The 118,062-nt window shown below is 38.4% G+C and overlaps 2 protein-coding genes, 1 long non-coding RNA gene and 1 other non-coding gene across 10 annotated transcripts; 3 read left to right on the top strand and 1 right to left on the bottom strand.

Moving 5' to 3' along the window:
• The first annotated feature begins 2,196 nt into the window (after nucleotides 1–2,196).
• On the top strand, nucleotides 2,197–16,758 carry Kiaa1191 (KIAA1191 ortholog). Of its 4 annotated transcripts, XM_027941014.2 has the most exons (9): nucleotides 2,197–2,390; nucleotides 3,330–3,437; nucleotides 3,672–3,757; nucleotides 6,823–7,001; nucleotides 10,436–10,562; nucleotides 12,533–12,657; nucleotides 15,892–15,998; nucleotides 16,193–16,335; nucleotides 16,446–16,758. In XM_027941014.2, exons 3-9 carry the CDS (start codon nucleotides 3,730–3,732, stop codon nucleotides 16,652–16,654), a joined length of 918 nt encoding a protein of 305 aa, XP_027796815.2. In that variant the 5' UTR covers nucleotides 2,197–2,390; nucleotides 3,330–3,437; nucleotides 3,672–3,729; the 3' UTR covers nucleotides 16,655–16,758. The 4 variants fall into 4 exon arrangements, with proteins under 4 accessions (XP_027796815.2, XP_027796816.2, XP_027796817.2 ...); XM_027941015.2 differs by lacking the exon at nucleotides 3,672–3,757; XM_027941016.2 differs by lacking the exons at nucleotides 3,330–3,437; nucleotides 3,672–3,757.
• On the bottom strand, nucleotides 15,992–112,497 carry Simc1 (SUMO interacting motifs containing 1). 4 transcript variants are annotated; one of them, XR_003583553.3, is made up of 11 exons: nucleotides 101,949–102,184; nucleotides 49,172–50,560; nucleotides 44,890–45,122; nucleotides 43,887–43,956; nucleotides 38,340–38,494; nucleotides 34,319–34,450; nucleotides 32,184–32,312; nucleotides 26,212–26,368; nucleotides 25,940–26,024; nucleotides 18,434–18,764; nucleotides 15,992–16,254 (listed from the first exon to the last, which is right to left on the bottom strand). XR_003583553.3 is itself a non-coding variant. In XM_027941010.2 (10 exons), the coding sequence occupies exons 1-10, from the start codon at nucleotides 112,331–112,333 to the stop codon at nucleotides 18,514–18,516; spliced, it is 2,613 nt and encodes an 870-aa protein (XP_027796811.2). In that variant the 5' UTR covers nucleotides 112,334–112,497; the 3' UTR covers nucleotides 17,942–18,513. The 4 variants fall into 4 exon arrangements, 3 of the variants coding, with proteins under 3 accessions (XP_027796811.2, XP_027796810.2, XP_027796812.1); XM_027941010.2 differs by lacking the exons at nucleotides 15,992–16,254; nucleotides 101,949–102,184 and adding an exon at nucleotides 112,322–112,497 and having other exon boundaries at nucleotides 17,942–18,764; XM_027941009.2 differs by lacking the exon at nucleotides 15,992–16,254 and having other exon boundaries at nucleotides 17,942–18,764.
• Trnaa-agc (transfer RNA alanine (anticodon AGC)) lies at nucleotides 34,655–34,727 on the top strand. The gene has a single exon. It is a non-coding gene; the product is annotated as a tRNA-Ala (tRNA).
• Nucleotides 112,498–112,576: 79 nt separating the features above from the next.
• LOC114097233 (uncharacterized) lies at nucleotides 112,577–115,917 on the top strand. Its single transcript, XR_003583560.2, has 2 exons — nucleotides 112,577–112,685; nucleotides 115,740–115,917. It is a non-coding gene; the product is annotated as an uncharacterized lncRNA (long non-coding RNA).
• The last annotated feature ends 2,145 nt before the right edge of the window (nucleotides 115,918–118,062 follow it).

Raw genomic sequence — 118,062 nt, 5'->3', positions numbered from 1 at the left:
AAGCAGTTTAATTTCAGCCAGGCACGATGGTGCATACCTGTAATCTCAGCGAATTGGAGGGCCAAGCTTCAGCAATTTAGTGAGACTCTGTCTCAAAATCAAAAATCAAAAGGACTGAAGGAGGTAGCTCAATGGTAAAGAACCCCTGGGTTCAATCCCCACTACCAAAAAAAAAAAAAGTTTAATTTCGTTTGAATTGAGCTTTAGCATGAAAGTAATTTCATTTTCAATTTTAACCTGGTATGTTGTGTCCTACCAGAGGAGTTTAGACTAAAACAATAGTCTTCTGTAATTTTTACTTAACATTAGTATCAGCTAAGGTCATGAAATAGCTTTAGGCACTGGTACAATAAAAATCTGGGATAAAGTTGTTTTAATCAGTCAGTAACTTCCCGGAAAGGCTTAAGTTTTCATGTATTTGTGGATAAGAATTGAGGAGACTCTGACATGATTTGTCCCACTGCTATTGCCCTTCACACCTCTCCTTGATGATATATAAGACAAAGCCACCAGGATTTGAAAGGCCTAGTCTGACTAACCGCCTTTCCCACCAAACAAGGTTAAGATTAAAGAGATTAGGGCAGAATCGGACGCTGAGGGTAGGGCAAGGCAGGAGACTGGGAGATATGGGCGAGTGGTCAGGCGAAGTTGTTTTCCCTTCTGACTATGAGATGTGATGTGTGGTGGAGAATGGTAAGGTGACAACTTTGCTATCAGAGAGGTTAAAAATATATGGTGTATTTAAAAGTTCCATATTAAGACTTTTAGCACACCCCCTAAAAACCATAGTGCAGTGTAATTGTGATATTTTCAAGCTAAATTACACAGTTATAGAAGACCTTAATTTCTGGTGCACATAAGTGCTCTAGTCTGGTAATCAAATTTAAAGTTAGGTGGCTCACGCCATAATCCCAGCAGTGCGCAGGATCACAAATTCAAAGCCGCCTCAGCAACTGAGTGTGGCTATAAGCCAACTAGCAGACCCTGTCTCAAAATGAAAAATAAAAAGGGCTGGGGATGTGGCTCAGTGGTTAAGTGCCTTTGGATTCAATCCCTGATTGTGTGTGTGTGTGTGTGTGTGTGTGTGTGTGTGTGTGTTGGGGGAGTGAATAAAGATTGTTGGTCCTGTCAGATGCCTGGCAAAGGTCAAATGCTGAAATCTTAAATAAGAGTTGCTCCCTCCCATCCCCCATTGCCTTTATGAGATGACTTTTTTTCTTTTGGGTACTGGAGATTGCACCCAGTGGTGCTTTACACTCAACTACACTATCGACCCTTTTTATTTTTTGAGATAGGGTCTAGCTGAGTTGCTTAAGGCCTCGCTAAACTGCTGAGGCTGACCTCAAACTTTCAATCTTTCTATCTCAGCCTCCCGAGTTGCAGTGATTACAGGTGAGCACCACCACACCCAGCTAATAGATGAGCTTTGATGGCGAGCTTTGGACCTCAGATAGAGGTTTGGGAAGATTTTTTTCAATTTATTTCACTTCTTTTACTTTGTTTCTTTGTCTATCTGTAACCTTCAGGGAAAGAGATGTCCTCCTACAGGAAGCTACATCTAAGCAAATACCTCTAAGTTTCGTTAGGGTAAAAGACAAACAATATTAGAACCACCTGACCTTCCTTTATAATTCTAACATAATTGTTTTGTTTTGTTTTTTAAAGCAAGCAAGAAGTAGGTTTATTGCAAAGGTGAGAGAGATACACAGACTTCTCTGAATAGAAAGGACCCCATAGCTGGAAATCCGGTGGGGAACATAACTATTTTTGGAAAAGCATATGCTCACTTAATAATTGAGGTGACTTCTCATCTCTTCCAACCTCAGCTTCACCTCTGTATGGAAAACAAAGAAAACAAACAAAACAAAAAAAAACCCCAAAAACAAAACAGGATGAAAAGAGCTGGTACTTGGCAGCCCTTTCTGAGTCTTGTGGGCTTGGATTTGAGAGTGTTTTTACTATACTGTCTCCATTCTCCTTTAGCCTTTCTTGGACCCAGGCACTGAACAGGCGCTGAGAAGTGGTGGGTAAGCATGACTTCTCCTTGGAAGTGGGTGGATTTCACCTTAGGACCTGTGGCTCCTATCCTGCAGGGCTTCTAAGGACTTGGGGCCTCCGCATCCTGGACTACAACTCCCAGTATACCTTGAGCGCCCCGGGTCAAATCTCGCGTGAACTTCCGCGGGTTCAGAAGGCTTCAACATCAAGGCTGCCGGTTCAGACAGCCGCTTGTGCTCTTTAGTCGGTGGTGCGAGCAGTCGAATTTGCCGCCGCTCCCACGATGGCTTGGGTCTGGACTGCGCCACAGTCTCTTGAGAGAAGTGGGTCTTCAGATCCTCTTTAGTGCCGGAGTTGGGGACGCAGGCAGCTTGGACACAGCGGGATAACAGGTGACCAAATAGCGGGCCTCGGGGCTCCTTGGAGGTGTCTTCTAGCCCTCGGGAGGGGCGCGCTTCCGGCCTCACCATGCTTCCCAGCTTACCCGGCTCTGGACTCTGCGGGACCGCCCCTGTTTCTGCCTTCTAGTCGTCCACGGCCTCTCTAATGGGGCTTCTCTGGCAGAGCCTGTGGAGTCCCGACACTGAGCTTCTCTCCTGGCTGACCCACCCAGTCCCGGATCCCCTCCCGCCTCGCTTCGCCCGACGGCTCGCCAACATCTCCCAGTCCCCTGCCTTGCCCTACCCTCAGCGTCAGGTTCTGCCCTAATCTCTTTAATCTTAACCTCGTTTGGTGGGAAAGGCGGTTGGCCAGACTAGGCCTTTCAAATCCTGGTGGCTTTGTCTTGTATCTCGTCAAGGAGAGGTGTGAAGGGCGATAGCAGTGGGACAGGGGAGCGGAGAAAGGGGAAGGGAGTGTTTCTGGGTCGGGAATGCTCTGTCGACCGGGAAGATGGTTGAACTTTGGGTTTTGTGGTGCTCTTTAGTGAAGAACTAACTGGTTTGCTCTCTCAACTCTATCCGGTTTCAGGGACACAGTAGCAAGTGGAAAAGCAAATAACTTGACTTTTTCAGGCCCTTGTCTTAATTCCCCTGTAAAATGGGGTTGAAACTGGCTGCCTTGCAGAGGGGTCACTTGTCTATCAGCTTGGACAAAAATTTGATAAGTAATAACTGCTTTGCATGGTGGCTGCAAGGTTTAAAAGCAAAATTTGTATAAAACGCTATAAGTATTAGTTGGTGTTAGTAATAAAGAGTGAATTTACCTACTATGGTACCTAGCCCCTTACTGTGAGTCAGAATGAAAATGAATAGAATTACTCTTGCAAGGCCCTAATGAGCAATAAGTGAATGTATGGAAAAGTATCAATGCTGGCTGTTTGTTGTTATTAGAATCTCTGGATGGACTCTTCCTGGGAAGCTTTGCTAATTTGCAGCACCTGGACAATGTTCCTCATTAATACCTGTCTGTCAGCATAGTGGTGACATCATTTCACTGTGGTAGGTGTCTTTTTCACCTATTGTCTTAGTTTTGTCATCTCACAGATGTTAAGATCACCCTTTGATATTATTCTTTTTCTCTTCCCATTGGCATGTTTGTCACCTATTGACTTCTGTATGTGTGTTTCAACCAAGTTAGCAGCCGTAAGTCTCTGTGTACCTATCAGAAGAACAGCATTTGGAAGGGTTCTTTGGTGTTCAATATGAGAAAATGCCCTTTGTTATTTTTATTAGGTGACAGGGACTCAGCTCCGAATTATAAATTGAAAAAAACCTGGATCCCAGTCTATCAATGGCTTCAAGACAACCAGAAGTACCTGGTAAACATAATTCTTTTTGGTTGTGTTTTGCCCTTAATGTTTTCAGCTAGACAGTTTAATCTAAACCATGTATTAATGGTTACTTTCTGCCATCAGTCAATCATTTAGACTTAATAGATTGATGTAATTTAGATATTACCTTATTGACCATGGTATGTTCCCCAAACCAAACTTAATGTATGTCAGATATGTTACTTTGTATGAAATCAGTTGTGTAGTTTTTGTATTATAGAATGTACCAAAGTGATTAAATTTTTTGGGATGAGGGTTGGGGACAGAATGGAGAACTGGGCAAAAAGGCACTACTAGCCTGGTTTAATGGTGAGTTGAGCTTATTTGTGAAAATGTTTGCAGAGCACTTTTTTTTTTTTTTTTTTTGTTCTAGGGATTGAACCCAGGAACACTTAACCACTGAGCCATATCCCCAGCTGTTTTTAAAATTTTGAGACAGGGTCTCATTAAGTTGCTGAGGCTGGCTTGAACTTTTGATCCTCCTGCCTTAGCCTTCCTAGTCACTAGGATTACAGATGTGCACCACCATTCCCAGCTTGCAGCACCTTTTAATGTGTTCTGTATCTGAGTAAGGCAGTGATTTCTGGGTTATTGAAGTGACTGATTCCTTCTTGACTGCTGTATTAGAAGAGAAGGTGATTTTTAATTAAATCTGAATTACTCAATTTCTCATTCTCAGTAAAGTATATAAATGGTGATGTCTATCTTTCAGGATTGTTAAGAAGACTAAATATCATATTTGAAAATATGAATTAAAAGTTGGTGCTGTCCTTGAGCCTCCTGCTCTTGCTCAGTCCACTCTGCTCTATCTTGCGGGGTGCTCCTTCCACATTTACCTTCAATAAATCTGTACTTTGCCTGTTAAAAGGAAAGAAAAGTTGGTGCTAAATATACATTTACTGTCCAGAAAAATTTCTTGTCTCTTTTTAGGGGAATATATTTCCTAGAAGTTTTATCTGACTTCATCATTATTTTTATAAAGGTTACTGGGTAGTCTTACAGATTTTTTGAAATTGCTCCCAAATCAGTTGAATTAATAAAAGTTTCCCATATGTCCCCTAATCTAGATCTGTCTTTAGTCTCTTAGCATCATCTGCTTGTATGTTAGTCTTTCATTGTTGCTGCAGTTATCATCAACTCCCTGTCAGCATCCGGAGCTATACTGTTGCACTAATTAGGCTAATGTTTTTTAGTGTGGGGAGCGTGGCATGTTGGGTCTGGAGTGTGAGCCCTGGTTTAGATCTCTTTCACACTTGTAGTTGGGTGATGTTGGGCAAGCCTAAGCTCTGTGCCTCAGTTTCCTGAGCTGGAAAATGGGAAGAATATTTGCTTAATGAGGGTTAGATAAGATGAGGGATGTGAATGCCTAATAATTATTTGCTTGTGTGTTTGAGGCAATGTAAATGCCATAAAATTCACCCACTTAAAATGAACAGTTTAATGGTTTTTAGTATACTCACAAGATTGTATGATGATCAGCATTATTCTAATGTAGAACGTTTTCATTACCCCCAAAAGAAACCTTACACCCATTAGTGTCATACCTCATTGCCTCTTCTCCCCAGCCCCTGGCAATCAATAATCTTCTTGGATTTATTAAGTCCTGTGGAATTATTATTTCAGTACTGGGGATTGAATGTGGGGATGCTGTACCACTGAACTACATTCCCACCCCTTTTTATTTTTTATTTTGAGATAGGGTCTCACCAAGTTGCTGTGGCTGTTCTTGAGCTTGAGATTCTGTTGCCTTAGTTTCCCAAGTTGCTGGGATTATAGGCATGTGCCACAATGCCTGGCTTTAGTAATTATTATTGTTAGTAATAAAATGGTAGCTGCTTGATCTCTTTGCTGTTTAAATTAAGCCACTTTTGGTGGTTTAGAACTTATACCCAGGCAGGTTGATGTCTTGGAGTGTGTGGTTATGTAATTTTAGCCACAGGAAAATGTCACCTTGAAGGCAGGTTCTGGACATTAGTTCTGATATGAAAGGATTAGCAAACCAAATGAAATGAACCTTGCTCCCTGGTCTGGCACAGCTGAGAGTGCCCTTGGAGTGGGTCGCCTGTGTCATAGTACATTCAGCAGTCAGTTCCAGGGAACAGGAATGGCAGGATCAGCTGGCAGTGTTTTGGAAGAGTGATTGTCAGCAGTTTCTGTGATGCTGCTGTTTAAATCATACAGAAAGTTTGAAACTAGAAATGATGCCAAACAACATACTGTTTGAGTATTTCTTGCAGTGCTATTTTTTTTTTTTTTTGTAAGATAGAGAAGACAGAGAGTTTACAGTCAGACCTTTGTCAGGCCCAGCTAGCCATTTCCTGTATGAACTTGGATGAATAACTTCATCTCTAGGACATAGTTACCTCATCTATAAAATAAGAACAAGAACTTCATATCCTAGGTCTTTTGTGTCCTCAGTCTTGCGTGAGTTGAGAGCCTTTAGCATTGCAGTGAGGGTGGCCTCTGTGCATAAAGAAAGCAAACTTTGAAGTCAGATAGTTTAATTCAGTTTTAATTCTAAACTGTGCTTTGAAGTTGTGACTTTGCCACAGTAAATTTAAATTGTTTTTCAGGTTCCTTATGATATAAAAATGGATTAGGGTTACAGAGTGTATTAAGTGGAGAATCCAAAGTGTCAGGAATGAAGGAAGATATTAGTTCTGTTACCTTTCCTTAAATGTATTATTATTCCAGAACAAGGTATTCTTGTTCTGTCCCAAAATAAGAGTGTTTCATAAGCTGTGTATGGTGACACATGCTATTTGGGAGATTAAGGCAGGAGGATCAGAGATTTGAGGCCAGCCTGGGCAACTTACTGAGATTCTTGCAATAAAAAAACAAAAAACAAAAAACAAACGCCTGGAATGTACTTAGTGGTAGAGTATTTGCCTACCATAGGTGAGGCTCTGTGTTTAACACCCAGTATATCCCCCACACCCCCATAAAAAAAGAGAAAAATGAAAAGTTTCAGAGCTTTCCTTCCTATAGATTAATTTAAAGCTGCTAGTATGCTCAGCTGTTAAACCCATCTTGACTGGTATCTCTGTTCTTAGCTCTTGGGCCTAGTGGGCCCCTAGGCAAGATGTCCCTGCCCATCGGGATGTGCCGTAGGGCATTCAGCTATGATGATGCCCTTGAGGACCCTGCACCCATGACTCCTCCTCCATCGGACATGGGCAGCATCCCCTGGAAGCCAGTGATTCCAGAGCGCAAGTATCAGCACCTTGCCAAGGTACCTGACCCTGCTGACTGCTTCTGGCAAACCTAAACTCTTTGTTTTTCTCCCTCTATTCCAGAAGCCTTCCAGTGACTTCCTGTACCCATAGAATTGGGCAGCCATTATTCCTTGTGTGTTTTCTATGCCTTAGTTGGAGTTGATGTATCTTTTTATTTTTTAATTTAAAAGTAGAATGTTGTGTCATCTACCTGAGACTCTTCTGTAACCCCCTTCCCCCATTAAAAATCCAGACTCACAAATGCCTCTTCCCGACTTACCTACCCAGTGACCCAATCATGCATGTTATCTGAGATTTCTTGCACTTAATTGGGTGTTTTATGCTTCTGAGTCTTTGCTTCACATGTTTCTGTAGCTTAGATGTTTAGCATCTCCATCCTGTTCTCATATCCTTCACACTCCATTTGCCTAACAAATAGTATCCTTTAGGTCTTTGCATAAACATCTCTTTTATAATATTTTTCTGATATCTCCTTCCTCCTGATAAGACTGTTACCTTTCCCTTTGAACTCTGCAGTGTACCATGATCCCTATCATAATCTCTATATTGTTTTGTCACCCTCCATTAGCTTTTTGAGGCCAGGGTACATATCTGAGTTTGTATGGGTTGAGTGCATCTTATTCCAAATGCTTGGGAACAGAAGTGTTTCAGATTTCACATTTTTTGGATTTTGGAATATATGCGTACATGCAATGAAATAAATACTTTGGAGATGGGACCCAAATCTAAACACACAATTTATGTTTCATATATACCTGTCCATATAGGCTGAAGGTAATTTTATTTATATATATATTATAATAGAAACAAAGTTTCATGGTGTGGAATTTTCCAGTTGTGGCATCATGTCAGTGCTCTAAAGATTTCAGATTTTGGAGCATTTGGGAATTCATATTTTTGGATTAAGGAGACACAACTTTTATTCCATCTTCAGTATTTAGCAACAGGCTTGGTGTAAAGTAGATTCCCCCAAATTATGCATACTGTAATTGGAGGAAAATTGGCTTTCTTAAACATACGCTGTATTTTTCTTTGTGCTCTTCCTCCTGCCTCAGGTGCCTTTTCTATTGCTGTGAGAGCTGCCTTCTTCCTAAGGCAGCTTGTTCTGCTGTCACAGCCCTTCTGTGCAGTTGGGTCTCATAGGTTTTTGTGTGCTTGTTGCAGTTGTGCTTCTGAAGCCTATGCTTCCTGGCTTCTCATCTCTGATTCGCCAACACCAAAAATATAGGAAAGATTATACTGTTTCTTGAAAAAAACTAGGCCTGCCAGATTCTCAGATAAGGTCATATAGCTACAGCTAGTTTCATCAAATTGTGAGCCATCTGATCGCCTGGGCCTGATAGGAAATATACAGCTTATACAGACCTGTGCACACAACTTTACCCCAAACCACAGTTTTCCATCTAAGAGATGGAAATACTTTGTCATAGAGGAAATATGGGGATTAAATAAAAAAGGATTTAGAGGCTTGGCAATGGTAGCTATGTGTCTACTGGCTTCCAGCCTTTCACTTGGTTCAGCCATATTTGATGCTTTCTTTCTAATAAGCTGTGTTTGTTTTTCTTCTTCCATTTCATAATGGGGAGCTCCTTTCTAAGAAAACCTCTCTATACCTTAGGGGAAAACTACTTGTATCAATTATCTAGTGGAATTTGACTGAATTGGTTGTTTAGGAGGGAATGTTCTATGTAAAAAGTAGTGGAGGTACTAGGAGAAGGGGATCCTGGCAGCCTGCGGATGATGCCGAAATAGTAGACTCCAGGGACTAGGGTAGAAGATAAGCAGGGTTGGGAGTGCCTTTGAGAGCAGCACACCATTTTCATTAGTAAAGGCTGCCGATTACTTCACAAGACACAGAATGGGCTTCTAGTGTTCAGTTGTGCCACAGCTGGGACAGCTGGTGATTTGGAACAACTGCTCATTACATGCATTCTTTATCTGCCCAATTATCTACATATTAGGAGTCATCCATCTTCCAAATAAGAAAACAGGTTCAAGTTTTACTCTAATAAGATCATAGCTAATAAGTATAAATCCTGTTTTGTAATAGTGATACAGTATTTGAGTACTCTCTTCTGCAGCCCTCCTGTTGAGCCATCTCTTTTTTTCAGTTCCTTTGGAGAAGCAGAGAACAAAGAATAAACCTAGTTCTCTTCTCCTTACTAGGACTCGGCATGGGGTCACATGTTTAGATTATAAAAGGTGGATGCTCTTACACATTAGAGTAGGAGCTACATAGGGTTTTTATTTTTTTTAAATTTTTTTAGTTGTCAATGGACTTTATTTTGTTTATTTCTATGTGGTGCTGAGAATTGAACCCAGTGCCTCACACATTCAAGGCAAGCGCTCTACCACTGAGCCACAACCCCAGCCCTTGTTAGTTTTTTTTTTCCCCAAATATTTTTTAGTTGTAGATGGACACAATACCTTTTTGATTATTTTTTATGTGTTGCTGAGGATTAAACCCAGTGCCTTACATGTACTAGGTAAGTGCTCTACTACTGAGCCACAACCCAGCCCAAGTTTTGTTTTTTGATACTGGGCGGTGCTTTACCACTGAGCTACATCCCCTGTCCCTTTATTTTTTATTTTGAGACAAAGTCTTAATAAGTTGCTTAGAGCCTCGCTAAGTTGCTGAGGCTGGTCTTGAACTTGTAATCTTTCTGTCTCAGTCTCCCTAGTTGCTGGGATTACAGGTGTGCACCTCTGTGTCTGGCCTGATTTTTATTAGTTTTTAAAGACCATTATTTGAACCTTTAGAATACTGGTCCTCAAACAAATCTTGGCATCACATGGAAATTTGTTAGAAATATAAGTTATTTATTTGTTTATTTTGGTGATGCTAGAGATTGAACCCAGGGCCTCACACATGCTAAGCAAAAGCTTTACCATCGAGCTACACCCTGAACCCTACACATAAGTTCTGGAGTCCTGCCCTAGACTTACTGAATCAGAAACCCTTGGGTGGGTTCAGCAGTGTGTTTAAAGAATCTCTGCAGGTGGTTCTGATGTTCCACAAAGCTTTCGAGCTACTTAGCAAATGCTGTGATTAATCTAACCTAGTGCTTGGTATTTGGTACTTGCTCAGTACTTTGTAACAGTACAGATTTTCTTTTTCTTTTTTTTTTTTTGTACTGGGGATCAAACCCAGTCCTTGCACATGATGTACATGCTAGGCAAGCATGCTACCCCCGAGCTTTATCCCCAGACCCTTTTTCTTCTGCTTTCTTATTGGCATAGTACTACAGTATATTGGACAGACATAGGCAGGAAAGGTAGTAGACCTCAGAACTTCAAATTCTGGTTTTCCTTTTAGGAATTTCTTCACTTATCAGATTTAAGATACTTAAGTAACTTCTTCCTAAAGGAGTAAGTTTAGGTGTGTGACTCCCCTGCCCTGCTTAAGTGCGTCCTTACCTCTCTTGAACAGGAGGAGGAAGGAGAGGCCAGTGTATCCCCCCCTGCCATGACCCTGTCAACGGTCACTGACAGTACGGACAAGGTCCCGGTGGTGAAGGCCAAAGCTACCCATGTCATCATGAATTCTCTGATCACAAGTAAGCACCCTTTATTCTCAAGAGTAGAGTGAAGCAGGGATGGGGAAGAGTGTCAGCCTCTTACAAAGCAGCTGCAGATGATTTTGCAGACAGGCCTGTCTCAGCATGTCCAAATATATTTTGGCTGCTGAATCCCACAGTGTTGAAGCTTCATTTTGTTGGAAGATTTGACAAACATTAAACATCTCAGTTGATTTAGGTACATTTCTGTTGTTTTGTTGATATATTCTCATTTCTCATGTTGGTCAGTGTGATCTTGGGCAAGTTACTTAACTATAGAGACTGTTTTGTAAAATGGTGAATCTAGCTGGCAGGTTGAAGTGAGGATTAAATGGTTCAGTGCTTTGGGGCCGCTGCTGTTACTGTCCTAAGCTCTGCTGGAGAAGCAGTATAAGGAAGCATTTTTCTATTTTCTTTTTAATTGAACAGCTCAAAGTTGATTTCCCAGGAAGAGAAGGACCAGGTGTGGTACCTCAAGGATATTTAGTCTTTAAGAATGTGTGATTGGTGGTCCTAGTGAGACCTGCCATAGGAAGCTTGCATTTTTAAAAATATCTTACAAGTTAACTAAAGTTTGTTCAGGAGGGCTGTTCTAGTTGCTCTGGAAAGTTAATTATTAGATACACAGCTCTGCTTGTCAACAGTAATGCCTCTATCAGTGGTAAGGTACATAGAGGTTCTTGCTTGGGTGGCTCATTTTTGAAGCCCTTGTTTCTTCAGGAGTTTGTCTTGATTATTTTCTGGAGAGTTCACCCACGAACCCAAAGTTCAAACTCTCACTTCGGTTTTCTTCTCTTCACTCATAAATGTATCACTTGAATCAGCAACTGCTGCTTGCATTTTGCAAGCTTCAGGCTATATATATTGTAGAGGTGTTAGAAAGCTTAGCTATTGTTTTTTTAGTATAGAGCAACTTCTTTATTAAAAAAATGCAGTTTACCAACACATGCAGACTATTGACACTTTAGTATACTAATGTCACTTGTATTTATTTGGCATATTTACCAAAAAATGGATATTTTATGTAAGTGCAGATATAGTAGACATACCATTCTTTTTTTCCCCCCCCCTCCAATAATACTGCCAGGTACTTTTGATGTTGCCATAGACTTTTTTTTTCCCTTCTATTTGTGATGGAAGTACTTCTTTAGGAGAGGAATGACTAAGTCAGAAAGTGCATCTAGACTCTTTGATTCACAGTTGCCAAATTCTTATATGTAGGAGTTTATTAGGTAACTTGTGTACGGATTAAGCAAAAATTCAGCCATCTTTCATTCCAAAGTGGAATAGACTTTTTTTTTTCCAAATATTTTTTTAGTTGTCATTGGACCTTTATTTTATTTATCTATATGTGGTGCTGAGAATCGAACCCAGTACTCACACATGCTAGGCAAGTGCTCTACCACTGAGCCACAACCCCAACCCATGACTGACTTGTGAAATCATAGGTCAGACTGAAAGAATGTTGAGGGCTCCCTGCACAAGGCATGGTAAACAGGCCATCTTACACAGAAGAAACTTGTGATTTGGTAGATCTGCTAGTTCAAGGCAGGTTGTCTGTGGTTTGAATCAGGCTGTTCCTCGATGCCAGTGGCCTTGAATATGACCTTTTTCTTTTGGCAAAGGTCTTTGTATGGTTGAAGAGGGGGTGAGTTTCTCTTAGAAAACTTTGTGTTTGGAGAATTTTTTTTACTGTGTCTGGATGTCAGCTGCCATCTCCAAGCAGAATTTCTAAACACAAAGAGGTTGTTATGTGTACAAGTAAGAGCAAGGTAAGTTCTTTAGCTGTCCTTTTACGAATAATCTCTTCTTTAGCTTGGTGTGAGGGAAGGGAACTTTTGTGGGAGGTTCAGAATTCCCACTTGCAATGCCTACCTGGGGAATCCTCCTCCTTGGGTGGTCAGTGTTGTCTCTTGTTGGTTTGTGATGGGTTGTGTAATGGGCTTGATGGTCTGCTTCTCTTTTCTCAGAACAGACACAGGAGAGCATTCAGCGTTTTGAACAACAGGCAGGACTGAGAGATGCTGGCTACACACCCCACAAGGGCCTTACCACCGAGGAAACCAAGTACCTCCGAGTAGCAGAAGCACTCCACGTAAGCTTGTTTCTTTGGAACTTTCAAAAAACAAAGCCTTTATCTTTCATGGCTTGACATATGACCGTGTTTAGAAGGTACTAGCTCAGCTAGCTGGTGGCTGTGGAAAGTGGTGGAAAGAGAACTGGGTAAAGGAATTTAGAACTGGTAAGTCCCATCTATGGTGGCACTCCTGGATGAAGGCTCTGGAGTGTTTGGCCTTGTGGCTTCTGTTTACTCATCTATAAATTGAGGGTTCTCTGTTTTGTTTATTTCTGGCTAGAAGGATCAAATGAGTGTCATCTCACATACTTGATACGTGGGTACTCTGAACTGAAAACCAAATGTGGATTATTTTTCTGCCAGGGATTGACTGAGGGAGGGGGAATTGGGCAGTCTCAATAGACTTAAGTTTAGCTGGAAAACAGCATCATGCTCTGTATTTATTTATTTATTTTGGTACCAGGTATTGAACCCAGGGGCATTTAACCACTTAGCCACATCGCCAGCCCTTTTAAAATTTTATTTAGAGACAGGGTCTTGCTAAGTTGCTTAGTGCCTTGCCTAATTGCTGAGGCTGGCTTTGAATATATTAATATATATATTTAAAAATTTTTTTTTAGTTGTAGTTGGACACAATTTTATTCTATTTAATTAATTTATTTTTATGTAGTGCTGAGGATGGAACCCAGCCCCTCACATTTGCTAGGCGAGTGTTCTACTGCTAAGCCACCACCCCAGCCTCATGAATATATTTATATTATTGGTACTAGGGATTGAACCCAGGAGTATTTAGCCACTGAGCCACATTCCCAGTCCTCTTTTTAAAATTTTGGGATGGGGTCTGGCTAAGTTGCTGAGGTTGGCCTCAAACTTGGCAATCCTTTTCTGCCTCAGCCTCCAAATTGATGGGATTACAGGAGTGTGTCACCATGCCCAGTTTAAACATTTTAAAGAATAAAAATGTTTCAACTGACTTTGAACACCACTTTATATGAATGGTGCTTTATGATTTAGGCCCTCATAAATTCACTTAATCTTCATATTAATGCCTTGAGGTACATACTGTTTTCTATATTTTTTAAATGGAGAGAATGGCGTCCAAGGGCATATATTTAGCCACATTATGAAATCAACGTCTCCCAATTCCCTATATCCTCCTCAACCCCTCCACAAAGTAGTCTGAGAATCTGCCACTCAAAGGGGCTTAGATTCTCCTCTGAAGGAAAAGGGCAGAGGTGACTCAAAGGACACAAATACAGCTAAGAAACTGGACTGTTTTCTGTAGGCAAGGATGGGTCATAGTCTGATCATGTTGCAAGTTTTATTTTAAAGAGTTCTGAGCTGGGCGCAGTGGTGCACACCTGTAATCTCAGTGACTCGGAGGCTGAGGCAGGAGGATTGCAAGTTGAAAGCCATCCTCAGTAATTTAGTGAGACCCTATCTTAAATAAAGGAGGGCAGGAGGCTGAGGCTGATGGATTGAAGGTTCAAGGCCAGCCTTAGCAACTTAAGCCATTAGCAACCTAGCAAGACTGGAAGTGAAAAATTAAAAAGGGCTGAGGATGTAGTTCAGAGGTAAAGCACCCCTGAGCTCAATTCCTAGTACCAAAAACAAACAAATAAAAATAAAAAATGGGATGGGTAAGTTGGGGATGTGGCTCAGTGTTTTAAGTGCCCCTGGGTTTACAATCCCCGGTACCCAAAAAAAAAAAAAAAAAAGGTTCTGAGTAGGAAATGATAAGGATTAGATAATAAGTATTCCCCAGAAGCTCACGTGTGAGACAATGGAAGTACATTCAGAGGTGAAATGATTGGGCTATAAGCTCTTTAACCTAATCAGTGAATTAATCCTGTGGTGGGGATTAACTGGGTGGTAGCTAAAGTTGGGTAGGGTGTGGCTGGAGGTTGGCATTGGGGGGCATGCCTTTGGGGTATATTTTGTATCTGGCAAGTGGAGCCTCTGCTTTCTGATCATCTTGTGAGCCACTTCCTTCTGCCACATTCTTCCATGATGTTCTCCTTTATCAAGCCCTGAGGAATGGAGCTGGCTATCTGGACTGAGACCTCTGAACTCATAAGTCCCCCAAATAGACTTTTCATCCTCTAATTGTTCTTGTCAGGTCTTTTGGTCACAGCAGCAAAAAAGCTGACTAAAACATGGCTTTTGGGCATAGGAGAGAACAAAAGGAGGGAAGGATCATGATGTACAGGATATGGAAGGGGGAATAATGTGCATCTGGTGGCCTGTGGGTAGGGATATGAGACTCTGTAGACTGGTTGCATTGTATGAGTATTACATGTGACTCTTTTGTAGCCTGTTTAAAAAGCAGTGATATGGAGGGATCAGTGTTGGGCTGGTGGCCAGTTTAAGCTTTTAGGCAAGAAAAGATACTTTCAGAGAGGTACACTGTCAGTTTTTAATACTTGAGTACCTTCATCTGAGCAATTCACTCATGTGATCGTAGAATTGGCTTTGTTTGGCCCATTTTCTGCATCCTGGCTGTAGGAATAGAACATGAGGATGGCTGAAATGTTAGATTTAACTAGCATCATCTTATAATTATTTGTTGATTTAAACAAATTGATTTGTTGAGAAAACTGAAGAGTGATCATTTGTTTAGAATGTACCTTGGATGGAGCAGTGGCATACTGTGCATAGAGGACAGGCACTATGGGAGCCTTGACTTAGAATTCTAGAAGTGTGAAGTAGATTTATCCCCACCCACTACTACTCACTAGACTTCTAGTCTGCTGGAGATACATTTACAGTGCTGAGGGGACCTAGAGTAGCTGTTGATGGGAGAGGAAGGAGAATGGGGTAGGATCCTCAGAGGAAGCATTTAGTTAAAGAACAGCAAACCTGATGCTTGTTTTTGAGAGTCAGAATGCTTAGGGGCTGTATGTGGTAGGAGATGTAGAGAGAGAAGAGCTCAAGGTGCTGTTTATAAGTCCAAGAATACAGCTGGATGTTGGCTCTCCCACTTACTGGTTGTGTGCATGTGGGAAAATTATTTTCCTGAAAGTAAAAGCTTTTAGTTCAGGGATGTTTGAGATCTGTTATAGAATGAGTGCATGGAAAGATGGAATTTCATTCAGTATGGCAAAAACAAAATCATTCTGCCTATGCCATAAGTGTTTTTCTTGTGCCTTAAGTTAATATAAAACAAATGGTTTATGCCCAGACAACTATTTTATGGCTATTTTGGTTTGTACTCAATTTTGACAAAACCTTTCTTCTTACCCATCTGGACAGAAACTAAAGCTGCAGAGTGGAGAGATAACAAAGGAAGAGAAGCAGCCTGCGTCAGCCCAGTCTACCCCAAGCAGCAGCCCTCACTCTTCCCCCAAGCAGAGGCCCAGGTGAGCCCTTCCTGCGACCCTTCTAGGCCTCAGCAGGCTTCCGCTTGGGGAAAGCTGGTGCTCAAAGCTGGATTTAAGTCTGTGGTTTCACAGTGAGAAGTGCTCGCTCACAATTCCCTGGTCTTTTGGTGGGAGATGACTTTTGAAGGTGCAGGAAAAGGATGTATTAGGATGCTTTGTTTTTGCTCTTCCAGAGGCTGGTTTTCTTCTGGTTCCTCTGTAGCCTTACCTGGTCCAAGTCCTAGCACCATGGATCCTGGAAGTGGAGATAAGGATAGAAACTCATCAGATAAATGGAGTCTTTTTGGTCCAAGACCCCTTCAGAAGTCTGATTCTGGTAGGCAGCTCTGTCAAAAAAGAAAGCAATATGGCAGGCATATTGATGTACTATATTCGGGGCATGGACTATGGTTCTGCAATCATTTATTCTTTGGTTTACTTTTGTAGGAGGTTTTACCATCCAGGCCTACAAAGGCGCCCAGAAGCCCTCTCCCATGGAGCTGATCCGTGCCCAGGCCACCCGAATGGCTGAAGATCCAGCAACCTTCAAGCCACCCAAGATGGATGTCCCAGTGATAGAAGGGAAGAAACCACTGCCGCGGACCCATAATCTCAAACCGCGTGACTTGAATGTGCTCACACCCACTGGCTTCTAGAGTGTGTCTATTCCAGGGACTTGGGCTAGAGGGTTTCTTGTCCTTTATTCCCCTTTTACCTTAGCTCTGACATAGGAATGGTATATTAAAACAAACAAAACTGAGGCTAGAGGTGGAGACATAATTAATTCTGAGAAACATCAGTGCAAAGCTTGTCCTTGTGTGGAAGAAACCATTTTGTAGTGTTTTAGAGTCAAACTAAAAAAAATCTCAGCAGTGATTTTGCGGGGAGGACTTCATTACCCTTTCTTATCATTTACCCCAGACCAGGACTTTGATCATTGCTTACTAGGTAAATGTTTATGCTATTCCAAAACCTAGGCTTCTTTTTACCACCATCAGCATAAACACACCATGGTGTAGAGGTGTCCGCTGACAAGTTTGGCCTTTTTGACTCTGCTGATGTCAGGTAGGGGGACCTAAGACCTGTTTAAGGTCTGGGTACAGTTAACAGCCACACTTCGCAGGGACCCCTATTTTCTAGGCTAAAACTGATCTCCTTGCTTTTTGGTCAGTCTAATGGATTGCTTTGTCCTGTAATCAGTTCTTCATGCTTCTTGGTACCTCTTGAGCTGCTGCTGTTGGAAGGATGCTTCTCATTTACATGTCACAGAAAAACACTAGTCTTGCATATCCTTTCTTGCACTTTAAAGATTACAGTAAGATTAGTTTAACTCCAATTTGGTTTAAACTTCCTAAAATAAAAAAATTAAGTCTATTGATTTGAGATATATTTTGTGGTGCTGGGGATTTAATCCAGGGCCTTGTACATTCAAGGCAAGTGCTCTACCATTATTGAGCTATACCCCACTCCCTGCCCTAGGATGGTAAACTTTTAGAGTAAATGAAATTCATTTGAAATTAGTGTCAATTATTTCAGTTTCTTTGTATAGGTCAGGGCTTAACTTTTTGGAGGAGACATGGATATATTCAAAATAAGAAAAGCATTTTTCACCAAAATGAGCCTCATATCTTTATGCAGCATATCTTAGAAACTGCATTTTTATTTCTCCTCATTTTGTACATTTGTCTTGAACACTGTCTCAGATACTTGCCGTTTTTGTTTTGGTTAGGATTTTTGTTTACATAAGAAGCTGACCTTCTTATAGAGAAGCCTTTAAGTCTAAAATTGTCAGAACAACTAATTTATTTGTGTCTTCTCTGTTATGATCTTTTGTTTGGACAATAAAGATCCTTATTGTTTTCTCAAATGTGGGTATCTTTCGGTCCTGTTAACAATAGCCATTCTGCCTACCCAGTCATGGAACCTAAGCATGGTAAACTTGGTATTTTGAAAAACCATTGCCTTTTTATTGTATCTTTTTAACATCAAATGTTTTATAACACACTCTATCCTTCTGTTTCTTTGTCCCCTTTTGTTACATTAGATCTTAATAGACTGGCCACAAAGTCAAATTCATAGGCAATATAAAAGGTCTAATAGAGAATGTTAGGAAAAACAAATGTTTTTCCAGAAACAGGCTCTCAGTTACTTGAATAACACTGACATACAGTTTGTTCATCAGAGGGATTCTTCTCTCTCACATCTTGAATGGAAATGTTAAACAGAGTGCATATAGTGTTACCTGTTTCAAAAAAAGTATAGATAAATAATTTATTAAAAAATATATACACCTTGTATATTTAAGCCATATTTGAGAATAGGCCAGGATAGGATTATCAAAAAAAGAGAGAGATGCTAAAGAGTCAGAAAGTGACTACAGCCTACAGATAAATAAGATAGGTTTGGTCCTGCGAGATTTTTACTACTGTTCATACTTTCGGAGCTTTTAAGTAGTTGAAGACAAGTTCAAGAGGTATTCTTGGTGCTCAGTGCTTAGAAGGCCCTTAGGGCTGCTCTAGTGCTTCGGAGTAGGCTCTGTGTCAGGGTTCAAGTCCGCAGCATAGAAGAGCAGAAGCTTCAACAAGTGCACTTTGTCTTGCAGTTGAGGGACCAGAGGCTCCCCCAGCATCTGGATTAAGCGACTGCGGAAGGCCTCAATCTGCTTCTCCACATCCACCACTGTGATGTCATCTCCTTGTTGGGGCTTGGGCTTAATCCTTTTGATTATTAAGTCTTTTCGATCAATCACTGAACTCCGTAGGTGCTCTGCAAGAGGGAAGAAATCAGTGAAACTATACTGCTTTTTATCTCTCTCTGATTAAAAAAATGAAGTCCAATATTAGGTAAATTCCTGTTGCCTAGTTACTGGAAGACAAGTCAAAAGGCTATGTAGATTACTACGGCAACCCCATTTCCAAAAGGTCCTGTATTTTTGATTTACTCTGATCATCAAGAAGTTTTTTTTTTTTTTTTTTTTACATATTAAAAAAATTGCATTCTTTTTATCTTTTTCCTTTTGATTTAAACTATAAGCCTACATGAAATTACATTTTAGATATTTCAAATTTATACACAAGACATTTTTGAGACAGGATCTCTCCTACAGTGGGGAGACCCCTCTGGGTGGTGAGGGGATACTAAAGTGGAAATTGAGGTGTCAGTATGAACATGTATAATAAATTTATAAAATTATGTAATTTACTGACAGGGTCTAAAAGCAGAGACACTCTAGTAGCAATCATAATTTAAATCCTAGCTTCCATACACATTCTCCACTAAAAGCAATCAATTTTTTTTTTTTTTTTTTTTTTTGAGAAAGACGTTCTGAGACCAAGGCAAGGTAACCTGGAACACCTGGAACACCTTTTGTGAGAAAGGGAATGTTTAAAATTAATGGGGAGGGGCTGGGGTTGTGGCTTAGTGGTTGAGAGCTTGCCTTGCATGTGTGAGGCACTGGGTTTGATCCTCAGCACCACATAATATAAATAAAACAAAGATAAAAAGATGATGGAGACCTGTCAAAAGCAACCTAAAGGATGTTCTTATTGGCCAAATTTTGGACAATGTGATCAGAAAAAAGGATGCCAAAAAATGAATTATTTCAACACACTGAATTTTAAAAAGTCCTGAGTGCACAGTAGAAGTTTTTAAAGGGAGCCCTTTTTTCCAGAAGAAGGTTAAGAAGTATAGAAGAAAGTAGAACTAGAAAGTTTGCCACTTTTCAAACTACTAATATGAGTCAAGTAAGAACCACAAATGGATGCTAAAACCAAGTGAAAGGCTGACAGGATATTCATAGTCTCAAAAGTTTCACCCTCTACTAATAACAAAGGGAAAATAAATCCTGTCTCAGCCTCCTGAGCTGCTGGGACTACAGGTGTGTACTACTATGCCCAGCTTGCCCTTTCTATTTTGAGACAAGGTCTCACTAAGTTGCCCAGGCTAGTCTTGAATTTGTGATCATCCTGCCTGTTGGGAGCTGTTGAGATTATAGGTGTATATGTGACTGCCCTGCATGACATTGCCTTTTGATGTCATGTGCAAGATTTCTTAGATTTTACTATTTTTATTAATTTTTTTTTTTTTTTTAGACAGGGTCTTGCTAAATTGCCCAGGCTGGACTCGAACTTGTGGGCCAGCTTTCTGAGCAGCTAGGATTACAGGTGTGCACCACCATGCTTGGCTTGCTAATAGATTTTTAACATGAATCTTATTGTGAGAAGATATTAAGACAATCCCAATTACTGAACATTCTACAAAATAACTGGCCTCAACTCTTTAAAAATGTCTGTTGAGCTGGGCACGGTGATGCATGCCTGTAATCACAGCTACTCAGGAAGCTGAGGCAGGAGGATCATAAGTTCAAGGACAGCCTTAGCAACATAGTGAGGCCCTGTCTCAAACAAAACAAAACAAAACAAAAAAATAAGGCTGGGAATGTCGTGCAGTGGTTCAATTCCCACTAACCCCCCCCCCCCCCAAAAAAAAAAAAAAAAAGGCTGTTATGAAGGACTAGTAAAGGCTGGGAACTCTGTGATTGAGAGATTGAAGGAGATAAGAGTACGACTACCAAGTACAGTGCTTGATACTTGACTGGGTTCTGACTCAAAAGTAATCATCTACATATGATATTATGGGACATTAGATAATATTCTATCAAGAATCAGTTTCTTGTGATAATTGTGAGTGTTATGTAGAAGAATATCTTTGGAGATTCAAGCTGAAGGATTTAAGCAGGACTATGATAGTACAACTTATTTTCAACTGTCTCAGTTCTCTCTAGCCAAAGTGTAATCATTAAGCCACCTGTGGCCACATGTTAACAGCTGGTGAGTCAAGAAAAAGGGCGTAGAGGGTGTTCATTATACTATTATTTTAAATTTTCTATAGGCCTGAAAATGAAAATACTAAGGAAAATAAGAAGTTATAAAGGTATCTCATTCCACATCCACAGGCCAGCTCCAATAGTTCTGGAAGTATGTGGAATTGAGACAAAGGAGTTCAGGGTCACATATAAAGCAAATGCACTGAAGAATTCTGAGGACTTTATCATGACTCCCAGATGCATCAAAGTAACTCCAGCATCATTTTCTCAGTCTCATTTATTTTATAAATAAGCATAATCCCAAAAGGACTGAATAGTGTTTGGAAATTAAGAGAATAAACTTACTATTATTATTTTTTAGTACTAGGAATTAAATCCAGATGTGCTTTATCACAGAGCTACAACCCTAACCCTTTTTGTTTTGATACAGGGTCTTGCTAAATTGCTTAGGGCCTGGCTAAGTTGCTGAGGCTGGCCTTGACCTTGTGATTCTCCTGCCTCAGCCTCCAGAGGTTCTGGGATTACAGGTGTGAGCCACCACATGGAACAGAATAAGTTCATTTTAAGCAATATATTTTGTTACATTTTCGATTAATATGCTCAATATATTTCTCATCAACTTTCAGATGAAAGCACTTAAAAGTCTAGATTTATACCAGTAAGTCTAATTACTGTCTGAAAAGGAAGTATAATAAATATATTACAGTGTGTCCAAGATCTGGAAACAGAAAACAATGTTGCTTTTAGATGTAATTATAGGGCCCTTTGAACATTTAAGCAACAAAAATTTACAGTGAGAACCTAGTTTCTGGAACTAGGCTAGACTGCAGGGACAGTGGAATCAGACCAGCTCTGTGCACTTACATTCTAGTCACAGGAATCCTGAGAAGGAATAAACCCACAAAAATAATTATAGATTGACATGAGTACAATTAAAGAAATAAATTGGATGCTGTGATAAAGAGTAATAAGAGGGGTGGGATGGAATGAAAGTAAGCAGTCTACTCTAGCCAGGAAGGGCCCTTGAGGCGAGTCCAGAAGGATGAGATGGAGGTAACTATGTCTACTTCTAGGGAGTGTGCAGTCCAGGTAAACAGCAGAGCAAGTGCAAATGCCCTGAGGCAGGAAAAAAAAGCTTGCTTTGAAAACTGGAGATCAAGTCAGGGACATAGAAGGGAGTAGTAGGAGGGAGATGGCATTGGAGGGTAGGCTGGGCTATGTAATAAATGTGGATTTGTCCTTGGGGAGTATCTAGAGGGGTTTACTGCAGGGTTTTAAGTAAGGAAACGTAATCTGTTTCACTTTGCTACTGGTGGAGAATGGTCTTAGGAGGACAACAGCCTTCTGGTAGAATTTGATTTTCTTAAACAAGGCACGGCTACTCTGACAAATCTAGCAATGGTTTTTGAAAAAGATAGAAAGAAACATTGACTGAATAGGGTGAAACAGGGAAGACCAATGATGTGAGCAAGAAAAATGTGGAGTTTATTATTAGAATAATGCTCATTAATGCCCATCTAAGCACTGCCCATGGGGGAGGAGGAAATGTTGGCCGTTCTGGTCTATTTGGCAGGGCCTTGGATTTTAGGCCTCAGTGGGTATGAACGAGTTCTTACGTCACAGGGTGCTCACTACTATGTGAAGCAATTTATGTAATGGGTTGAGCATAATTCCTGACTCAAGTTGTTTTAGCTGAAAGTATTGTTATTAGTTACTGGATCTATAGTGGAGTTAGCTATTATTATTTTATCATCAGCACCACCACTAAGAATTTCTAACTTAATACACCAAACTGAATTCTTATCTTTCCTGCAGATTTTTCTCGATTTTCAATGATGGAAATTTTTCTCTATTTTCAGTCCTGGAAATCATATTCAAGCCATCAAGCCAATCTTCAAAGAATTTCGGTTGCACTTATTGCCTTACTCACTGCACTACCCACACCAGGGTCACTTTGGCAGAATTTGCCACATACCAGGCAGAGTGAACACTGAAATTTACAGATATGATTATGATATTCCCTTACCTGAAACCACCTTGACATTTCCTGACTCTTGAAATTAAGTGGAATTTCCTCAGCACGACTCAGAAGGCCCTTCATATGCTGTCCCTTGTAGTTTCATCAAGGATTGTTCTGCCCTTACTCACTAAAGCCCAGCCCTACAATCACTAAGTAACTTTTTGCCTTGGAGTCCTTAAACATGCTCTTCCTTCTTTCTGGAAAACTGTACCATTCCCATTTGGCCAATACCAGTACAGGCAGCTCTACATATCTGCAGCTTCCTTACCTGATGATTTAACCATTAGTGGACTGAAAATATTCAGAAAAAGGTGTGCTTGTACTGAACATGTAGACTTTTCTTTCTTGTCCTTATTCCCTAAAAAATATAGGAGGATGCATGTAGGATATATGTTAATACTACACCACTTATATAAGGGACTTGAGCATCCATAGATTTTGGTATCCTTGCGGTTTCCTGGAACCAATCCCTTAAGGATGCTGAGGGATGACTGTACTTCTCATTACAGCTATCACTTCTCTAGGAAGGCTTCTTAGGTTCCACGAAAAATAGATAGTCTTCCTGTTCTGTGCAGTTGCACTTTCCTTCACAGAATTTATCTTAATTGTACTTAAATGTTACTTGTGTGATTATTTATTTAGCTTCAATCTTCCCACTAGACAGTAAGCTCTGTGAGGGCAGGAGCTATGTTAGTCGTCTTTTTCACTGAGGTTTTCCCAGTAAGCCAGGCACAGAGAATGCATTCATATCTGTTGCTTGGATGAACGTATGAATTTGAAACGATCTGGCCTGATTCAGCTTTTCTCCCCTCTGTGGACAGGAATCTCTGCAGGAAGCCTGTATGTGATTCTCTTCAGGATGACTGGTGACTGAGTTTTGTGGGATGCTCTGCCTAAGCTGTCCAGCTGAGTGGCATTAAAGATATTGTTTAAGTTCCTAGGACTCATACTTTCAAAATATGAGGTTTTGAGTAGTCATAAATATTAGGAAAACTCCCATGACAGATAGCAATTTATAATTTTGCTGAGTCTCAAATGAGTGACATGGCAATGAAACTGGGGTGTGGGGGATGGATTTCCTTAGCCAGAGAATGCAAGCCCAACTGACAGCTCAGTAACTATGTCACAATAAGGCTGCTCTGCTCAAACATTTGCAAAATAGCATTTTGGGGCATACTGCTCTCCAGGTCCATACAAAATACGTTACAAAAGAAATAATTACATAAACCTCAATGAGGCTAAGTATTCAGGGAATTTGCCTTTGGGACTTTGTTCGAAGAAAGATATGCACCTACAATACTGCTAAAATCACACAAAGTATACAACTACATATTTCAGCCTTCACAAGATACCCTTTGAAATTTTAGTCCTAAGAATCTGAAACAAGAGAAGATCCTTGTAGTTTAACCCTGGCCAGGCAAATAGGCATATTGAGATTCAACTTATAATGACTGAACAGTTACCATTTTTTCCTCACACTCTTGAATGCAAGTTACATAGTATCATCCCCATTCTACAGAAAAAGAAACCAAAGCCTCAAGACATAAAGTTAGCTGCCCAACACACAGTAAGGGCTAAAGACAGAATCTTTTTCTTTTGGTATTGGTGCTTTACCACTAAGGTATATCCTAGAGTTGGGATCTAAACCCAGACTGTTGTTGTTGGTTTTTTTTAAGATCTAAAAAATACTTTATTTATTTATTTATTTGGTGCTGAGGATCAAATCCAGTACCTCACATGTGCTAGGCAAGCACTCTACCACTGAACTACAACTCCAGTCCCCAGAAGTTTTTAATCTAGTGCTATTTTTGGGGAAAAAAACAATTTCTATATTTCCAGTTCTGGGCCTGAGAAGGTCTAAGGTCCCCATTACTTTCATGTGCCCATTACTGAGTTAAAGTCAACATTAACATGATCATAACTAAGCAAATTTTATATGTATGCATCTTTCCCTTACTATTGGAGAATAATTAGTAGATACTGTGTACAGTGATTCAGTATGGATTCCCTAAAACCAATGACATTTACTATCAAAATCTGGTACAATTTTCAGAGACAAGAAACTTAATATAATACTATTATTTAATCTCTTCAAATTTCTACAATTGTCCAAATAATGTTTTTTTTTTTTGGCTAGGGATTAAACCCAAGTTTTGGCGCATGCTAGGCAAGCGCTCTACCACTGAGCTAGATTCCCAGCACTTGATCCAGTCTAGAATCATGTATTGCATATAATATTCACATGATTTAGTTTCTTATTCATATTCTTTAGTTTTTAAGACCTTGGTACATTTGAAAAGTACAGATTGTTATTCTGTAAAAGGTCCCTCCTGATTTCGTCTGATGTTTCCTTGTGATTAGATCCAGGTCATGGATTTTTGGTAAGACCACTGAATATGTGATAATATGTCCTTTCAGCCCAACACATCCAGGAAAAATGTCAGGTTTCTCCCCTTTCCAGTTTTCTTTTATACAAAAAAATAAAATTCAGCAGTTCTTTCATTTTCCCAAGGTCTTCTATAATCTTTGGGATAACAAAATATTTCTCATTTGAAATAGCTATTCCATCATTATCCTTGTCAACATTCACCTCCTGAGTGTCACGTGGATCTTTCCCAAGATCCTTGCCAAGCACTGGCTCATCTGTGACTTGAGTTTCTATGAAGAGCAAGTTTTATAGGCTAACATTGGGATATGTTGCATCTTTTTCAAGATGTACAGGTCCACCTTGCCACTGGTTTGCTCTGTATTTGCCTTGTATTGACAATCAGTGAACAACCAACCCAACAAAGACCTTGCAACAAGACAGCAGAGTCAGATGTTAAGGCTAATCAACTTTTCAGGATATGATGACGTCTGTCTTTATACAGCCATATGACTAGAAAGCCCACTGGACTATCAGCCACAACAAAAACATACAATTTTCCTATTTCACTGTAGTGATTCCAGATATGTGGTTCAATGTCCTTTATGGTTACAACCCAAAACAATATTTATTTAAGTGAACAAATCAGAATTCTCTGAGTAACTATCATTCATAATCATGTTGATTGTGAGCTCTCCCACAATACCTTTTTGTGAACAAGTGCTCCTTACCTCTTAAAACATGTTGATAACTGGACAACAGAAACTGCAGATGCTCGACCAGCTCATCCCAAGTCTGCCACTGGGTTTTATCTGACTGCAGAGATAATAAAACAATTGGTAATAAATGCTTCCCCCATTAATGTTTTTGTACAGTTTTCAAGTCCCTTTTACACAATGTTAAACAATGCCACAAACTAAAATCCCAAGGGTGGGGTTAGGGAAAAGGTGTACTAGGCCTGGAATTGAAGGAAAAAAAAAAAAAAGAAAGAAAAGAAACATACCTGACACTTGAGTAGTGATGTGGAATTGTTCAGAAAATAGAGGGCCTGGGCCAGAGACAAGGGCAAGCGGGTGGGTGTCTCGCAGCTGTGCAGGAATATGATTTCTAACACTTTGCAGCGCAGAAGGTGGCTTTCCATGGTAGTAAAGAACATCTCTCTGTGTGGAGAAGTGGAAGAGGGAGTTAACCATCACAATTATATTTCAAAGAACATACCACAATTCACCCTGAATGTTTTAACACTGTCCTAAAAAAAGACAGCTGAGGGAATACAATGGAGACCTACATAATCACAACGCCTATGGACAGGACAGACATGGATTTGTTTATGAATTAATGAGTGCCAGTAGGAGGGAAAGTCTGACATTTAAAAAAGACAAGTTTAGGACACATTAAAAAGAATTACATCACACTGTATGAGAATAAATATTTCTGAATGCCTGTAATGTACCAGATAGTGTTTGCCACAAGAAAAAATTCTAAGATAAAGGCAGATAATTATTCTAAAAAAGTTGATAGTTGAACAGAGCAAGAGGTGTGCGACAGGAACTCAGCATGGGCCACGTACACATGTATGTGAGCTGTGAGTATCGCCCCAGGGACACAGAGAAGAGAGAACACATTTGGTTAGGGGACCAGAAGTCTAGAGGAGGATATACTGAAGGAGTGGTCTAGGAGGAACAGATTCAAGGCAGGAGGCATCAAAGGAGGGAAAAAAAAAACACAAAAAAACACACGCAATGAGAAAAAAGCATAGAGCTGTGGCACTGTGCCTTCATAAATTTCAGTAGGACTTGGAGAGTCCCAGAGGGACCCTTGCCCTCGGCAAGGTTCACTGCAGTTTCACAGCAAAGGTGGACTGGATACCTTTAGAAACTTCTGAGCAAGGGAGTGACAAAACAAGCTGTTTCAGGAAAGTCAATCACACTTATTGTTTTTAAAGTAGTCAGCTTCCCAAAAGGGCTCTGGATCCTAGGTACACAGATGCATTTCTGGGCTGACTGAAGCTTTCTGGTTTGTTTGGTAGTCCTTGCCAGTTTCTGGAAGGCAGACAGCTTGAGAACAGAAGAGAAGATGGCAGCAAGAAGTGGTGCTATGCATGATAAGTGGTGTGTGATCCTGACTGCAATCCCAGCTACTTGGGAGGCCGAAGTGGGAGGAACACTTTGAACAGAAGTTCAGAGTCGGCCTGGGCAACAGAGTGAAACCTTGTCTCAAAAAAGAAAACAAATTCAATTTTGCATTTTAAATTTTCCCTTACCTTTGTCTTCTACCACACACACACATATTTGTGCAAAACAGAGTTTAAAAAGAAGAATGAATACTTTCAACCTTTGCTTCTTACTTCAAAACTTTCGAAGACTCTAGAATATTTTTGAAAATCCATCTCATCTCTTTAACGGTTTCCTATAATTTTCTACATCTTCTTTCATACACAGAAGCCCATATTATTGTATTTGTATATTTGCAAGCTATTCCTCAAATTCTTTTAAGGTGTATATTATTTTGCTCACAAGACAACTTTCCTATTTAATAACCTTTTTTAAAAATATTTTTAAATATCTTTATTTATTTTTATGTGGTGCTAGGATTGAACCCAGGGCCACGCATGTGCTAGGCAAGCACTCTACTGCTGAGCCATAATCCCAGCCCCTAATAACCTTTTATTTTGAAGTGCATTTTCTTATCCAATTTTTATGCCATAGCCTGCGAAAATTTTGTCCTGGCTTACCACCATTTGGCCCAGTTATCCCACTCCTCAGCACATACCCCATGGACTTAATTAAAATCAGCATACTATAGTGATGGCGGCCACATCAATAGCATTTATAGCAGCTCAATTCACAATAGCTAAGCTATAGAACCAACATAGGTGCTCTTCAACAGAAAAATGGATAAAGAAAATGTGGTATATATACACAATGGAATATTACTCTGCCATAAAGAATGGATGAAACTGGAGGCTATCATGCTAAGTGAAATAAGCCAATCCCTCAAAAAAAAAACCAAGGCTGAATGTTCTGATACGCAGATGCTAACACAGAATAAGGGGATGGGGGGAAGAACAGAAGTCCACTGGATTAGACAAAGAGGAATGAAGGGAGGGGAAGGGAGATGGGAATAGGAAAGATAGGAAAGTTATATCTGATTTATTCTACTATCTTCATATATGAATACATGATCAGTGTTAACTCCACATCATGTACAACCACAAAAATGGGAAGTTATACTCCATGTATGTATGTAAAAATACATCCTACTGTCATGTATAAGAAAAAAAAAAAAAACCCAAACAAACAAAAAACAAGAAAGTCACGGTTGCTGTGATGCCTGCCTATAATCCCAGCAAGGCTGAGAAAGGTGGACTGCAAGTTTGAGAGGGGCCTTAGCAACTTGGGAAGGCCCTAAGCAACTTAGACCTTGTCTCAAAAAATTTCAAAAAAGGGCTGGGGATATGGCTCAATGGTCAAGCACCTCTGAGTTCAATTCCCAATATCAAAAAACAAATGAATAAAACAAAACAAGAACAAAACAAATCTAGGAAAATAACATACATATACTAGTATATTAAAACAATCAGTTTTTTATTATCTCCCCAATATTGTTATTTCTGATCACACACTGCATTTACCAGTCTGCTCCCTCCCGCCCCCACTACAGGGAATGGGGATTGAACCCAGGGGCACTCTACCACTGAGCTTCTTTGTTTTTTGAAACAGGGTCTTTTTAAGTTACCCAGGTTGCAAACGTGCAATCCCCCTGCTTCAGCCTCCTGAGTCACTGTGATTACAGATATGTACCACTGCACTTGGCTCTGTTTTTTTTTTTAAATGTCTTTTTAATTTGAAATTATTCCTCAATCTTTCTTTGTCTTTCATGACATTTTTGAAAAGTACAGGTTAATTTTTTATAGACCGTCTCATTTGAGAGTTGTCTAATATTTTCCTATGAATAGATTAAGATTATACATTTTTGGCAGGAGAACTCCAAAAACAATGTTGTTATTCTCAGTGACTCATAAGAAGAAGCACATAATGCCAACTTGTCCTGCTATTGGTATTAACTTTGATCACTTGATCACGGTGGTGCCTCCATTGTACTTTATTTTTCCTTTGCAATAAATGAGTATATTGTGGTGATATACTTGGAGGCATTAAAATATCTTGTTCCTTCATAAACTTTCACCATTTTAGTATCCATTCAATTCTGAATTAATCATTATTATGGTCAAAACATCATTTTTTCCCCCTTAAATCATCATTTCTTCTTCCATTTTGATTTTTTAATCTTCTTGGTATCAGGGATTGAACCCAGGGGCACTTAACTAAGCTACTTCCCCAGGCCTTTTTATTTTTTATTTTGAGACTAAGTTCTCGCTAAGTTGCTTAGGGCTTTGCTAAATTGCTGTCTGGCTTTGAATTTACAATCCTTCTGCCTTAATCCCCCGAGATGCAGGAATTACGGATATGTGCTACCTCATCCAGCCTGGTTTACTTTTCTATGGTAAAGAGAAAGGTTCCTTCCTGTCAGTATTGGAGTCATGAATTCCTATTTTACTAAATAGATACAATCTTCACTCTATCATTTTGGAGCTCAAATTATCCCAATTCCACTGACAGAAGCCCCTTAAGCTGACTCATGTCTTGACATATTCTGAACATTTTTTGGACATTTTCTTACTTTCTGATACAAATGTGTCAGTCTTATCTTGTGCTGGAATCAGTCATTTCTTCAAGGATTGTAGACTCCTTTCAGAGTCTACTGGTATTTAGAATCAAAGATTTGGGTATAAGGTGTGCCCACTAAAACTAAGGTGAATATGCTCTATGCTTTCTCAGTGTGCAGAGGTAGGAAACAGATGTATGAATACACACACATACATACACAAACATGTTTATGTAAAATATATATATAAATATACCCTCATACATCTACATCTACTCCTACATCTATCTATAATTGTTAGAAACCACAAGTTCTTATTGATACCTCCAGTTCCAATCCAGCCCCACAGGATTCCTTCTATCTTTTCCCTTTCATATGAGTAACTCTCTTCTCTGACAGTGAGAAACTTGGCTCTCATTATCCATAATAACTTTATTTGTTTAATCCTAGAATACACATAAGATAGTTTTTGATTTGTTAATCCATGCCTCTGTGAAAAAGAAACCTAGTAAATAGAGTTCAATATTTATTTACAGTCCACTCTGTCTTTAGCATGAGGATGTTTAGTCCAAACATTGTTTTAAGTTATTTGGACAGAAATGAAGAACCAATTAGTGGTTGCCAGGAGCTGGGAAGGATGGATGTTTATGGCTACAGAAGGTTAGCAAAAGGGATCCTCATGGTGATGGTAAAGTTTTGTATGTTGACATACATCTATACAGACCTACATACAAAATGAGTGCATGTAAGATGGGTAGAATTTGAAAACTAACATTGAATTTTATCAACGTTAATTTCCTGTTTAGGATATTGTACTATAGTTATGCAAGACACAAGCACTGGGGAAAAACAGGGCAAAGGATACCTCTTTCTAATAGTAATTCCTGTACATCTATAATTATTTTAAAATAAAAGTTTTTCTTAAAAAGTTACATGGCTGGGTGTGGTGGCGCATGACTATAATCCCAGCGACTCAGGAGGCGGGGGCAGAAGGACCACAAATTCAAAGCCAGCCTCAGCAAGTTAGTGAAGCCCTAAGCAACTTAGTGAGACCCTGTCTCAAAATAAAAAATGCAAAAGGGTCAGGGATGTAGCTCAGTGTTAAGTACCCCTAGGCTCAATCCCTGGTATAAATAAATAAACAAACAAACAAATAAATAAGGGCTAGGGATGTAGCTCAGTGGTAGAGCGCTTGCCTTGCATGTATGAGGCACTGGGTTTGATCCTCAACACCACACAAAAATAAAGAAATAAAAATAAAGATACTGTGTCCATCTACAGCTAAAAAATATTAATAAATCAATAAATTTTTTCAAAACGTTAGTTGATGGATTTGGGATATATAGCTCAGTGCCTAGCATGAATGAGACCCTTGGTTTGGTCACCAGCACTGCCCCATTCCAAAGAAAATATCCTAAAACAAAAGTTACTTAGGCTTATCACTCGTTTCTCCTCCATTATTTTATTAATTTTAAATACAATTAATGTTTGTAGTTCACTTGATTTTTTAGAATGTAAAACATCATGGCTCCCAAAAGTTTAAAAGTTGTAACCACACAAAAAAGGCATGCTCAGGAAGGTATTTACCACCACCACTGTCGCCATTACCATCCCAGTCAAATACCTTTTCTTCTTTCTACCCAATCTCATCCATCCTCTGTCTGTAAGACATTTTATTACTCTGTGGTTCATCTTAACTTTTTTTCTATAAATATCATAATCATGCATATTTTTGGGTTTTTTCCTTAAGATATATTATTGTTCATATTCTTTTGTATTTTGCTTTTTTAAAAAAACATCTAACAATATATTTTGCATGTGTGCATAAAACCCAGGGTTACTAACACTGAACCACACCCCAGCCCTTCTTATTTTTTATTTTGAGACAGGAATCCTCATGCCGCAACCCCTCAAGTTGCTGAGATTATAGACCTGTATTAACATGTCTGGCTTGTTTCTAATAATTTGTAATCATTAACAATATTGTAGTAAATACTCTTTTACCAATACTTCGTATTATTAGAAATGTGTCTTCAGGGTGAATTCTAGAAGTGAGAATTCTGGGTCTCGTGCCTCTTCCCAAGAAATTAGGCCTTAATTGCAAATAATAATAAATGGGGAACCTCCTTTCAAATGGTTAAAGAGACATAATCAATTTTCCTTCTCCTTCCTTCTTTTTTAATCTACATTTGGAGTTTTCTCTCGAAATTGTTTCCAGCAGGCAGGATAGACAGAAAAGTTAATTTATGCAAAATGACTTCCTAGAAATATTTTTCTTTTCTAATGAAAAAACACAACTAGACTCACCTTTGACTCCTTTCAGGGATGTCCAGCACAAACCCAAACATCATCTCAGCAATTTTATTGGAGCTGCAGGTAGGAGTCCTATCCACCTCTACAGCTATGGACAGCATCCTCTGAAGCTGGCACACAATCCTGAGTCCAGAACATAGGACATGAGTGAGTGGGAGGGCAACAAGAGGCCATCATGTGGCTGGAACGTCCCCTACCAGTGGTATAACGAGAACACACTATTAAGGGATCTTGTAAACCATATACCGGGTCAGGGAAAACTACTCCAATTATCCGCATGCTTTATCTAGCAATTTCACCTGCTGGAGTCTCTTTTGCCAGTTTATACTATCTGAACCTCTCAGAACCTGGGTTGAACTGCAAAAGCAAGCTGCTTTGCAATTCAAAAATAGAACTGCACAATTTTAAGGGTGGAGAGAATTTTAAGAACTAGCTAATCTATAACTTCCCTATTTTGTATATGATATAAATAGGCTCAGTGAATGAAAATTATTTGAATTTTTTGATATAGGAGAAAATACGTATGTCATAATTTTATCCTGTTACTGGTTTCATACTAAATTCAGTCTCAGAACTTCCACTGGTGGAACCTGACCTTCTTTTTCATCAGACTTAACTGTGGCAGAAAGCTGACCTGATGTGGCATTAGGAATCCAGGCATCCAGGCAATGCCTCAGAAAGGTGAGCCTGACCTGACACCAGCCTTTTCTAAAATGTATTATTTACGATAAAAGAAATGGCTTTGTTTTCAGAAAATCTCCATCCAGTGATACAACAGATAGACAAGGGATTCTGGCTATATAAACTGTTTGCCCTTCAACAAATTACTAAACTGCTGAGTCCAAGTCTCACTCATAAAAGGGGAAATAATACCACGTATTTCACAAGGTGAGAGTGATATGTAAAATATCTGACAAAAAGAGACTCACTGATGGTAAATGGTAGTACCTTTAATTATTAATGATAAGATCATGATATAATAGGGAGCCCTATTATTAGTTCTACTAGTATTTACATATAAAATATATTATGAGGATTATTGTATGAAATTAGCTTCCACTGAAGGAGGCTTGTCTACCTTCCTCTTGGGTTTGTATATGATTTCTCTGGAATAACCCCACTTTAGGGACCTTCCACAATATGCCAAAATAAATGCTTTACTGTTCTAAAACGGTATTCTTTTTAGGACAAGATTGTCTCCTAAATTAGCTGAAGCTCATAGGGTTAATATAAAAGTTAGTTTGCTGCAACTATGTTATAATATAATATGTGAACTTAGGTGCAAATGCAATAATTTGGAATGTCAAGTGTGATCAAGATGATTGATATGGAATTCTACGTTACCAATATAAAGGCAGCCATAGTCTCTAAAATCCTGGTCACCTCTCAAGAAATGTGAAGGCCACACTCAATTCCATAAAAGAAATCCTGTGAGTTGGGTGTTATAGCACATGCTTATAATCCCAGCTACTCAGGAGGCTGAGGCAGGAGGACTGAAAGATCTAGGCCAGACTCAGCAACTTAGCAAGATCTTGTCTCAAAATAAAATAAAAGGGCTGGGGATGTAGCTCATTGGTAGAGCACTTGCTTAAAGTGCAGCAAGGCCTTGGATTCAATCCCTAGTAATGAGGGAAAAGAAGAAAAATGAAACACTGTGAATCTCTTTCACAGTCTGAAGTTATGAGACCTGCCCTGGTCTGAGTCATTGCCATTATACCTGTCGGAACCTGCAGGTTGAACTGTTATTTTTTTCCCTATTAAGGGACCAAACACAGGTTTCTGAGGACTAATGGTTGGAATGTTACTACCCACCACTCCCACGTTGGGGAAATGATGAGTAGGTATGACCCTTTATTGGCTCTTGAAACCCAGGAATGGGAGGGCAGGGTACTCTAACTTTTGTTTCACTTCTGCTTTGTCCATCTGTACTTGCTTGGTGAAGTCTTATTTACCTAGGGGTGAATTTGCTTCTGTTTTACTGTCAAATTAGCCTTTAGTTAAAATAAGTCTTTAGTAAGAAACAGTCTATGTTGTAAGAGTTGTTAACTTTGAGTAAACTGTTCTTCAGAACAGGTGCTATTCTTTAAAACCCAATAGCTCAGGGAAAGACAACTTTGCCTGCCCCTTACAACTGATTGGTATTCTTGGTCAGGTTAGACTGGGGAGAAGGATGTCCACCGCTGGCCTTTAAGATTCCTGTTTCTGAAGAAGTTTGATTCCCATCTTCAGTTACTGCTTTGACCAGCCACTTAATAACATCTCTGCAATAGAAAGAAGAGTCACATCATATAGGGCTTAGGTGATACAAGTAAGTAAAAATATCTCAAAGTCAAAATAACTTTTGATGATCACTTAGATAACCAAGATAAAAATGGTAGGCTGAATGCACACACCTAATTTGTTTATTCCTAAAACCTCACTAATATTACAGCAAATAATTATATAAAGAATTCACAAGGGCGGGCTGGGGTTGTAGCTCAGTGGTAGAGCACTTGCCTAGCATGCTAGAGGCCCTAGGTTCGATCCCAAGCACCACATAAAACTAAATAAACAGAATAAAGGTATCGTGTCCATCTACAACTAAAAACAAAACAAAACAAAAAACCCCCTCCACCTTTAAAAGAAAAAAAGAATTCATAAGGAAGAGGAAAGGACACAACAACAGTAAAATTTTGGAAGGTGGAAGGATATTCACTACTATGTAATATTATAAAGTTGTCAAAGTGAATAAGCTACATTGACAAAGTAATATGGACAAATCTTAGAATTATAAAATATTAAGTGAAAAATAAGAGTCCAAATAGTTTAAATATAGAATGCTACCCTTTATTGTTATTTATTTTATTTATTTTTTGGTACTGGGGATTGAACCCAGGGGTGCTCTACTGAACTGCAACCCCAACCCTTTTTATTTTTTGGGATAGGGTCTCACTAAGTTGTTTAGAGCCTCACTAAATTGACCATGCTGGCCTCAAACTTGAGATCCTCTGTCTGCCTCAGCCTCCCAAGTTGCTGGGATTACAGGTACATGCCATAGCACTAGCATGAAACCTTTTAATATAAAGCTAAAGGAAGCCAAAATAAAAATATATACTTTGAAGAACACATGTATATGCTATAAAGTTACACAGTAGGAAAAAAATGAGAACATTCATAGTGGACATGAAGGATGATCACTCAGGTGCAGGGAGATGTAAAGATGGGGATTGGATGTATGTATATATAGGGAATTGTCAAGATCCTCATCTTTGATTTGGGGGGATAGGTTAAGACATGCTGACTATAAAATTAAAGGTAACTAGATAACTAAAAACAAATAAGGCAAGTGTGTCATGTTTTAAGGATAATGATTAATCCAAATATATGAATTTGGCAAAGGAATAAATTTTATTTTTTTTAATTGACTTAGAACACAAAGCTGAATCCTAAGCTAGCAGTAGAAAAGAGCAATCCTATATATGCTGCCTCCCTGCCAAAAAAAAAAAAAAAGAAAGGAAAACAAAGAAAAAACATTCCAATAAGCTTTGCAAATGATAGTAGTAGGTTTCTCTGAAAGAGAAAGGTGAAAGGGAAGTATGTTAAAATAAGTAGAAGGGCTTAAATTTGCTTAAGAAATTTTTATACTCCTATATCTTCTTCACCAACCCTGTAGACTACGGGTTCCCTTTGTGGAGAGGTCAAACAGAATCTCTGATAGGGGATACCAGAGGCAATGTGGACACAAAGGTATCAAAACAAACAGGGGCACTAAAATGAACACAGGAACACTGAATGCAGAGACCCTTGTCATCATCTCACACCTGTCTTCAAAACCCTGGAATCCTGTTCTTTGACTTGAAGGAACTGGAAATCTCTGGAAAACTCGACTAGCTCAGGTAGAAAGACCTGAAAATGCTGATGTGTTGATATGGGAGACTGTCTTAAAAAATGGGAAACCAGTTCCACCTACTGGGAAGTGCAGAGATGGCAAGTACTTCGTGTCCTCAGAATTTCCATCATTTTTTTAATCTCTCACCTTTAAACAGGGATAAATTACTAAGGCTTATCAGATGTCTAGAAAACTTCTAATACAAGAGACATTTACTAATTAGCTATTAAAAAAAGTGACTTGGTAGAAAGTGGTATATTCAGAGAAAAAACTAAACCAAAAATCTATGACCAGTACTGAAGATATGAAATGGTATGGGTCCAAGAAAGAACAAGAATAGAATACTATTTGTTGATTTTAATAAGAAACATGTTAAGAAAAAATAAAAGAGTTCTTGAAAATTGTAAATAGCTATGTGTGGTGGTGTATGCCTATAATCCCAGCAATTAAGGAGGCAGAGGTAGGAGGATCACAAGTTTGAGGCTGGCCTGAAAACTTAGCAAGACTCTGTCTCAAAATGAAAAATGAAAAAGGGTAGGAATATGGTTCCATGGTAAAGTGGCCCTTAGTTCAATACCCAGTAGCACAAAAAAAAAAAAAAAGAAAAAGAAAAAGAAAGAAAATTAGAAACGTGAAAATAAAAATGGGAAATCCATTTTCTAGAAACGAAAAATTACATTTCCAGACTGAAATGGCCCACTGAATATCAAATACAATGGATGAATATAGATATCCAAGAGCGCTCTACAACTTCCAGAGGAAAAAACAATGACACACATGAAGAATCACTAATCAAAATAGCTCATGACTTCTTAACAGCAATTTTGGAAGCAAGAGGACATAGTTATTTCTAACTAGATATTTAAATTCAGCCTAGTTATCAATCAGTGTGTGAAAAAATGTTTTAGATAAAACTTTACTTCCCATACAATTTTCTTTGGAAGCTCTAGACTGATTCATCAAATGAAGGGAGTTAGCTGGAGGTGTTGACACATGCCTGTAATTGCATCGACTTTGGAGGTTGAGGCCGGAGGACTATTTGAGCCCAGAAGTTTGAGGCCAGCCTGGGTGACAGTGAGAACCTATCCTAAACAAACATACAAAATAAACAAGCAAATCTAACAAGGGAGTAAACCAAGAAAGAAAAAGACACAGGGCAAACAAAGATCCAAGATTGAAAAGAGTAAAAGGAATACTCAAGTTTATGATCAATACTGGCAAAGAGGACAACCAATACAGATTGAAGAGGTCAAAATGTTTCAACTCAGATCTTCACAAAGAAGAAGCTGATGACCCGGCATAATAGTGCCTACTTGGTAATCTCAGGAGGCTGAGGCAGGAGGACTCCAAGTTTGAGGACAACCTGGACAATTTAGTGAGACCTTGTCTAAAAAACAAAACAAAACAAAACACCAAACCAAACCAAAAACCAAAAACAACAACAACCCCCAGAAACCCAGGGATGTAGCTCAGTGGTAAAGATCTTCTGGGTTTAATCTCCAGTATGGGAGACTTCCAATATGAATCTTAAAGGGACTGAGACCTAGTTGGCAAAGAATTTGAGGTTGACTTCTCATATGCACAAAGATTAAGTTCTAGCCTAAGATCCCCAACCTAGAAATAAATTTTTTTCTCTTTAATATTAACATACAGTAGTTTCATATTCTGCAGCTTTCAGAAGCTCTACAAAAGAAAAAAAAAAAAAGACTCCACATGCTGTAATCCCAGTGACTTGGGAGGCTAAGGCAGGAGGACTGCAAGTTTGAGGCCAGCCTGGACAACCCAGTAAGACCCTGTTTCAAAATAAAAAATTAAAACGTGCTGGGAATGTAGTTCCGTAGTAGAGCATCCTCGGGTTCAATCCCGAAAACACATACACACTTGCTTCCTATTGAACTGAAAACACACACACACACGCTTCCTATTGAACTTGTTGTCAGCCAAATGACCTACTGTCATATTACTTTTCTAAAACTAGTTAGTGACAAATGAGATTAATACTGAATTCACTGAAGGATGGAAATAAAAATCAAAAACATGAAGGTTCCCCCCCTGGATCTCACAAGGTGTTTGAACCATACTAAAATAATTAGACCAATAGAAGTCTGATAGTCTTAAGAGTCATGGCACTTGCCACATTATTGGTGCAGGGAGGGTTTATCTATATAATAATGATCCCTGTTAGGGTATCTAGTGACCATAAAATCTCACCCAACAGATACTGTGCTACCCACCTATAGCCCCTTACATATTGTCTTCCCATGGCTATGGTGGCTGATTACCTGACATTGTGGGGCTGCTTGTCACAGGACAGCACAGTGTTTGCAATAGATTGCTGCAGGTGCTGCCGCTGTCTCCTCAGGATCTGCTGAAAGTCATCTTCTAGGGTCTGTACTACATAACGCAGGAAAAGGACTCGCCCAGGCAGAGTTTGACCCTGTGGGACAAGGAATGAGAAGTCAGTCTTTTTTTTCAGTTTCTTGGATGGCAGTAAGATGTCATACCCACTAAGCCTAAGAAAAGGTCATGAGTTAACAAGTTTGTACCTAAAAGAAAGGTTTCTTGGCCAGGTGCAGTGGTGCCCACCTGTAATCCCAGAAGCTTAGGAGGTTAAGGCAGGAGGATTGAGAGTTCAAAGCCAGGGCTGGGGATATAGCTCAGTTGGTGCTTCCCATGTGTGCATGAGGCCCTGGGTTCAATTCCCAGCACACACACAAAAAAAAAGAGTTCAAAGCCAGTCTCAGCAACTTATTAAGACTCTGTCTCTAAATTAAAAAAAAAAAAAAAATGGGTTGGGGAGGCAGCTCAGTGGTTATGTGTCCCTGGGTTCAGTCCTGGTGCCAAAAAAAAAGAAAAAAAAAAAGGAAAAAAATAGGACAGCTGCTAAAAGAATCATACTCTGTAAGGTCTTAGAAACCATTTTATTTTGTTTTAGGGATTAAAAATGATTTATCTGTTCAAAGGATCTAGACACCTATGGATAATTTCCTAATGTCTAAGTTGCAACTGGAGGTCTAGAGTTGTCAGAATTGTAGATGTTTTGATTTTTAAGACTGCCATGAGAAGTCAAGTCTCTCTCTTACTCACTGGACTTTATCAGCCCAAGGATAAATTAAAAACTGGCTTGCAGATCACAGGAGAGAAACTGGTTTTTTAATAACTGCTGAGCTGCTAGATCAAACAACCATGATGTCCACCCTACTACTGAACTTGCAGTACCATGAGCTGATGCATACTCTTATTGTTTAAGCAAGTCCCAACTGTCACAGAGAATCCTGTCATAGGTAAAATGATCCTAACTGACACAGGCAAAGAACACGGGCTTTGGTGGCACAGAGACCTTATGTTTTGTTGCTGTTATTTGCTTTAAAGGTAGCTTCATCCCTGATTTAACTTACCTGTTTGGAGTCTGAGTGTCTTTGTGATTTGTTGGGTATAATTCTAACTTACCAAAGACAGTGTTGATACCTGACACATAGCAAGCAGGCATGTACAATTTGTTGGCTTCCATTTACTGGGAGACAAGTGTTAGGAGCTCAGGAGCTCAAAAGGCACCAAATGTTTCTGGGATATGTGAGAACTTTCAAATTTCAGGGTGTATTCCCTTCCACAGTATGGTTCAGTTATCAGAAACCAGAACGACAATACTAAGTATATATCAGTATATATTTTTAAAAAAAGTATATTATTACTTTTGAGGAGGAAGTGATGATATCGTTGCCTTCCAAATGTGTATATTTTTCTCTGATCCTTAATAACTGATGCAAAAAAAATTGTCTTAAAAACCCACGTATTTAGATTGGGTGCAATGTATACCTATAATCTCAGCTATTCTGGAGGCTAAGAGGAAGGGGGAGGGCAAGTTCAAAGCTAGCCCAGGTTTAACTTAGTGAGACCCTATCTCAAAAACAAAACTGATGTAGTTTCATGGTAGAACACACCTGGGTTCAATTACCAGCACCAAACACACACAAAAAACCAAGTACTTGTGTTAAATCTGCAATAAAAGAAAGTCTTGTATTGATAATACTCTCTGAAAGTCACCCTATATATTTCTGAAGAAATAGGCTTTTGCTATTTCTTAACATTAAACATGATCTACTGAATTATACTATGCTACATAAAGTCTGACTCACTCATGCAAAACTTCCACCTCTTATCTTCCAGAAATAACTATTCTTCATCATATCTAGGCATTATTTCCTGATTCTCCACTTTGGAAGATAAGGACAATCTGCAGAGATCATGTCCCTTTCATCTCCCAATCTTTGTCCTCTGCACTTTTCACTTTATATAATAAAGGCTAATAAAAATCTCTCCTATGCTTTGTATCTAAATTGATTTTCAATGTTATAATTAGAGTTTACAGTGTCAGAACTATGTTAAAATTAATTACTATACTGGAAATCCATATACTATACTAAAAAAAAAAAATCACGTTTTTTTTTAAAGAACATTTCAACCCCAAGAAGATCCCTTGTGAATGAATGAATTAATTAATGCAGCTAATTCCCATTCCTCTCTAGATTTGCCTTTTCTAGACATTTCATATATACAGAATCACACAATATATGATTTTTTTTTGGTGTGGTTTCTTTTATTTAGCTTAATGTTTTCTGAGGTTCACCCATAATTTATCTATATTATTAATTCCTTTTTATTGCCAAATAGTATTTCACTGTATGTATACAGTGCATCTTGTTTACCTATTCACAAGTAGGTAGACATTTTTTGGCTATTATAAGTAATCTTTCTATGAATATTCACATGTAAGTTGTCTCTTGACATTTCCAAATTTTTTAGGTCTGTATCTAGAAGCTGAATATATAGACTGCATGATAAATTTATGTTTAACTTTTTAAAGAAACTGCCAAACTGTTTTCCAAAGTGGTTGTACCATTTACATTTTGCATCAGCAATGGATGAGATTTACTAGTCTCCATATTTTTTGCTAATGTTTGCTATTGTTTTCTCATATTTTTAAAAGTGTGGTAAATACACATATTAAATTTCTATCAGCCATTTTAAATGCACATAGTATTAAGTATATTCATAAGTTGTGCAAAAGATCTCTAGAAGTTTTCATCTTGCAACACTGAAACTCTACATTCATTAAACAACAACTTCCTGTTTCTTACTCTCCACAGTCCCTGGTAACTATCATTCTATTTTCTGTTTCATTGAATTTTTGATACCCCATTTAAGTGGAATCACATAGTATTTGTCCTTTAGTGACTGGTATATTTTACTTAGCATAGTGTCCTAAAGTTTCATCCCTGCTTTAGAATGTGACAAGATTTCCTTCCTTTTTAAGACAGAATTAACATTCCATTGGATGATTAAACCACATTTTGTTTATAGACTCACCCGTTGATAGATCCTGGGGTTGTTTCTTCTTGGTTATTGTAAATTATGCTGCTTCTGCACACGGGTTATACTTATTTCTTTGAGAACTTGCTTTCAATTTGTTTTCATATATAACTTAAATTGGGATTGCTGGATCACATGGTAATTCTATTAATTTTTTGAGGAGGTTTTCCATAGCAATTGTACCATTTCACAATTCCTTCAAGAGTGCACAGAGATTCCAATTTCTCCATTATCCTTAACAACACTTATTTTCCTCTTTAAAAATTTTAGAGTAGCCAATCTAATAAGTGGTATTTTCCTATTTCTTCATGATGTGGTCTTCTTAATGTGTTTATGTCCATTTGTTCTAAATTATCAAAATTTATCCATTTCTTCTAAGTTATCAAATTTGCTGGCACACAGTGGTTGGTTTGTAGTAATCTCTCATGATCTTTTGTGTTTCTATGGTGTCAGCTGTAATGTGTCCCTTTTCATCTCTGATTTTATGTCTTCTTTCTTTTTCTTAGTCTACCTAAGGGTTTGTCTATTTTGTTCATCTTTTTGGAGAACCAGCTCTTCCTGTGACCTTTTGTTGAAATTTAGGCATCTGAAATAATAACTACCTTTTCCAGTCTAGTTTAGATTGAGTTTCTGTAGAAGACGACTTTCACCAATCAGCCTGGCTCGACGAAGTACTGGATCTCACATCTTTTTTTATGATGTCTTTGCTTTGGGATTATGCATATACTGATCTTTTAATTTCTCAAGTGGCTTGCCCCTTGTTTCTTTCAGGAGCTTGTAATTTCCTGCATCCCTTGGAATCTGCCTGTGAAACCGTAGACTCTGCAGTTCTAATATATTTCAGTGCTTGCCTCTATTTTCAGCAGCTTCCAAGCTATGCTACTGTTCATATCAGTGCTGAGTCTGGCAAGACGGAAATCAGTCCCTTGGGCAGTCCCCAACAAACTAGCATAACGGATGCATAGTACACTCTTTCATTTATGTCCCAAGAGAGAGGCCATGGGAGACTTCTTTCTGGTTGTGGCTTGCTGTGCTGGGTAGGGGACAGGGCATGGACATGCAAAGTACCACAGACTTTCCTACCTCTTTTGATGGAATATCTTCTTGGTTTTACTTTAGTTTGGGCCCTGCAGGTATTCTGGCCTTTAGAGTTCTCACATAGGTCTTCTGGTCCATATATTGTTAACTCAGTGTCTCCACTGAAGAACAAGGACCTGGAGCTTCTTAACTTAAGCCATTTTACTGATGTCTCAGACCATTCTTATTTAAAGCCCTCTCTCTGTCACTTCACTCTAACCTGGAGTAACTGCTGCCTTGGTCTGCTATTCACTGCTAATTTGGGGACTTCTCTTCAATACACTTTTGGATTCAATCTACTATTCTTTGGACTCCATGTCTCCCTCTTTTTTGGGTACTCCCTCATTTCTTGGATGCACACCCATAGGTGGCCTCTTAAGAAATAGAGTTTTTATTTAATTCAAAGTTGAAAATCATTTGTTTTATCTAATTGCTTTAGGGCAAGCAGACAAAGCTCTAGCAGCTAATTTTGGGACCCCCTAAAAGTCAGAATGTGGAACACCTTTTTTCAGCTTACCAATTAGAAGTCTTTGTTTATTGCAGATGGCTCATTACTTTCAGATAAGGAATTTTCTGACTTTTTACCTGAAAGATAGATAACCTGGCTATTGAACTTTCTCTGCTAAACAATGGGGAGGTTGACTGCTCCCTCTAAAGATTTTCAACAGATACACATTTACAACCCATATCTGACTCATATCTTTTGCTATATATATTGTGTTTCTGAATCTAATAAAACTTCTCTGGTGCTTAAAAGAGAAGATTTCTTCCCTATGTGGCTACTGTCTCTCCTGCATGTATTTCTAGCTTTCTCTACCCAGCTGGCTTTCTTTGTCCAGCTTCATTAGTTACCACTCCGATATTTTCTTTAGATCTTCCAAATTTTTATTCACATATGTTGTTCTCCCATGTATAACAATGGATTTATAACTTTCTACATTTATTTGTTAGCATTTAAAAATTTTTTCTAAATGTACATGGACACAGTATTTATTTATTTATATGTGGTGTTGGAGGATCGAACCCAGTGCCTCACATGTGCGAGGCAAGGGTTCTACCTCTGAGCTACAGCCCCAACACCTATTTATTAACAGTTTGTTTGTTTGTTTTTGAGATGGTGTCTTACTATGTTGCCCTAAAACCTGTGGGCTTGAGTGAGGCTCACACCTTAGGCTCTTAAGTAGCCAGAACTATAGGCATGTGCTTCCGTGCCAGCATACTTAATAATATTTTAAATGGGATCTCAAAAAGGAGAGTGAATCTATTCATATTTGAATTGGAAAACAGCACCCATTTTAGTTGTAATTGTTTGGCAGGGGTAGAACTTTCTTTGTAGTAAAAACTTCCTCTGAAAAGATGCACCTTCATAATTATTATGTTACCTCTTCTTCCATGACATATGTGAGCAGTTTCCAGTCCCACTCCACTGTCTTAGCATTGGCTGGATGCAGCCTGAAAGTCAAATGACATCAATTAGAATTATGGAGAATATATAAGAAGAAGAAATAGGCTCTGAAGAGGACAGAAGAAAAAGCCTCCTCATCCTCAGTGGTCAGGTCTACCCTCTGGTACATCACTATGTCAGTCTGAATGTAGTAGAACTTCATTGGTTTTTGGTAACCATTATCCATCACTTTTGGGAATTGTATCTTAAGGAAACCAACTCTTTACACTCTTAGCTAATTAGCTTTACCTACCAGGACCCCAGGATAAAACATGTTAGTTTTGAGTGAATCATGATATTCTACCCCTTAGTTCACAGTGATTTGTTTAAATATGAGTTCATGTTTCATATTAGGCCAATTAAATCCTACAAAACTCAATTTCAGAATTCTCATGTGACTATCAGGTAAGTGGACTCTCCTACTGTGAGTTCCTGAGGTTGATGACTAACATGTGGAACCTGAAAATAAAAGCAGAACTGAAAAACAGACTGTGGTAACCATTTCTTAACACAGAATAAACTCACATCTTATTCCGTTTCTAGTACATAAATCATTAAATTCTCTTATAGCAGCTGTTAAAGCCACTTTTGATTGGTTTTCCTGTGACTTGCAATTAAAATAACACTAATATATTAAGAAACCTTCTAGCTGGGCATGTACCTCACACATCCCAGTAATGAAGAAGGCTGAGGTAGGAGGATCACAAGTTTGAGGACAGTTTTGGCAACTTAGTGAGACTGTCTCAAAACAAAATAAAAAGGGCTGGGGATATAGTTCAGTGGTGGAGTGCCCCTAGGTTCCAGTCCCCCTCCTCCTCCCACCACTCAAAAAAGCAAAAGAAACTGAAACCCTCCCTAATAGTTAGCTGAATAAAGTTAAGGCAACAGAAAGCTGTGCTGGGTCCAAATTCCCCCAAACAGTCAACTGTTATGGTTCATACTGTTGAATTTTCATGAGAAGCATGTAGGCCTCCTTGAGGACATCCACAGTCTCAGAGCCACTGAGCAGGATTTTCTGGATAATATGAGCCACAATATCTCCAGGTGGGTAATGCTGGGGTGATACGAAGTCCATCAAAAACTGCACAGTCCCCAGGGGGAAGTTTTCTTCAATGGTGTTTGTTACCATTCTTAGTCTTCGAGGAGGGATGGGTTCTAACTTTTGACCCTTGCTCTGTTGAGATAAAAAGAAAGAAATTAGGATAGGTTTCTACAGTACATAAAAACAAGAGATTCTGGAACTGGTTGAAGAGAAAGTTTCCCATGTATTTGAAATATTTCATAATTTCAAAAGAAAAAAAAAGACATTATCTAAAAAACTCTTGGGCTGGGGTTATGGCTCAGTGGTAGAGTACTTGCCTAGCATGTATGAGGCACTGGGTTTAATTCTCAGTACCACATACAAACAAATAAAATAAAGGTCCATCAACAACTAATAATAATAAAAAAAAGATAGTTGAAAAAAAAAACTCTTAATGACCTTGGGGAAAAGCTTATATAAAATTAAAAGGAATTATAAATGCTATATACAGCATGACTTAATTTATATTAAAATATAGCATAGAAAGAAAATACAAGAGTCAAGAACTAGCCTGAGTTAATTTTGGGTTAAGGGTGACAAGAGATTTAGGGCAACTGTAATGCTATATCAGATAGTGAAATAGATACGGAAGAGAATTTAAATATATTTTGTTGTTAGGAGAAAAATTTCATGTTTTGAGACAATGGTAAATATTGATGCTTTGTCCCCCTAAAACATGTATGTAGATTGGGAGAGAATATGTGAAAAGTGTGTGTGTGTGTGTGTGTTTTATTAGCTGGGTGGTAGAGTTAGGGTGGTTTTTTTCCTCTAGAATCTATTCTGTATTTTTCAATTTTTCCATAGTAGGCACTTATTAGTTTTATAATTAGAAGGAAAAAAATTAAAAGTTGACTTAATATGAGAATAATAACATTAATAAAACTTTTTGAACATATAAATTATCCTTAGTTCTTTCAACAACCCTAAGAAATATGTACTATTATTGATCCTATTTAAATAACAAAGAAAAGAAACATAGTTAGAGGGCAAATATTTATTATGCAACAAATGGCAGAAGCTAGTTTCAAACATAGTGGCATAACCCCAAAGCCACTGTCTTAACCCTTGCATTCTATAAGCAACAACAACAATAAAAGTAAATAAATATATGCTAAAACCCCAATTATTAAAAAAATAAAAAATGGTTATGTATGAAAAGACAACTGGGAAGGAAATATACCAAATTATTCAAAATAATAACTGCTGATAGCATGAGTAATTATTATTATTTTTAAATTTTTAGTTGAGTTGGACACAATACCTTTATTTTATTTATTTATTTTTATGTGGTGCTGAGGATCAAACCCAGGGCCTCACCCATGATAGGCAAATGCTCTACTGCTGAGCCACAACCCCAGCCCCAAGTAATTTTTAAATATTTTATAAAAAGCATTTAAAAAATTTATTTATTTATTTATTTAGAAAACAGGGATTGAATCCAGGGGCACTTAACCACTGAGCCACAAACCTAATCATTTTTCTTTAAATTTATTTTTTAGTTTTAGGTGGATACACAATATCTTTATTTTCTTTTATGTGATGCTGATGATCACACCCAGTGCCTCACTCATGCCAGGTGAGCGCGCTACCTACCACTTGAGCCACATCCCGAGCCCCTCAATCTTTTTTTTTTAATACTTTTTTTTTTTTTTAGTTGTTGATGGACTTTTATTTAATTTTTATGTGGTTCTGAGAATTGAACCCCGTGCCTCACACATCCTAGGCAAGTGCTCTACCACTGAGCTACAACCCCAGTCCCAGCCCCAGCCATTTTTATTTTTTATTTTGAGGCAGGGTTTTGCTAAATTGCTGAGGTTGCCTTTGAACTTGCAAGCTGCCTGCCTCAGCCTCCCGAGTTGCTGGGATTACAGGCATGTGACACTGTGCCTGACAACAAGCATTATTTTTAAAATCAGAAAATAAGAATTTTAAAATGGCTAACCAACAAAAATCTGACAGTATAGGCTAATACAATAAAACAGTAAAGGCTGGAATTGCCTCTCCAGAAAATCAGGACAAGAGAAGACCAGTTGACTTTCCTGATGTCTCAAATCACCCTGCAGGTTCCCTCTGAGCTCTGATGAGAGACCATTAATGTATAAGGCATGCAATAAAAATTGGAAAAAAAGAAGAGAAAAATAAAAATCTTATTTTGATGACTGATTTTACATGGGATACACTTTCTAATCTTGAATCTGTATCAGGTTTTTGTTTTTTGCTAAAATTAGGGACATCTACAAACAAATGTTTACATGTTGTTTTGATGTCTACAAATTATTTCTTTCCTTTTTTTTAAAGTATTTTTTTTTAGTTGTAGATGAACACAATACCTTTATTGATTTATTTATGTGGTGATGAGGATTGAGCCCAGTGCCTCGCACATGCTAGGTGAGAGCTCTACCACTGAGCCACAACCCCAGCCCTCAAATTATTTCTTAAAGGAAATAATTTGTTGTTTTTGGGGTGGTGATGCTGGGAATTGAACCCAGAGCCTCATGCACACTAACTAGGCCATATTCTATACTGAGTTATATCCCTAGCTCTGAAAAAAGTATTTGTAGGGCACTACCATAAGCTCTGAAAGGTAGCTATGTGTTGTATGTGTTTACTTTTAAGACAAACAACTTTATGATACAGTTCTTATTTTAGAGTTAAACAAAAAGAGACTCGGAGGAATCAAGGGAAATGGCTAACAGGTGGCAGAGGTAGGGAATAAAGAAGTTCTGGAAGGAAAGCTCCCCAGTGAAGAAATATTTACTGAAAGCACCAAAGAAATTAAAGGAGAGAGAGAAAAGATTTATAGATATGTTCCAGATGGCTGAGATTCCTGAAGAAGGTAAGAAAATAAGGATGAAGGAGAAAAATCTACTTCATCTAGTTGAATTGCCAACTCATAATCTGAACTATGTGAACACAAAAGAGGAATAGCTTCTATATCGGTGCAGCAACTCAGAGCACCACAACCTTGACTATGGAAACTTACAAACTCTCAAGTCACCCAAAGGTGCTCTTATTTTTTTCCTTCTTCAGTACTGGTGATTAAACCCAGGAGAACTCTACCACTGAGCTATATTCTCAGCCATATTTATTTATTTACTGGCACTGGGGACTGAACCCAGGGGCTACATTCCCAGCCCTTTTTATTTTTTAAAATTTGAGATGGGGTCTTGCTAAGTTGCTTAGTGCTTTGCTGAGATTATAGGTAAGTGCCACCATGCCTGGCTACATTTTATTTTGAGACAGGGTCTTGTTAAATTGGAGGGGCTGGCCTCAGACTTATGATCCTCCTGGCTTAACCTCCTGAGTAGCTGGGATTACAGACATGTGCCACTGTACCCAGCTCAAGGATGCTCTTGATAATGGACAGATATTTCACCAACCTGAAGCAAACTTGCAGGAGAAAAGAGAATGATCTAGTAGATAGTCATTCAGAAGGAGAAGACATAAATGTCAACTTCTGGCACCTGATAAGTTGATCACTCCTCCCTGAAGGAGAGTGTGCCTTTTCACTTTTTGAACTACTTCAAGCCAGTCTTCTTAATGTTGGGGATGGGAGTTGTGGAAAATAATTAAAAAAACCCAAGCTTTAAAGGCTTAATAATGTGGGACTTAGTCTCATTTTTCCCCCTTATATATCTAGCTTATTTCTCATATATTAATGAAGACCAATGAGAAGTAGCATTCCCACTAAAGTCTTAAAACTGAATTTCTACTCTCAAATTTGGAGTAATAATTTTGTAGGCATTAAAGTGATGAGAGAGTAATATTCTCTGTGATACAGAAGCTGTAATGAGAGTGTCAGGAAGACAGAGGTATAGGAATTGAAAATAAGAATTTGATGAAGCCCATGATGAATCAGACACTAACAAGCACCTTTCATTCAGTGACCCTCTGAGGTATGTTTTTACCTCCATTTTACAGATAGGAAGGCTATGATCAACAAAGGTAAAACAATTTGTACAGTGCTGGTTTTTAAGTGTAGGGCTGAAATTTGAACCCAGATCTGACTCTATACTGAATGTGAAAGATAAAAATTTCATTTATACTTCATCTGTCCTCTCATGCATGAATTCCAGTTATAGAAATTTTATCCAAGGCCTATAGAAAGGACACTCAATCCCGGAGAAGATGTGTTAGCTCACCTCTCGTGTGTCTTTATCAGGTATTAGTGTCTGGAAGAAGAGGTGATGTACTGGAGGTCGTAAGAAGTACTTCAGTCTGTGTAGGCAGGGTTTGTTGTATAGCCCACCTTGCAGTGTTCGTGCTTGTACCTGGGTAGACCCGGAGTTGGCAGGCTCTGACAGTGATATCTCTTTTCTGGCTGGTGTTTCCATGACAGAAAGCCAAGGAACTTTCTCTAACGAAGTTTCAGACTGTGGAGACTGTGGGCTGGGGGAGCAGCTTGGAGAGGATGGAGCTGAGATATCCATAGGAGCATCACAATTCTGTACATCATTCTGAGGAGAGTCAGGCCTGTCTTCTGGTAAATTAAGCAAGTCTCCTGGTGAGCATGGCATGTCACCAGGTGAGCGCAGCACATCTGGTAAGTGTGGTATATCTCCCAATGGTGGTATATCACCAATCACACCTCCTGGTGACTGTGACATTTTACCTGAAGACTGTGGTACATTTCCTAGTGACAATGGCATGTCTTGTGACTGTGGTACATCTCCTATTGACTGTGGCATGTCTTGCAGTGACTTTGGAATGCCTTGCAGGTGTGCCATGTCTTGTGGATAGAAGAGCTTTTGAGGTGGACCTGGTACATCTTGTAGTAGGCTCAGAGAGTCTTGAGGTGGGCTTGGTGGGTGTTGAGGATGCCAGGATGGCTCTTGAGGTCGGCTTGGCATACTCCACTGAGGGCATCGGACACCTTCAGGAGGGCATGGCACTTCTCGAGGTGGGTGAGGCAAAGTTTGAAGTTGACACTGCGTGGTCTGTGATGGGCATGACAAGGCTCGTGGTGGGCAGGAGGAGGCTCGTGGTGGACATGGTGAAGTTGGAAGTAGGCATGGCAAGGCTCGAGGTGGGCAAGGTACATCTTGCTGCAGGCATGGCAAGAGTGGCCTATGATTGCTGCTGCTACCATTATTGCTTGTTGGGGAGAAAGAGCTAACATCTGAGGACAGCTGTAGGCTTGCTAAGAAGCTGAGGTCACCTTTGAATGTGGTTGAGCTACAATTTGGCTCTGCTGGATAAACAGAGTCCTGATTGATGGATGTAGGGGGTTGAGGACCTTCAAATGTGGTTTCTTCCAACAGGTCCAAATCTACAGGAACACTGTTAATGATTCTCTGTGCTGTAGGCCGAGAGCTTCTGTCCACCCGGCTTTCTATCACCTCTTTGTTGGAGAGGCTGGCACCTGTCTGAAGACTGGCTGGCTCCTTTTGGGAGGCAGTGACAGGTTCTAAAGTCAAATCAAGAGTGGCAATAGGTCGATTTTCTTCCTCATTTCTTGTCAGGTCAATCACACAGAGTCCATTTCGATCCTTTGCCCTTGGTCTGGTTTCTCTAGTTAAGTCAATGAAATCCTGTTGAAGGATTGTGAGAAAAGAAGCATTAAAGAAGGGACTCTCACCTTTATCTCAGAAGACTTAAGTTTCAGCTCTTAAGGATGAATATTATTTTACCTTCTTGCTTCACTGATAATTCACACATCTTGTATAACATAAGCATTAGTTTATTTCCGCTGTTCAACATTTGCCAGTGTCAAAGTTGTCAATTTCTATACCTTCTTAAATTATTCAAATGCCAGATGTATATACCTGGGAGTGTCGTAGGAAAATTTTCTGGTCCAAGGAGGACAGGGAGGAGTAGGGGATATTCCAACCTTCACAAAATAGAAAGCAACCATTGTTTGGAAAAGTAAATACCTAGGACAACCTACAACAGAAGCCAAACAAGAAAGTAAGCTATTTTAAGAGGATCTATGTGTTGAGAATATATTAAGTGCTTTCACAAGACATATTACATTTTCACTATGACCCTATAAGGTAGGCAATATCATCTCCATTATACAGATATAACAACTAGAGGTTAGAAGAACTAGGCTATTTACCTAAGGATTATACAGTGAAGTGGCAGAGACAGACATTGAAATCCTGATCTCTTTTCCCTATTAGAGAGTCTAGAAATGTACACCTTTATTCAATAATTGACTTAAAAAGAGATTCAGAAAATAATACAATAAGGGTTTTAAAACCAATAATGTAAGTCTGGTCCTTTTTTAAAAAAAATATTTATTTTTTTAGTTGTAGTAAGACACAATACCTTTATTCCATTCACTTATTTTTATGTGTTGCTGAGGATCGAACCCAGGGCCCCTTGTGCATGCTAGGTGAGCGCTCTACCCCTGAGCCACAATCCCAGCCCTGAGTCTGGTCCTTAATTAGATTAATTAATGGATAATTATCTATCTCTGCTCCTATTCCCTAGCAAATTGATCAGCCAGTTCACAAAGCTTGATGATGCCAGCCAGATATACTTTAATTCACCTCTGTGCCAAAAGCCTGAAATGATATTGGTCTAGTTTCCAGATGTCTTCTCACCTGACTGAGGACCACTGCCATTAATACATTAGGGTCCTGGTGCTGGCATCATGTTGTTATGGTTTAGAAAGGAGAGGTTCCCAAAAAGATCCTGTGTTAATGCAGCAATATTCAGAGTAAAATTATCAGATTATGAAAGCTGTAACCAAATCAGTCTATCTACTTTGAATGGGCTGGCTTTAGTGTAATTGTAGGCAGATGGGGCGTGGCTAGAAAAGGTGAGTCCCTGGAGTGTGTGTGTGCTGGAAGGATTCATCTTCCCTGCAGTTCTTTCTTCATTCCTGACTTTTCTCTGCTTTCTTGAGGCTATGAGAGGAGAAGTTTCCCTCTGTCACACCCTTCCAAGGTGAGGTTCTATCTCACCTTGGGCCCAGAGCAACGGAGTTGGCTCTTTATGGACTGAGATCTCTAAAACCATGAGCCCCAAATAAACTTTTAAGTTGTTCTTGCCAGACATTTTGGTCAAAGCAATGAAAAGACTGACTAAAACACATGCCACTTCTAACTACTGTCAACAGCAACAAAACAGGTCCCAGGTTCTGGGTGGGTCAAGTGAGAAGTTGGCCTGTACCTCATCCTAGAGTAGGACTGCTTAGTTAAATCCAGTGCCTCATTCCTAGGCAGCAGCTATCCTGCGTCACTGCCTTTGAAGACTCTCACTGGCTATCTGAACTGAAATTAAATAGCTGAAAGGCCACTGAAGGTCTGAACTCTTATCCATAGCAAATGCTAAAATGCAGCATCACATGTGTCTCCCTGTTAAAGCCCATTGACAGATCCACTTGACCTACAGGAAAAAAGGTGAAAGACTTGTGAGGTTCATAAGGGCCTTCATAATAAGACCTAAACTTACCTCTAGCCTGTCTACTCTTTCTCATCATAGGATCAAATCACACAGAACTATTATAGATTTCCAAATGGGCAAGCTTTCTCAAGTATCTTAATCTTTATAATGTTTATTTATATCTTTCTTTTACCTGAAATGATAATTATCCCTTTGTTTGGAAGTTTCTTTTTTTTTTTTTTCAAGATTCAGCATAGATCTCTCTGTGTATGAAATCCTTCCAGATTACTTACATATCTATATATATCTATACCTATCTATCTATCTATATAAAATAGATAAATAAAGGGCCATCTACAACTAAAATTATTTATGTGTGGTGCTGAGAATTGAACCCAGTGCCTCACATATGCCAGGCAAGTGCTCTGCCACTGAGCCCCAGCCCCAGATTACTTCTTGACCCAGATTAATGCCTTCCTCTTTCATTTCCCCACTGCATCTATAAAAAAACTCTTAATTACCAAGAATTTAATGATATTGAAAATGGAAATGCATTTTTATTCCATTTTCCACTGTTTATTAAAAGTACAGGGAAATACTATTGATTTATGCATATTAACCCTGTATCCTATGATCCTGTTAAATTCATGTACAAGTTTGAGTAAACTTTTTGGGTGGATTCTATAGGGCTTTTTGTATAAACAATAAGATTATATGCAAATAAGTGTTACTTCTTCCTTTCCTATCTGTATGTGCTCTCTCCCCCTTTCCTTCTTGCAATGGCTAAGGCATTTGGTTTACATTGAAACAGAAGTATTAAGAGAGGGCACTTTTGCTTTGTTCTTGAACTTAGAAGAATTTCAGACTTTCATCATTAGGTATAATGTTAGCTGTGGGGTTTTCAGATGCTCTTCATCAGTTTGAGAAACTTCTAATTATCAAGTTTTAACTGGAGATGGCTATTATGTTTTGTCAAATGCTTTTTCTCATCATGATTTTTCATTTTGTTATCCAAATTATATTGATCTGTATCAAAAATTATATTAATTTTCTAATGTTCAATTAACCTTGGAATCCTGAGAAAACTCCCATGGTCATGATGTATTATTCCTTTTCCATGATTGGGATTTAATGTATCAATACTGTAAGAAGTTTTGAATGTTTATGGGCAATATTTGTAGTTTTCTATCCTTAAAATTTCTTTTCTTTTTTAAAAAAATATTTTTTAGTTGTAGTTGGACACAATACCCTTATTTTATTCATTTATTTTTATGTGGTGCTGAGGATTGAACCCAGGGTCTCGCATGTGCGAGGCGAGCGCTCTACTGCTGAGCCACAACCCCAGCCCCCTTATAATTTCTTTTTCTGGTTTTGGTATTGGAATAAAACTGGCCTCATAAAATGTCTTGAGAACTATTCCCACCACTTCTTTTAAGGCTGTTTAAGAATGGTACCATCTCTGTCTTCAATGTCTGATAGCATTCACCAGTGAAGCTATCAGTACCTGGATTTTGCTTTGTAGGGAGGTTATGAATTTAGGTTTCTTTAGTAGTCATAGGGCTAAAATTTTCTATTCCTCCTTAAATCTGTGACTTGTGTTTTACCAAGAATTTGTCAATTTCATTTAAATTGTCAAATTTATTGAAATAAAACTACAATTGTCCCTTATCATTTTAAAATTCTATATAAAGTATAGAATAAAAAACAATTCCTGGTTTTTATTCCCAATATTGGTAACCTGTATCTTCTATATTATTTGTCCCTGATTAGCATAGCTAGGAGTTTATTGGTTTTAATGATCTCTTCAAAGAACCAGATTTTTCATTTGTTTCTTATTTGCTATCTTTATTATTCCCTCCTTCTATTTACTTTGGACTTAATTTGCTCTTTTTTCTAGCTTCCTAATGTGGACACTTATAGCATGATTTTAAGCCATTTTCTTTTTCCAGCATTAGCATTTAAAAATTTCACTTTAAATACTGTTTATTCTTCATTACATAATTTTAAGTATAGTCATTTTATTATCAAAGTTACTTTCATTGTGATCAGAAAACATACTCTGTATGATTTTAATGTTGGTTGGTTGGTTGGTTTTGGTAGCAGGGACTGAACCCAAGGATACTTAACCACTGAGCCATACCCCCAGTCCTTTTTAATTTTTTTAAGACAGGGCCTCACCAAATTGCTTAGAGCCTTGCTAAATTACTGAGGCGGGCTTTGAGCTTGCAGTCTTCCTGTTTTGTAATCCCGGGCTGCTGGGATTATAAACGTGTACCACCATAGTGAGACTTCTCCATAACACATGGTCCCACCTTGGTTAATATTCTTTGTGTACTTGGGGAAAAAAGTGTATTCTATCCTTGTTGGTCTTACTTCCAAATACCAATTAATCTGAAAAACACTGTCAACTACCATGGTAGTTGACAGTGTTTTTCAGATCTTCAGCTTCTTTAATTTTGGGGAGATCCAGTTGTGCTATTTCCAACAATGATTGTGGCTTTATTTCCCCTTTTGGTTTTGTTTCATGTCATTACCCTAGGTACATATATGTCTTCACATATGGGGTGACACTTCATTGTGTACAACTAGAGAAGTAAAAAGTTGTACTCCATTTGTGTACAATGAATCAAAATGCATTCTACTGTTCTATATACCTAATTAGAATAAATAAATGTGAAAAAATTGTTCTTGGAATTATAGTTTATGTTTAGAAAAAATACTGAGTTCAGATAAAAAGACAAGAACCTTACAAAATGTTCCATTTACCCATGCCTCATCCTATATTTTTGTCGTACATGCTTTATATACTCTTATGTCTGTATTACATCCATATAAATTGTCAACTTCAATAAGTATTACTGCTGAGCATGGTGGTGAATGCCTGTAATCCCAGTGACCTGGAAGGCTGAGGCAGGAGGATATAAGGCCAGTACTCAATAACTTAGTGAGACACTCAGAAACTTTGTAAGAACTTGCCTCAAAAATAAAATAGAGCTGGGGATGTAGCTCAGTTGTAAAATGTCCCTGGGTTCATACTCAAAGTACCAAGAATAAATTTGGGGGCAGGTACTGAGGATTCAACTCAGGGGCATTTGGCCACTGAGCCACATCGTCCCAGCCCTATTTTGTATTTTATTTGAGACAGGGTCTCACTGAATTGGCTTAATGCCTCACTTTTTGCTGAGGTTGGCTTTGAACTCCTCCTGTCAGCCTCCCAAGCCTCTGGGATTACAGGTGTGCTCTACCATGCCTGGCTAAAAAAATTTTTAAAAATGTATATATAGTATATTTGTTTTCAAGCTACTTGTCTTTTAAAAGAAATTAAAAAATAACAAAAATTGTTATTATATATATATATATATAATTGCTGGTGCTACTCATTCCTTTGTGTAGATATAAATTTCCACTTGATATAATTTCCCTTCAGCTTAAGTTTCTTGTGGTGTAGTTCTACTATAAAAGTTCTCTCTGTATTTGAAAATGTCCTTATTTTGCTCTTATTTTTGAAGGATAATTTTGGCATACATACTTCTTAGCTGAAAGTTTCTTTCTTCCATCATTTGAAAAAAGTCAGTCTTTTGATCTCTACCGTTTCTGATGAGAAATCAGGTGTTAATTGCACTGTTGTTCCCTACATGTTGAATATCATTTTTCTCTGGACAGTCATAGAGCCATTTTGTTTGTGTTTATTTTGACTCTGTTGCACTTCTTAATTGGTAAGTTATTTTTTTCCCCATTGAATTTGAGAAAATTCCAGCCATTATTTCTTCATAAACTTTTCTGCTACCTACCCCACTCCCTCCCTCAAGGACTCCGATAACACATATTTTGGGCTGTTTCATATTTCCCCACATCTTTGAGGTTCTTTTCAATTGGATTCCATCCTTCCCTCTTCTTAAACTTGGGTGATTTCTATTGATTTACGATGAGGTTTCTGTTTCTTTTGCCAATCTGCTTTCTTTTCCAATGTATTGTTGAGCTTATTTAGTTTTTTAAAAACATTTCAGTTACTCTGATTTTCAACTCTTAAATTTCCTTTTTTTTTTTTGGCAGTATTGTGACTAAACCCAGGGCCTCAGGCATGCTAAGCTACATGCTGAGCTACACCCCGCCCCCCCCCCCCTTTTATTTTGAGGCAGGGTCTTGCTAAATTGCCCAGACTGGCCTCTAACTTGTGATTCTGTCTCAGCCTCCTGAGAAGCAGAGATTACAGCTGTGTGCCACCAGGACCAGCTTCAATTTCCAGTTTTTAGTTTCTATTTCTCATTGAGATTTCTATTCATTCACAGATTTAGTATTTTCTTTAACTCCTTGAACATATTTATAAAAATTGCTTTGAAGTTTTTGTTGAATACAATAGATAGGCTCACTCAGAAATAGATTTTATTGACTGCCTTCCCAACAGCCCCCAGAGAATGGCTCTCATTTCCATTTTGCATGCCTAGACATTGGGTTTGATTGTTTTCTTCTAAAAACTGTCATAGGTTGTTATGGTTTAGATATGTGGTATTCCCCAAAAGCTCATGTGCAAGGAGCTGGGGATGTGGCTCAAGCGGTAACGCGCTTGCCTGGCATGCGCGGGGTGCTGGGTTTGATCCTCAGCACCACATAAAAATAAAATAAAGATGTGTCCACTGAAAACTAAAAAATAAATATTAAAAAATTCTCTCTTTAAAAAAAAAGCTCATGTGCAAGACAATGCAATAATGTAAAATAATTAGGTTATGAGAGTTGTACACTAAACATTGGATTAACCCACTGATATGCATTAATTGGATAGTAACTGTAGGTAGGTAGGTAGGGTGTGGCTAGAGAAAGTAGGTCACTGGTGGCATGCCTTTGGGGTTTATATTTTATACCCAATGGAACAAATTTAATAGTATCTATTGATTCTTTCATCTCAATATCCTCTTATTGTCTCCCAACATTTACTTAAGCAACTTGCATTTCCATCACATATTACTCTAAGCTTTCACAGATAACAAATTATTTTTCATATTTTAATAGTTGGATTGCCAGATGGAGAAGACATACAGATAACAAAAGTTTCCTCAAAATCTGTCATCTGCATAGTGAAATGAAGCAGGTAGTCTACATACCTTGTCCTCCTAACCCTATTTTCAGACCTGGATACTTTATAACAACCATGTAAGGTAAATATTTACATTTTACAGTTAAAAAAAAAAAGAGTAAAGCTCATAAGGTCTTCTGAGGTTATGGATTTGTTTAAAGTCTCAGATTCAGCTATGTAAGTACACTACTGGTCTAAAGCTTATCTCCTGTTTACAGTGTAAACAAGGGGATTTGCTGCTTATCCCTATAATTTCAGCCTATATTTTTTAGTTAACAGAAGTCTCCAAGGAGAAGAATTAATTCTTGCCAGTCTAGCAAGTAGGAAAAATCAGTTTCATCTAGGATCCAGTCTTTTTAAAAAAATTGTTTAAGTGGTGACCCTTTCAAAGTTGGATGTTCTGTTGAAAACAGGAGTTCCTGATCCAGGCATCTTTAAAATATCTCAATATTAGTTGCTTACTTTTCCCACTAGGGCCTACTATAGTACCAGGATCAGACACAGGGCAAGGTGCTCAAGAAATATCAGCTGAGTTGAATGAAATAATTTTGAGGAGAAAGATGATCGTGTACACCTCACCATGGGTCTTCCATTCAACAAAACTGAGGTTAACAGATTAGATACTTCAGGCTTATTTATACCTATCTCTTCTTGTTTTCAGTAAGGAAAAAGGAATGGCTTTGGGTTTTGGTGAACTAGAATCAAGGACTAAATCAGGAATGACTCAGACCCCTTTCTCTGTTCCAAGACCCTCCCCACAACTAAATAACATTACATACCTTTTCTCTGGATGAAATTACCATGCAGTCTCTGCCCCTGTAGTTTGTTAGAACAATTAGGTAGGAGTGAGAGATAAGGAATGTTAAATTTAATCTGTAGGTTAAAGGAGCCCAGATGGGGTTTGAGAGCCATGAAGCTGATTATAACTAGTTGTTACCAGTCACATTATATCAATCTCCACTTACCTGATTTGTATGTCCTGTTTCTGTTATTATGGTTTCACCTATTCTGGACATTTATATCAATGGAATAATCAAATATGTGGCCTTGTGTCTTGGTTTGTTTTTGGGGTGGGGTGGTAGAGATTGAACCCAGGGGTGCTATACCACTGAGCTACATCCTCAGTCCTTTTAAAGACAAGGTCTTACCCAGGTCAGCCTTGAATTTGTGATCCTTCCCCCTCAACCTCTCCAGTAGTTGGGATTACAGGCATGTGCCAATGCAACCTGCTTGTATTTGGCTTCTTTAATTTACCATGTTTTAAGAGTTCTTCATGCATGTTGCAATATGTATCCGTATTGCATTCCTTTTCATTTTTTATTTATTTTTGGTAATGGGGATTAAACCCAAGGGGCACTTTTTCACTCAGCTACAGTTCTTTTTTTTGGACAGGGCCTTGCTTAATTGCTGGCCTTGAATTTGCAATCCTCCTTCCTCAGTCTCCTGAGTCACTGGGATTATAGGCATGCTCCACTGTACCTGGCAGCATTCCTTTGTTTGTTTTGTTTTGGGTACCAGGGATTGAACTCAGGGGCACTGGATCACTGAGCTACTGGACTACCGAGCCACATCCCCAGCCCCATTTTGTATTTTATTTAGAGATAGGGTCTTACTGAGTTGCTTAGTGCCATGCTTTTGCTGAGACTGGCTTTGAATTTGCCATACTCCTATCAGCCTCCCAAACCGCTGGGATTACAGGTGTGCACCACACGCCTGGCTCATCATTCCTTTTTATATGGAGTTACCATTATTCTGTATTCGTTCATCAGTTGACAGACATATGTTGGAAACATTTTCAATTGTTGACTATTATGAATAATTCTATGAACACTTGTGTACACATTTTTGTATGAACATGTTTTCAATTCTCTTGGGCATACGCCTAGGAAAGCAATTGCTGGGTCATATGGTAAGTTTAACTTCATAAGAAAATGCCAAATGTTTTTTTGAGTGGCTGTACTGTTTTACATTCCAACTGACAATGAGTGAATGATTCAGTGTTTCTGCTCCCTTGCCAGCATTTGGTGTTGCTACTAGTTGTTTTCTTATTAAGGTTAGGATTTTTTTAAAAAAGAAAATATTCTAGATACAAGTCATGACAGATATTTATTCACTAACCTTTTCTCCCATTTTGTAGAGTGTCTTTTCATTTTTTTAACAGTCTTCTGCAGAATAAAACTTTTATATTGATGAAGCCAAATTTATCATGTTTTTAGTGTTAAATCTAAGGCCTCTTTGCTTAACCTCAGGTATGAAGATTTTCACTTATGCTTTCTTCAATCTAACATTCTCCCAACTGAGCTATTTTGGTAGCCTTCACTTATGTTTTCTAAAAGCTTTATAGTTTTATATTTTACATTTAGATCTGTGACCCATTTTGAATTAATATTGACCTAAGGTGTGGCATTTAGTCAGGATGGTTTTTTCACCCCTTTTAATGTCCAATTATTCCAACCTCATTTGTTGAAAGTACTCTCTTCTCCACCAAATTGCTTTTGTGCCTTAAAAAAAAAATCAGTTCATATATCTACTTGGGTAGGCCTATTTCAAGATGTATTTTATTCCTCTGATTTATGTATCAATTCCTCCATCAATACCACACTGTCAACTGACATCAATACTATTTGATTCCTCTAACTATATTTTTTCTTCATTTTGGCTAATCTGGTTCCTTTGCCTTTACACCTCAATTTAGAAACAAATTATCTTATTTATTTTTCTTAATTTATTTATTTTTATGTGGTGCCAAGGATTGAACCCAGTGCCTCACATGTGCTAGGCAAATGTTCTACCACTGAGCCACAATCCCAGCTCAGATTACCTTAATTATAATTCTTTGAGATTTTGATAAAAAAATAAGTTAAATCTTATGTTAGTTTGAGGAGAAGGTGACAACATTGGCATGCTGTCTCCCAATCCACGAATACAGTACGTCTCCATTATAGATGTTATGTTTCTTTCAGAAACATTATGTAGTTTTCACCTGCTGATCCTATACATATTTTGTTAGAATTACATCGGGGTATTTTATTTGGGGACATGTAATTATAAATAGTATCGTGTTTTAAATTTAAGCTTCCAGTTGTTTATTGCTATCATATAGAAATGATGAATTTGTGTTGACTTTTATCCAGTGACATTAGAAACCTGGTTCTAGGACAGCCCCTGCCTCCTTTTAAATTTTTCATGTAGACAATCATGTCATCCAGAAATAGGGCCAGTTTTATTTCTTCCTTTCCAAAGTGTATGCCTTTTATTTGTTTTTTATTTTTTCTTATTGCAACAGCTGAGACTTCTAGTACTATTTATTTCTTTTTTTCAGTACCCTTTAAATAGGAATAGTTAGAGCAGATATCATTGCCCTGCTTCAGGTTTTAGAAGAAAACTCAGCTTTCTTTCCTTCCTTCACCAGCAAGTATGATATTAGCTCGTTTTTTGTGTGTGGGTGTGGGTGTGTGTGCGCGCGCACGTGCACATGCATGTGTGTATGTGGGTGGGTGTTTATCAGGTTGGGGAAATTCCTTTCTACTCCTAGTGTGTTGGGTGAATTCTGTCAAATTTTGACATCAGTTGACTACATTATGTGACCTTTTTTCCCTGCAATGGTTAATATGCAGGTTACATTAACTGATTTTCAAATATTGAACCAGATTGAAATTCCTGGAATAAATCCCTCTTGATCGTGGGATTTTTATATATTGTGAGTTTACTTTACTAGTATTTTTCTAAGCATTTTTATGTCAATGTCATAAGGGATATCGTTGTATAGTTGATTTTTTTAAACAATTTGCCTGGTTTTGGTATCAGTGTATTTCTTGCCTCATAAAGTGAGGCAGGAAATGTCTGCTTTTCTTCAATTTTCTGGAAGATGTTATGTAGAATTTTTATTTTGTCCCCTTTAATTGGTATTTTGCTTATGAAACATTTGGGCCAGGGGACTTCTTTCTAGGAGGCTCTAAATCATTAGTTGTGATTCCTATAAAGGTTACAGAATTATTTAATCTTGGGTGTGATGTGGGAGACCAACCTTGCACGTGCCTGAGTCATACTCCGAGGCTGTACCCTCTGAACCTGGCTGCAGCCAAATAAAACTGTTTCCTGCTATCTGCGGTGCCTTGCCTCGTTTGTCCCTACAACATTTTTGGCGACTCAGATGGGACAGAGGAGGTAAGAAAGGCTATTCTGCCTCTCTTGTCTCTGGGGACCAGCTTCCCTGGGGTGATAGGGGACTGCGATCCCTTTGGAGCGAACAGGCCACTCTTGGCCTGAAGGAGGATCGATTCACCCAGCGCCCTGGGGCTCACCCTGGAGCACAACAAAACCCAGAGGCAGCAGGAACCAGAATTAGGGTTTTGGAGCACCGCCCATCTGAACAGGTAGGATCTGGGTCCATTTGGTTTTGTAGCCCACCTGACTTCCCCTTCGAGGCCTAAGCAGGTGGAAGAGAGGATTGATCACCCTCTGTTGGGTCCTGAGTACCCTCCAAAGTGGTTGGAGCTGAAACGGACCGGGGAGTCGCCCGAGTAGTCTCTGTTCGGGGTCAGCGAGCAGAGGTGAAACCGTGACTCCCTTTTCTGTTTGGTTTGAAATTGTTGGAATTTGGGCGGAATAGAAATTCTGTCCTGGCCGCCATGTCTGTGTGAAAGTATGTGAATGAGACGGACAAAGGGAAGGGTTCCGACCCAACCCGAGGGCTGAAGCGAGTACAGAGTCCTGATCCGCGGTTCTGTGGCACCTCATACAGTCTATGGCGGAATTTCACCAACCAACGTCTAGGTGAAAGGTCCAGGTCGGGGGTTGATACCGACCCAAAAGGCTAAGAGGGCCCCCTAAGTCCCCGCGAGGGGAATGGCCGGAGATGGACTAAGTGAGTCTTGTCCTAAATGCGTTTTGTTCTAAGTGTGCGACACCGATGCAGGGTGGAACATGGGAAGCACACTAAGGAAACTGAGCCTTCTGACATGTGTGTTAGAAACCTTTAGGAAGGTTTTCCTGGTAATGTGGGGTGAAACTCACTCCACAAAGGTTGTATACTCTGTGAATTAGAGTGGCTCACCCAAGATGTGGGCTGGCCACCAGAAGGATCTTTAGATGACAGAGTCATTGCTGAGGTCCTTTGATTGTTGTTGGAACCCCTGAACCATTTCTCTTACATTGATTGCTGTCAAGAGATAGTACAGAAACAGCCCCCTTGGTTGAGAGCCTGTCTAGATGGACAGTCCTGTCTAGATGGACAGACCACTTAGCCAGGAGCATAGTGGTCTCTAAGACCTAGCAGAAAGCAGCTAAACAGAAAACCTGACTAGGAAAGACAGTAAAGGGAACAATTTTCCCCATGGGCCAGAAGAGGACTCAAGACCAACTTTGCCAAGACCACTGGGACAACAGACTGTCCCCTAGCCCCCTTGTCCTCAGAGGCAACAAATGATGGCCCCCCAATACTGGCTATTACTTCCCCTCTGATGTCCTCAGAGCCAAAGGCTTCCTAGGACCAAAGACTCTTTCACCTCCCAAGATTAAGGTGGGAGATTTGTCCCAAGACCAGAGTCACAACTCAGATGAGAACTCTCCAGATGCGCCTGCAAGGGACTAAAGGACCTGCCCATATTGACCAGAGAAAAACATCTGAGGGAAACAAGGCAGTTTTGTGTGCCAGCCTTTCACCACCAATGAGCTCATAAGCTGGAAAAATCATACTCCCTCCTACACGGAGAAACCCTGGACCATGACTAATCTGATGCAGCCCATTATCCAGACCTGGGATAGGGCCCAACAAAGAAGAAGGTCTAAGATAAAGAGATGTCAAGAAGCCCTTAGAGAAAGTCTAAAAGAATAGAAAAAAGAGTACAAAACACTGTCTGTGCTCAAGAGTTAGAAGGAATCAGAGCCAGCCCTGAGCCCCAGCCTAAGCAGAGCACATCTGCAAACAGAGCGCAGATAAGCCTCCTGCTGCTCCAGCGTCTCCCTCTCGCACCCTCGATAGCCTGATATTTCTCTCGGCCCCACATCTGTCTAAGGCCTCTCTGCCCTATGAAACTAGCAGCAATAATCAAAAGAGATGTGCCCAACTGACTCAGAGCTAAATGTCCAGGCCACTGCCACTGCCGCCCCATTCCCTGCCCAAAGGTGCGGGGGGTGGGGGGCACCATACAAACATTGCAGCCCCAGTGCAAGTTTGTCAGTGAAGAAATGCATAGGCACAAGCAACAGGTGATCAATGCAGCCTTTGTGGGACAGGCTCAGAGAGCCATCTGACAAAAATTACAATCCTAGAGGGCTTTACTGAGAAGTGTGCCAGAGACTCAAAGACAGGCAGACCAGAAAGATAAAGAGGAGGATGGATCTCCTTATAAACCCGGAGTTCACTCAAAGGGGGGGTCTCACTAGTACAAAGATAATGGTCCAAATGTTTATAAGGGAAAAAAAAAAAGCATGGCCAGACAAAAGGGGAAGCCACCAATGGCCCTGACAGAGAAGTACCCACTGCCATGCTCAAAAGCTAAGATTTGAACAGAGAAGGAATGGATGTTTTGGCCTCAGCTCCTCCTTTCAGTTTCTTCCCACTTTCTTGGAAGTCTGTGATTGACAAATATGGCAGGGGTACAATAGACACACACAACTGTATCTGATGCATGGGACCCAGAGCCTCAGGAGGTCTCAGCTGCTGCAAGCCCCCAAATGAACCAGGAATATGTTCATATTAACAGCTGATAGTGAGCCATAGGGTGCTCACTCCAAAAGGATATGCCACCCTGGCTCCAAGCCACACACTGTGAGCCACCAGCAGGAAGGGCCACAGAGCCCCATGCACCCAGGCTTACTGAACAAAACACAAGTGGGGCAGCTGCTATATACAATTAGAGCAGGCTCCCACCTGGCAAGAGGAAAAAGCCACGCAGTGAAAGAGCAACACCTAGGTGGGCACAATGTGGCTGCCACACTGGGACCTTCACGGAACCGCACTGCTGCCCTCCAACCTTGGCAGACAGCCCACGGCGAAACTGACATAGGTGCCTTTTACACAAATGATGCCCCAGGTCATCAGTCTCTGCTAAGATTTACATTAGATTTAAGAGTTGGAGAATCCTAGCAGCCAACATCCTGCACTGGGAGATAACAAAAAATTCCTGCATCTTAAAGCGCCAGATGCTCTATGTATGCCTCCCTTCCCTAAATGACAGTTCCTCCCAGGGGCTTGAGTACACCATCCCTTGGGACAGCACTGGACTCTGACTTAAAAGCCCATATCTATCAAGAAAAAGGTCAAATACTTTGGTTACCATCCGACTTGGCAACAGAACAGACAATAGCAACTGGGCCTCAAAAGAAACAGGAGATCTGCTCAATTCCAGTCCCTTCAACCTGCCATCCAACTAGAGAATTCTTGGGGGCTACTGGTTTCAGACATATATGGATCCCCAACTTTCAGTTATGACAAAAAGCCCTCTATGAAGCCACAAAGGGGGGAAAATGGGATCCTCTTATATGGGGGTCAACTAAGCAAAAGGCCTTTGAGGACATTAAACAAGCACTCACCAGTGCACCTGGATTAGGGCTCCCTGACCTCACAAAGCCTTTCTTTCTATATGTCCATGATCTGTCTGGAGTACCTGTGGGAGTTTTGACTCAGATGCTGGGGACATGGCACCATCCAGTGGCCTATTTGTCCAAACAGCCAAACAGCTGGACTCTATAGCCCAGGGCTGGCCACCTTTTATTTTTTTTTTGGGCCCTTGCAGCCACAGCTCTTCTGGTATCGGAAGGTGATAAACTGGCCATGGGACAAGAACTGGTTGTCAGAGTTCCTCATTCAATTTTGACATTGTTAAAATATAAAGGTCACTATTGGTTGACTAATGAAAAATTGGTCAAATATCAGGGCATGTTATGTGAAAACCCACATATCTATGTTGAGGTCGTCAGAACTCTAAACCCAGCAACTTTGCTGCCCATTGGACCTGGAAAACCTGATCACAAATGTGTTGAGGTCATGGATGAAGTGTTCTCCAGCAGATCAGACCTAACAGACCAGCCTCTCGAGGACGCTGATGTAGAGTACATCACAGATGGAAGCAGTTTTATAAAAGATGAGGTATGTTTTGCTGGATATGCAATGGTCACTCTGGACTCTACTGTCGAGGCAGAACATCTGCCTCAGGGAACTTCAGCACAAAAGTAAAACTTATTGCTTTGATTTAAGCACCTCAGTTGACAGCAGGAGTCTGTGTGGATATTTACAGATTCAAAATATGCGTTCGCTACCTTCATGTTCATAGGGCCTTATGTAAGGAAAAGGGGCTCATTAACTCAGGAGAAAAAAAAAAGGCATGATGTATGGGCAAGGAATTCTTGAACTTTTAAATGCACTGTGGGCTCCCAGGAAAGTTGTGATTATATATTGCCAAGGTCATCAAAAGGGAAACACTGTGGTTTTTCAGGGCAACTGGAGAGCTGACAGAAAGGCCAGGTTAGCTGTCTGCAAGAAACGGGAAGAAAATCCAGTTCCAGGTTTAAATGCTGCCCTTCTGCCTGGCTGACTAGCTAACAGAATGGGAGCCAACATACTCCCAACATGAAAGTAAGTGATTTAAGACTGAACAAGAAAATTTTCTCCCAGGTGGATGATAGAGATTTTCTGATGGCTGGAATAGCCATCCCGAAGTTTCTAGCCCCAGCCTTTATCAAACAGTTTCGCAGGAAAATATGTTGGACATACAGCACTTGAGACAGTTCTGAGTCAACATTTCTATGACCCCCAGCTCATAAGCATCACCTGGATGATCTGCAAACAATATGAGGTTTGTGCTCACAACAATTCTTGTCAGGGGCCAAAGCTTTCACCAGGAATCCAAACTATAGGAGGAGCACCTTTTGAAGACTTGGAAGTAAACTTCACTGAACTACCATGCTCACGGGGCTATAAATAACTTTTGTTTTTTTGTGAGTTCATACTCTGACTGGGTGGAAGACTTTCCCACCTGCACTGAAAAGGCTAAGGTGTCCCAATAATTATTGGCTCAAACAATGGGCCAGCTTTGGGGCAGAAGTGATATGATTACTAACCAAGAGTTTAAATATCAAATAAAAGTTACATACTGCCTATAGGCTGCAGAGTTCTGGTAAAGTTCAAAGGATGAACAGGACTTTAAGGCTCAATTGGGTAAGCTGTGTCAGGAGACTCACTTACATTGTGATGAACTTCTCCCTATTACACTGTTGAGGATTAGATCCACTCCCACTAGGAGGGCTAGATTCTTTTCTTTTGAGATAATATATAGGAGGCCCCCCCTCTTATTAGGGAACTACAGGGAGACTTAAGAGAGAGAGGAAAATTAACCCTGAGTCGACAGCTTCAGGTCTTAGAGAAAACTTTACAGGTTTTCAACCAATGGGTTAGAGAAAGATTGTCAGTAAATTTGACCCAGGTGCACACTCCTTCAAGCCTGGAGATTAAGTCTAAGTCAAAGAATGAAATATTCAACCCCTGAACTTGTTTGGAAGGGCCCTTTCACTGTTATTTTATCCACCTCAACTGCAGTAAAGTTTGCAGAGATAGGTCCCTGGATTCACTACACCAGACTCACGCCTGCAGCTGCGGACTGGGAGTGCTCTCCAAATGCTGCTACACCATTGAAGCTGACCATTCTGAAGAAAAAGGAGCACCGGAGAAGCTTGAGGATCAGAAGGACAACAGCCCTGCTCCAGTCACACCGGAAGCTGACTGGTCTATGCATGGCCGAAGCTTGAGGAGACTACGACCCTGTTTCAGCCACACAGGAGGGACTGGCTGATCAATGCCCCATGAAGGATAAACTTCCCACCAAGACTAATGGACTCTTTCAACCTCAGAGATAGTTCTTATACTGTAATGTATTGCCACTCCTTGCTTCTAGATAAATACACAGTTCTCTGTTTGGTTTTTGCTACTGGTTTGATAACAGTAACTCCTACTGACTGGACTCTGGGTAACAAAATTTCACTTATATTTTTTTATCTTGCTTATATACGTTTTCTAGGATTTGTTTGGTGTTATTAGTTTGGCTTTGTTAACTTATGCTGTTTAACCTATGCTAACCAAAATGTTAGACTATTATTTAGTTTGGTTTCCTTTGATAACCATAAGGGATTCTGCCCTACTCCTATTCCAACCATGGAGATCATGTGAACCATGTGTCAAGACAATCCACTATAACTAAGAGGTGGTAAAATATATATTTAGGACCTGTCCCACCAGAGGAATGTTATAGATGGATGACTGTTTGGAAAGGAAAAAGAGGTCCACTGGAAAGAAACTTGATTTAGGAGCTCACCAATCTTGGGGTGAAGGTAACTGGCCACCCCAGAGGTAACTTGCGGTGAAGGTAACTTGCCACTTATGGTCTCGCTACCTGGGCACAAAATGGCAGTTGAAATTGTAGAACTCCTATTTACATGTTAAACAGAATTATTCACTTACAAGCTGTACTAGAAATTATTATTAATAAGACTGCCACAGCCTTTGACCTCCTAGCCACACAACAGATCAGATGCAAGTGGCTAACTATCAAAACTGCTTGGCATGAGATTACCTACTGGCTGAGGAAAGAGAAATACGTGGAGAGTTCAACAGCTCAGTTTATTGCATCCAAATGGATGACAATAGACAAACAGTTAAGGATATAGCCAACAACACAAGAGAACTAGCACATGTGCTAGGTATCTAGAAGGGCATTAAAGTTTGGGTCCCAAACATGCTTTTGGGAGATGGTTTTCAACTCTTGGTGGATTTAAAAGCTTAACTGGTGTAGTGGGTATTCTGCTGTTAACCTGTTCATTGCTCCCATGTTTGGCTCCACTGTGCATTAAAACTATTGGGTCCACTGTAGAAGGTGCTGTTGAAAGGATGACAACAACTAAGGTTTTGACATTCTATAAGGCTTTAAGCCAAGATAATAGTAATGATGCTCTTAAATTTAAAGGATTTAATTATGGAGAGCATCATTAAAGGGGGAATTGAAGTGGCACCCCCTTTCTCCACAGAAAAGCCCTCTTCACCATGGCTGATTTTAGGACTGTCAGCAAAAGAGTACACTGTAGATAAACTTCCTATTTTCATGTCACCCTGTTTACTTGGCCACTGGCCAAGAAGATACCAGCACTCCAGGTGCTGGACACCCCCTTACTAGTTTTTCACAAATGTATCCAGTATAGTACTTTGAAGAAATGTGCAAACAAGGCCTCTGGCCTTGAGCTGGGCTTCACAGAGATGTTTACATTTTTAAGAAAAGTTACAAATGGGCCCATGGTAACAGCTGGCAGGTGCTATCCTTGAAGAGTTAACTTGCCCAGAACAGTGAAAGAAAAAGCTGCTTTTATGTGAACTTCTGCAGACTGTGAACTTCTGAGCCCCTCCCCTTACATGCTGGGTATAAAATTCTGAAACTCCCTGAATTCGGGGTTCAGGGGATTAATTGGTTACAGCAAAGGCTGTACCCTCTGAACCTGGCTGCAGCCAAATAAAACTGTTTCCTGCTATCTTCGGTGCCTTGCCTCGTTTGTCCCTACAACAATTCCACCATCCTTCCTCCCCCCACACTTCCTCCCCACCCCATTCTCTTCAGCCCAATCCAAAGTTCTTCCATTCTTCCCTTGCCCCTTCCCCAATCATGGATCAGCATCCACATATCATAGAAGATATCTGGCCTTTGGTTTAGTACCACAGCCCTTTTTTAATATTTTATTTTGAGACAGAGTCCCACTAAGTTGTTTAGGGTCTTGCCAAGTTGCTGAAGTGGGCTTTGAATTCGTGATCCTCTTGCCTCAGCCTCCTGCGCTGCTGGGATTATAGGCATGTGCCACCACACCTGGCTTTATTGATCAATTTTTTTAAAAAATATTTTTTAGTTGTAGATGGACAAAATATCTTTATTTTTATGTGGTGCTGAAGATCGAACCCAGTGCCTCATGTATGTAAGGAATGTGGTCTACTACTGAGCTACAACCTCAGCCCCTGCTGATCAATTTTTAAGTTTATGTTTTAACACACATATATTCTATAATTATTGGGTAAAGTCCAAATCTCTTAAAAGTTTAATCCAATTCTTGGCCTACTCAAGGAGAAAAGTGACTAACCTCTTCTAGACTAAGAAAGTCACTTTGTTTCTAAGTAAATAGGATCATCTTTAGAACTCTTGAAACTTAAAAGTTGCTTTAGACCATGAATCCATTAGAGACTGAAAGATTCTTGAGTAAGATACCTTCCCTGCCTCACTATGGTTAAAGAAATCTCACAGGACTGAAACTTAAATCATTCCAAATATATATATTTTAGTTGTAAATGGGGACAATACTATTTATTTGTTTGCTTGGTTGTTTATTTATTGATTTAGGTGCTAAGGATCGAACACAGTGCCTCACACGTGCTAGACAAGCTCTCTACCACAGAGCCACAGCTCCAGCCCATTCCAAATATTAAGATAGTAAGTATGGGCTGGGGCTGTAGCTCAGTGGCAGAACACTTGCCCTGCATGTGTGAAGAACTGGGTTTGATCCTCAGCACCACATAGAAATATATAAAGTAAAGGTATTGTCTCCATCTATAACTAAAAATATTTAAAATTTAAAAAAGATAGTAAAGACTAGTAAAGAAAAGTTGGGTGTGGTGGCATACTCCATAGTCCGGGTTACTTGGGAGTCTAAAGCAGAATTCCTTGAGCCCAGAAGTTTGAGAACAGCTTGGCCAACACAGTAAGACTCTGTCTCTTGTAACAGTAATGATAATAAATAATGTAAAAATACAGTATTGGAACATTTTACTTGGGGATTAGGTTCCCAAGTAAACTAGTAATAGAACAATAATGTCCATTTAAAAATTACCCTTCAACAGGTACCAACTTAAACTCCCATTGTCCCAAACTGTGTCAACCTTTTATATAGAAATAAACAGTAACTCATCAATGGTGAGAAACTTTTTGAGTCCCAGTCTCAAAATATAAAAAGGACTGGGATGTACCTTACTGGTATGGTACTCCTGGGTTCAATCCCTAGGCATTGCTATAAATATATATACCTATATACATACATATCTATATTGATGGGAACAGATATTTCGATAAGAAGACATACAGATGGCATTTGGGAAATGTACATTAAAATCACAATAAGACTATCACCACATACCCACCTAGCAGAATGGCTAAAAAAAATGATGACACCAAATGTTGGATAGGATATGGAGAAACTGGATCGCACATATATTTCCAGTGGGAATATAAAGCAGTATAGTCACTCAGGGAAACAATTTTGTGGTTTCCTGAAAAACTAGACACATAACCATCACTGGGCCTAATAAATACACTCCTGGGCACTTACCCTAGGAAAATGAAAACTACATTCATGCAAAGACATGTATATGAACATTCATAGTAGCTTTATTTATAATATCCCCAAACTGGAATGATTCCAGATATCTTTCAACAGGTGAATGGTCATATAAACTGTGGTACATACATACTATGGAATACTATTTAGCAATGAAAAGGAATAAACTATTAGCATATACAACAACTTGAACTAATTTTCCAAGAATTATGCTGAGTGAAAAAGCCAAATCACCAAAGTTACAAACTATACTGTTCTATTTCCAAAGAACAAATTTTAAATAAAGGACAAAGTAGTGGTTACCAGGGACTAGGGATGAAGATAGGATAGTGGTGGTGGCAGGAGTAAAAGATTGGTGTAGTTTCAAGGGTAATATGAGGGGACTTTAGAGTACTGCAGGTATTAAGTATTTTGACTGTGCTGGTGGATACACAGTGATAAAACTGTATAGAACTTTATATAAGTATATGTTCATTTATACATATATGCACACAAATGTACATGAATGAGTACAAGTAAAACTAAGGAAAAAATGAATAAGATTATATTAATATCAATATTTCCATGATACTATTATACTACAATTTTTCAAACTGTTATCAATGGAAGAAACCACACAAAGTATAGAAGGAATCTCTGTATTATTATTTATTCTACTTGACTATTTTCCCTACCAGACTTCGAGCTGCACAGCCACAGAGATCATGCCTTTCTTTTCTCTTTGTTCCCATAGGGACTAGTTTAATAATTATATGAATGTATGGTATAGTTTAGGCAGATTCTGAAATGAGCAGACCATGACTGGCTTTTTTGTCCCTGGTTGTTTAGGAATCATAACAGCTGGCATATACTGAGGGCTTATGCAAAGCACCATTCTGAATGCTTTAAGTGCATTACTCTTTCATCTTCACAATCCTACCAAGTAACACTCTTAAGAACCCTATGTTACAAAATCACTAGTATTTCTGTTTTTAGTTCATTTAGTTTTTATATTTATTAGTGTTATAATTATACATGAGAATTCCATGTTATATATGTACATGCACACAATGTAACAATATATTTTTTCAGCTTAATTCCCCAGTATTCCCTTTTCCATTCCCACATACTACTGTATTATTTCTTACAACTGCATGTCAATCTATAATAATTTCAATAAGAATAAATGATGATAGAAATAATTTAACCTACTAAATAACGTAGAACTGATAAAAGACAGGCAAGAGAAGGAAAATTCTTTTTAGTAAAATACTAACTTATTAATTAGGAAAATATAGTTACTATTTCATAACCATTATGGTAATAATTAATTTAGGCAAGGGTTGGGACATTTAGTAATCTCAATCCATCTTCCTATACATTTCTTAGTCAAGGGAAATAGTTATCTTCACATCTTCACACCTGGCTGAAATTCTACTTTCATGAAGTGACCAATGTTAGCAGTGAAAGAACGAACAAGGCTTGCCCTCAGAGAAAATGCCCATTTATTGAAGAACAGCTCTGCATATTTATAGAGCAGGGAGTGGTTTGACAGTTAGCATGGGTGCTTTCTGATTGGTGGGTAAGGATCATGTGAGCCAGCAGGGCTCACCATTGGACAGCAGAGCTGTTCCTCAATAAACGGGCATTTTCTCCGACAGCAAGCCTTCTTTCAAGTAGTATCACCAAACAATGAAACGAACTGATGTCATGTACCTGCCTTTGGTAGACAGGCAGTCAGTATAGATAGGTAAATCAAGTCAGGTCAGATCAAGGACATAAGTTAGAGACTGCCCTCTGAGAGACTCAAATGCCTTCAGAGCCCTTCCTCTACCCTATCAAGATAACCTGCCCCTGCTCCAACCTGTTGCTAAGGTAACCCATCCACTGAGCATTTCCTGGGTGTAGTGACTTACAAAAGAAGGAGAAAGGGGAAGAGGGCAGGAGAACAAAGGAAGCCTAAGAGTTAAAAAGGTAGAACACCTTGCTTCTTGGGATACCAGGATACTAGCTGTAACCCCCTTCTCCCTCCCAGGAGAAGTCTATGTTGCCCCTTTTTAAATAAGCCCTACTTTATATGCTTGCCTCAGTGTGCTTCTCTAATGTTCAAACTTCAACATGTGAGGAAGCAGAATGCATCACTGATATCTGGCGGTCTCATTTTGAGGAGACTCCATACTGATTTCCATAGTGGTTGTACTAATTTACAATTCTACCAACAATGTAAAATTGTGCACTTTCCCCTATATCCTCTCCAGCATTTATTAATTTGTATTCTTTTTTTTAAATTTATTTTTTAGGTATAGATGGACACAACACAATGCCTTTATTTTTATGTGGTGCTGAGGATCGAACCTGGGTCCTGCCTGTGCTAGGCCAGTGCTCCACTGCTGAGCCACAATCTCAGTCCCTATTAATTTGTATTCTTGATGACTGCCATTGAACTGTAATAAGATGAAACCTCAGTGTATTATTTATTTATTTTTTGTACTGGGGATTGAACCCAGAGGCATTTTACCACTGAGTCACATCCCCGGCCCTCACTAAGGGTCTCATTAAGTTGTGAAGTGCTTCACTAAATTGCTGGGGTTTGTCTCAGACTTGCAATCCTCCTGCCTCATCCTCTTGAGCTGCGCGGTTATACCACCTCAGCTTTGGTGTAGTTTTGATTTGCATTTCCTTGACTGCTAAAGATATTTAACTTTTTTTTTTTTAATTTGTAGGTCATTTGTATTTCTTCTTTTGAGAAATGTCCTACTTAGTTCATTTACCCATTTATTGTTTGGGTTTTTTTTTTTTGGGGGGGGGTATTATGTATTCTGGATAGTGATCCTGTCAGAAGAGGAGCTGGCAAAAACATCCCATTCTGTATACTCTCTCTTCACACTCTTAATGATTTCCTTTGCTGTGCAGAAGCTTTAATTTGATGCCATCCCATTTATTAATTCTTAAGTTTTATTTTCTGAGATTTAGAAGTTTTACTGAGGAAGTCAATGTCTGTGCCTGTTTATTAGAGTATTGATCCTACTTTGTCTTGTAGAAGTTGCATTTTCCAGTCCGAACTCGGGGGCTCTCAACCACCAAGCCACATCCCCAGCCCTTTTTTTAGAAACAGGGTCTTGATAAGTTGCTGAGGCTGGCTTTGAACTTTTTTTTTTTTTTAATTTTTATTTATTTTTTTTTAGTTATACATGACAGTAGAATGCATTTTGATATATAATACATACATGGAATGTACATACATCAATCATATTGTCTATTCTATTCTGCTGCCCTTCCTATCCTCCCTACTCCTCCCCTCCTCTCCCATCCTTTCTCTCTATCCAATCTAATGTGACACACTTTTTTTTTCTTTTTCTCATTACATCATATATGTATTCTGTATAACAATGAGGTTCTCCGTCCATCTTCTGTGCAACTCCCCTTCTCCCTCTTTTTCCCCTCCCACCTCTCATCCCTATTTAGTGGTAGTCTTCTTCTCATGCTCTTCTTCCCTATCCCATTTTGAGTCACCCCCCCTTATATCAGAGAAGACATTCGGCATTTGTTTTTTTAGGGATTGGCTAACTTTACTTAGCATAACCTGCTCTAATGCCATCCATTTGCCTGCAAATGCCATGATTTTATTATTTTTTAGTGCTGAGTAATATTCCATTGTGTATAAATGCCACATTTTTTTAATCCATTCATCTATTGAAGGGCATCTAGGTTGGTTCCACATTCTAGCTATTGTGAATTGTGCTGCTATAAACATTGATGTGGCTGTGTCCCTGTAGTATGCTCTTCTTAGGTCTTTTGGGTATAGTCTGAGAAGGGGAATAGCTGGGTCAAATGGTGGTTCCATTCCCAGCTTTCCAAGGAATCTCCATACTGCTTTCCAAATTGGCTGCACCAATTTGCAGTCCCACCAGCAATGTATGAGTGTACCCTTTTCCCCACATCCTCACCAGCACTTGTTGTTGTTTGACTTCATAATGGCTGCCATTCTTGAACTTGAGAAAAGTCTGATGAACGTAGCTGCACCATTGTTTGGGGCATATATATTAATGATCATTAAGTCTTGTTGGTGTATGGTTCCCTTGAGCAGTATGTAGTGTCCTTGTTTATCCCTTTTGATTAATTTTGGCTTAAAGTCTATTTTATTTGATACAAGTATGGACACCCCTGCTTGCTTCCGGGGTCCATAAGAGTGGTATGATTTTTCCCAACCTTTCACCTTCAGTCTGTGTATGTCTTTTCCTATCAGATGAGTCTCCTATAGGCAGCATATTGTTGGATCTTTTTTTTTTTTTTTTAACCCATTCTACTAGCCTATGTCTTTTGATTGGTGCATTTAAGCCATTAATATTTAGGGTTATTATTGAGATATGGTTTGTACTTCCAGCCATATTTGATTATGTATGTTACTTAACATGATTTGTTTTTCCTCTATGATTAGTTTTTCCTTTACTGTACTACCTCCCGCTGTTGGTTTTCATTGTTATTTTTCATTTCCTCTTCCTGTAATGTTTTGCCAAGGATGTTTTGAAGAGCTGGTTTTCTAGCTGCAAATTCTTTTAACTTTTGTTTATCGTGGGAGATTTTTATTTCATCTTCAATCCTGAAGCTTAATTTCGCTGGATACATGATTCTGGTTGGAACCCTTTTTCTTTCAGCGTTTGAAATATGTTGTTCCAGGATCTTCTAGCTTTCAGAGTCTGTGTTCAAAGATCAGCCGTTATCCTGACTGGTTTACCCCTAAATATAATCTGCTTCCTCTCTCTCTTGTGGCTTTTAAGATTCTCTCCTTATTCTGTATGTTGGGCAACTTCATTATTATGTGTCTTGGTGTGGATCTCTTATGATTTTGTACATTCGGTGTCCTGTAGGCTTCTAGTATTTGGATTTCTTTTTCATTCTTTAAGTCTGGGAAGTTTTCTAGTATTATTTCATTGAATAGATTGCTCATTCCTTTGGTTTGGACCTCTATACCCTCTTATATCCCAATAACTCTTAAGTTTGGTTTCTTTATGTTATCCCATAATTCTTGGATGTTTTGCTCATGATTTCTTAACATTCTCGCTGAGCTGTGTATTTTCTTTTCAAGTTGAAAAACTTTGTCTTCCTTGTCTGAAGTTCTATCTTCTAAGTGTTCTACTCTGCTGGTAATACTCTCATTTGAGTTTTCAATTTGGTTTATTGTTTCCTGCATTTCCAGGATTTCTGTTTTGTTTTGTTTTGTTTTTATATCCTCTATCTCCCTATAGAGTTGATCTTTTGCTTCTTGGATTTGTTTATGTAATTCATTGTCAAAGTGATTTTTCATTGTCTGAATTTGTATATAATGTCTTCCTTGAGACTCCAGATCATCTGAAGCATGTATATCCTGAACTCTTTATCTGACATTCCATCAGCTGCAGATAGCACCTCTTCTAATGTTGAATTGACCTGTATTGTTTGTGGTCCTTTCTTTGCTTGTCTTTTCATACTGCTCATGTTTCTTTCTAGCTTTGTGAAACTGTTGGTTTTCCCCTTATATATTTATATTGTTCTTGTATAGCTGAAATCCCTCTTTTGAGGAGAAAGACAATGTTAACAGTTCCCAATATCAACAGTACATCATCTAAGCACAAGTTTTCTTTATTAATACATTTATAGTTAGATTCTAAGTCTACAGATATTGGTTTTAATTATTATTTCAAAATATAGTCATTAGTTTCATAAAAGGCATACCATATCTGGTGGCATATAGAAAACTTAATTTCAGATGAAGGATGTTATACTTAGAGGGAAAGGAGTGAGGGTATGAGATTAAACTAACCAATAGACTGGTAATTTATGGAAGAATGTAAAGACTCAACCTCCTGGGGCTGGGGATGTGGCTCAAGCGGTAGCGCGCTCGCCAGGCATGTGTGCGGCCCGGGTTCGATCCTCAGCACCACATACAAACAAAGATGTTGTGTCCGCCGAAAACTAAAAAATAAATATTAAAAATTCTCTCTTAAAAAAAAAAAGAAATGTAGAAATGTGTATCTTCTTTTAGCAAGTCACTTAAAAAAAAAAAAGACTCAACCTCCTATATGTATTTAGAGAGTTACCCTATGTATAGATAGCAAAAGTTAGGAGGTTTGAAAGTGGGATAGAGGAAATATGAATGAAGAAAAGAAAAAAATAACAAGGAAGAAAAGAAAAATAAGAGAAAAGGAAAAAGAAAGTAAGACAGAAATAAAGAAAAAAAATGGGGGGAAGGTGGGGTATATGCAATTCCTCTATATTATATTATTTGGTGATTCAGTTGTTCATGCACAGTTCTTCGTTTCACATATGTTAAGGTTGTGAAAAAGAAAAGAGAGAGAGAAAAAAAAAGTCTCTCAGAACCTGTTTTCCTTGCTTCCAGTAGGTGCCATTGTCTATGCCTCTACTGATTAGGGCTTGAAATCTGCTTTCTTAGAGCTGAGAGAAGTTATTCCTACTTGCTTTAGGGCTCCATTGACATGGGATATCATTTTCCATTCTTTCACTTTCATCCTTTGGATGTCTTTGCCTATAGAACGAGTTTCTTACAAAGAATATAGTTGGGCTTTTTTTTTTTTTTAAGAGAGAGAGAGAGAATTTTTCAATATTTCTTTTTTTTTCAGTTCTCGGTGGACACAATATATTTGTTTGTATGTGGTGCTGAGGATCGAACCCGGGCCATACACATGCCAGGCGAGCACGCTACTGCTTGAGCCACATCCCCAGCCCTGGGCTTTGTTTTTTAATCCACTTGGCCAGTTTGGTCTTTTAGTTGGGGAATTGAGAGTTTATATTCAGTTATTATAGAGTTTTCACTTCCTGCCATTTTTATTTATTTCTAAAATGTTGAATTCAGTATCTAATTCTTATTTGCTTAAGTATTAGTCTGAGATCTATTAATCTGCAAGCTCTGGAGATTGTGTTTAACTTCTGTGTGTAGTACTTAAGTATTGTCTGTAATGCTAACTTAGAAGCTATGAATTCTTTTAGTTTATGCTTATCTTGGAAGGTTTTTATTTCTTCTTTGACTCTGAAGGATAGCTTTGCTGGACATAGCAATGTTGGTTAGTAGTTATTTTAGAGTTTATCTGAGAAATGAGAAGTTACTCTGATTGGTTTACCTCTAAATGTGACCAAACATTGTAATCTTAAGGTTTTTAAAATTATATTTGTTTTCTGTATGCTATGCATTTTAATTATAATGTGTGACACAGAGGTTCTTTTTTTGATTTTATATATTTGGGATTCTGAATGCCTCCCATATTTAGATATCCATCTCATTCTTTTTACTCTTTTTCTGAAAAGATTACCCATGCAATCAGCATATATCAAAAATCCTTCTTCAATACCAATGACTCTTAAATTTGGTCTCCTAATATTGTTCCAGAATTCTTGTATATTCTTTTTTTTTTTTTTTTTGGTACTGGGAAATGAACCCAGGGGCACTTAACCACTAAGCCACATCCCAGAGCCCTTTTTGAAAGAGTCTCATTAAGTTGCTAAAGCTGGCTTTGAGCTCATGATCCTCCTGCCTCAGCTGCCAAACCACTGGAATTGTAAGTGTGTGCAACCACACCCAGCTCTTATATATTCTGATCATGTTTTCTTATTTTATTGCTGATAAGTGTTGAAGATCATATTTCTTGTCTCCAAAGTCTTAAATTCTGTCTTGTATGAGATTCAATCTATTGGTAAGATTTTTAACTGGAGTTTTGATTTGATTTAATGAGTTTTTCTTCAATGATCATTTTAGTCGTCAACTTTTTGAATTCTTTGGTATTTCATCCACATCAAAATCTGTGGGTTAGAGCATGCTACAGGGACACTGCTACATCGATGTTCATAGCAGCACAATTCACAATAGCAAGACTGTGGAACCAACCTAGATGCCCTTCAATAGACGAATGGATAAAAAAAATGTGGCATTTATACACAATGGAGTATTACTCTGCATTAAAAAATGACAAAATCATAGAATTTGCAGGGAAATGGATGGCATTAGAGCAGATTATGCTAAGTGAAGCTAGCCAATCCCTAAAAAACAAATGCCAAATGTCTTCTTTGATATAAGGAGAGTAACTAAGAACAGAGTAGGGTCAAAGAGCATGAGAAGAAGATTAATATTAAACAGGGATGAGAGGTGGGAGGGAAAGGGAGAGAGAAGGGAAATTGCATGGAAATGGAAGGATACCCTCAGGGTTATACAAAAGTACATACAAGAGGAAGTGAGGAGAAAGGGAAAAATAATACAAGGGGGAGAAATGAATGACAGTAGAGGGGGTAGAGAGAGAAGAGGGGAGGGGAGAGGAGGGGGGATAGTAGAGGATAGGAAAGGCAGCAGAACACAACAGACACTAGTATGGCAATATGTAAATCAATGGATGTGTAACTGATGTAATTCTGCAATCTGTATATGGGGTAAAAATGGGAGTTCATAACCCACTTGAATCAAAGTGTGAAATATGATATATCAAGAAATTTGTAATGTTTTGAACAACCAACAATAAAAAATTTAAAAAAAATCTGTGGGTTAAGCAATTGGCGTTATAAAAATTTTTTAAGTATTTTTTTTTTTTTTAGTTGTTGGTGGACACAATGCCTTTATTTTTATTTATTTATTTATTTATTTATTTATTTTTATGTGGTGCTGAGGATCAAACCCAGTGTGTCACCCTTGCCAGGAGAGCACACTCTACCACTGAGCCACAACCCTAGCCCCTGGACAAATTTTTGAAGGCATCTTGTTGGCTTGTTTCCTTGTAGTTTTTGAGGTACTATTTTTGTGCAGCTGCTGCTATCAATTAGTCTTCCTCTTTTTGGTGGGGGTCCTTTACTCAGTAGTAATCTCTTTTATAATGAGCCCAAGGCTGGGGGTACATCTTAACTTCAACACATCTAATCAGCATAATCAAAGTATTAATTTTGCACTGGGGTTGCAGCTCAGTGGTGGAGCACTCGCCTAGCACGTGTGAGGCCCTGGGTTCGACATAAAATACATAAAACTACAACTAAAAAATAAATATTAAAAAATATTAATTTCAACAAAGAGCACCACTGTCACTCTGCCAGTAACAGTGTTAATTTAAGAGCAAAATGACATGTTATAAAATGAGCATTATAAAAGTTATTAATAGCTGGGTGCAGAGATATATGTCTAAAATCTCAGCAATTTGGGAGGCTGAGGCAGGAGGATTCAAAAGAGGTACTGAGAGAGGATCTGATTCATTGATGAAATATATAAAATTAGATAGAACTCTGACAAAACAGAAAATGTAGAGAGCCACTATCAGTTAATATCAAGCAGTTAATGCAATATCTGTCTTACAAAGAGTGAGTTTGTTCTTGCCAAGGTTTTTGCAATAGAAGACTCTCTGGGATTTCAATTTGAGAATCTTCCCTAACTATGAAGAAGAGTTCATGAGATATAGATATCATGCTGTTTGTTCTTAGCTCTGCCCTCTAACTTGATAGGGGAACCTATATGTTGATCTCTATCCCTCCTTGCCTGGCTCACATTGGAGAGGCTGTCTGCTTCAAAGCAGATGTCCCCCTTAGAACAGATTTGTTATTGTGTTGGTAGGTGGGAGTGTAAGTCTGGCAGGGGTACTGGTTAGCCATCTCACCTGTTCTGCCTGTGGACTGATCTGGGGTGCATCATATCCCTTGCTTTAAGAGTCTCCGTCCATGTGCCGGAGGGAGGTGCATGGGATGCATCAGTCCTATTCTCCAGTGCCTTTTAGGCTTGGAGGAGGTGATACATGGGTTATCATTTTTCATTTGACCCAGATCAGTCCCAGTTCCACTCACTGTGAGTCATGCTCCTTATCCCAGAGATCAGATCACCAATTTCTAACGAAAGCAACTTTTGCTCTTCTATCACCTACAGACTGACAACAAGCAGCTGCTGTGGCTACCCTGAGTTTCTCCCCAGTCTGTGTTGCAGTGTCACTTCTACATCCAAACTGACTCACAGCATGGGTACTCACCAATCCAGTAAGAAGTAGTGGTTGCTTGTTCTTGGTTATTCAAAAAGCAAGTGTACCAAAAACAAATAAAAATGAATGAATGAGGATGGAAGGGAGGGAGGGAGGGAGAAATATGAAAAACAAGTTAACTATGGGGATTCCTACTCTACTGGGAAGTCCAAAGAGCCTTTTAAAACTGTTGCTGGGGCTGGGGCTCAGTAGTAGAGTGCTTTCCTAGCATGTGTGAGGCACTGGGTTTGATTCTCAGCACTGCATATAAATAAATTAAATTAAAGGTCCATCAACAACTAAAAATATTTTTTTTAAAAAAAGGGGGTTTCTATTTCCCCCTTTAATTGTCAAGTGGGGAGTTCTAGGCTTTCTCCTAAACCATTTCTGAGCTTATTTTCTGCTCAGTTTATGAAATTTGTTGGGACAATGGGGTTTTCTCATAAACTTGGTAGGAAAATATCTTTCAACTTGTCAGTGAGAGGTCCTTACCTCTCTTTGAGCCACCACTTGCTGGATGCTGCTATTGTCTGTTGCTTTTTAAATTCAATTTCTAGTCTATAAATTATTTCCAGTTTATTAAATCTTAGAGAAACAGAATATGAAGTTATTTATCCTAATCAAGAATATAAAAATGCACATACGCTTCCTATTTCTTTTCACAAAGCTACTATAAATTTACAAAATGTGATCAAAGAAAATTATTAATTGGATGAGTATCCATCCTTGTTTGCCATGGGTGATTCTAATTTGTTTTATCACCTTAGTGAAAACGAAAGCAATTCCTTTCATTTTCAAAACTGTCCCAATATGGGATATGTTAATAAGGTCATCCTAGTTACTGAACAATCTTATTATTGAATACAAATGCAAATCTTCTTTATAAAATATTAGCAAATCAACTTCAACACTTAAAAATTGAGTTCCATTTATGATCAGATGGGCTTATTAGAATCTGATAAAAGATTAATCTGATAAAAGATTGACCAATCTAATAAAAGCTAGAGCTGATTTTTTTTCTAGGGGTCAATATTGTGTGTGTGTGTGTGTGTGTGTGTGTGTGTGTGTGTGTGTTTTACAGTTTGGAACTTAAATGTAGGCTTGGTTCCAGCCAGAGGTGGAACTTTAAGGAGGTGGGGCCTAATGTAAGGAAGTTAGGTCCCCGGGATCCTCGCAGAGAGAGTGGAGGACCAAACCCCTCCTCTCTCTCTCTCTTTGCTTCTCAGATGCATTGAAGCAAACAGCCTCCACTGCCATGTACTGTGGTGCCACAGGTCCAAGGTGATGGTGTCAAGCAAAAAGCTCTACATCTGTGAGCCAAAATAAATCTTTCTTGAAGTTGCTTATCCCAGGTATTTAATCCTAACAACAGAAAGTTGGCAAACACATGTAGAGAATGTGTTAAATTAAAAAAATAATAACTGATACATAAAACATAATAATTGGAGTACCATGATGTTTCCATATGTGTATATATCATCTACTATTTAAATCAAGATAAATATACTTATCTCTTTTATCATTTCTTTATGGTGAAAATATTCAAAATCATTTCTTCTATAACTTTTTGAAATAATTGTTATCTACAGTCATCCTACCATGCAATAGCACACTGGAACTTCTTTCTTCTAACTGCGTAGTACTCGATCAACCTTTCCCCATCTCTCCCTCCCCCACTAAGAATCAATTTTCAAATATAAAAAACATGGGATAAGATATAACAACAAAAAAATTAACCAAAAGAAAGTCAGTGTAGCTATATTAATATAAGACAAAATAAACCTCAAAAAATAGCACTACTAAAGATAAAGGGGCCATTGCATAATAAATGTTAATTTCTCAAGATATAATAATTCGAAAATGGCATGCCTAGTTACATAACCCTCAACAAAACAAAAGGTGATAGGGGAATACCTACAGTCATTGTCAGAAATTTTTACATGCCTTTCTTGGATGACTGGTTATGCAGATTAAAGAGGAAATATACAGAAGACTTGAACACACTAAACAAGCTTCACTTAAAGAACCCTTATAGACTAGTTAAAATTACAGCAAACATATACAAAAATTAACCAACTACCACAAGTGAAAAGTACTATACTTGAGTCAATGTTAAATCAATACAAAAATATAGCACAAACTAAGAAGGGCTACCAAAAATTAAAGGGCTAAAGAAGTCATGATATAAAGTAGAAAAATTTTAGAAATGAACAAGAAGTTCAAAATCCTAGGTATCAAAATATGTGAGATGCAAAAAAAAAAAAAAAAAAAAAAAAAAAAAAAAAAGCAGCACTATAAGAAAGCCTTAGAAAAGAAGGGAAGAAAATTAATGTGCTAAGCACCGACGTTTAGACAATAGAAAAAGAACAGAATAAGCCCAAAGAAAACAGAAGGGAGGAAATAATCACAGAGGGTACAGGAGAAGCAACAATTCCAATATCTTCTAAAAGATTATTAAAATTGACAAATATAAGAAAATTAAGGAAACAAAAACAAAAGGCACAAACAACCAATATTAGGATGAAAAAGAGAAAACTACAAATGTGTTTAATACACAAATGATAATAAAATATTATGAATAATTTTATACCAAAACTGTTAGAAAACTTAGATGAAATGGTTAAACTCCTAGAAAAATAAAATTTAGCAAAACTAACTCAAGAAACTGGGTGATTGGTAGAGGGAGGTCATTTTAATATTCTCTCTGCTTTTTCTTATGTTTGAAATTTTTCCACAACGAAAAGATATTTTAAATTTTACTCAAGAAGAAACAGAAAGTCAGAATTGTTGCTGGGTACCATGGCCTATAATTCCAAGGAGGCTGAGGTACAAGGATCACAAGTTTCAGGTCAGCCTGGGCAACTGAGTGAGATCTTGTCTCAAATTATAAAAACAAAAAGGGCTTTCTTGTCTCAAATTATAAAAACAAAAAGGCTAAGGATGTAGTTCAGTAGTACAGAGCCCCTGAGTTCAATCCCTAGTACCAGAGTGCGGGTGGGTTCAAAACTGTCATTTAATGAATAAAGAAATACCAGTAGTTAAAATTTCTTCCTATAGGAAATGCCAAACTCAGGTGACTTTAAAAGGACAGTTTGTAGAACTTTGAGGAAAAGGTGATTCTAATTTTATACAAATTATTGAAAAGTATTAAAAAAATAGAGAATACCTCCAATTTAAGAATTAGCATTGACTTGATCCCAAACTAAAAGCACAAAAAAGAAAAAAACTGAAATATCACTCATGAACACAGATGTGTCTAAACAAAATACTACTAAACTAAATCCAGAATAACCAAAGTGAGTATATCCTAGGAATTCTGCTCATTAGAAAAAAAATCAATTAATGTTATTTACCACATTAAAAAAACATATGTTTATCTAAAGAAGCCAAAGATGGGGCTGGGGATGTGGCTCAAGGGGTAGCGTGCTAGCCTGGCATGCATGGAGCCCTGGGTTCGATCCTCAATACCACATAAAAATAAACAAACATATTGTGTCCCCCTAAAACTAAAAAACAAATATAAAAAAAAGAAGCCAAAGATAGTTGGCTTGATAACCCTGCCACTGGTTATCAACTAAGGTTATATGATATTCTAAATCCTTAGATGGATTCAACAGCCATTCTTAAAAAGAAAACTTCCAAGCAGAAATAGAAGATAACTTCCTTAATTGACACAAGTTATCTACAAATTATATATAGCAAATATTATACTTTATGATGACCCTGAAAACATCCCCTTTAAAATGAGGAACACAATAAAGATGCTTGCTATCACTAATTCTGTCCAGCACTGTCATTCAGGGTAGGAAAATAAGATGTTAATAGTATAAAGTTCAGAACAAATAAAACTATCCCTTGTAGATAATTATGTATAGGAAAAACTAAAAAAAAAACTACTTCATAAAAAATAGAATAAGAGTATTCAGGAAGATTGCTAGATATAAAAATCAGTTACTTTTTAATGTTCCAACAATACCACCATGTTGAATAATATCCACATTGTACAACCCTTAGAGAAATAAATATTTAAAAAAATAAAAGACCACATGAATTATTTCTTAGAAGTAGCTGGACACAATACTTTTGTTTTGTTTATTTTTATGTGGGGCTGAGGATCGAACCCAGGACTTCACACGTGCTAGGCTACCGCTGAGCCACAACCCCAGCCCCTCCTGTGGTCTTCTGTATGAATCATACCCCATAAGAAAAAAATTTTATAGGCAACAACAAAAATAGTCATATATAAATTCTCTTTCTCTCTGTATCCGTGAGTTCTACAACCTTGCAAACTGAAAATATTGGGGGGGGGGGGACCTAAAACTATGTAATGAACATGTATACTTTTTTGTCATTATTCCCTAATCAATACAGGATAACAACTATTTACATAGCATTTACAATGTACTAGATATTTTAAGCAATCTAGGGATGATTTAAAATACATGGGAGGGTGTGCCCAAGTTATATGTAAATACCATTTTATATAAGAAACTTAAGTAAGTATTTTGGTATCCACCCCAGTGGAATCTGAGATATGATGCATAAGAATACATATAGGGCTGGGAATATAGCTCAGTTGGTAGAGTGCTTGCCTTGCATGCACAAAGTCCACACACCACACACACACACACAAAGAGTAGTCAAGGGCTGCATGATGTTCTGGTCAACAATGTACTTCATATATGATGGGAGTCCCAGGTCCACAATTAAAATGCAATTAAAAGTCCTATCACCTAGTGACATCATGGTTGTCCGAACATTTTAACACAACATAATACTTGTGTTTGTGGTGATTTTGGTGTAAACAAAGCCACTGCACTGCACATAGTTATGCACAGTACTTGTATAATACATAAGAGTTGATAAATACACAAGCTAGCAATATAGTTGTTTATTATTATATAATACTTCTTATTGTTGCAGGTATGCCTCAGAGATAATGCAGGTTGTTTCGGATTCCCACAATAAAGTGAATATTGCAACGCAAATTTGTTGGTTTCTCAGTACAAATAAATGTTATGTTTATACTATACTGTACTTTATTAAACTGGTAATAGCATAGTCTAAAAAAATCCAACACAATACCTTAATACCTTAAAACTACTTTATTGTCAGAAAATATTAATGATCACTTGAACCTTTTTCACTTAGTTGTAATCTTTTTGATGTTGAGAGCTACTGACCGATCAGGGGAGTGGTTACCAAAGGTTAAGGTGACTATGGTGATTTTTTTTTTTTTTTTTTTTTGATACCAGGGATTGAATCCAGGGCCCTTAACCACTGAGCCAGATCCATGGTCCTTTTTATTTTTTAAATTTCAACATAGGGTCTTATTAAGATACTGAGGCTGGCCTTGAACTTGTGATCCTCTTGCCTCGAGCCACTGGAATTACAGGCATGCTCCACCATGCCTGGCTGACTGTGGTAATTTCTTAAGACAAAAATGAAGTTTGCCACATTGATTCTTCCTTTCATGAAAGGGTTCTCCAGCATATGATGCTGTTTGATAACATTTTACCTACAGAACTTTTCCAAAATTGGAGTCAGTTTTCTTCAAACCCTGTCACTGGTCATCAACTAAGATTATGTTATATTCTAAATCCTTTGTTGGTATTTCAACAATGTTCACAGGATCTCTACCAGGAGTAGATTCTATCTCAAAAAACCACTTCCTTTCCTCAACCAAAAAAAGCAAATTATCATTCGTCAAAGTTTTATCATGAGGGGCTGGGGATGTGGCTCAAGTGGTAGCGCGCTCGCCTGGCATGTGTGCGGCCCGGGTTCGATCCTCAGCACCACATACAAAGATGTTGTGTCCACCGAAAACTGAAAAATAAATATGAAAATTCTCTCTCTCTCTCTCACTCAAAAAAAAAAAAAAAAAAGTTTTATCATGAGATTATAGCAATTTAACCACAACTTCAGGTTCTACTTTTAGTTCCCTTGGTATTTCTATTACATCGGTAATACACTGTAGCAGTCACATCATACACATTTATTAAGTTCACTATCTTATGGGCATGGTTCATGGTGCCCCCAAACAAATACAACAGTAACATCAAAGATGACTGATTACAGATCACCTGAACAGACAAAATTATTTAAAAAGTCTGAAATATTGTGAGAATTATCAAAATGTGAGAGACACAAAGCGAGCACATGATGTTGGAAAAAACTGTACCAAAAGACTTGCTTGATGCAGGGTTGCCATAAAGCTTCATCTTGTGAAAAATGAAATATCTATAAGCGAAGTACAACAATAACAAAGTGTGCCTGTATTTCTTCCTATTGATATAAAGCAGTTAACTAAGATAACATGCTGTGTTTTGTCAGCTGCAGCTTCAACTATACTGTGTCTCAGTTGCAACAAGAGGCCATGTCAAGTATCATATAGGTTTGTGTTAGTCTATGTTTTTCAAACAATGACAAAATCGCCTAATGACACATTTCTCAGAACATATCTCCATTGTTAAGTGATACATGACTGCATTTATGTAATTTATCTCTGGCCTCTACTCAGTTCCATTGATCTATTTGCTTCTTATTTTGCTAAAACTACAATGTCTTGATTACTTTAGCTTTACAGAAAGTATTGAGTTGGGTAATGTTAGTCCTCTGACTTTATACTTCTCATTCAATATTGAGTTAGCTATTCTGAGTCTTCTGCCTCTCTGTGTATCAGTTTGCTCATATATAATTGGTTATGATATATAATTATTTTTAAACACTATTGGGTTTAATTTGCTAATATTTTGTTGAAGACTTTTCCATCTATATGTAGATAAGAGATTTGTAGATTGCTAATTTCTCTGTTTGGTTCTAATATTAGTGTAATGCTAGTCTTTCAGAAATTGTTAGAAGCTAGGAATTACTTCCTATTTTTTAAAAAAAGATTATAGAGAATATAATTTCTCTATTAAATGTTTGGTATGATTTATAAGTTGACTCATCTAGGCCTGGTGCTTTCTGTTTTGGAAAGTTATTGATTCAATTTCTTTAATAGTTATCGGCCTATTCACATTTTTTACTCATACACTTTATAACAAAACATTTAAAGTTTAAATAACATCAGTTTTCCTGAAATTTATAAATTTAATATATTCCAAACAAAATCCCAGTGACGTTTTTAAAAGTAATTGATGATTCCAAAGTTCATCTGAAAAAGAAAAATCTCAAGAATCATATAGATGGACCTTTTAGGTCAAAGGGACCCTGAGAAAAGTGATCAATGTTATCCTAACCAAGATTTTATTTTAGGAGGAAATAACTTGCCCCCAGAGGGGAAGAATAACCTCTTAAGAGAGAGACATTAATGGTGGGGAGGGGGGGACTCCTCTGGGGAGTCACTCTCTTCTGTCAGTTATTTAATATGTGAATTGAGTCAGCTTTTCCAGATATCCTACTCTTCCTATCCTGTTAAAAAAAAACAACAACAAAACAAACAAACTCAAAAACACCTCATACTGATGAGTAACAATTTGTGTAAGGCTTGAGAGCTATAAAATATTAAACTGTGATGTCCAATACTTTTAGGATTTTTTTTTTGTTGTTAGAAACAGATAACTTACAATTTTGACCAGGCTTGATTTTTCATGAATAACCTGAATATGTGGGGAAAAAAATGCGTGTACACACACACACACACACACACACACCTGAAACTAAATATGTTTGAGCCTTATCTAAACGTTCTGTAAACATTTGTAAAATGAAAGTTCATATAGGTTTAACCAATAAGTGCTATCTTTTATATAATAAATGCATCTGGCATAAAAGGGCCACACTGCCATTTGAGAAACTGGCTTATATCTGTCTGCTTTAACTAAGTCTAGTTCTGATCATTAAATCTCTTCTACATCTCATCTAGAGGTAGAAGAGATTTAAGGCTGTCCTTTGATTTTTGCTAGTACTGCTAAACTCTACAAACCTTTAATTATCTATAAATTCTGAATTTTACTGTGAAAAATTAAACCTAGTTAATATAAGGACATCTGTGTAATGGTGATGCTATCTATTCGTTCTTTGTATATTAAATATATTCATGTCTCTAGTATACAAGTTTTAAAACCTAAAGCTTGAAAAAGCACTTTACCAAGCTAATGTTCTCCAAACTAAAGTTGTCTGAAATGGTAATTTTAAACTTGAAGAAATAACAAATTTAAATGGAGAATTATTTATCTCATTTAATGATCTGTAACAGGATCTGTTATCAATAAGATGTATGTAAAATTTTATGTTACTTTTTATACTGGGGTAGAAATTTAAATGTATTTTTTACAGATAATGAGAACCTGATCTGTATAAAGGTTGATATTGTAAAACATGAAAACATTTTCCACAAAAAAAGGGTTAAAGGCTTTCTAAGCTTTTCTTTGATTCATAATTCAGACGTAATGATGTATTATGTTATTTGTGAAGAGCCCCACCTTACCAGAGATTAGGCTTTGCCTCCTACCTTACTCCATATTAAAATGGCTCCAAATAGGCTTGACTTCAGCTAATTTAAAGTTGTGTTCAAAAGATTGACTTTTGTTGTAAAATTACTGTGATCTTAAAAATAGGAGATATAATGTGTAACTAAGTAAAGATTCAAGATTATAAAAGTCATTCTTGGTTCACAGCTATTATACAAACTGAATATGTTTTTGCTCTGTTATTTCATTTTGTATTTTCCTTGTAAACTTTGTAACTGTTGCCCATTAGTGTTTTGCAGAAGTACTGCCTCTAAAAGAACAAACAAACAAAAAAAAAAACACCTCAGATTAATTTGAGAGAATAAGCCATTACCTATAAGACAAATAGTATATAATGATGACTTCCAGTACAAATACTAACCCAGTTAAATGAAAGGGATCACTGTAAAATTTACATATTAAAGTAATAATGTGTTATTTCCTCTTTAAGACTGGTGAAACTGGCTTGCTGGGTGTTAAAAACCAAAAACTTGGAGACCAAAGTAAAGGAAGTAAAAGGGCCAAGGAAAAAGCAGACAATATTTGACCCTTTGATTCTAAGTTCAGCCACCAGCACCCAGAGAATGATGGGACCTATTTAAGGGCTCTGAAACTCCAGTGAGTCACCTGATCTTCCAGTCAGGGAGATCAAGAGGACCCTAGAGTACAGAAAGCCAACTGGTGGTGCATATTCTGCAAAGAGGAGGGTCACTGGAGAATGAAATGCCTGAAACTTCCAACAGAAGCTAGGTGTGTGTTTATCAAGACCCTGACCTGACCCATCCTGGCACATGGCACAACTGATAGAGGAAAACTAAAGGAGACAGGAGGCTTCACACATGTCCCTAAAAGTGAGGAACCTCAGCTGACTCTTAAGAATAGATAGGAACAAGGTCAGTTTCGACCAACTTGGTCTTAAACACCTGGCAGGAGAGAATAGCCTGAGCACAGTACTACATGGACATTTAAAAGGAAAAACAATTTTTTTAATGTAACTTAAGATGTACAATTGTGTCAGCCCTAACAAAAGTAAGTAAACCTGGAGGCTATAAAGGAAGGTACTTCTGAGAGTGCCTAATATTTAACTATCACAAAGGACTCTAGAGACATAAGCTTCTCCTGCATTCCAGAGACTGGCTGAAATACTAATTGTTCTCTCTCTCTCTTTTTTTTAATATTTATTTTATTTTTATGTGGTGTTGAGGATCGAACTCGGGCCACACGCATGCCAGGCGAGCGCACTACCGCTTGGGCCACATCCCCAGCCCATGTTATTACTTTTTTTTAAGTATAACTTGGTGATTATGTATCAATCAGGAAGCAGAAACCAAAAGATGACCAAACTTTAACTTAAGCCCAGAAGAAACTCATTAAAGGATAATAGGGCCAAGCTTGGTGGTGCATGCCTGTAATCCCAATGGCTCAGGAGGCTGAGTCAGGAGGATTGCAGGTTTGAAGGCAGCCTCAGCAACTTTGCAAGGCTCTGAGCAACTTACTTAGACCCTGTCTCAAAATAAAAAAAGGATGGGGAATATGACCCAGTGGTTAAGTGTCTGGATTCAATCCCTGGTACTACTACTACTACCACTACTGGTAGCTCCTAGAGTCTAGAGGACCACCTGAGAACCTTGTTTGGAATCTATGAAGTTGACTAACACTGGAGCCCAAAACTATGTTGTATTATCAAAGACTCCACTGTTACTGCCATTGGGCACAAATATCCCAGTTTCCATGGCCAGTAGCACCAATGTCATACCCTATATTTCCAGCACATCTACTACCGGTGTTAATAGTTGCCATTATTATTGCCATCCTCACTAAAATGTAGCTTACTTGGGCCCTGTTTCTTTCTGTCAACAGCTTCCAATTCAAAGCCTATGACTGATATAACCTAGGTCCCATATCTAAGCAACAGATGCAAAAGAACCTGGGAAAATGGGCATCTGCCATTTGCACTTTTTTATGTGGATGTAGATTATATCTCTGAAGTATTGTAAATATAGTTTCAAGGTTTGGATACTAGGATCCCACAAAGAATGACAATGTCCAGACAGTGATGTATACTAAAATCATAAACACATAGTCCACTGTAAGAAAACTTGTCCTACAAGCAATTTCTTATAACCATGCAAGAGAGTTTGATATTATAGTCTGAAATTTAAAAAATTAAAATAAGGGACTGATTAAATTATTTTCATGTTACAATAAAATGCAACTGAAAAAATATTTGTTGAATGAATACTTAAAATGTGCAAGAAGCCAAATGGTATGTACACTGAGAATAATGATGTGAGCAAAATGGACTAGGGGTCTGAATGAGGTAGCAATATTTATTTAAATGTCTAAAATATATTAAATGATTTTGAAAGTTATTATATCTCATTGGGAAGGAATTAGCCATTTATATATGTCTGTGCACACATACAAAGAAAATTTCTGAACTAATACACAAAAACTGTAGTCATCTTGACAGTGATAAAACTCTAGTTTTCTAGACAAGGGAAGATATTTACATCCTGAATTTCTTACCTCTGCTGTGATTTTAAAAGTATGTCTATAATTCAAAATGGGGAAATTGATTTTCCCAAATGATACGATGTATACCTTAAACAACAACAGAGAATCCATTGGAGGGCACAGGGTGTCCTTTTGGAGTGAAAGAAGTGTTCTACAATAACTAATGGTGATACGCAACTTAGGGAATTTTATGGGTAATTTTTATGGTGTAGTATGGAATTATACCTTATATTAAAAGGCCCACCAGAAGAAAGATACTTTACACAGTGTTAACATAAAAATATAAAACTAAATTCCTCTCCAAAGAGGGAGGGCACCTACCTTCTTTAGTGGGTAGCCAGACCAACTTCCCAAAGACAACTCAGGATGAATAAGGGGATGGGTGACTTGATTTGCAGGCATACAAGGGAGCTGATCTTGATTTAAGATCCAAATGAATTTCATCTGATGTTTTAAATTCAAAACATCAGATAAATTTTGTTTTCTATGACACAGTCCTATTTTTAGTTATAAAAATCTCTATAAAAAGTCAGCCTGGGACAGATGTCATATTTATCCCTTGGCTCTCCCATACAAGGTACTCTGACAAAACTGTAATATAACTTATTTATCATAAGGAAAGGATTCCATAAAAATCAACAATAAGAAATGTTTCTCTCTCAACAGTTATTGAGCACCTACTATGTTCAAGGCACTAAGTTAGCTCTTGGGAATAGAACTGTGTACAACAGTGATCTTAACAATATTCAGAGGAAAGGGTCAAAATAAAGAAAGTATTTTTTTTTAAGCCTTTATTTATTTATTTCTCTGTGGGGCTGAGGCTCAAACCCAGTGCCTCACACGTGCTAGGCAAGTGCTCTACCACTGAGCTACAGACCCATTCCCCAAGAAAGTGATTTTTTTAAAAAAGAATTTTTTCAAAGTACCTGATAAGAGGTCTAAAAATAATTTGGGGATTAAGAAACCCTGGGGAACCTATTCTTACAAAAATGATACATTTTTACATATTTTACAACTTGCTCCCCCCACACCATTTCATATATTTCTAGTGTCCCCACACAATGTTTTCTTGGAAATCTGGTATAAGATAGCAAGTTTGCCCCCAGGATTTTCATTGTTACTAATGGTGGTAAACCTGCTTTACTGGTATGCACCTGGTTGAACCTTTCTCAGTTTCCTCATCTATCAGTGATAACAATAATACCAACCTCATGGAGTTACAGTCAAGATTAGCACGAGTTAATTCAAGTACAGAACTTAACAGTGCCTAGCATAAATGCCAGCTGTTCTTATTACATAATGCTCACCCCAATTAACATGCTCAATGCTACATGGCAAATAGTCATTCGAACTAAAATACCAATTAAACACTAATTAAAATACTACTCCTTGATAAGAAAGGCATAGGACCCAAATAAGGAAAACCTTATGGTTTTACTAACTTCCAAGAAAGAAGCCTCATAGAATGAAAGCTATACAATGCTTCTGATTAGGAAGACAGTATTATAAAGATATTAATTCTCCTCTTATTACCTTATAAAACTAATGAAGTGGTTCTAAAATGGAGGAAATTTTATACTCCCCACAATCCAGAGAGATATTTGGAAGTATGTGGAAACATTTTTGATTGTCACAATTTGGTAGGCATACAGAATGTCAAGTATGTACACTGTGTAGAGGCTAGTGATCTTGCTAAATATTCTATAGTGCACAAGACAACCTCATGAAACAAAGAATTATTTGGCCTAAGGACACCTGACCAAAGGTAATCTTGGACAAAGTGATTCTAAAATTAATTTGGAAGGGCAGGGGATATAGCTCAATCCTTGCCTAGCATGTGTGAGGCCCTGGGTTTGAGACCCAGCAATACAAAACAAAACAACAATAATTTAGAGGAATAAATGGGCACAAATAGCCAAGAAATTTGCGGTTGGGGGTAAGGAGTAAGGAGAAGTTGTTTTATTCAATACCAAAAGGTTTCATCAAACCATAAAAATAAAACAGTAAAGTTAAGACACTGAGAATACAGAAATCAATAAAAGATAATAGAAAAACCAGACATATAAGCATATAAAATAATTTGGTATAAAAATGTGCTATAAAATAAGTGAAGAAAAGATGATTACTTAAGAAATTATCAAAACAATTGATAATACCATATTTTGTAAAATCCAATATCCAGAATGTTTCTTCCATCCATGTGCAATCAGGATGCATCTTATAATTAATGTGTATATTTCATGTGGTAGTGTTTCTTTTTTCCAGGAAAGCTGTTATTATACTGGAAGCAAGCCTTAGATTAAATGTTGTCTTAGAAATAAGACAATATAGTTTATTGAAAATGGTAAGCACACTTCATGCCATATAAATCATTTCAGATGAATAAAAAACCACATGGTAAGAATGAGATGGAAGAGGTCTAGGGATGTAGCTCAGAGGCAGAGCATATGCCTAGCATATACCAGCTCTAGGTACAATCTTGAGTCTCATTTATACTTAATTAGGACAAATAATGAATAAATAAATAGGAAGAAGAAGAATGAGATGGAGCTGGGGGCAATGGCACCAACCTGTAATCCCAAGCAGCAATTAGATATATGAAAAAAAAAACAAAAAACAGAATGAGATGCTAAAATAATAAGTAACAGAAATATCTCAAAGACAAATCTGTCTAAATATCTAAACACAAAACAAAAATACACACATACATATAAAAAATGTTAAACTTTATTAAATGTAAAAATATTTTTTTAATTTTTTTTTTTTTGTACCAGGGACGGGGATTGAACTCAGGGGCACCTGACCACTGCACCACAACCCCAGCCCTATTTTGTATTTTATTTAGAGACACTCAGTTACTTAGTGCCTTGCCATTGCTGAGGCTAGCTTTGAACTTGTGATCCTCCTGCCTCAGCCTCCCAAGCTGCTAGGATTACAGGCATGTACCACCGAGCCCAGCTCAAAAATATTTTTATAATCTTAGGAGTGATGAAAGCAATAAGTATGACAAAAAAAATCACAAAGGAAAAAAATGATGTAATGAAATACATAAAAATTTAAAACTTCTTTAGGGCTCAGGTTGTAGCTCTGTGGTAGAGCACTTGCCTAGCATGCGTCAGGCATTGGGTTCAATCTTCAGCACCACATAAGAGAGAGAGAGAGAGAGAGAGAGACAGACAGATGTTGTGTCTATCTACAACTAAAAATTTTTTAAAAAATTAAAACTTCTTTTAAAGAAAAACAACCAAAAGTTGGTGGGGGAAAAATCACTTCATTAATTTAAGGGGTGAAGTTGTATTTGAAAGGGATGTTAGAAATAACAGAGGACGAGCTGGTATGGCCCTGAAACAAACCTAAGTACAAAAGGCAAAAATTTCATGAAAGAAAGATACCCATATTGCTCTAGTCAATTTTCTTAGGGCATACTGTTTGACTCAATAGCAATATTTCTTAGGAAATTACAAGAGCTAAGGGCGCCGTGAGTCAGAAAACAAGGATAAAAACCAAAAAAAAAAAAAATGTGTCATAATATCACACCTTTCCTAAAAACACAATCTATTTTCCCTATTGCACCTACTATTATTTTGTTCATTTGTTAGTTTTCTGCCTATCCCTCCCCAATAGAAGAATGTAGTTCCATGCCATCTTTTTTTTCCTTCAGTTGTAGATGACACAATACCTTTATTTTATTTATTTATTTTTATGTAGTGCTGAGGATTGAACCCAGTGCCTCAAAAACTGGGAGACAAGTACTCCATAACTGAGCTACACACCTAGCCCCCATGCCATCTTGTTCATATCTGGTTCCCGAGGTCATTGCATGTGCTTAGTAAGTATTTATTGAATGAATGAATGACTATAAAAAAATTAAGCCAGGCGCAGTGGTGTAGGACTGTAGACTTATGAGGCTGAAGCACAAGGTTTGCAACTTCAAAGCCAGCCTCTGCAATTTAGCAAGGCCCCAAATAACTTAGTGAGACCCTGTCTCAAAATAAAAACTAAAGGGATGTACCTTAGTGGTAAAGTGCTTCTGGGTTCAATTCCTGGTACTAAAAAAAAAAAATTAACCAAAGCCATGAGAATTCACAGAATCTGGTTATCCAGTCAATAAAGATTAGAAAAAAAACAAAAATACCTACTTTTTCTTCCTAATACTCTGTACTCTGTAAATTATCTGCCATTACATTTATGGTTTATTTACTTTTACAATCTTCCCCAACTAAAATGAAATCTCCATCAGGGCAGGGACTGAGTTTGCTCACAAATGAATTAACAACATTTATAAAGAGTGCCTGGTATACAGTAAGTGCTCAATAAATAGTTATTGAATAAATTGATGATACAGAGGTAAGACTAGGTAGTGGGGAAAAGGGCATGTTTGATCACACCCTTAGTGAGAACAGTACACAATTTCTGTATGAAATTGGTCAATATATATCAAAAGCTCAGAAAACAGGGTATACTCTGACTCACCTCTAAAAGAAACTCATGCTAAGTAAAAAAATGAACAAATATTATGAGGAAATTTCACACTGGGTTGTTTATAACAGAAAATTTAGAAATGAAGGTATGATTTTCATTAGAAGGAGATCATAAATGTAACTATAATCTGCACAAAGAAATACATTAAAATATTGATAAAGATAAAATTTCTTTCCATTCTAACAAATGCTTAAGATACAATGAGAGAAAAAGGCAGGCTAAAACCCCCCACATATACAGCAAGACTTCATTTTGGCAAAATCATCAAAACATATTGAGGAGGGAGCACATAGGTATATATAGATGCACAGATACATTTGCAGGTAGTAAAACAAACATCACACTGATTATCTCAGGATGGTGAGATTAAGGACAATTTTAATGTTCTTCATAGCTCAACCCAAATTAAAAGGTTATCTGAAAATATTCTGGTTTTGTTAAAAAACAGAAAAAAAAACCTATCAAAAACACTGCACTGACACATTTCATCAATTCAAAGAAGACTAAAGCTTATGTTAAGAATTAAGAATTCAAAAATGCCTTGTGTGTGTGTGTGTGTGTGTGTGTGTGTGTGTGTTGTGGGGGTATTTGGGTGGGTGGTGTGTTAAACTCAGGGGTGCTCTACCACTGACCCAGTTGTCCTTATTTTATGTTTTGAGATAGGGTCTTCCTAAATTGTCCAGGCTAGCCTTGAACTTGCAATCCTCCTGCCTTAATCTCCTAAACAGCTGGGATTACAGCTGTGCACCACCCTACCCGAGCTCAGAATGTTAATTACAATTGATGGCTTTTTGATTTGCTGAATTCAAGTTACTTCCCCTTAGTCAAAAAGAAAATTATATAAAATTTGCTTCTTTTATTTCATTGTCTGAAACACTTGAGAAAGACTTGGCTTAGAGATAACACAAAAAATAGCCAAAACTACCATTTTTGCTGAACACTTTACTGGCATTCCCTCATTAAAAACCTATAACAAACAACAAATCCCACTATGTTGTATAATTATAATGCACTAATAAAAAACAACTAATAGTTTTTAAAAACCCATAATAATCTCACTAGGTAGGTATTAATTTTTTCAGGCTTGAAATGCTAAGAGATGATGGAACTTGCCAAAGAAGGTGCTTGGTGGGGCATCTTGATTTCAACACAGGTCTCTTAACCTTGGAGCCTTCGGGAAAATTTGCTTTAGGCTTTATAACTTTTTTGAAAGAGTCTCAAAGCCTCTGATTCTTTACATTGTTATCCTACCACTCTTACCTAACTTTCAAGAAAGATAAAAGCAGATGAAGCCTGGAGCTTTTAGAAAGCTGGAATAAATATCTGCAGAACCAAGATTTTAATTGGGTATTGCTTTTTGGAACTTGTCTACTTCTATTCAACTCAAAAGGCTCAAGATCAATATGCTTGGCTAGGTGGTCACAGGGGAGGAAAACAGTCTACCAGAAATATGGGTTTGAGAAGTCACCACAGACCAGGATAAGGATACATTTTCATTGAAGGAAGCTGAACCAGGATGAATGAAAATGGACAAAACCTGAGTGGAAAGGAAGCTGGTAAAGAGGACAAAATTAGGGCTGGGGATGTGGCTCAAGCGGTAGCACGCTCGCCTGGCATGCGTGCAGCCCGGGTTCGATCCTCAGCACCACATACCAACAAAGATGTTGTGTCTGCCAATAACTAAAAATAAATAAATAAATAAATATGTTTAAAAAAAAAAGAGGACAAAATTAAAGGAGAACTGAGAAAAGGGAGGTACTTGGAGTAAAGGCAGTTGTGAGTTACTCTGCAGTATTTTTTCCTCCCACCTTTTACCTCTATCTACTCTTTTCCTCAATGAGCTCAGTCTTCTGAGCTTCAATACTCCCTTCTATTCAGAAAACGCCAAATCTCTCTAGTCCTGACTTTTCTCTAGAGTTAACTCCTGAGAGCTGGCCATATCCATCTACACTCCTAATAAGCACTTTATTTATTTATTTTTGAGGTGCTGGGGATCAAACCAATGGCTTCGCATGTGCTAGGTAGGTGCTCTACTACTGAGCTACATCCCCAGTCCTATTTTTAAATTATTCTCTTATTTTGAGAAAGGGTCTAGCTAAATTGCTAGGCAGGCCTGGAACTCGCAATTGTCCTGCCTGTCTTCTGAGTCACTGGTATTACAGGCATGGACTACCAGGCCAGCCTCCTGTCAGCACTTTAAATCCAGTGGATCCTCTTCCCTGAGCCTGTTCATCAAACACCTATGTGGTCAGGCACAGTGGCACAAGCCTGTAATACTGCAACTTGGCAGGCTGAAACAGTTCTAAAACCAGCCTCAGCAATTTAGTGAGACCCTGCCTCAAAATAAAAAAATAAAAAGCGGCTGCTATTTACAATAGCCTCATAAAAAAGAATACAATACTTGGGGGGCTGGGGATGTGGCTCAAGTGGTAGCACGCTTGCCTAGCATGCGTGAGGCACTGGGTTTGATTCTCAGTACCACATAAAAATAAAATATATTGTGTCCACCTAAAACTAAAAAATAAATATTGAAAAAAATACAATACTTGGGAATCAATTTAACAAAAGAGGTGAAAGACCTCTGTAATGAAAACTACATAACACTAAAGAAAGAAATGGAAGATGACCTTAGAAGATGGAAAGATCTCCCATGCTCCTGGATAGGCAGAATCAATATTGTTGAAGTGGCCATACTACCCAAAGTGCTATACAGATTCAATGTGTTTCCAATTAAAATCCCAATGTCATTCCTTACAGAAACAGAAAAAGCAATCATGAAATTCATTTGGAAAAATAAGAAAATCCAAAATAACCAAAGCAATCCTTAGCAAGAAGAGTGAAACAGGAGGCATCACAATACCAGATCTTAAACTACACTACAAAGCAACAGTAATAAAAATGGCATGGAATTGGCACCAAAACAGACATGTAGACTGATGGTACAGAATGGAAGACACAGAGTCAAACCCACATAAATACAGTAATCTCATACTAGACAAAGGCGCCAAAAACATACATTGAACAAAAGACAGCCTCAACAAATGGTGCTGGGAAAACTGGAAATCCATATGCAGCAAAATGAAACTAAACCCCCATCTCTTACCATGCACAAAACTCAAAGTGAATCAAGGACACAGGAATTAGACCAGAGACCCTACACCTAACAGAAGAAAAATCTTTATCATTTTGATTTAGGCCACAACTTCCATAACAAGACTCCTAAAGCACAAGAAATAAAATCAATAATCAATAAGTGGGATGAATTCAAACAAAAAAGCTTCTTCTCAGCAAAAGCAACAATCAATGAGATGAACAGAAAGCCTACAATTTGGGAGCAAATTTTTGCCACACACAGGTCACATAGAGCACTAATCTCCAGGATATATAAAGAACTCAAAAAACTTATCAAAAAAACAACTAAAAAACCCCCAATCAATAAATGTGCTAAGGAGCTGAACAGACACTTCTCAGAAGAAGATATACAATAGATAACAAATATATGAAAAAATGTTCAACATCTCTAGTCATTAGAGAAATGCAAATCAAAACTCTCACCCCAGTCAGAATGGCAGTTAACAAAAGTACAAGCAACAGTAAGTGTTGGTGAGGATTTAGGGGAAAAGGCACATTGCTGATGGGACTGCAAATTGGTGCAACCACTCTGGAAAGCAGTATGGAAATTCCTTAGGAAACCTGGAATGGAACCACCATTTGACCCAGCTATCCCACTCCTCGGTTTATACCCCAAAGACTGAAAAACAGCATAACTACATTAACAAAGCCACTTCCATGTTTATAGCAGCACAATTCACAATTGCTAAACTATGGAAACAACTTAGATGCCCTTCAACAGATGAATGGATAAAGAAACTGTGGTACATATACACAAAGGAATATTACTCAGCATTAAAAGAGAATAAAATTATGGCATTTGCAGGTAAATGGATGGAGTTGGAGAATATCATGCAAAGCGAAATAAGCCAATCCCCCCCCTAAAAACAGGGGCCTAATGCTTTCTTTATTAAGTGAATGCTAATCCATAAGAGGGAAGAGGGTATGGGATGAGTGGAGGAAATTTGGATGGGGCAAAGGTGGGGAGTGGGTAAGGGGGTAAGATAGTGGAATAAAATGGACATCAATACCCTAGGTACATGTATGATTACATGAATGGTGTGCATCTACTTCAAGTACAACCAGAGAAGTGAAAAATTCTGCTCCATTTGTGTACAATAAATCGAAGAGTTTTCTACTGATTAGAACTAATAAAAACAGACAAATAAAGGGCTGGGAGTGTAGCTCAGTGTCTAGGTGCCCCTGAGTTTAATCCCCAATACCTAAATAAAAAGCAACAACAAAAAAACCCAAACATCTATCTGAACCACTCTTTCATCCAACAATTAATTATTATAATTCTATTATCTCCCACACACTCTGTCACAGCATTAGGTACATCCATTCACTCATGGAAGTTTGGTCATTTCTCCCTTGAAAATCATCCGTTTGTCCAACTCAACTGAATTCTTTTCTAAGAGGTACTGAGAATCTCTCTTCCTTGAACCATGGCAACCTCAACACTCTGTTTGCATGCCATTCTTTCTGTAGTGATCACCTAGCACTTAGCACAGTACCTGGAACACAGAAGAAAGGGCTTCACTTTCAGGGACTGTAGACTTTCTGGGAAGGGAAATGAGGGAGCAGAAGCTATAAGACTTGTCTCCAAGAATATGAAGTACTGTGTTTTCCTTAAGCTGTAAAACCTATACACATAAAATCAGCCTGATTCTTTTTTTCCAGAGGTATGGTTTTGGAATGCCAGAAAGATTGTTTTCTGATTTAAAAAAACAAAACTGTCCACTTTCTATCCCTTAAGTACTCAATAACCACTTGTTGAATATATCACCTTCCATGACAGAGACCACGAATGTTGTATCCTCCATTGTATGCTCAGCCCTGTAACATCTGGCCATAGTAAGGGTTCAATAAATATCTGTGGAGGATTCTGGAAAGGCAGGGGCCATAGATATTTTATTCACCACAGCAGCAAGAACAAAGATGAAGGGCCTGAGGTTAAAAGAGATAGTACAGGATGTACCGCCCTCCCCCATTCCCCCAGGACTTGGTACGTGTTTGCTAAGCGAAATAGATCGCTCTCCTCCACAACTCCAAAATCGGGCCCCTTGCTTCGCGGCCAGGCCCTGGAGTGCGGCCACCATCTGGCCCAGGCCCGTACTTCCCTCCCTCCCAGCCTGGGCTCCTGTTACCTCCCTGCACACATCTGTGCCCACCACAAGCCAAACAATTACGCGCTCCCGCGTCCCTGCCTCGAGGTCTGGATCGTAGCCGGGGCCTGGCCAGGACCTCCACCAAATTTACTCCCCGCCAAATTTCCGTGGACGTCCGCGGCCAGGATGGCCTAAGACCGCCGCCTGCCACCGGCTCTGGCAACCCCAGCACCAGGAGCGCCAGGACGTAGTCCATGTGCTCGGCCGCCCGTCGCTCTCCAGCCATAGCCCACTCGGCTTTCAGCGCTGAGCCAGGAGGCCTGGCCACTCCGGCCCGGCCCGGCCCGGCCCCGCCGCGCTCCTCGAGGCCCGAGGCGGGGAAGGCGGGAAGCGGCTGCAGCTGTGAGGCGCCGAGCGGCGGGGGGCTGGGGCACAGAGGGCAGCAGGCCGGCCGAGGGTTCCGACGATGCGAGGCCCGAGCTGCGGCGATGCTCGGGCCACTACGGGGCTCGGCGAACAGCGGCTCGCACACTCACCACTGTCCGGCGGGGCAGCGCGCCAGAGGTCCGGGACAGGGCCCGGCGGAATCGCCGCGCCCGGCCCGAGCGGGTTCCCCCGGAGCTCTCGGAGCCGCTGTCGTCCGAGATCACGATAAAGTCCTCCATTGCTACGGGTCCCGGCCAAGCCAGAGCGCGAGCGGTCGGCGACCCAGGCGGCGGAGGCAGCGGTGACTTCGGTTCCCGCTGCTGAAGCGACCGTGGCGGCGGCAACCCGGGATATCCCCCGCCTGCCCCGCCCCTTTCCGTCCCTAGTCCCGCCCTAGCAACACACGCCCCGCCCACTTCTCGGAGCCCCGCCCATCGGCGGGCGGCGGGAGACTGGGTCAGGGCCATGATCTTTGTGCTAGGCGGCAGCACCCTTCCTCCCTTCTCGAGGAGAAAAAAAAAGAAAAAAGAAAACGAGTTGCAGCTGGCTTGGGCTGGTGTTGGGGGCGGATGTGCGAGGTGCTGAGGCTGCGGGGCTGAGCCAGCTGCTTCCCTTTGAAAGTGCGAAGAGAGGTGTGATCAGCCCCTGCCCGGTGGAGGTGTGAACTGCCCTTTCTGAGAAGAGGGCTTAACTGACAGGGAGAGGGGTCCCTTGAAGGTGGGTGACCTGATCTGTGACTTACTAGACTCACTGACGGGGTAGAGTGTGCCCTGACTGACTGAAGGAGAGGCTGGCTTCCAACTGACGGAGTAGAGGGGCCCCCAACTGACAGTGGGTGACCCAGACTCTTACTGATTAATGAGGTAGACAGATCCTGAGTGACTGAAGTGGGTAATCTAGTCTCTTACTGATTGATGGCTACAGGGGCCACCAGCTGACTGAGGTAGTGGAGACAAACCCCACTTATTTGTGTACATGTGCAAATATACCTGTAGGATAAATTCCTAGAAGTGAAATATTGGGTCAAAAGCAGTGTTTTTGTTGTTTTGGTAAATGATGCCAAATTATCCTGCTAAATGGTTCCAATTGTTGCAGTTTCACCAACATTACATGTATCTCAGGAATTTAAACTATGAGATGTAGAGAGTTGTTCAATTGGTAGCTGGGTGAATAGCTTTAAAAAGTACACACACAAAAAGAATTTATGGAATGAGTCTCCAAAATTTGCATTTCTAGCAAGTTCCCAGGTGATCTGGTGACCACACTTTGAGAAACACTGGTCTGGTGGATAAGGATTTTAGGATCAATAGATTTCAGATATTCTGGTCAAATAGATGAAGGGTTCTGAAGGGATACATTAAGTTGACTTCACCTAATAATGCCATTAAACATTTAGATTATTGAACTCTACTTTTTGTATGAATGCTGGGGATTGAACCTAGGTCTCATGTGTGCTAAACTCACTCTCTACCACTGAGCTACACTGCAAATCTCAACTCCCTGCTGCCTGAAACACCGTCTTCTCTAGATTACTGTGATTCTGCATTTCTCTTATCACTTCTTTGTAGTCTTTTTAGTTGACTCCAATTCTTCTATTCATCACCCCTTAAATCTTTGTGTTCCTCAGAGTTCTGACATGGGCTCCCTTCAGACACTACCGTCTTATATAATCTCAAAAATTCCCATGGCTTCAATGATCATTTTGATGGCAACAACCCCCCATGTTTATCTCCAGCACAGACCTATCCTTAAACTATAATTGTATATATCTAGATGACTATTGATGTTCCTAGGCATCTCACGTTGAAGATGTCTGCAACTGAACTCGCCTCTAACCACCCTCTAACCACCCCTTACTGCTCTCCTTCACTCTTCCCTGTCTCACTAAGTGGTGCTAACACCAGCCAGCAATTGCTCAAGTAAGTATTGTGCTTCTTTTCTATCTTTCCTCATCAACAGTTCTTACCTGTTTTAGCTCCTAAATCTCTCTCTATTGCTCTCTCTCTCTCTTTCTTTCTTCTTCTTTTTTTTTTCTTTCTGTATTGTAGTGGCACCCCCTCCTCCACAGAAAATCTTAACTAAACTTCTCCAGAAATCTTCACCAAAATTGACTTTAGGACTATCAGCATTAAGAGTCTTTACAAAAGAGTTCAATTAGGTAAATTTCCTATTTTCCTGTTGCTCTATTTTACTTGGCCACCGGCCTGGAAGAAATCAGCATTCCGGGTGCTGAAAACCCCTTTACTAGTTTTTCACAAATATTTATCCAGTATAATAGTTTGTAGAAGTGTGTTTAAAATGCAAAATGTGATAGTAAAAGACAAATACTTTAACAAGGCTTCTGGCCTTGAGCTGGAGCCTCACAGAGATGTCTACATTTCTAAGACAAGAGAAGTTACCAGTTGGGCTCCATGAGAACAGCTGGCAGGGGGAGGAAAGAAAAGGGAGAAGTAGCACTCCCCTTCTCAGGTGTAGTTCTTGAAGGGTTAACTTGCCCAGAACAGTAAAAGGAAAAGCTGCTTTTATGTGAATTTCTGCAGACTGCGGGACTTCTGAGCCCCTCCCCTTACATGCTGGGTATAAAATTCTGAAACAGCCTGAACTTGGGGTTCAGAGGATTAATTGATTACAGTGAAAACTGTACCCTCTGAACCTGATGCAGCCAAATAAAACTGTTTCCTGCTATTTTTGGTGCTCTACCTCTGTCCCCTACAACAGTGTGGTGATTGAACCCAGAAGTATCCTACCAGTGAACTACATCCACAGGCCTTTTATTTTTTATTTTGAGACGTGGTCTCAGTAAGTTTCCTAGGCTGACCTCAAACTTGCTATCCTGTTACTCAACTTCCTGAGTTGCTGGGATTGCAGGCATGCCACCACGCTCAGCCCCTCTTAAATATCTCTTACATCCATTCATTTCTTTTGGCTTCTACAGTGATACTAGCCAAGCTAAGATCACCTCTGGCCCAGTCTATTGTAGTAGCTTTCTAGATAGGAAGACTAGATAGTCTTCCAGAATCTACTCTTGTATTTTTTTGATTCTTTTCTGTACATTCAACCAAAGCGATCTTGAAGAAAATATGTAGCTATGTTCTCTTCAGTGATTTCCTAGTAATACTGTCTTTGTCAGTTCTAGCTGCCATAACAAAATACTTAGACTGAGTGGCTTAAACAATAGAAATTTATTTCTCAACAGTTCTGAAGGCTGAGAAGTCCAAGATTAAGGTGCCAATCAATTCTGTTCCTGGTGAGGGTTGCAGATGGCCAACCTATCACTGTGTCCTCGAGTGGCCTTTTTATGCAGAGGGAGAAGAAGAGCTCTCCTTTGTCCTCTTGTAAAAAGCCACTAATTCCATCCTTAGGAGCATGCCCTCATTATCTAATTTAATCCTAATTATCTTTCAAAGACCCATATCTCCAAAGACCATTTCATAGGGGGTTAGGGCTTAAAAATATGAATTTTGGGGAACACAAACATTCTATCCCATAACACTGTATAAGTTTCCAAACAAATATAACTTTATATGCATTTTTCTTGGTTTTATAAATATATATTGTAAATACATTATATGTAGAGTAAATATCATATATTTACTCACCAAATTCTTACTGAGCATTTGTACTACAGTCAAGAAATATAATTGCGAACAAGATAGACTTGGTCCTTGGTCTCACAGTGCTTATTGTTTAATGGGTAGATGAACAATAAACTAGGGAATCTTTTTTCAATACTTTTATTAGTTGTTGATGGATCTTTATTTTATTTACTTCTTTATTTATATGAGGTGCTGAGGATCAACTCAGTGCCTCACACATGCTAGGCAAGAGCTCTACCACTGAGCCACAACTCAAGCCCCGGAAATCTTTATATTTCAAATTATGTAGCCAGTGTGAAAAGACTCAAATTGTGAATCGCAAATATGAAATGGTTTTATTTTTTCCCAATAACCATTACCATTGTCTAGAAATCCTCTTGCTCTCTGGATAGTGCATTCCCTTATGAGCATCCAAACTCCAGACCCATTTTGCAGTCACTTTTGATAATTAATAAATACAATCTCATTCCAAGTATTAAAATTTAGAGCCTGACCATTTAAAATATTTAACCTCCTGTTTAATTCATAGCTCTTCCTGTTTTCCTGGTGCAGATGAGCATGTGGCAACAACAGCTTTTGGGGAAGAAGGTGATGATGTCACTCTTCTCTGAACTCTTTCTCTTTCCAACTGAGGATGAAGAAAGGGAAGGAATGATCTCTGCAAGACTGTCCATAAAGAATTGGCTGTTCTCTCTTCTATTTGTTGCTACTTCAGTAATAGTTCTTCCACTGTGTCAGGTGTCCAGGTGTCAGCTCTATTACACATTGTGCATATTGCTGTTTTCTGTGGGCTTCCCTTGAGCACTCTCTAAACTAGGAGATTTCAGGCTCAACTTCTTTTTCCTGCACACCTGCATCATAAGTTACAATCTAACATATAGCATTTTGTTGTTGAGGGAACCTCATCTGGAAGAACTTCTTGAGGAATGCCAGCAAGAACCTTAGGCCTCAACCATTTTGTGTGCCAGCCAATTGAAGCACACATGTAGAGCTTAACATTTATAATTAAAGCAGAAAGGTAATGCAGATATCTCCCATCCTGAAATTCCTCTTTTAGCACCAACCATCTCTCTCCTCTTTTCTTTCATCCCCAGGGACATCAGAGTCTCAGTCAGGACAATGATTCGGTGAATTCAGACAGGTTCTCAAGTTGGGGAGAGGAGTAAAGAATAATTTGTTGCACCTTAAGTTGTGGGAAAGGAGTCAGGAACAAGCTGAACGGTCCTATCTTCAGCTGGAGAGAGATAATGGATGGTTTCGATCTACGATCAATAATAGTCATCCATGGATTTATTAGATACTTGGAAAATTTCAAATACCCATTTTTATTGTAGAATTTATGATAAAATGATTAATATTAATAAAGGATTTTCAAGAGTAAAAATAGTAATATTTTAGGGGTACAACTGGGTTCTGATTGTGAGTATCTTTCTCATCAGCTATTGGGTCTGAAACTCATGAAACACAGGTCTGACAGTGTCATATGAGAACACCTGAAAAGCACCTTGTCTTTACTTAGTAATCCAGATATGATGAATACTGGCCCTGAAGTGGCTTTCCTTAACATTGTAAGTAATGTCATCTGTTGAGAGCCATAGCCGAGCCAGAATGGCACCTGGCATTTTACCAGAAGGAGTGGTTGAGAGGTGACCAGCGAGCCATTAAGATGATGATAATTAAGTTAAGCTGTGTATAATTGTTGTGACTGGATGATGCTGGATTGAAATAGGCTGTGTGTTCAGTTGTATACGGACCTCTGCTATCCGGTGGGCGCCCGTTGAGTTCTCCGGGAGCCGGGTTGAGAGTGGAGAGAGTTCCTGGGGAGAGTGTGTGGAGTGCCGGTGAGAGTTTGGGCAATAAAGTAGTTCCTGTTTGAACCTACAAGTGCCTCGTGGCGGCTCGGTTATTTTGTGCCCAGCCAGACTGCAGCAGTCATCTAAATTTTCTTGGCTATCCTGGGTTTGTCCTGAAACATGCTGTTTTCCCTTGATTCCAAAATGATGGTTCCCTTTTCAGAAATATAGTGTGTGTGTGTTTTAAGGTGGTACTTCTTCTTAGACTTACCTGCTTGAAATCATATAATAATACTATATAAATTAAGAAGCTAATGTAGTCTTTTATGCACTTATTGAGTGTCTGCTAGATGCCAGGCACCATGCTAGGGGCCAGAGATAAAGCAGTGAACAGAGCAGTCATTATCTCTTTTCTCACAGAGCTTAGCACTTAAGGAGGTATCCCTGTTTTATGAATGAAGAAAAATAATTCTACATCTTTACTTTTTATGATAATTAATTTTTAATTTAAAAATTGTACATGAAAACATGTGAAAATGCAAATCAATACCATAATGAGGCTGGGCGCCTGTGGCAACTCAAGGGACTGAGGCAGGAAGATTGCAAGATCAAGGCCAGCCTTGGCAACTTAGTGAGACCCTCAGCAACTTAATTCAGTGGTAAAGAGACCCTGGGTTCCATCTCCAGTACCAAAAACCAAAGCAAGCAAAGAATAAAACGATAATGGGATACTATTTCACACCCATTGAGGCAGTTATTTTTTAAAAACAGAAATCAAGTATTTGCAAGAATGTGGTACATTGTTGGTGGGAATGTAAAATGGTGTAGCAAATATGGAAAACAGTTTGTCATTTTTTCAAAAAGTTAGACATTAAATCATCATATGATCCCCCAATTTTACTCCCTGACATCTGCCCCAGATAATTGAAAGCAGAGACTTGGTCAGATAATGGTTTGCTGATCTTCACAGCAGCAATTCTTATAATAAACAAAAGGTAGAAATTACTCAAATGTCTATCAGCAGATGGATTTTATCTTAAATGAGGTATATACTCATACAATAGATATTCCAGCATGAAAAAGAGTGAAATACCGATATGTGTCACAATGTGGATGAACCTTGAAAACATTGTGATAAGTGAAATAAGCCAAACACAAAAGGACAAATATTGAATGATTCCACTTATATGAGATACTTGGAACAGGCAAATTCATAGAGACAAAAATAGAGTAGAGGTGCCTAGGAGTTCTAGGAGGGGAGAATGGAGAATTGTCTAATGCAAGCAGAGTTTTTGTTTGAGATGATAGAACATTATGGAAATGAATAGTGGTGATAGTTATACAACATTGTCTATGTACTAGTGTCACTAAATTGTATACTTAAAAATAGATATAATGGAAAATTTCTTATGCATATTTTACCACAATAAAAATGATATGTGAATATTTTCCTTTCATAAAAAATTAAACACATTATAGACAAAGGTAAAGGTCCCTTTGTCCATCTCCCCAATCCTAATGTCCAGTTCTTCCTCTTCAGTGCTTCTGTGTTTATTCCTCCAGAACCTTTTCTGTGTATTTACTGAATTCATATGCACTTATTAAAATGGCACACATTTCAAGCTTTATCCAAGAACATATCTGTTTTAGTATTTAAGTATTTGAAACCCTCATTTGCAATAAAAATGTTATAAGCAATAAGCTTCCAACCTTATTAATAGGGATTTTTTTTTTAGTGGTTATGATTCTTAAAAGGTTATTTTTTTCTTTCATTTTTCTTTTTTTCAATACATGGCAGGGTCAGTGCCTGCAGACCCACTTTGTTTATGTTGAAGGTGGAGAGCTCGGTTTCTCCCCTGCCCTAGGGAACACTCTGTCCCTCATGCTGAATTCCAGGTGTATAATCTCCCAGTTTAAGGATACCCCTGACTTTTCTACTGGATTGGTTTACCAGGCAACCTCTCAGTTAAGATAACTTTATTTAAATAATTTTCTTATCCTTTCCCCCTGCTTATATCACAGATTTTGATTTGCTGAGAAATCAAGTAGGTGTCGAAGTCTTTGAAAAGTTTTTGTTTTATACCTTATGTTCAAAGATGATACATTCTCATTTGAGGAAAATTGAAGCAATCAGAATGGTTACAAAGCAGAATATGTAATCCCCTCAAATTTAATTATTTCTTTCCACATATCTCCACATATGCAAACACAATTTTACATAAATTGGGTCATAGTATGCATATTGTGTTGCTTGGATTTCTTAAATTAATATGTCCTTATGGTTTACTGTGTTAGTGAATATGGATCTATATTAACTACATTATCCATTTTATTGGTTCCTATGAAATTTAAAAAATAACCTGGCATTTGCTCTTCATATTGTAGAGAATAGCACAGAGAAGCAAACACAAAAGTATAGTACATTCTTCCTTCCCTGACATCCCAAATTGAACAGTTTGTAAAGTTAAGAAACACACATCTATGAAATTAGAAAATTCTTGTTTTAAAACTTTTTAAAATTTTTTAGAAGTATTTTATTTATTTATCTATTTATTTTTTTAGAAGTATTTATTTTATTTATTTGTTTTTATGTGATGCTAAGGATTGAACCCAGGGCCTCACATGTGTTAAATGAGCGTTCTACTGCTGAGCCATAATCCCAGCCCAAAATTAGAAAATTCTTGCTTTAAAAAGTTACAAAATGAAAAGTGAAAGTTGAATGCCACTCTCCCTTTTCTAATTTTTCTCCTTATGATTAAATAATTTTATTAGTTTTTTGTGAGTCCTTCAAAATGTATAAAATTAATGCATATTCTTATTTCTTTCTACTTTTGTTTGTTTTTGACAAAAAGGAAAGATCACACTCTATGCAAGCATTTACTTATTTTTTTCACTTGATGTATCTTTGGGATTATTTCCTAACTGCAATGCAAAACAGCCTTTGCACATTTATCTTATTTTTAATTTATTTTAACGGTTACATAAGAACATAAAAGTTGTACATATTAATGGGGTACCATGTAATATTTTAATACATGTATATGTTATATAATGTTTAGATCAGGTTCTTTCTCTTTTTAATGGCTGCATTAAAAAAGCCATTGGTTAGTGTATGCCACAATTTATTTAACCAGTTCACTATGATAAATATTTTGGTTGTTTCTAGGATTTTGCTTATTTATTTCTATAATGTTAGGAGAACATTTTTTACTTAAACAAGTCTTGCCAGTATATCTGTAAGGTCCTTGCTGGATGACCATCTTAAGTGACAGCCACCATTTTAAGAAACAGTATTGCTTTCCCACCCAAGGGCCTTTCTGAGAAAGGCTCACCACTCCCTTATACCAACTCAACCTTTCGTTGTTAGGACCCACCTGGCTCTAATCTCTGAGCCTGCTCCAATAAAGTCCCTAACCCCAAGCTACTTTGGAGTTCTCGCTACTTTGGAGTTCTCGCAAGGATTCCTGGAGAGTTTCCATTGGTTGGGGAAGTGCCGGAGGCGGGATTTCCGGTTGGTATGTGGTTCCTGGAGGAGCCGCGTGGCCTTAGGGAGATTTCCCGGGGAGCGTGTGTGGAGTGTGCTGGTGGAGTTCAGAAATAAAGTTTGTTCCTGCTTCAGTGGCTCATGATTTGTGCCCAGCCAGACTGCAGCATTGCTTAGTACCTGGGTTTTGCTAAGGCAGGCTTTGAACTCACGATCTTTCTGCCTCAGCCTCCCAAGCTGCAATACACCTGGCCATTGTCTTCTTTTGTAAATATTTGAAATTCTTCAGAATAAAAAAGAATTGTTTTGAGCTATTATGCCTGACTCCAAAAAATAATGTTTAAAAACTGTTTGATGACCACCATGTAAGGCATGTGTTCACTTATATCTTTAGTGTATGAGAAAACTCATATATTTCCTCTAGTGCTGGGTGTTAGTGCTGTTTAATTTTTGTCAATATCATGTTTGCAAAAAGGCATTTGTTGCTGTAATTTGCATTTACTTTACCACCAGTGAAGCTGACTATCTTGAGATGAGGTCAAGCTTCCTTTTTTGGCAGGTGGCTGCCAGGCCACAGTGTTTCTAAATGTTACCACCTAGGGGTGCTGGGGTCCTTGTCTCCCTTCAGCAAAGAATTGAAGAATAAAACACATAGGTAGCAAGCAAGCAGCAGGTTTATTGCAAAAGCGTCAGAAACAGTCTTCTTCAAAGGGAAGGGGACCCAGAGCTGGGAATCTGGTGGGGAAATTTTGACTTGTTCTTTTTAAGGTCTCTGGACTTTCTTCTTTATCCCCCTTCTGTCCATGCTTTCCTCACTATTATGGATTGGGGCCCCAGTGTCCAGGCATCTGTTCTAATTTTTCTATTGTATCCCCCACTTAGGAGTACAAATATGGAAATGTCTGTCTGATTGGATCCCCTCCTGTGTCCACAAGCACATTCTTTAAGCAGGAAGTTGACCTCCTTAGAAGACCCTCTCCATGCTTCTTTGTTCTGGCCCTGTCCCCAACTTCCTCACCGTCTTGCCCTGGCTGCCTACACCCTTCTACATCTCCCTCATAAATGAACATAAAGAATAGTTTCTAGAATATAAAGATGTAGAAAGGCCACTCGGTGACCATGTTTGGAATGACGTAGAGACAAAACCACTTGGAAACTACATGAACAATAAAACATCTTCCACTTCTGACTGAACCAAGTGACTGAGTTGGTAAAAGCAATGACAATTTTAGGCTTGCTTTAATCCTCTGACCTCTTAGATTGAAATTACTAAAATATCCAGCCACTGAATTAGCCCAGTTTATTGACAACTTTCCATCCCAACTAATCCCTAGTTCTTTAACTTTTCTTGGAATAATCCAGCACACAAGCCAAATCCTGTGAGCAGCCGCTTCCAGTGTCCTCTTGCTCAGCCTCTGGAGTACTTAATAATTACTTGGAAGCAGATTGTCTTTAAATGCAAGCATATATTCAATCACACCAATCATCAAACACAAACAATTAATGCAAAAAGTGTTGGTTATGCTGGAGCACCCCAATTAATGTATACCAATTAAATACAACAAGCAGCAAATCACACAATCCTAGGGAAACCACAAGCCCTAAAGTACCTCTGATGCCATGCGACTTCTCTTAGCCGAAGAGCTGAAGTTGTCATTTTCTGGTGGTTCTCTCCAGCGGAAGGTGGAATGTCAAGGAATGGTGGGTTGGTCTGGGGACTGACAGCAAGGTGGCCAGTCTTATTGATGTCCTCAGAGCAAAGCTCTTTGATGTCACAGGACAAGCAGTTTACATACAGTTCCAAGTTGTGCTCATTATTATCACACTCCAGTGTTGTTCTGTCTCTAGATGATGGTCCTTATCAATTGTGTCCAGTCATGACTAAGCATGTCTGTGGCTGCTGTTCCTTAGAGCCAGCAACTTAGTGAGTGCAGCATGCCCCAGCATGTCTATGGCAGATGCTCCCTACAAGAGGTAAATCAACTATATTTTACTATAGATATTGTTTCTGGTGGCCTTCAATTGGTGGTTTTGAAATGATGTATTTTGAAAGTTTATTTTTCATTTGATTTTCCTCTTTTGGGGAACACTTTTTCATTTTTAATGGGTAGATCTGTAAATTTCCCTTTTGTTTATGAGTCAATTTCATTTTTTACCTTCCACATTCTTCTCTAGGAGCCATAAGTATTACTTCTTAGTCAGAAGAGATTAAAAAATAAGAGTTCCCATTTAGGTTAGATCACTCCAAGTTTGATGACATTAGCAAGAATTTTCAGGTTTTTGTTAATTCACCAATAAGGCTGCAGGTGATGAGGTTGGGGGTAGTTTCTGAGCTAAATTGGATCTATTTGGTAGAGACTCTTCTGGATCTTTCTTTTTTCTTTTTCTTTTATTTTTTATTCTAATTTGTTATATATGACTTCTGCTTCTTTCTTGACCACCAAATCTAGTTTACTGAGGTTGAGAAGGGTGTGTGTGTGTGTGTATGTGTGTGTGTGTTTACCATATATTGTTCATTAGATAGTGAAGGAGAAAAGTTGTTCTAATGCAATTTTATTTCATCATCCTGTAAATCTGATATTTCTATAATAATTCTGCTGTGAGATATATAAAAAATTCAATAATTCTTTGTTAATAGTTATTTTATTGATATAAAACATTACTATTTATCCTTTTTGTGCTTTTCATCTTATTTTACTGTTACATTAATATTGTAACACATACAACATATCCTTTGTTTGGTGTACTGGGAAAATATTTTGATGTTTTAAGTCCTTGTGTTTTTATCCAATATGTGGCTCTGACTTCATTCAGAACTAGATTGAATCATCCCTCTCCTTAAGGGAGATGGCATAATAGAATGTGAATACAAAAGAGGCAAATTCTTGGCTTATGAATTTTAAAACTGGGCCCAAGTGTAAGACAGTCTGAGTCAGTTTCTTCTCCCTCACTTGGGGGAAGAGAAGAATCAGGTCATGTTGTTTGTCCATTTTCTTAAATGTTACTCCTCTCTCTTGTAGAGTATAGGGTTTATCACTTTTGGTGTTAAGAGTTTTGCTCAAATATTTTGTTCTTTTTTGGGGGGCATTCATCTTAATTTTTGAAGTTCCATGTCAGTGCACATGTGAGTGCTGACTCTCGTTATCACACCTTATTGCCAGTAATTTCAGGAAGAGTTTGGACTTGCTGCTAATTGAGGTATGTTAGTGTCCAGTCTTCTGGAACCAGGGACCAACACATTGCGGAGAACACCACATTGCGGAGTCTCTTGGGGCTCAGGTACTTATATTCTCTCTCATCTACCTAGAGGTAGATGCCTCTGCTGCCAGTGGCTTGGCAAAAACTGGGGAGTTTCTAATGAAACTGCTTATAGCAACTTTTCTCCCTCAATTATGTAATGAAATGAGCAATATATGGTAAACACACACACACACACACACACACACACACACCCCTTCTCAACATCAGCAAACTATATTGATGGTAAAAAAAAACAAAAACAAACAGAAAAGAACCTAAAGAGTCTACCTACAACAGACAGAAAGGACCAGTTTAGCTCAGAAACTACCCCCACCTTCACTGCCCAGTAATGCTTCTGTGAACATTTTTGTGCAGTCTGTGTGGATACGTCATCTCATTTTTCTTGCCCAATGTGAAGGAGGAGATGAACACCTGATTGGCAAAGAGTGCAGAAGGTAGTCCTCAGTTCTCCTGGTAACAAAAAATATTTGGAGACAGCATTGTCTCCTTTGTTGTTCTCTGCTTAGAGATGGCTCACTCTCTTGAGAGTGCATATAAATAATAGCAACAATAATTTTTATCAGCTGAAGGATGTCCTTATTGGATAACTATGTAATCACAGTATACAATTCACCTGGCTTGTGAATTTTAAAAATATGCAATTTTTGAAAGATCTCTTTCTTTGGGGTGGAGTAGGAGTTGCATTACTTCTGTTTTCTACACATAGTGAGACTTTACTAATATTTTAAGTAATAACTAGTGACACTACTTCAAATGTGTGTCATTTTAATTCAAACATAAAGTAACAGTATATTCTGCCTTCATTATGAAATTAGAATAAAAAATATTAATTGGGGAAATAAACATGGAAAAACCAACTTTACATGTTTAGAAGAGTCTGAAAGCACTGAATACATTCACAAACGATTGGTACAAGTGAATTGGTATTAACATCTATACATTTGCAGGACTCACAAATTTTTCTGAGTGGAGCAGTCTCAAATCATATAGGGATAAATTGCAGGAGGAGTCTATAATATAGTTTGGGGAGGGCAACATAATGGGCAATTACATGATTTTGGAGAAAAATAATCCAAATGCTTCATAAATAATATGTTAAATTTCCAGGTATCTGTTATGAGAATTTGTTGAATGAAATGAAAAAGACTTTTACAGTATATTCATGTTTGCAATCCTGTGCCTCCATTAAAAAATAAGGGAGATATACATTTCTACATGTTTTGTCATGACACAACTCCCAGGATTTATGTTTCAAGAAAAAAGTAAGGTACACAACAGTATGTACACTATGTTACCATCTCTGAGTATGTGCACCCACACATCTATAGTAGAAGGATTTCTCTGGAGGATTGTCAAATCCTCAGGTTGTGGCTCAGTGGCAAAGTGTTGCCTCACACATGTGAGGCACTGGGTTCTATTCTCAGCACCACATAAAAATAAATAAACAAAATTAAAAAAAAATATGTCAGCAATGCTGTCTCTGGGGAAAACTGATTAACTGGGTAATGGGAACGGAAGGGAGACCCATTTTAATGGAATGTGATTCTGTTTTACTTGACTTTGTCTCTTGAAAAACAAGGAACTTTGCATTCCTTTCCTCCTGTAAATGTAAGACCAAAGTCAATGAAACAATTGTTTGGAGTTGTTTGGAGTTGTTAAACAAATTGTTTGGAGTTGTTAAACAAATCATGATTTTATTGACTTATTTTAATGGAGTTGCTGGCAGGATAAAATATAAGCCTGGACATGCTATCTTCTTTTCACCAGAAATGGCAAAACTGCTTGATCCTGGGATGAATATGGAGGAAAGCAGAGAATACATAGGAAGAAAGCAAGACATTCTGAAGATACCATTTGAACATGTGGATCCAGCAATGCCTGACTGACTGGACTCATTCCTGGACTTTATAATCCTTTAAGCTAATAAATGTCCTTTTGCGATAAACCAGTTGGAAATGGGTTTCTGTCACTTACAAATGTAAATACACATGGGGTACTGCCCTGACATTGCATTTCCATGGGATTTTTACGTAAGTGTGCAATATTGCTTAGCCCTTTCTGATTTTCCCATATCTTTTCTTTTAAAAATACTTTATTTTGAAAAATGTCAAACTTAAAATCGTGCTGCAACTTATAAGTATGGAACAATGAAATTTCATATATCCTTCATCTAGAATCATCAGTTAATATTTTAAAAATAGTTGCCTCAAATGTTTTGTTGTTGTTATTATATTTGTTGAATCATTTGAGAATTCGTTATAGACATTATGAATTCTTACCCCTAAATGTAAACATGTAACTCCTAAAAGTAAGAACATTCTCTTATCAATACAGTATCAAACTCATGAAAATTAACTTTGATACAATATTACCATCTACTATACAACTCATGTTCCAATTTTTCCAATTGTCCTTTTTAAAAGTTGAATGCTTGCCTAGCACGTGCAAGGCCCTGGGTTCGATCTTCAGCATCACATAAAAATAAATAAATAAAATAAAGGTATTGTGTCCAATTACAACTAAAAAATAAATACTAAAAAAGTTTTTTTAAAAAAAATACAGTTGGAGAAAATACATGAAATTTATCATGTGTGAATTTCATCTCAATAAAACATTGTAAAAGTCAATAATCATTAGGAGTAAGGCTGTGGTGAGCATTGTCCTGCCATGCGGATCATTTCTGAAATTCTGTGTTCCTGTGATGCAGTGATGCTCATCCACTGTTCTGTGGCCTGCTCATCTTCCCAGCAGAATGCTCTGGCTTCTTGTGGCAATGGTTTCCAAGCTCCTCTCAGTCATTTTAATGGTCATTTAGAATTCCATTAAATATCCCAGAATATGCTTAACTGTTTCCAACTAGTAGGTGGTTTGTACTCTTCACACCATAATAAAGAGTGCTATGATGATTATCCTTTATGAACTCATTTCTTTATGCAAGTAATCATCTTTTGGTGTAGGTACATGGAAGTGGGATTTCTGGGTTTAGAAGTGTTTACATTTTGGTAGTTCCATGGTGTAATGGTGAGCACTCTGCACTCTGAATCAAGAAGTGTTTACATTTTGTTTCAGACGAACCACCTGGCAGAAAGGTTATTTCAGTGTTTGCTCCTGGCGTTAGTTCAGCATATATGTTTTTCCCATGACGTCTTTGTGCAAATTTCTTTTGATTATCTACCTTACCTAGTACATGTGAAAAAAATTATTCAATTCACATGCAACCTCTCAGGAATGTATCAAATATGTCTGTACTACTTTTTCTAAACAGGTAATAGTATGAGTCTATAACTCAGAATCTTGTAAACCTTTTAGTATATTTAAAAATATTTTCCTATATGTGTAGCTTTATGCAGTTATCATATCATAAATCCAGCTTTGTATATTTCATTTTTTACTTAACATACTGTAAACATTTTTCTACTTTGATCTTCATTCTAATATTTAAAAAGAAGACAGCTAAAGGGGGAAGACATATATTATTTCAATGAGCTATATAAAATTTTTTGGGGAAAATCTATTTGTGAGGCAGTGTGGTTTAGTGGAAAGAATTATGGCTTTGGAGAAAACAGAATTGTGTTCAGAATACTGGCTTCCCCTGCAAGGTGTGACATTCATTTAAGTCACTTATTTATTATTTATACAGTGAGGGTTACACTTGGTGTCTTACCAAAATACTAATGAAAGTGTGTCATCCCTGGAGAAAAGAAGACAGTAAAACACCATGTCCCTGAAATACCACTCTGTGTCCCCCAAAATCTGGATAAGTCAAGGGAACAAGAGAGTGAGTCTGGGGTAGAATGTCTAGATAAATATGATCTTGAAGGACACTGATTTTCTCTCATGTATGCAGGAAATTAGGGCAAGTTAATGTTATCTGCTAGGGAGCTATTTTCTTGCATGTGCCCCAAGTTCTTTGGAATGTTGGGCATACAATGGGACAAAGCAAGTTAAGCTAGTGATGTCACTGATTCTGTAGCCTGATTTATGAAACCCCTCTTTCTGTGGTAACTGCTCTAGAATGGAGGGAACTATAGAGAGGGTAAGTGGCACCCATTCAATCTACTGCCACTGGGGACAGAGATGCTATTTATCT

The sequence above is a fragment of the Marmota flaviventris genome, chromosome 5 (genome assembly GCF_047511675.1).
Source record: "Marmota flaviventris isolate mMarFla1 chromosome 5, mMarFla1.hap1, whole genome shotgun sequence".
NCBI classification, from domain to species: Eukaryota; Metazoa; Chordata; class Mammalia; order Rodentia; family Sciuridae; genus Marmota; species Marmota flaviventris.
Note: the sequence above shows the minus strand (reverse complement) of the source record. Positions and strands in the feature narration are given on the sequence as shown.

Bases quoted from the DNA above. Each gene is read 5' to 3' on its own strand.
- Simc1 (XM_027941009.2), bottom strand. From the start codon at position 102,077: ATGGAGGACTTTATCGTGATCTCGGACGACAGCGGCTCCGAGAGCTCC. The intron at 26,025-26,211 runs GTATGTTTCTTT...TTATCTCTGCAG, and splicing joins CATCACTACTCAAGTGTCAG to TCAGATAAAACCCAGTGGCA. The intron at 18,765-25,939 runs GTAAGGAGCACT...TCCCTCTTGCAG, and splicing joins TTATCAACATGTTTTAAGAG to AGCACCTACGGAGTTCAGTG.
- Kiaa1191 (XM_027941014.2), top strand. From the start codon at position 3,730: ATGGCTTCAAGACAACCAGAAGTACCTG. The intron at 15,999-16,192 runs GTGAGCCCTTCC...TTGCTCTTCCAG, and splicing joins TCCCCCAAGCAGAGGCCCAG to AGGCTGGTTTTCTTCTGGTT. The intron at 16,336-16,445 runs GTAGGCAGCTCT...TTACTTTTGTAG, and splicing joins CCTTCAGAAGTCTGATTCTG to GAGGTTTTACCATCCAGGCC.